This window comes from Panthera onca, chromosome F1 (genome assembly GCF_046562875.1).
Source record: "Panthera onca isolate mPanOnc1 chromosome F1, mPanOnc1 haplotype 2, whole genome shotgun sequence".
Lineage (NCBI taxonomy): Eukaryota > Metazoa > Chordata > Mammalia > Carnivora > Felidae > Panthera > Panthera onca.
Genome location: NC_138355.1, coordinates 50,663,568 through 50,807,746, shown reverse-complemented (window position 1 = coordinate 50,807,746; position 144,179 = coordinate 50,663,568). Strand labels below are relative to the sequence as shown.

General features: G+C 38.0%; 3 protein-coding genes across 16 annotated transcripts; 1 reads left to right on the top strand and 2 right to left on the bottom strand.

Moving 5' to 3' along the window:
* Nucleotides 1–62,595: 62,595 nt before the first annotated feature.
* On the bottom strand, nucleotides 62,596–104,348 carry UCHL5 (ubiquitin C-terminal hydrolase L5). Of its 4 annotated transcripts, none has more exons than XM_060644339.3 (11): nucleotides 103,720–104,348; nucleotides 95,196–95,259; nucleotides 94,144–94,249; nucleotides 80,644–80,769; nucleotides 80,491–80,552; nucleotides 80,285–80,415; nucleotides 79,413–79,476; nucleotides 74,468–74,570; nucleotides 73,241–73,354; nucleotides 70,396–70,494; nucleotides 62,596–64,940 (listed from the first exon to the last, which is right to left on the bottom strand). In XM_060644339.3, the coding sequence occupies exons 1-11, from the start codon at nucleotides 104,270–104,272 to the stop codon at nucleotides 64,896–64,898; spliced, it is 1,467 nt and encodes a 488-aa protein (XP_060500322.2). In that variant the 5' UTR covers nucleotides 104,273–104,348; the 3' UTR covers nucleotides 62,596–64,895. The 4 variants fall into 4 exon arrangements, with proteins under 4 accessions (XP_060500322.2, XP_060500323.2, XP_060500324.2 ...); XM_060644340.3 differs by having other exon boundaries at nucleotides 73,241–73,351; XM_060644341.3 differs by lacking the exon at nucleotides 103,720–104,348 and adding an exon at nucleotides 103,493–103,699 and having other exon boundaries at nucleotides 64,688–64,940.
* On the top strand, nucleotides 103,968–129,783 carry RO60 (Ro60, Y RNA binding protein). 4 transcript variants are annotated; one of them, XM_060644336.3, is made up of 10 exons: nucleotides 103,968–104,075; nucleotides 108,816–108,889; nucleotides 113,973–114,572; nucleotides 118,756–118,976; nucleotides 119,475–119,621; nucleotides 119,876–120,013; nucleotides 120,796–120,912; nucleotides 121,228–121,341; nucleotides 121,621–121,767; nucleotides 123,321–129,783. In XM_060644336.3, the coding sequence occupies exons 2-10, from the start codon at nucleotides 108,883–108,885 to the stop codon at nucleotides 123,471–123,473; spliced, it is 1,644 nt and encodes a 547-aa protein (XP_060500319.1). In that variant the 5' UTR covers nucleotides 103,968–104,075; nucleotides 108,816–108,882; the 3' UTR covers nucleotides 123,474–129,783. The 4 variants fall into 4 exon arrangements, with proteins under 4 accessions (XP_060500319.1, XP_060500321.1, XP_078296796.1 ...); XM_078440670.2 differs by lacking the exon at nucleotides 103,968–104,075 and adding an exon at nucleotides 104,336–104,530; XM_060644337.3 differs by lacking the exon at nucleotides 103,968–104,075 and adding an exon at nucleotides 104,548–104,570.
* On the bottom strand, nucleotides 121,636–141,790 carry GLRX2 (glutaredoxin 2). 8 transcript variants are annotated; one of them, XR_009613717.3, is made up of 6 exons: nucleotides 141,438–141,790; nucleotides 137,677–137,740; nucleotides 134,896–135,072; nucleotides 133,877–133,988; nucleotides 122,550–122,702; nucleotides 121,636–121,749 (listed from the first exon to the last, which is right to left on the bottom strand). XR_009613717.3 is itself a non-coding variant. In XM_060644343.3 (5 exons), exons 1-5 carry the CDS (start codon nucleotides 141,092–141,094, stop codon nucleotides 121,703–121,705), a joined length of 501 nt encoding a protein of 166 aa, XP_060500326.2. In that variant the 5' UTR covers nucleotides 141,095–141,227; the 3' UTR covers nucleotides 121,640–121,702. The 8 variants fall into 8 exon arrangements, 3 of the variants coding, with proteins under 3 accessions (XP_060500326.2, XP_060500327.1, XP_060500328.1); XR_013553076.1 differs by having other exon boundaries at nucleotides 141,398–141,510; XR_009613715.3 differs by lacking the exon at nucleotides 141,438–141,790 and adding an exon at nucleotides 140,994–141,230.
* Nucleotides 141,791–144,179: the final 2,389 nt, after the last annotated feature.

Below are 144,179 nucleotides of genomic sequence, written 5' to 3'. Positions count from 1 at the left end.
GATCAGGGAAATACAAATCAAAAACTATAAGGAGATACCACCTCACACCTGTCAGAATGGCTAAAATTAAAAACACTAGAAACAACAAGCATTGGCAAGGATGTGCATACAAAGGAATGCTTGTGGGGGTAATGCAAACTGGTGTGGCCACTGTGAAAAACAGTATGGAGGTTCCTCAAAAAATTAAAAATAGAACTACCCTGGGGCGCCTGGGTGGTTCAGTCGGCTGGGAGTCCAACTTCGCCTCAGGTCATGATCTTGCAGTCTGGGCTCAGTGCTGGCAGCTCAGAGCCTGGAGCCTGCTTCCGATTCTGTGTCTCCCTGTGTCTCTGCTCCTCCCCCACTCACACTCTATCTCTCTTTCTCTCTCTCAAAAATAAATAAAACATTAAAAAAAATTCTTTTTTAAATAGAACTACCCTATGAATGAACTCTTTCTATTTTCAGGGACATGGATGGATCTAGAGGGTATAATGCTAAATGAAATAAGTCAGTCAGAGAAAAACAAATATCATATGATTTCACTAATATGTGGAATTTAAGAAGCAAAACAAGTGAACAAAAGAGAGAGAGAGAGGAAAAAAACAAAAAAACAAAAAAACAGACTTAACTATAGAGAACAAACTAGTGGTTACCAGAAGGAAGGTGGGTAGGAGGATGGGTGGAATAGGTGAAGGAGATTAAAAGTATACTTACCATGAGAAGCACTGAATTATGCATAGAATTGCTCAATTACTGTGTTGTACACTGAAACTAACGTGACACTGTACATTAACTATACTGGAATTGGGGGCGCCTAGGTGGCTCAGTCAGTTAAGTGGCCAACTTTTGCTCAGGTCATGATCTCACAGTTCATGAGTTTGAGCCCCACTTCAAGGCTCTGTGCTGACAGCTCAGAGCCTGGAGCCTGCTTTGGATTCTGTCTCCCTCTCTCTTTGCCCTTCTCCTGCTTGCGCTCTGTCTCTTTCTGTCTCTCAAAAATAAATAAACTTTAAAAAAACTATACTGGAATTAAAAAAATTAAAACTAAAAGATAAAAGTTTATTCCATCAACTAAAGTAAAAAAAAAAAAAAAAAAAGTCACTGTCCTGTCCTGAAATATTCAGTAGAGAATTAATTGAACACACTGTGACACATTCATAAAATGGAAGACTGTCTATTTAAAAATATATTTTAGAAAATAATATATATTTTTATAAATGACAATGTTCATTATTAATTCAAAAAACAGGTAACAAGCTTTTTGCACCCTATGATCCCCATTTTCTAAATCTGTGTATAAAATTCTAAAAATAGATTACATGAGAAAATTCAAGTCAATTTTGAGCAAAATGTTTTGCCAAAAATTTTTTTAATATGACATTGTTTTTTCCTTCATCTGGAAAAATTCATTCCTGTCATTCTCTTTCCCCATTTTATTTCCACCCACTCTACAAAAGTCACCACTTCCTTTATCCTCATCACAATTGATAAGAATTTAAAACTGTATCTTTCCATTTTTTTTACACTTAAATTTAAAAGCTTCAGGGTTCAATTACAGTAAGAGAATCTGAGAGTCTAAAGTAGATTTGTTGCTGGTTTGTTTTTCCACTTAATAAGGAAGTATGAGGTTCTGATAATATAAAAATGATTCAATATGAATCAATTTTCAAAATACCATAAATCATAGATATTGCAGCTTCAAAGCCAATGTTACTTTCTTGTATAACTGGAAGAGAGGAAACCTTACACACAGTCTGTCCCAATTCCTGACCCCTGGGGCTGTTGTGTACTGAAGAAATCATAATCACTTTGCTGGGCTTACAGAAAATGGTGTTGGGACATCCTGACTAGCCTAGAAAAGCCAGCAGGAAGGAAAGGAAAAGAAATGTCAAAGTTCTGGCCTTGTCTTTGTGCCTCTAACAATAGAAGGTTTTGTGATGGGCCCTGGTTTCTTGTGTTAGATGGACCTTGGGACCCGATCTGGGCCCAGGTAGGTTGGGCAGGATGAAGAGTGACTTCGAAATGCATAAGAATCAAAGTCCCTGTATAAATATTGTGTTAGATGCTGTGGGGTGCCTACCCAGCTCTGCTCACAGTTCTACCCAGAACTGCTACCCAGTTCTACTGGGCTTATTCATCCTTTACCCACAGCTAGGAGTGCTGGCTCCCCATGGTTCACAAGTGCTCCCCTCCTTCAAGTCCTCTGCTGACCAGAGCCAAGCCTAGGAGCTCACTCTGTTTTCTCCTCCCACCAGAGCCTGTAGCCCAGATCTGACAAAAACCACAAAACTATGCCCTCCTCCCCATTTCAAGGAAGGACACTGTGCAGTGCCGTCTCATGCTCCACAACCCAGTCCCATCATTCCACTGCATCCCCAGACGGGACCAGGGCCACACATCACCATGGATCCCATTTTTTTTCCCCGCTTCATCCCTCCTCTGCCTTGTGTATTCAATCACTGTGAGGTTTCTCCTGAAGAGCAGAGAACAGATCACAGGAACCCCAATCCCTGGCTCAAGCTCTGCCTCTAGAGAGCCCAGCCTAAGACAGAGATTTTGGTTTGAGGAAATGATTTTATTTCCTGACCAAGTATCTGTATTCTTGCTGTAGATGATCAGCAGAGACACAAGGATTGGAGTTATTCATTTTAGACTACTACCTACCTGTTGGGGACTTGTTTCTGCCCGACCCTCCAGGCTGGCCTGCACTGTTTATGGATTACACTATATCCAAGAACGAAGGTTGACCTTTGGATCTGTGTATCTGAGCATACCCGTGTCTGCAAATGGCTGTGGGTGACTCACTAGTGGGGTGACCCACTAGTTGTCATGGTAGGTGACAAATTGTCTTTCTGTCTTGCATATGTGAAGGTATGCCAAAGGCCAGGCTGGAGAGTCCAGCAAAACCCCCCATCGTGGTAGCAGTCTAAAGTGAATAATAATAATCACTCTCCCTGCTGATCATCTACAGAAGGAATGACACCCAGGGCTAGACTAAACTCATGGCAAGGAGCTGGGAGTTCTTTAAAATAAAACTGGACAAAGATTCTGTGTGTTGTGGAATATTCCTCAAATACCATGGGCAATCTGAACTCCCCTCATTTATTTATTTCCCTCTCTGAAAAGCATTTCCTCCTACATCTTCTCTAAATCACACACACTTCAAGGCACTGCTGTGTTCTATGTCCCCATGCTCTACGTCATCCCAACACTCTGCCACAGCGATCTCTCCTCTCTCCTGCTTTATACAGCCCTTGTTGTTTATACCATCCTTTTAGTGTATATTTTCGTGCACTGTTCCTATTATCTTTATGTTTATGTTGCTTCTCTCCAACTTACTTAAAAGTCCTTGAGGATAAAGACTAGACCCTATGCAGAATCTCCCTAAATATTATGCACATTACAGGATACTAAGTAACTATTTATTAATGATGTTGACATGTATCTTCATTGCTGGGCCTGGAAAATGATATGTCTTAACGTGGATAACAGGATTTTGTGAGGTCTGCTAATTAAGATCTTTTCCTGCCCTAAGAGATTACCAAACGATTGCGGGGTTGAAGAGGAGTTAGTGTTTTGTCGAAGGTAGAGATAGTAAATTTAAGTTCAAAGAGGGCTCAGTTCTTACAAGTAGCCCCCTGTTCTGCCCCAGATGCAAGAGAAAATGAACTGGTTTGACAGCCTTTACCCACAAGAGATGTAAGTGGGAATTCTGTGTCCCCAAAACAGGGTGTTTTGAGGGGGTGGAGTAGGAATACTGTGCTCGTAAGGAGAGGACATCCTCTTCCATTAACATCCTTTTTTGACTGGTTTCTGTCTCAAAAACTATAGTTCTAAATTCAAGAGACTTGCTTTTGAAGTTTTTGCATAACCAAGAGGTGGTGACAATGGTACTTGGTTCCCATCCCAGTTGGATGTCCTCTGAGCCACCAGAATGGCCAGTCTGCCCCAGTGCTATTAAAGCATAGGGGAGAACTAATATGGCAGAGAGGCACCAAGTAATCTTGTAGAGGTACTTGCTTCTGCCTTTAGGGTCCAGAGTTTGGACCACAGAGGACAGACTGGGGGCCTTGGTTGATAAACACAGTGCTGCCTGCTTCAGATGAATGCTTTGCATAACTACCAACCAGACATCAGTAAATGTGATAGCCAGGTCCTGGAAGAGACTACTACTACTTAGAAAAGCTCCTTGAGGCTGAGTCCCTTCTCAGCAGTATTGCAAGAGCCTCTGCTTGCCCACCCCAAGTGGAAAAGTTGCTAAAGCAATTACAGTAGTTCCCCTTATCCATGGGGGATATGTTCCAAGACCCCCAGTGGATGCTTAAAACTGCAGATAGTACCAAACCCGCTATACACTGTATACATCCATAGTTATGATAAATTTTAACTTAAAAGTTAGGCACAGTAAGAAGTTAACAACAGCAACAAATAATAAAACAGAACAATTACAATAATGCACTGTAATAAAAATTAAGTGAATGTGGTCTCTCTCAAAATGTCTTCTGTACTCTACTCACCCTTCCTCTTGTAATGATGTGAGATAACAAAATGCCTATGTGATGAAGTGAGGTGAACGACATAGGTATTGTGATGTGGCATTGGGCTGCTATTGACCTTCTGACCATACGTCAGAAGGAGGGTCACCTGCTTCAGGACTGCAGTTGACCCTGGGTAACAGAAACCATGGATCAGTGTAACAGTGGCTAAGGGGAAACTACCACACAATGGAAAACAGAGAGCAAACAGAAACCTCACCATCACTGACATGGGACTGTCCCACCACACCCACCAGATACACCTTGCCCTTCTCCATCCCAACACTAGAAGAGCAAGCATGGGAGAGACTGGGGGGGGGGGGGGGGGGTAGTGGAAGCACTCTGAGTTGAACATGACGTTGGAGTTAGTACAAGATTAAGATGATTAAAGCACAATAACCAGTACTGGTTACATAATTTTCAGGACCCAGTGCAAAATGCAAATGAGAAGCTCCATGTCCTAAAGCAAGAAAATTCACCCTTGGAGATACTCACATTTAAAACTTTTTTCCTTTCACTCATGCTGTCTCAACTGGTCATTCAGGTTTTTTATTCTTGTCTAATGTCACTCTCCCTCAGGCACAGGCATACGTGTGGCCAAGTGTGGACCCCTGCAGCCTTTGGCGGACCCCACAGGAGTGCATGCTGCACCTGGGCCTGATAGGTCCCAGATTCCCCTTCCCACGAGCTGCTAGATCTATAAGGATATTGTAACCTCAGCTCTGGAATGCACTTGGCACCTGAATTGGGGGTAGTGAGAGGCCCACTCCAGCCATGGTGCCACCCAAAAACAGCACGGTGCTTCTAATGCAGGCAGCTATGCTCTGCAGAGACTGTGGGGGTGCGAATCCTCAAGGCCCCCACTGGGGACAGGGTCAGCAGTGGTCACAGGGCAGAGACAGGGAAGGGAGTATCTGTGTGGAGCTAGGACTCTAAGGAGTGGGGTCCCTGTCCCAGGGAACTAACAGGGGATCCAGCACGAGATCCTCAGTGGGACTGAGCCTCCAAACCCCTACTGCCTGCTCCATTGTCTCTTCAGACTTCACTTACAAAGCAGGAACCCAAAGAGAACATTGTTAAGAATTTCAAGATGGCAACTGCAGAGTATTCAACTCTAAGCCCTGGGCCCTTCTGAGAGTGAGGCCCTGGATAGCCATGTTGGGCCCTGCACACAGCCTGCAAAGCCAGCCCAGACAATAAGTGAAATGAGATTTTGCTGACTCTAAAACTGACAGAAAACTTACTGACTAGGCCAGATGTTGAAGGAACCTGTTAGCCAGCAGGAAATGCTGGTTTAATGTTGGTAGCTTTGGGAAAAAAATAAAAGTTTCTATTTATACAGCAAAGAGGTAAGACTCCTCAGGCAAATCAGTAACATTTACATTTCTTCACAGCAAATTTTAATGTGTAGTAATTTGATTCTTCCCTTCCTTCATCCCCTTTCCCACTTTGTTGCCAAGCTCTGGTATTTTTGCTTTTATTTTTTTTTTTTTTGTAAGTTTATTTATTTATTTTTGAGAGGGGTGTGGCAAGGAGCAGAGAGAGGGAGAGAAAGAATCCCAAGCAGGCTCTGCGCTGTCAGCACAGAGCCCCATGAGGAGCTCAGACCCTCCAACTGTGAGATCATGACCTGAGCCGAAATCAAGAGTCAGACGCTTAAGCAACTGAGCCACCCAGGCTCCCCTAATATTTTCTCTTTTAAACTGTCTCTGTAGTTCTTTCTGCCTTCCACCTCCATCACATTGCCCCATGGCACCATGCTAGAGTAGACTAGCCCTGGAACAGGGCACCAGATAGCAGACCTTCCCCAACCTGCCCACATTCCACTACTGGGCAGATCTGTGCTCTAGCAGCTAACTTCAGCTCCTGCCTCTGCCCCTTACTGGATTTTTCATTTCAGGGAAGTTACATAGCCCTTTTGTGCCTTATGTTACTCACCATATAAGCTTATTTGAGGATTAAATGCGGTAATATGTATAAACTGGACTTTACCCTCCTCTTTGCAAATCTAGGCAGGCCAGGCTCCTCTCTGCCAGGATATAAGGAATAGGGCATTTTATAATTGAGTATAATTTAGTAATTTTCCTAAAGTGCAGATTGCCTGGACCTAATAGATGGTTTCTCCAGCAGTGCTGCCTGCTAAGATTTAGTCTCATCCCTCTTATATGGGAATATAATGTTTATCCACCACGAAGGCTTTGGGCTGGGGCCCAGAAGTGCTGTAACGGGCCAGAGAAGGACCTTAAAAGGACAAGAATGGAGAAGCCCAGGAGATAGATAAAATCAGAATTGTACCCAGTGAGAGAATTTCATAATGTCCAAGGACACATAAGGCAAGCCACTATTATTTTAGATACATATATATATTAGATAATATATGATGTATTTTATAATATAAAAAAATATGAGTACAGTACAGAGTTGCTCTTATAAGACAGGTTTCTCTTTTTACTTAATAAAGTACCCAACAGAAAATCTTATTTAAAGGACATTCTTAATATATTCGAGCATTTACACCAAGGACACTCAATACATGTTAGAATGCAGAATATTTGAACACATATTTGGAGTCACAGATAGTTATAACAACAACAAAACAGAAGTCCTTAAATCAGTCCTTTTTTAAGAATTTGAAGGAAATTTGTAAAGTAGTTCAAGCCTATTATTCTATTAAAGTGGTTATTAAGGGTTAGTGAGATAAGTAACTTGCCTAAACTAGGTTATGATAGAAGCAACTATCACTGAGTCTGCTGCCTCTGGAGAGAGTCCACATTCACTACCCCCAAAGTGTGTCAATTGATGTAGACAACTATTTGACATGATTGCTAAATTTATACATAAATTCTATATATAGCTGACAACTATTGAACAACATGCATTGACCCCACATGCAGTCTAAAATCCATGTGTAACTTTTGACTCCCCAAAAAACTTACCTACTAATAGCCTACTATTGACCAGAGCCTTAATGATAACATAAACAGTCAATTCACACGTACATATTTGTATGTTATATATGTTATATACTGACTTACAATAAAGTAAGCTAGAGAAAAGAAAATGTTAAGAAAATTATAAGGAAGAAAAATATATTTACAGCACTGTGTGGGAATTATTGAAAAAGTCTGCATAAAAAAAAAAAGAAAGGAAAAGTCTGCATATAAGTGGACCCATGCAGTTCAAAATGATGTTGTTTAGTGATCAACTGTATATATCTCTTAGGGATGTGAATGTTTAATATATTGTATGTACATAGTCTTCACATGTATCCTTTTATATTTGTTTTATGTTGTATATAACAATTGCAAAGAAATAAAAATTTTCTGCCTCTGTATTGTAAGAAAATATATACTACATATACAATATATAGAATAATATAGACATACCTGTTCATGAAAGACATATGATGTAATTTACTTACAGCACTTAGCAGGACACCTTACACAAATGACATACTTGATAAATTTAAGAAGTCAGTAAATTAAAGTTAACCCTCTTTCACAGATTTACTGCTTAGAGGAACACCAAAGAAGTAGCAGAGGGCTCTCCAGTCTCCACACAGGCCCTACTCCACTTCTGTATGCTCTGATAAAAAAATGGAAATCCAGGGACCCCGAATGGCATGGCCATTGTTACATGGCATGTTAGTGCTAGGACTACAGCTAGGGCACAGATTCCCTCACTTTAAACACAATTTAGCATTTGGAACTTTTTACTTCAAAGACATTCTTGATTATCTTTTCTTAGGAAAGCATTACCTTTTCTAACTAGATTGTAATCTCCCTGAGGGCAGAGATAGTCTTTTCTCTTTTTGTACACCTGCTTCCCCCACCAACACGCATACAAAACTTTGCTCATGTTATTAATTAATAAAGAGGTTATGAGGCTTGGAGAGCATGACGGTTTTAAAACCTTCCATAAAAAAGTTGGAGGCTAATTCCTTCCTTGAATACAGGCGACCATAGTGACTTGCCTCTAATGAACATAACACAGCAGAAACTATGCTGTATGCCTTCTGAGTCTGGGCTGGGAGAGGGGATATGGCTTCTGCCTGGCTCTCACTCTCAAGACACATGCCTTAGGCACCTCACTGAAATGCAAGAAGACCATAAATCTCACTTAAATCTTGACAACACCTCTAGAAGTTTAATGGTACTATTATCCCCACTTTGGAAAGAAAGAAACTGAGTTAAAGAAACAGTCAGTTCTCTAGGGTCACACATCAGACCAGGAACGGAATCCAGTTATATCTGACCCTTCATCACATACATATTTCCTCTAATGTTAACCTCAATTATCCAATTAAGTACTCTAAATCTCAGTTTGGTCATTTGTAAAGTAAAGTGATTATAAATAATCTGCTTGCATCACAGGATTCTCACAAGCACCAAAGAGGAAGATAGGCAAAGTTATACATTATAAACTAATCTACAGTTAGCACTTAAATTCAGCTAAATTTATAATCATGGTTGTCAAAAAGGCTTTCAAATTAATAAGTATGTAGTCTGTTATTATTTCTGACCTATTTCTTATAAAACTCATAAAAGCAAATTAATTTCAAAGATCTATGTGCTATGTTTAAATGAACTTGTCAGAAAATACTATTTCTTGAAGCGTGATGAAAAAGCATCTTTAGTTTCTGATGAAGACTTTAATTATTCAAACCCTCTGCAAGCAAGAAATAACTCAGAGCAGTAGTTTCCAAAATTCGATCTATGGAGACCTAGAAGTTCTGCCCCTGGAGCTGTTCTCTTTATATCTATATTGTACATTGATTGCAGAAGTGAATGGTATCAATGTATGTTTGTTTCCGGAATAGAGCTGATAACTTTTATTAGAGTCTCAAAAGAATTCAAGACCCACAGAAGGTCAAAAGCCACTATCCTATAACATAGAGAAATAGAAGATATGTGAAATGTCATCTTCTCCAATTATCCAACTGGGAATTAAACCTGTCCAGCCTATGCTGGCACACCTTCAGAAACTGTGTGTGCCCTTTCCTCAGAACTCCAATTCTGTCCCTGGGGGATTCAGACATTTGGAAAGAAATCATTCTTCTGCAACTTCATGCAACCTTAGGTCTGAATTTCTGCACTTTCCAGCAATGACACTTGGTCCAAATTTTACCACTTGACATTTATCACAAAGCCAAACTCTTGTCCTTCATCCTCACCCTTAAAATATTTGAAAGCAGGTATCATGTTCTCTCCTCTTCCTGATTTCTCTGACTTTCCCAAGAGAGGTCTCACAGGAGGAAAACTATACTCACAGGATGAAAAAATATACTCTGCATATTACCAAGTCTACATGGAGAGGATGATTATAGTCCTCCCCATAGGCCCCATTCATGTATTAATACAACTTAAAATTTAATTTGGATGGAAGTTCTCTGCTTCTCTCATCCCTGAAATGCAGCTAGATCAGCATCAAACCATTTTGCACACCTAGAAAACTTATCTGAGGATTAACACAACAATCTGCATAACTTGAGCCACAGAACTCAGCAGGTATGCAACGAAGAGAGATGAACTGGGGGAGAGAGAAGTCACAGAGGGTAGGGAGCAGTATTTGAGGCGAAAGGACAGAGAAAGGGGAGAGAATACAGGAAAAGCACTCCCCCCAAAATTAGTTAGAGAGAAAGAGTGGGAACACCCACAAGTGACTGAACAAGAAAGAGAAAGGGAGAAAGGAGAGGGTTTCAAAACCATTAGGACTCTATAAAAAGGGGAGAGCAGCATCAGAAATTCCACAGCTCTATACCTGGCAGTGCTCTGGTGGTAAGGGTGAATCCCCAGCAGCAGGGAGCAAGGTTTGAGGGGTCCCTGGGACACAGAAGCAGTTCCCTTGATAGGAGGGCATTCAGTAGAGGCCTGACGACCTCCCCACAGGCAAAGGTCCCAGCAGATGCCAGAGAACATGATTGCTGGTATTAGAACAAAGACACCAGGGTGCATTGGAACCTGGAGCTGGTTGTGTTGTGATTTACCATAGTCCATGAACCACTGCCGCTATTCAATCACATGAACTTATTCTGGGGCAAGCCAGCATCTGGCCATTGCTCAGAGAGACCCTCCCCTAGAAGGCCCCCTGAGGGACAGAGTGGGTCCAAGCCTCAGGACCCTCAGAAGTGAGGGGTTTGGAAACACAGCTCCATCTGAAATAAAATTCAGGAGGGAGGTGCTGCCTGGGAGGCTGATAGCTTGGACATGGACAGTGTAGAAGTGGGGAGTAGACAGAAGCCAGAGACAAAGAAGGGGAGCTTGATTGTGGTTGGTGAGAGCACAGAGTTCTGATGCTAGAGACTGGGAAGCTGGGTGATGCCACTTTCACCTCTCTTGCACCTGTGCATACACGCACCATAGGGATCCACCCCAGTAAGCTAAGCAGCGCCACCTAGTGGAGAACAGAGCTGTTATACCAAGCCCATCCAACTGTGCCAACAAAGCCCTAGAGGATGACCACAAGCCTCTCCACCCGCTTAGGGTACCAACTATAAAGTGCTTCAGTTTGACTTTTAGGGGAAACTGTATATAATTTCATTAGGATTTCATTCTGTTTGCTGGTCCACCTGGTCCACCTATTCATTTTATATTTTTTCTTTTTCTTTTCTTTTCTTATTCTTGATACAAAAAGAGAAAGAGTTTATTTTTATTTTCCATTTTTATACAATTTTTTTGAATTTTTTAGTATATTTTTAATATTTTTGTATATTTATTTTTATTATATTTTACCTATTTCATTTCATTTTACTCTATTTTATTGTATACCTTTTTTAAATTTCTAAATGTTTTCTTACTTTTTTTTCTTTCTTTTATTTCCCTTTTTTTCTCTTTTCTAACAAGCTTCTTTCAACAACCAGACCAAAACATACCTAGGATCTAGCTTCCTTTATTTTGTGTGTGTGTGTGTGTGTTTCTTTAAATCTTTTTAATTTTCTTCTTTTATGTTATTAATTTTTTCTTCCTCCAAAATGACAAAATGAAGGAATTTACCCCAAAGAAAAAAACAGGAAGAAATGACAGCCAGGGACTTAACACAGATATAAGCAATATGTCTGAACTAGAATTTAGAATCACGATAATGAGAATACTATCTGGGGTTGAAAAAAGCATAGAATCCCTTTCTGTGGAGATAAAAGTAGTAAAATCTAGTCAGGACAAAATTTAAAACACTATAAATAAGATGCAATCTCAAATTGATGCCACAGTGGCAAGTATGGATGAAGCAGAACAGTGAATCACAGATACAGAAAACAAAACTATGCAGAATAATGAAGCAGAAAAAAAGAGGGAAACTAAGGCAAAAAAGCATGATATAAGAATTAGAGAACTCAGTGACTCACTAAAAAGGAATAACATCCAAATCATAAGAGTCTCAGAAGATGAAGAGAGATAAAAAAGGGGTAAGAGGTTTATGTGAGCAAATCATAGCAGAAAACTTTCCTAACCTGGAGAAAGAAACAGACATTAAAATCCAAGAAGCACAGAGAACTCCCATTAGATTCAACAAAAACTGACCATCAACAAGGCATATCATAGTCAAATTCACAAAATACACAGACAAGGAAAGAATCATGAAAGCAGCAAGGGAAAAAAAGTCCTTAACCTATAAGGGAAGACAGATCAGGTTCACAGCAGGCCTATCCACAGAAACTTGGCAGGCCAGAAATGAATGGTAGAATATATATTCAATGTGCTGAATTGGAAAAATATGCAGCCAAGAATTCTTTATCCAACAAGGCTGTCATTAAAAATAGGAGAGATAAAGAATTTCCCAAACAAAAACTAAAGGAGTTCATGACCACTGAACCAGCCCTGCAAGAAATTTTAAGTGGGACTCTCTAAGGGGAGAAAAGATGAAACAAAACAAAAAAAAGACCAAAAGCAACAAAGGACCAGAGAACACCACCAGAAACTCCAACTCTACAGGCAACACAATGGCAATAAATTCATATCTTTTAGGATTCACTTTAATGTCAATGGACTAAATGCTCCAATCAAAAGACATAGGGTAAGAGAATGGATAAGAAAACAACATCCATCTATATGCTGTTTACAAGAGACCCATTTTATTTTTTTTTTTTTTAATTTTTTTTTTTCAATGTTTTTTATTTATTTTTGGGACAGAGAGAGACAGAGCATGAAAGGGGGAGGGGCAGAGAGAGAGGGAGACACAGAATCGGAAACAGGCTCCAGGCTCTGAGCCATCAGCCCAGAGCCCGACGCGGGGCTCGAACTCACGGACCGCGAGATCGTGACCTGGCTGAAGTCGGAGGCTTAACCGACTGCGCCACCCAGGCGCCCCGAGACCCATTTTAGACCTAAAGATACCTTCAGACTGGAAGTAAGGGAATGGGAAACCATCCATCATGGTAATGGTCACCAAAAGAAAGCTAGAGTAGCCATACTTCTATCAGACAGTTTAGATTTTAAAATAAAGACTGTAACAAGAGACCAAAAAAAAAAAAAAAAGCACATTATATCATAATTAAAGGGTCTATCCACGAAGAATATCTAATAATTATGCCTCCAACACGAGAGCACCCAAATATATAAATCAATTAATCACAAACATACAGAAACTCATTGATAATAACACCATAATAGTAGGGAACTTCCACACCCCACTTACAGCAATGGACAGATTATCTAAACCGAAAATCAACAAGGAAACAATGGCTTCAAATGACACACTGGCCTGGATGGGTTTAACAGATATATTTAGACCATTTCATGGTAAAGCAGCAGAATACACACTCTTTTCGAGTGCACATGGAATATTCTCCAGAGTAGACCACATACTGGGACACAAATCAGCCCTCAATGAGTACAAAAAGATCAAGATTGTACCATGCTTGTTTTCAGACCACAATGCTATGAAACTTGAAATCAACCACAAGAAAAAATTTGGAAAGACAAAAAATACTTGGATTTAAAGAACATTCTACCAAAAAATGAATGGGTTAACAAAGAAATTAAAAAAGAAATTAAAAAGTGCATAGAAGCCAATGAAAATGATAACACCACCGCTCAAAACCTCTTGGACGTAGCAAAGGCAGTCATAAAAGGGAAGTATATAGCAATCCAGGCCTTCCTAAAGTAGGAAGAAAGGTCTCAGATTCACAACCTAACCTTATACCTTAAAGAGCTAGAAAAAAAACAGCAAATAAAACCCAAAACGAGCAGATGGGAAATAATAAATATTAGAGCAGAAATTAATGCTATGGAAAAAAAAAAAGAACAGATCAAATGAAACAAGAAGCTGGTTCTTTGAAAGAATTAACAAAACTGATAAACCCCTAGCCAGTCTGATCAAAAAGAAAAAGGAAAGGACACAAATAAATAAAATTTAATTTGCTTTCACAAATCTATAGATATGAACCAGGTACTCTCACATTCTTGGTATTAAAATATGACATTTCCTCAAACTCCTCACCACCTAGATACTAAATAAATAAATGAAAGAGTGAACAAAAATTAAAAGATCCTGAGGATTTACAGTTAGCAAAAAGGGCTCTAGATAAATGAGGAAATGGCCATTTTATTCTCTTATCCCTGAAGTCAAAAAATGGAATCAATAGAAGGATAATTTGGAGGGCTGGAAGAGGGGAAGTAAATATTTGTGTAGAACCAAATAAGAAAAGAACTTCCCATGACTCATATAGACATTTAGTAATTTTTTTAAAAAGAATTTCCACCTGTACCACACACACACACACACACACACACACACACACACACTGCATACCACACACACACACACACACACACACTGCATACCACACACACACACACACACACACACACACACACACACACTGCATACCACACACACACACACACACACTGCATACCACACACACACACACACACACTGCATACCACACACACACACACTGCATACCACACACACACACACTCCACACATATACATTCACCTTAATACCACCACCGTCATCATTTCCATAATAGAAAACACTACTGAAGCATTTAAATGTATCTGTTTTTGTGAGTTAAAATAGAACGTTTTAGGGGCACCTGGATGGCTCAGTCAGTTGAGTGTCAGACTTCGGCTCAGATCGTGATCTCACAGTCTGTGAGTTTGAGTCCAGCATCGGGCTCTGTGCTGACAACTCAGAGCCTGGAGCCTGCTTTGGATTCTGTGTCTCCCTCTCTCTCTTCCCCTCCCCCCCTTCCCTCCCCCAACCCCTCAAAACTACACAAACATTAAAAAAAATTTTTAGGGGTGCCTGGGTAGCTCAGTTAAATGTCCAGCTTCAGCTGGGGTCATGATCTCACAGTTTGTGAGCTCGAGCCCAGCATTAGGTTCTGTGCTGACAGCTCAGAGCCTGGTGCCTGCTTCAGATTCTGTGTCTCCCTCTCTCTCTGCCCCTCCCCCCACCTCTCTCTCTCTCTCAAAAATAAATAAACATTAAAAACATTTTTTTAATTTTTAATAATTTTTTTAAAAACTATGTTTTAGCTGGGAAATAAGGGACAAAAATTGACAGTTTATGGGCAACAAATAATAGAAATATTGTGTCTTTATAAAACTCTTAAATACAACTCTTGGCAATAATAACACTGACTCCTAGGGGAAATTTTTTTAATTAAAAATTAGTATGCCCCCCAAGGTTTCTTGCAATTGCATCTTAATCAAACTGTTCTATCTTCTTTTTCCTTCTTAGGTGGATTTTTCTCCTTCTTTTTTTCATTTCTCTGGTATTACAACACTTTGAGGACTATGTCAAGTTCGTGACCTCCTCTTGCTCCATTAATTCTGTCTTATGTGTTTTTTCCCATAAGCAGTAAGGGAGTTGTGAGCATTGTTTCCCTTTGACATTGTTTTACTAATAAGTTAAATTGTTTCATTGGCCCTGTTCCCAAAAATATATTCCAGAAATCTCCGTGCCATTGTCCAGGGACAGGAGAGCACTGAGGATGTCAGAGGGCTCTGTGGCTCCAGCCACCTAGTGACTCCAGCCAAGAGGTTAGTGGCACCAGATACTTGGAGCAGCTACAAATTTGTCACTAGTTCTGGCAACCAATTCACATGATATGTTTTGTGCTTTTAATTTAATTTATTTTGAACATAGTCACGTGGCAAAAAATTCAAAATATTTGTTTACAGAAACAGTAGCACTATGGACACAGTCACTTGTACATCCCTTTTATGCATTTAATTTTTGGATATCTGTATCATGAAGTAGGAAAGTGGTAGAGAATGGTATCCTGAAAACCATTTAAAAGCAGTATTTGAAAGAGGAGGGTGTTCTCAGCTGTGTGAAATGCTTAACTAAGATGAGGATTGAGAATTGACCACTGGGTTTGGCAAAAAAGGAGGCCATTTACGACTTTGGCAAGAACTGTTACTAGGGAATGGTGGGGACAATACCTAATGAAGTGGATTCAAGGGAGAATGGAGGAAAGGAAGTGTAGACAACTCTGTGAGACAAATTCACCATTGAAAATTCCTAAGGAATTTTGCTAAAATGGAATAGAAAATCGTGGAGGTGTAGCTGGGGACACAAAAGGAATGTTTTTAAGATGGGAGAAATTATAGCTTGTTTGCACGAAATGAGGAATGATCCTCTAGAGCAGGAAGATTGAATGATGGAGGATACAAAAGAGACGGTAATAGGAGCACTGTCCTTCAGCATGTGAAGGAAAGGGATTCAGGGTGACCTAAGGGAGCACTGGCCTGTGATGGGCGTGCAGAAGACTCATCCACAGGGACAGGCAGGCAAGCAGAATGTGTGGGCAGGGAAAATGGCAGATGTGGTCATGGGAGCATGTGAAGGCCATCCAGCACTTACTTCTGCAGTCTCACTTAAAAAGTGGAGAGAAAGGGATACAGGAGTGCTGATGCATAGGGGCACTTGTACCCCAATGTTTATAGCAGCACTTTCAATAGCCAAGCTATGGAAAGAGCCTAAATGTCCATCAACTGATGAATGGGTAAAGAAATTGTGGTTTATATACACAATGGAATACTACATGGCAATGAGAAAGAATGAAATATGGCCTTTTGTAGCAACGTGGATGGAACTGGAGAGTGTTATGCTAAGTGAAATAAGTCATACAGAGAAAGACAGATACCATATGGTTTCACTCTTCTGTGGATCCTGAGAAACTTAACAGAAGACCATGGGGGAGAGGAAGGGGGAAAAAAAAGTTAGAGAGGGAGGGAGCCAAACCATAAGAGACTCTTAAAAACTGAGAATAAACTGAGGTTTGATGGGGGGTCGGAGGGAGGGGAAAGTGAGTGATGGGCATTGAGGAGGGCACCTGTTGGGATGAGCACTGGGTGTTGTATGGAAACCAATTTGACAATAAATTTCCTATTAAAAAAATAATGATAATAAAAAAGCAGGGAGAAGGTAATAGAAAGTTAGTGGGGTGGGGGGAGGGTTCATCTAGAGGAGGAAGAGAACAACTAGACCAGATAACTGGAAACCCTGAAGGCCCAATTGAAGTTAGTGGTTGTTTGTGGTTAAGAATTTAAAGTGAGATCGGTCAGTGTGTTTGTGTTTTCCTCAACCATGTAAATATATATATTCAGGTGAAATGTTAAATATAACTAGGGGCTGGTGTTCCAGTGGAAGTGGACAACAGTGTGATGGACAGAATAACATGGCTCCCAAGATTCCCTGCCTCCAGGTGTACATGCCTTTCCCTGGAGGGTGGCAGTGCTTGTGGGTATGATGGGTTACCACTCTCATGATTACATATGTTATGTTCAGAAGGAAGAGATTTTTCAGGTCCCTCATCAGTAGACTTAGAGTTCTTCAAAAGGGATTATCCAGGGTGGGCCTGACTAATTAAGCCTTTGGAGAAGGGTTAGGTCTTCCCTGAGCTCAGAGGCTTTTAAGAAGCAAATCCTCTTAGGAGTGCCCAGGTGGCTTAGTCAGTTAAACATCTAAGTTTGGCTCAAGTCATGATCTCATGGGTCATGATTTCAAGTCCTGTGTTGAGCTCTGCGCTGACACCTTGGAGTCTACTTTGGATTCTGTGTCTCCCTCTCTCTCTGCCCCTCCCCTGCTCGCACTCTGTCTCTCTCTCAAAAATAAATAAATTTTTAAAAAAGAATCAAATCATTTTAGGGGTGCTCAGTCAGTTAAGCATCCGACTCTTCACGGTTTGTGAGATCAAGCCCTATGTCGGGCTCAATGCTGACAGTGCAAAGATTGCTTGGGATTCTCTCTCTCTCTCTCTCCCTCTCTCTCTGCCCCTCCCCTTTTTGCGTTCTAAATAAATAAATATATAAATAAATAAGGAAATGTTAACACTTTTTTTAATAAAAGCAAATCATTTTAAGAAGTAAACCATTGTGAGTGCTACAGATGCAAGAAATGAATTCTGTGATTTTGGAAGAGGACTCCATGCCTCAGATGAGAAAGCAGCCCGTTGATATCTTGGCTGATTGCAGTGTTGTAGGACCTGAGGAAAGGATTTGGCTAAAATGTGATTGGACTCCTGACCTTCAGAGATAGTGTGATACCAAATAGGTGTTGCCTTGAGCCACTAAGTCTGTGACCATTTGTTACTGCCACTTACAAATCTGAAACAGAAGACAACTGATTATAATGAAGGATCACAGAAACTAAGCTGAGTGGGGAGGGAAATGGGAACATCAGGAGGGTAAGGTACAGTCAAAGAGTGTGAGCATCAGTACATTTACTGTTTGAATATCAGTTGAGGGTCTAAAACATGCTATGTGGCACGATAAGGGAAAGCCTGCTATACACGATGTTGCGGCAATTCTTACTGGCCTGAACAGCAGGCTCCATGTGGCTGTAGAGACATCCTGCAGTCTTGTGTGGTTTCGAGCCACCAAACATGGAGGTGAGGGGGTGGTTCCCCAGAGACGCAGGTCCCGTGCCATGACACTGGCCAGAATGTTAGCAGGTTTGCTGGGCCTCCCTGCAGGGACCTCAACTCAGGTCCTAGAGCCACAGGAAAGCCTAACTATTTGACTTGATGCTCCTTACTCTGACCAATTTATTTCAGCTGTCAGTGAGGAAGCATCCTTTGCAAAGGCCCTGAGGAAGGAGATTGGATGGCACTTCAAAAAGACTGCTGGAATGCAGAGACCCAGGAGAAGAGAGGTGTCAGACAGAGCTAGAATGAGAATCTATGTATTTGGGGCAAGACAGACTTTCCTATATCATAGTCTAGGACGGGGCAAGAATACTGTTCTGAAACCCTTAATTAAGAGATGAGGCTTCAAAGTGATTCAAATGGCACCAAATCCTAAGAAGTGCTCTCAAGTTGGAATGGATCACAGGCCCCACTGTGCACTTCTTTTTCCTCTGAGCCCAGCTATTCCCTTTTGCAGTTTCACAACACCGCGACTATCTTCAATAATCTTAAGTGGCGTCAGAATGTTCAAAACAAAATTATATTTAATTCAAACAGTAAAACTATCCCATTACAGCTTTTATGAGAAAGAGTAGAGAGTGACAGATGAAAAAAAAAAAAATCAAAGGCTGTCACAACACCAAAAGGTTAGAAATCATTTGCTCAAACCTTTAGTTAATAAATGCATAATGAAGTTTCCGATCTCACCACTGTGCAATTGTTTGTGCCCTATAATGTGGGATTTTATTGTCATTTCATGATGTCATTTTATAATGGAAATGATGCAGACCAGGCAGGGTACTTTAGTAAACAGTATTTTCCTTAGCTGTACCGAGGTATCTTTTGTTAAACCCTTGCTGTTGTCTTTCAAGAGCTATCCCTTACACAAGGATAAAAAAGAGTCCATTTAGTGTTGACTGGTCTTCACTGTCTATACAACCTGTGATTACAAGGGAACCAGCAAGAACAAAGAGGAAAGACATTCCAAGTAAGAAAAAAAGAAACTGCGCAGCTGCAATATTGCAGCTAAGGTATTGTTTCTAAGTAATCAAGGGAACTAAATTAATACAACTATCATTTTGGAGAGTTTTCTATAAGAGCTAACCCTTGTGGCTGAATGTTACCTCTAAACTTTGTTCACACAAGACTTAGAGGAAGGCTTTCTGACAAGTGCCATCCCGGCCTCCTCGAAGCATGCTCTTCTCTTGGCATGCGGGACATGCACCTCTAATGTTCTCTCCCGCCTCTGGCTGCTCTTTCTCAGTATCCTTTGTCAGTTTGTCCTTCTCTCCCAGAACGGATGGGCCCAGACTTTCTGCCTGCACACTGTGCCAGGATGAGCTTATCCGATCCTGCAGCTACAGTACTAACTGTATCCTGACTAACGCCTCGAGCTTTGACCTCTCCTCTGAGCTCCAAACTAAAACTAAACAGCCACAATGAGTTTTTCTATTTAAGTTAATTTAAGTTATGCCTCTGTTTACATGTTTCCAAGACTTCCTCCTGCATTTAGGATGAAATGCAAACATCTTGAGTGACCTCGAAAACACTTGAATCATTCCGGTGCATTGTCATCTCCACCCTCCCCCGCCCCCCCACCTCATCTCCACCCAGCTGCACTGGCCTTCCTGGAAGTTCCTGTCCCAGCCAAAGGAAGCACCACAGGATGTGTCATTTCCTCCCTGGGAAGTGCTTCCAGCCGATCTCCACTGGGCTGGCACCTCCTCCAGGTCTCTGCTCAAGTGTCCTTCTGCAAAGAGTCCCTGAACACCCCTGTAGCATAGACCTGCCTGCCCACACCCACTCACACTCTCTCATCTCTTGATCTGTTTTATTTCTCCACAGAACTTTGTACTACTTCAAAATCTTTTCTTACTTGTTTTCTGTCTATCCGCTATAATGTAAGCTCCCTCGTGGCACAGACTTTGTATTATTCAGTGCTATATCTTCCAAGCCTAAAGTAATACCAGACATAACAAGTATTTGTTATATAGCATTATTACTGTAGAGATAAGAAACTAGAGCTTGAGGTATGTATTGGTTTCCTACTACTGCTGTAACTAATTACCACAAACTTAGTAGCTTCAGACAACATTTGTTGGCAGGGCTGTGCTCCTGGAGGGAGGCTTCAAGGGAGAACCCATTGCCTCTGCCTTTTCCAGCTTCTAGAGCTGCTTGTATTCTTTGGCACGTGGCTCATTTCTCCATCTTCAAAGCTCATCATTCCAAAGTCCAGTTCTCTTGACACATGTCCTTTTTCTGACCCTGACTCCTCCTATGTCCTGTGTATTCAGATGCACGTGATAACATTGAGCCCTCCTGGATAATCCAGAATATTCTCTCCACCTCAACGTCTTTAATCACATCTGTAACCAAAAATCCCTTTTGCTGTGTAAGGTAACATATCCATACATTCCAGGGATTAGAATATGGATATCCTTGGGGGAGAGGGGCATTTTTCTGTCTACCACATGACATTTAAGTAACTTTCTCAAGGTCGATTAGCTAGCAAGTGGCAAAGATGAGCTTTTAACTGGAGGTTTCTTGACTCCACCGTGAAAATTCTATGGCGTGTGCTGTGAAGCCAAGACATAGCATCACCTGTCCAGCAAAACCTGGTAGGAGAACTCAGCCTGGAGTGGTTCCAAGACTCTGAGGGAGAAATCCTGACATTACAGTAAAAGGGACAACACTGGTGTTCTCTCGGATGCTCTTCCCCACCAAAGTATCTTTACAAAATGTGACAAACGATTCCTGTCACTCTGGAAGAGTTTAACATAACAAGTCAGCTCTAAATGTACAAGTTATACACACTGATAAATACGTCCCAAGGTTTGCTGAAGAGAATTACTTTTATGATTCTGAACTGTATGGAAAAATAATAATACTGATCATAACTACTATTTTCTGAGCACTGTTATTTCCCAGATACCTTCACATGTTCATTATCTCATTTAATTCTTACTACAACCACTAATGATAGGTATTATCATTTTTGTTGATAAAGAAATTGATGTTTATAGGTATGGAGGAAATTACCATACGGTTTCAAGTGTTAAGAAGAAATTCAAAGACTGATCTTCCTGCCTCCGAAGTTCATACTCTTCCAAAAACCCAAATATCTTCCAAGAAGAATGAGAGGTTTCCTGCTGAATTCTTCATTCACTATCAATAACCAGAGGGGGGAAACTTGAAATGCAGGGCACTAGTGGATTTCTTTCTGGAAATTTTTTCTTGGGAACTTCAAAGGCAAGATAGTGGCTGTGTGAATTTTGCAAGTTACAGCATCCTTTACCCCTCATGTGGGTTAGCATAGTGCCCAGAACATTATAAATACCTCGTAAATATGGGTGAACGTTACTGAATAAACTTAGACGCAAATTTGCAACTGTTTTCAAAGGATGAGCTATTGCTCGTTTCTTCCATGAGATCACACGGGATTTGGGTGGGAGAAGAGAAGATAACCCCAGGTAGTGTACTAATAGCAGGATCCCTAAACACAGAAGGGAAGGGATGCTGTCAGTGCAGCACTCCACACCCTGATGGGAATGATAGTTTTCAAAGAGTTGGTTGCAGGGTGGTAACTACCAATGCACGCGCTACCAGGTTAAGCTTTAAAATCCTTTAACTCTTGCCAATTTATTCTCGGAACCTCTCCCCCGCACTCCTCTTGATTCATTTATTTACTCATTGAGCCAGCATACATTGAATCCCTACAATGAGACAGCCTCTCTGCTGAATTACAGGGATATAAAGATAATTAGGAATCAGCCCCTGGCCTAAAGAGGGCAAAAACAGTAACAGGATAAAGATATATAAAATAAGTGCACGAAAGGGGCCCCTGGGTGGCTCAGTCTATTAAGCGCCCAATTTCAGCTCAGGTCATGATCTTGCCTTTCATGAGGTCGAGCGCACCCATCAGGCTTTCTGCTGCCATCGGGGAATCCAGTTCAGATCCTCTTGTCTCCCTCTCTCTGCTCTCCCCCCTCTCAAAAATAAATAAACATTTTTTTTAAAGTGCACTAAAGTGTTACAGGGGCTATACATATTTACCATGCACAGTGAGAAGCTCAAAAAGCATATTGGTAAATTCTCCCTAGTGACAGGTTGATGTGGGATCACGAAAGACTTCAGACAAAGGAAGCCTTTAAGGACTGCTTAGGCGCTCCTAAATTTAGAGGAAAAAGTAGCATTCTCGTGGGGAAAAAGAACGTTTCCGAGTAAAAGGAATAACATGAGCAAAGGTGCAGCGATATTGAGCCACTGTGTTTTAAAGAAACTCAAAACTAAAGGCTGGTTTAGTGGCTACTTTTCATTGTGAAACAATGGCCATCAGTCAAAACCAGAAGTCGGCGTAAGCCAACAAGCATTCATGGGTGCTTTCCACTTCTGCAGCGTGTACTTGTTTGTCCCGAGCTGCAGGCGGCCTGCCGAATTCCCCTGCCACGCCTGCTTCTACCCAAGCACACGGGCATTCTGCTTCAGCAGTGTCAGCGCTGAGGCCTCCGCTTCCTGTGCCTGGTCAAGGACTAGACAAGCTTCTCGCTCCTACTTTTTTACCTCTTGCAGCAACTTTCATGTTCTTCCTCCTGTTGCTTCCTCCACATCTCGCCTCCATTTCTTCCCTTCAGTGGAACCTTCCAAGTGGCTAATGTGCACCTAGCTACCACGTCTCATGTGAGCCAGTAGACCTAATTGAAGCAGTGGTGGAAAAACAAGCAGAGGTTTTACCCATCATTAAGCTAAAACAAAACACGGAATCTGGAACAAACTCTGGAAGTTTTGCGTGTGTGTCTTTCCTATGTTCATAAACCTTACAGATGAGATGAAGTAGGTAATTAAGGGATAAGTTTTAGTCCTTGAACCTTCCATACTTTTCCCCATCTTGTATTAATTTGTACCCATTACTTAATCTACTCAGAGAGAAGTCCACAGTAGGCAAATCTCCTATGAAAGATAATGTTAGCGGATGATTAATACTTTGACTTGATGTACTTTTACATCTGCACTGCAAGCTTATCCAAGGATAAGTATCTTGGAAAAACAAAATTTCCAAATCTAAATGTCAAAGTAAGTTCAAAAATAGCCCATTGGAGTGCTTCCCTTCAGCAAAGCAAATCCCCCTCCAAGCCCAACATGTCAGGCGTGTGCAAAGTTTAAAACAAGGGTGCATAACTCTACCACAAAGCCCAAAATATTGGCAGGCTGTAACAGATCTATGATTGGCCACGTATTATGAGAGACTATTTTTATCACTTTCTTCCCAAACAACGGGACTTTCTGCATTTGCAATTCCGGATAGTCATCCAAAAGTAAATATCATAAGTAAAGATCTCCAAAAATAAAAGGACAGTTTCAAAAACACTAATCTAAAAAGAAAGTGTTTCATCACCACCCACCCTACAGTTTTCTTTCTTTTTCGACTCTCAAATTTCTATATATCTCTAAGAATCATGGTTTCGCTTCCCTTTAGACATCATCAGCACTGTCCCTTAGAGTCAGAAAGGATCCTAAGTATCATTTAATCCAATCCTTTCATTTCACACATGACCAGCTTGACATGGCTACCTAAGCACCTGCTACCTACGAAGCCATGTAGCAGGAGAGATACTAACATGAAAAATGCGTGACTCCTTGAATCATGTAACAAAAATAATTTCATTTATGACTTAAAGAAGTCTTATATTTATTTGAAGAAACTGATACTGTATATACGCAGAAAAGGCTAGTTGCAAAAAGACGGATTCAAACAAAGTGCAATATATCAACAGAAGGAAGTTATTTTGGCTGGTAGAATGTGGGAAGTAAATAGGATTTGGACTAAATTTGAAGAATGGGTATAGTTTCACTAGATATAAGTGCAGTAAAAAGCTGTTTCCCATAGATGGAATTGTGTTGGTAAAGATTAATAGTAAAAACAAACAAACAAACAAAAACCATGTGTGGCCCAGGAGCTCTCCAATCTGAGTTGATAGAAGCAATGGAAAAAGTATCCTGGGGCACCTGGGTAGCTCTGTCAGTTAGGTATCTGACCTCAGCTCAGGTGATAGTCTCACAATTCATGGATTCAAGCCCTGCATCATGCTCTGTGCTGACAGCTCAGAGCCTGGAGCCTGCTTCACATTGTGTGTCTCCCTCTCTCTCACCCCTCCCCTACTCGTGCTCTCTCTCTCTCTCTCTCTCAAAATAAATAAATAGATAAACAAACTTAAAACAAGAAAAAGAGGGGCGCCTGGGTGGCTCAGTCGGTTGAGCGGCCGACTTCAGCTCAGGTCATGATCTCGCGGTCCGTGAGTTCGAGCCCCGCGTCGGGCTCTGTGCTGACAGCTCAGAGCCTGGAGCCTGTTTCAGATTCTGTGTCTCCCTCTCTCTGACCCTCCCCCATTCATACTCTGTCTCTCTCTGTCTCAAAAATAAATAAACATTAAAAAAAAAAAAAAAAGAAAGAAAGAAAAAGAAAAAAACATCCAAAGTTGGGAAGGTACACAATTAGGCCAGGTGGGGAAGTCTAACTACTTTTTCACTATTTTTTGTAGTATTTTGTATTAAGTGGAATTTTTGATTGGAAAAAGGAGAGGGAATAGGGATTATATATGTAATAGCATTGGAGTCAAAAATTAACTGAGTTGCCAAGGGTCCTAAATCAGGATTAGGGCCTCCTAGTGTTGAAAGCTTAGCAGTAAGGACGTTTCTGTCTGCAAGAAGCAGACAACCTCAATTTCAACAAATCAGTCAACTTATTATCTCATGTGCAAAAGAAGTCCAGAGGTAGGTACTTCCAGGATATGTTTATTCAGTGGTTTGTCAAGTTTGTCAAGAAATCTTGTTTTTTCCATTTTTCTGTGTTCTGCCATCTTGCCATGTTTGGTTGGACCTGTCTTCATGTCACAAGGTGGCCTCTGCAGTTCTTGCCATCACTGCATACACCACAGCATCAATATAAGAAGAGAGACTGCTTCATCCTAGGCCTCCTTTTAAGAACAAGGAGATCTTTCCCATGAGCTGTCCAGCTGTCTTCTCATTTGGCTTGAACTACATCATATAATCATTCCTAAACCAATCTCTGAAGGGGATTAGGATTACCAAAAGCAAACAGGATTTGATCATTGAGTCAAGTGGGGAGAAGTAAACAGCTAAACAAGGCCAGGGCTTTGCCAGCAAGGAAACAAAGAGACTGGCTTTCAGCAGACAACTCATACTTTTAAGCGACCACAGCTATTTTCTAAAACCTCTTTCGGGGAAACATTAAAGTAAAGGCCCTCCCTCCCTCTTCCCAAAAACGGCTCATCCACAAAGCCTGGAGAAGATGAAGGCTGGGGGTTCCTTGAGGCAGCAGCAGGCTTGGTATGATAAATAATGGTTTGGAACTGGGGCCACAGCGGCTTCACATCCTATTCAAATCACTAGGCAGTCAGGTGCTGAGGAGAGGACCAGAGGGAGGAGGTAGTTCAACGTGTCAAGCAAAGGTTCAAAGAATTTAAGGAAGACATTTGGAGATAAAGTAGGATCTTCTCTGCCTGCCTGATGTTGGGCAAGATTGCCCCATCGCCTCATTAACCAGTCTTAACACTTGGAGGCAGGTCCTTCCCAACTGCACGCCTCTAGCCAGTAATATAATGTTCAGTACATATATTTAAAGATGTCTCAAATTAATTTATTATTCTCTCCATTACTTTATTTCATAACATGATGTCAGAATTCTTAACACCTCAGTAAAGGTAATGTTTTGGTTAAGGTAACTGTTGCATCCTGCGTCAAAGGCATACAATCTGAGGACCCAAATCAATTTTCATAATCATACGTTGCTACATTGTCATTTCAGTAAGGAAATGATGATGATGTTTTGTGAAACCACGTCTTTTTTTTTTTTCCACTGTTTTTTACTTATGATAAGAGAGAACACAAAAACAGAATGAGTCACTCCATGGCTGCCACTTCCCTTTCATTTTCCTTCCGGTTTTCCCATTGGAGGCTGTTTGTAAGGTCACTGATGGGCTCATTAGATTCTCAAATCAGTGTTAAATAAAAGTATTGAACAGACATTTCGTCCTTCATTCAACAAATATTTTTTCCAGACACTGTGCCAGAGAATAAAAAAATCCAAATAAGATACAGACATCTACTTTATGCAGCTACTAAAAACAATAAAATAAAAGCCCATTTATTGGCATGGAAAGATGTTTACAATAAATGAAAATACATATCTATAAGTATAGTTTACTTTGGTGTGTAAGTGTATAATATCAAGATATTTTTAGTTCATTATTTATATATATGTGCATATATATATACATATATATGCATATATATATATATACATATATATGCATATATATATATATACATATATATGTATAGATACATGTGGAGGTGGAGAATGTTATTTTAAGAAAACAAAAACACTTGACTGTAGTCATTCTGACTTCTAAGGGTTGGTGGGGGTGGTAAGGAGTGGCAGAATTTGAGGGGGGGGGAGGGGGGAATAAATCTCTGTTCTAATTCCTTTTGCTTACACAAACCAGTGCAAACCAGTTTTGCCTGAGAAAGATAACAATCAAAAGAAAGATTATAATTTCAAAACACACAGGTAGATTAATTTTGCCTGATACATTTTAACTTTCCAGCAATGTGCACTATTTGTATTACAAGAATCTAAAATAATATAATTTCTATCTTCAAGGAACTCTTCTAGAAAAGAACTTATAAATAAAACATTGCCATACAATATGATAGGGGGCACTGGAGGGGAGATACATATACAGTGTATATTCATGAAAGCCCAGAGGGAGAAGCCACCAGCTCTGCCTGGAGGCTCATAGAAAAGCTTCCCCTAGGATTTGGCTTCTGAATTGGGTTTTAAACCAAAATCTCTCAGAGAGAATACCACATGTTAAAGCACAAAGAAGCCTGACAGCCCAGTAGGACTGGATCACAGATGGGTGTGTATGGAGACTCACATAGGGAGGGAGGAGAAATGAGAAAAAGGAGAGGCTATAATTGTAGATGGTGACCAGATAATGAAAATACAACCTTTACTTCATGAAGAAGCCATTGAAAATTATATTTTTAACCTTTTTTAAGTTATTTCTTTTTGAGAAGAAGAGTGAGTGAGCACACAGGAGAGGGAGAGAGAGAATCCCAAACAAGTTCCACACTGTCAACACAGAGCCCGTCACAGGGCTCGAACTCACGAACCATGAGATCATAACCTGAGCTGAAACCAAGAGTCAGAAGCTTAACTGACTGAGCCATCCAGGTGCCCCGAAAATTATATACAAAAAAAGTAAGCACAGGTTTTAAAGTTTTTTAATGTATATTTTTTTGTAATCATAGAATAAAAAGAGAATTAACTCTTTTCATAACATAAAGCTTTTGATCCTTTAGACTAATTCTTTCAGATTAGAGTAGTATATCCAAAGTGGGTCCCCCGATTAGGATCAGCCAGTGATAAATTTTCATCTGTCTAAGAAGCAATAAGAGAAATAAGTACAATGTAGTGAATTTTGTATACAACTTAATCTCTTCAATTTTTATATCATTCATTAACAACAAAAAAATTTGACAATCCTATGTTAGTGCCCCGAGTTTGTTTTTAGTTTCTCATCCATGAAAGAAAGCTTAAGTTCAGTAAACCACTAGAGTATAGTTGTCTAGTTTCACTAGACACTGAAAATAACCAGAAAAAGGAACATAAGCTGAGCAAAAACACAGGAAAAACAAGAGAGGAATCAAAGAGTTAGAGGAAATTCCAATGGTCTAGGAGAAAGTGTGGAGGGGGAAAAAGAACTAAATTTAATAGCAAATAAAGCAGTTGTTCCCGGCATGGTTGGAATAAATCTTTAATTTTATTTTAAGAGAGACACAGTACATCTTTCTTTTAGATTTTTCATGCCAAAAATCTAGTTTACACATTTGTATTTCTAGGAGAATCATTCGGGGCCTGAAATACAAGGCAGCGGTATAAATTTCCTCTTTAGGAGATATGTGTCTTCTGCACAACTGGCTATCAGGAAAATTTTTTACCACATGAATCTTTATTTGCCCATTTTTTTAATGCTGAAAAACCTGCCTCAGTAGATTGTGTTGACAGGTCTCACAGGAAGGAATTGTTCTGGCTTGTGGAGTGCAGCAGAATGGCAGGGTATTTGCTGGGAGTTTCACCCTATAATTCACTTTTCCTCTGCATGGTCTTTTTTCAACGTTGTTCGTGTTCTTCATTCTGTAGTCCATCTACTTGTAAGGGCTGGTTTGTTCTTGACTGGTTGTATTCTGCCTGCTACTGGCAGGTAAACCCCTTGAGGCCACTTACCTCCTCTTCTGTTTGTATCCCTGCAGGGCACCCAGGTCCACAGACTCGTGTAAGTCTGTTTGCCTTTTTCTTCCCACAGAGAGCAATAAAGACAATGACCTTAGCTCCATAATCCTCATCCCTGATTTACAGACTGAGGTTAAACCATGAGTGGTTTTAATTTCAATCCTATCAATCAATGTGTTTTGGCAGGATATCTCAAAGTCAAACATCATAAAGATAGATTTAATGTTAATTTATTGTTATATAAATGGAAATATCCTTTTCATATTTCACTTTCCATTTATGTTAGATCATAATAAAAATTAAATCCATCTGTCCCTAGCATATGCATGGTATGTTTAGTTAGAGACAAGAAGAATAGAAATTAGAAGGGTAGATTTGAAGACAGGTTTGAAAAAGACAAACAGATTTTCAAATTAGATTTAGCCTTTTTTAATATCTTTTCTTTTTAATGTTTACTTATTTTTGAGAGAAATAGAGACAGAGCGTGAGTGGGGGAGGGGCAGAGAGAGGGGGAGACACAGAATCTGAAGCAGGCTCCAGGCTCTGAGCTATCAGCACAGAGCCCGACGCAGGGCTCGAACTCACAAACTGTGAGATCATGACCTGAGCCAAAGTTGGGTGCTTAACCAACTAAGCCACTCAGCCACCCCACCAATATCACTACTTCTTAAGATTAGTAATAACTACCATTTAATGAGTACTTACCATACAGAGGGCACTATGCTAAAAACTTCACAGACACATATTCATACATACATAACAGACATATGTAATTGTGTTTATTCTTTATAATGACACTATAAGACAGGTGCTTTTAATGCCCCCATATTACAGATAAGGAAACTGAGGCTTATTGAATGGAGGCACTGGTTAGTAAGAGACAAAGCCAGAAATGAAATCCAGGTCTGTGTGTGTAACTCTGAAATCCGTAGGAATAGCCTGGATAATTATAAAACATGTAGGCCTACCTATTGGTAGCCCTAGAACTCGTGGTCACTCAACTCGTATAATACCAACACTGTCTGACAACCTTATTATAAATTCTTTAGTAAGAAAACACCCTTACCCCTTGCAAAGACCATTTCATACTTCCTCAATGTTTGGCACACTGGAGCCTCTCTCAATAAATAGTTGTTTAATAATAATAGTAGTAGTAGGGACGCCTGGGTGGCTCAGTCGGTTGAGCGTCCGACTTCGGCTCAGGTCCATGATCTCATGGTTCGTGAGTTCAAGGCCCACGTTGGGCTCTGTGCTGACAGCCCAGAGCCTGGAGCCTGCTTCGGATTCTGTGTCTCCCTCTCTCTCTGCCCTTCCCCCACTCGCACTCTGTCTCTCTCGCTCAAAAATAAACATTAAAAAAATTAAATAATAATAATAGAAGTAGTAGTGATAATAATAGCAAGCACTTCGATAGCACCATACTCCAAGGACTTTTCTAATTTCATGTATTTTAACTATTTAATCCTCACAACAAACTTACAAGGTAGGAACTGTTGCTATCCCCATTTTACAGATGAGGAAACTGAGGCACAAACAAGTTAGAAAACATGTTTTGGGTCATATAAGTAGAACGTGGCAGAATTAGACTTCAAGCCCGGCAGTCTAGCAGTCTCTGTTCCATAGATCCATAATCTATAGCCTAACTAAATAGATGAATGAACCAGAATGATTTCTGTCAACATAAATGAAATTATATCATTGCTTGCTTTAAACCCTTCAGAGACTCCCCATTGTATGTGTAATACAAATGTTAACTTCTTAGCCCAGCCTGTAAGGTGTTGCATGATCTCCTAACTTCATCTTTTGCCTCACTTGTTAGGCCCCTCATTCTCTTCAGTCAGAGACAATAGATTTCATTCAGTACTTTCTTCCCAATTCAGGCACTTCACACATGCTGTTTTTCTTCTCTCTTGGAAGCTCATCCCCATACTCTTAACTGGTTCATTTCTGCTCATTATTCAAGGCTCCATCTAACTTCTTATGAGAGGCTTCTCTAATACACCAATATAACACAGATGTGCACTTTTGTTATATAATCTGAGAGCATTTAAAACAATTTCAAGTTGTATGTGTGTGAGGGTGTGTGTGTATAGATCTGATTGTCTTTCTCTTTTGACAGCCTATAAATTTGATGAGGGCAAATACCATGATTCTTTTTTTCTATATATGGCCTATACTAGGTATTTGATAAAGGGTGATGGAAGTAAGAGTGAATTCATGAGTGAGTGAATGAATGAATGAACATCTCAATGAAGAGCATTATTCACAATGAATTCTCATAATATCGTATGTGTATGTGTGTGACAGCCAACCAAATGTATCTTGCCAAGCACTAACTTAAAAACCAATACATGCTGAAAGAATGTCTACCGTGTGTTTGAGGAGCTAGGATTGAACATGGTGATCAAGTCAAGGATAGAATGAAAACAAAGGCAGATTTACCCCCTCTTCTCTTTCTCACGATGCAAAATATGGTAACTGTCATTTTATCTGCTAAACCTGCAGTAACAGCACACTCCCTCTTCTTGGAGAAAGATCTCTTCCATATCACAGGACTCTGCCCCAGGTGGGAGCAAGGGATCAAGTCGAACCAGTCAGGGTCTCCTATACGTCTAGCAGCAGTGATTCATTCAGAGATGAGCATAAAGTCCCCCCCATGGGCCAATCAGAGCCTTCCATGTGCCTGTTAGGTTAGTTCAAATAAGGCACATTCCTCTTTGTCTTTGGAGTCACAGATATGGGAAGATTTAAATTTCAGCCTGCTTAACTGTCATCTTCCCAAGTCACAGGGTGGAAATCTTTCTATATTACAAGAAAAAGAGGCCAACGTGCTAACATAAATAGAAATGAACAGAGATAAGAAACAGAGAGAAGCTGCCAGTGTCATTTAAACCCTTGTACCCAGCTATACCCGAAGTCAGCTGTATCCCAGACTTCCAGGTATGTGAGCAAACAAATATCTCTTTTTTAAGAAATTGATTTGGGAAGTCCTTTCTATTACTTGAAAAGCATAAGACCTTGAAAAGAACTGTTTTCAAGATTTGCAAATAACTTAAAGGTTATTGTTTGGATTCAGGTTTACAGTGAGCTTACACACAGTGTATAAAAACAGAAAATACTGTCCCAATCATAATATCATACCAGGCCATACAAAGGCAGAGAAAGTAGAATATCCTCCCTGGGGAAGGAAGCAAGAAGGAAGAAAGTACCCCTTCCAGAGAAGAGCTTCTGTCTCCCTCTCCACTGAGGGCAGTTGCTATTGCAAGGAAGGATCCTGGAAATCTGCTAACCATGGAAAGAGTTCAAATGTCCATTGACAGATGAATGGATAAAGAAGATGTGTTATGTATATACAATGAAGTATTACTCAGCAGTCAAAAAGAATGAAATCTTGCCATCTGCAACAACACAGATAGAACTAGAGGGTATTATGCTAAGTGAAATTAGTCAGCCAGAGAAAGACAAATATCATATGATTTCACTCGTATGTGGAATTTAACATACAAAACAGATGAACATAGGGAAGGGAAGCAAAAAGAATATAAAAACAGAGGGGGACAAAACGTAAGAGACTCTTAAATACAGAGAACAAACTGAGGGTTGTTGGGGGTATAGTGGGTGGAGGGATGGTCTAAATGGGCAAAGAGCATTAAGGAGGACACTTGTTGGGATGAGTACTGTGTGTTATATGTAGGGGATAAATCACTGGATTCTACTCCTGAAATCATTATCGCACTATATGCTAACAAACTTGGATATAAATTTAAAAAATAAAAGATGAAAAAAAAAAAAAAAAAAGAGTTATCGTAGGGGTGGCTGGGTGGCTCAGTCAGTTAAATGTCCAACCCCTGGTTTCAGCTCAGGTCATGATCTCCTGGTTCATGAGTTTGAGCCTCACATTGGGCTCTGCACTGACAGCTTGGAGCCTGATTGGGATTCTCTCTCTCCCTCTCTGCTGCTCCCTCACTCTCTCTTTCTCAAAATAAATAAATAAAAACACTTTAAAAAGTAAACAAATAAATAAAATGAGTATTATATAAAATTCGTACCACATATCTGTGAAGGTAGATCTCCATGTCCCTTCTTCCCCACTTTTGACCTCCAATTAACGCAAGACAGACCCTTAAAGAATAATTTAATCAAACCCTTGCAAAAAGGTAGTTTCCCAACTTCTATTTTGTCATTATGTAGCTAGAGGTATGCTGAAAAAGAAATACTCAGTAAATGGTCATCTACCTATATTTCTAACAGACTCAAATCTGCACAATTCAAAACTTGGGACCAGAGTGGGATTAAATGAAATACTCTATGTATAATATGAATTATACATTTGGAGAATAATTTGAATTCACAAATTTGATAATAAGAAAATATTTTTCTTCTTTCTTAAAGGCTTAGTCTGTCTTGGAGGGGTTCATGTGGGTCACTTTGTTTTTTGGGAGGAAGGAGCGGATTCAACAGTTATTTGTGAGACAAGGGAAAGAATAAAGAGAAGACTACAACTCACACTAGTGGAAACCTTAAAGAGGACCAGTCTTGAGTGTCTGATCAGTTCTTCAGGGTTCTGGGGTACTAAGGTATCTGATGCAGCCATTCTCACTCCCAAAGTGCCCTAGGGACTTAGAGAGCACCAACATCCACCAAAGACTGTCCTGCATGAGTCCTACCAGATTTTATTCTGAACGGATCCATTCAGATTTGGCCAATGATACTGCTGAGAAGGAAAGTGTAAATCTTGAGGGGAATGTCACTCTCATGATTAAAGACAGAATTACCTAAAACTATATGCAGAGTGATTATGGGTTCATGAATGTATACTATCCCCAAACTCATAGAGTTGCATACACTAAATATGCACTTTAAATATATATATATATATATATATATATATATATATATATATATATAATGGAAATAATTCCAAATACATCACAAATCACACACCCAAAAAAGTACATGGAACACCATGGGCAGACTTAGAAGGTAATGCTCCTGCAAAGAGGGGAAAAGGATTGATGACAAACTCTAAGGTAACTAGTCCATGACAGATTCAATTTCGTACATGCTTTTCCTTTGGACATGAAGAAAAGTCACATTCAGAAAGGTTTTTTTCTCATCCTACCCTATAATTTCCATTCATCACCCAAACTCATCAGTAAAATCTAACATGCCTCCAAAGTCTTCTGTGTGGTATACAGAGAACAAAGGGGCAGGGCAGTAAAGGAAAGTATGATTTGCCACACATCTCATGAGTACCTTTTGGTACTCATAGGAACAGAGCTGCTACTGCTCTAGAAAATTGGGTTAAGAGGCAAAATTTGGCTTGTAATAGAAGTGGAGATGGCAAGAAGGAGAACATGATTTGGAGAATATTTGCTGGACAGAAACCTGAGAATACATATAAAACACTCTCCTTTTTGACCCTCGTATACCAGCATAAGAGGACATTTAAGGAGAAGCAAAAACTGGCACCTGAATTACAGCAGTTATATTGAATGATCTAGAATATGGCATTCTCCCAGTTCTTACTCACCAAGTTACTGGTGATCACAATTAAGTGGTTTGGGTTAAAGGAACTGACTCTGGGCTCAGAGGATCTTTGGTTTCCCTCAAGCTGTTCTGTTAAGATTTTTCTGAGATATTTTAATCCTTCTTTGAGACCCTTTGCAGATTGGTCTTTGCTTATTAGCCCTGGAAGTGACTGTGTAATATTCTGTTTTCCTCCCACTGGAGTGACCTGATTCTTTATCACACGTGCTCTCTTGAGTAATTACCTTCTCTAAGCAGAATTAGCACTCTGATCTGACCCCTTTGTTCTCTTGTTTGTTGTGACAAAGGGAGACATTTCAAAGGTTCTCTGGCTAAAAGAGACTATTCCTGCCTGCAAATGAGTCCAAATGAAATAAAATGAGTCCAAAATGAAAACACATCTAACACTTGCATAGTGCCATTAAATGTCCTTCAGTAGTGGGAACTGTGGTGACCACTTAGGCACTCACTCCAAGACTCAGGCACTCACTCCCTTAACTCCTGGCAGTGCTGTCTGCTCACAGCTGAGAACCTCCCAGGGAACTGGCCTCAGCTGAGGAGGCTGCCTTGACTATGTTTGTCTCCCCACCCCAGATCAACCTGCTTCAAAATAGATACAAAGGCTTGGCCCCCTTGCCTTAATTGGGACAATTTTGAAGGCCACCCCAGTTCCAGAACTCCTGTAGGATGGGCTAAAATCATGGCAGATCAATTTCTTGCTCTCCCTGCCTTTTTTATAAAACTTCTACATGCAACCATTCATCTCTGAGTTGTTCCAGGGAACCCAACCTAAAGACTAATACTACTAAGGTTTAATGATCACTCCATTTTCAGTATCTTATGGGTTAGATAGATCTCTTGAAATTCATTAGACCTATTGAAATGTGGAAACAGAAATTAATAACTGAGGGCAGATTCTGCCATTAGGAAAGAAATACATAATTCATAATTAAATATTCATTCAAATTATTGGTCATTTTGCATTTAGCAATTTGTATTTACCGACATTTAGCTCTTTTAATAATGAGTTTATAGGAAATATGAATTAGATGAGAAGATCTCACTGACTCGTTTTTTTCAGTTCTGAATATTTCATTTGTCCTAATTTTAGTGCAAAGCATTTCTATATAATTCAAAAAAGCTTGCGCATAACTTACCTTTGTTTTTAGTTTCAAAGCTTTAGCTTCACTGTTAAATATGAAGATTTTTTTTTTAAATCTCAAGAGACACTTCAAGTGTACTTCTGATTTTGTCTGTCCAGCATCCCTTCCTATGGAGAAATTCCCCATCCCTACAACTTATGGTCCCGATGGGGTGTCAGTCATGATGCTGCTCTAGCCCAAGGCATAAGCAGTGATCTGGGCTGTGCAATAAGAGTACTCTATCTCCTTAGCAGAGTGAGTTTATGAACTAAATAAGGCAAAAGAGAATCTTCCCTGGGATTGATATACACATGATAGAAAAGAAAAAGGATGTAGCCATGGACCTTCCTGAGCCACTTTTTCCTCCACATGCCAAGATCTTGCCAACAAAATGAAGCCAAAGCCCAGGGAGAAGCAAAGCTGAAACATGATATCATTCAAGCCCCTGGTTACAGAGGGGAGGGTGGAGGGATCCAGCCTGTCTTTTGCACTTCCCAATTATATAAGCCAATAAATTCTATTTTACTTGACAAGTGAGTTGGGTTTTTGTCACTTCAAAAGCCACCTAACACAAAGGTTTTTTTTAATGTTTATTTATTTACTTTTGAGAAAGAGAGAGAGAGAGAGAGAGAGAGAGAGAGAGAGAGAGAGAACAAGCAGGGAAGGCACAGAGAGAGAGAAAGAGAGACAGACCGACTGACAGACAGAATCCAAAGCAGGCTCACAGTGCTCAAAGCCACAAACCATGAGATCATGACCTGAGCTGAAGTCACTCAATGGATTGAGCCACCCAGGCACCCCATACATCACCAACTTTACACTCACAATCATCCCTCTGAGGACTCAATTTCCAGAACCTTTTTTCTAAGAACAAAGGCAAGGGCCACTGCATTCCATACTCAACTAGACTTTCCCAGTCTTTTTTCCACCCTCCTCCAGCTATTTTCCTTATGCAGCCATAACACTTGATATTTTTAGTCAGCCGGTGCTTACATTTATTCATAAAGCATTACTTTACCATTTTGCAGCAAAAATCATTTCCCATATTTGAGCACAGACCAGTTTCTGTTCAAGAGACTTAAGTCCTGGTGTGCTACATTTTCTTTGACTTAGTAATTTGTCTGTGTGCAAATGAGCTTTTGGAGTGTGAAACTGCAACCAAAGTGCCGTGGTTTCCCTGATGGCAATTTTTCCCAACTGCTGACATATTGCTTAGCAAAAAAATAGCCTCTGTAGTGCTAAATTTGCAAACCTCAATCTGTTGAGGCAGCAAATATAACATGCTTCATTAGAATAGTGAAGGGAAGTCAGTCATAGGACAATTAATTATGGAAACCTGCCACTCAAGTGCCTAATACATAAGCATCCCAAAGACTGTAGTGCTGGCTTTTTAAACCATTTTAAATCTGTTCAAGAATCATAGTGACAAGATTAGCTCATCAAACAAGTGATTTTTGCAGCTCTAGAGTAAAATTATTCTACAAATGAAAAGCCCATGACTTGGGTTATAAAGTGAGTTTAAGTTGATGTTCAACACATCTGTTAACTGCTGACATTTTCATAGGTGCTCAAGAAGCGTGAATATGGAGGCTCAAATAGAAGCGCAAGCAGAACACACAGAGTAGACGTCTCTTTGGTAGTCACAGGGGAGGCTATGGAGCTTATATAAAGCGTGATTTGTACCCTATTTGCATAAGCAATTCTCCATGACAGAATCACAGGATGTTAGAATCAGGAAGCACATAACAGATCATCTAGTATAATTCCTTGAAACTGAGACTCAGGGGGGCGCCTGGGTGGCTCAGTTGGTTAAGCGTCCGACTTCGGCTCAGGTCATGATCTCACGGTCCGTGGGTTCGAGCCCCGCGTCAGGCTCTGTGCTGACAGCTCGGAGCCTGGAGCCTGCTTCGGATACTGTGTCTCCCTCTCTCTCTGCTCCTCCCCTGTTCATGCTCTGTCTCTCTCTGTCTCAAAAATAAATAAACGTTAAAAAAAAAATTTAAAAAAAAAAAAAAAAAAAAAAAGAAACTGAGACTCAGTGAGGTATAATGCTTCACCTAAGATTTCACAGCTAGTGAATGACACAGCCAGGAGCGAGCAGATCCATTTCCTTACAATTTGTCTGGAGCCACCTTGCTACCTCCCTTCCGTAAGCTGTTTCTGCAGCATAAATCACTGGTTTGCTCCAGCCTCTAGCTGTGATTTGGTGGCAAAAGCGTTGGACATCGGGTGAGAGAGCCTGGATGTAAGTCCTGGCCTTGACACTCTAGATTTACGCCCTTGCTCAAATCACGTAACCTTCCTGAGCTTCATTCTCTGCATCTTCGTCTTTTCCTCTATCTTACAGGGCTGTTATTAGAATTAAATAAAATAACACATAAAGGTATACATAGTTCTGGTGAACTATAAGTCACTTAGCAAATATGAGGTATAATCTATAACCAAATTGCAACTGTGGTTAAAAGAAAAAAGTCGTCATAGTAATCATCAATAGCTCTTCAGTCACTGCTCCTGGCATAGCATTGAGCTAATTTTTCCACAAGGAAATTTCCAAGACAGTGAATCCCTATGTACAAGCAGCTGATTCCAAAGAACAACAAAGGAGCAAATGAGTTTATGTTCTTCGGGTTATGCAAGTCAGAGTATTTTTCCCATTAAACAAAGATATAATGAGTCTGGGAGACTGTCACTTAGGAGGCCTTTGGCTGTGAGGACCAGGAAGCCCTGACTCAGAGTATCCAAAAAAATAAAGGTAGGACAACTTCAGCTATAGTTTCTCAGGGCCCCAGTTCAGCTTCTTAGCAATTCTCTTGCTCTGCCCTTCTTCATATGTTGCTTCTTCCTCAGCTGGTAGCAAGATGACTATAACTTTTCTGAGTATCACATCCCAACAGGATGAAGTTGTTGAAAGGGTCTACGTCTTTAGTGTCTCCTACTTAAAAGCAGAGAAGCTTTTCCAGAAGCCTCCAGTACCTATATCTCTTTAGCTTGAAATGGATAACACGGAACTACTATGAATGGCTTCGGATAATTAGGATGCGTTTGCCTGAGTGGCAGATGGAGCCACCTTTTCTTTGGGCTTAAGTTGTACGGTGAAGAGTTGGATACTTTAGCAAAATCAGGAAGAAGAGCTGGGAGATTCTGGTGCCATACCTTCCTCATTGTTCTGTGTCTCTGTCATTAGTCATGCCTCCTAGGCAGCAATTATCAATAAAGGTGGTGGCCCTGGCAGAAGCACAGCTTGTCAATTATTAAACAGTGGGGAGTCCCTAGAAACTAAATCAGCTGGAGTTTGGTCAGTATTTTGTTTCTCTGTTTTATGTTACCTTGCTGGGTGGCATTAGGAGAACCATGCTGAAAACATAAAAGCAAGGTATAAATACATATAAGTTTAATGGAGAAAACAGATTTTCAGAAATCTAGAAAGAAGAGCAGCATCAGTGTGGAAATTGTGGAAACTTATTATCTGAGGTAGAGAAAATGGCATCAGATGGATCCAAGAATGACATAGGAAATGTGTTTGAACACAGGAGGAAGGTCAAGCAAAAAGTGAAAAATCAAAGAGCAAGGTTGTCATGACAGTCCAAATGGAGAAAGACATTCACATTCAAAACAAGCTTGAGAAAACTGCAAAAGCAGGGGCACCTGGGTGGCTCAGTCAGTTAAGCATTGGACTCTTGATTTCGGCTCAGGTAATGATCTTGGGGTTTGTGAGTTAGAGCCCGGAGTCAGGCTCTGTGCTGGCAGCATGGAGCCTGCTTGGGATTCCCTCTCTTCCTCGCTCTCTGCCCCTCTCCCTCTTGTGCTCTCTCTCAAAATAAATACACTGAAAGAAAGAAAGAAAGCTAGCTGTAAAAGCAAAAAGAAAACCACTGGAGAGCCAGATCTGGCTCTTGGGCTGCCAATCTTTGACTATTGGTTGAGAGGACTCATTTGAAGATATCTAATTTCTAATATTCAAATGTAGAAACATTTGCAGAAGCCTAAACTTTGGTAATTTTTTTTTCTAAAACATTTCCATCCTTTATTGTTTTTATTTAAATTTTTCATATATCCAATTCTTTTCTAAAAAAAAATTCTATTTGGTTCTATTTCATTTGTATGGATTTCACATATCATATCAACTGTATGATATGTAACTGTACATACATACATGTATGATATGTAAACTGTAAAGAGTTTATCTAAATTATTATCCCAAACAACTTTATGTTTTGAAGACTGATTCTCAATATAAGTAAAATAGCCCATATTCCTCAGCAGTAAGATTCTTAAATAACCAGGCAATTCAATCATCCTGTCCATTTCTACTCAAGTGGCACTGAATTGAGCAGGAATTTAATGTACTTTTGTTCTATCCAGTGAATCAAAGATGGCTACTTTCCACCTCTCTTTTAAGCATTCTTAGCTCTATGTGCCAAAAGTATTCAAAGAGAGTGGATGTTTCCTACACGATTTTGTACAGAGTTTTGTTTTACAACCATAGTGCTAATAGTCACCCTGCAGCTCAGCTTTGCAATCTTATTTCTTCTCATACTATTCTTCACCCCAAATTGAATTACCATAAAAGACAACTGCAGTCACTTTCTCAACCATGTCAGGAGACCAGGGAGATGACTGCATAAATGTCAAAATAAGTCAGCGTTCATAAATGCATTGAGACAGGGCAAACGTACCTGAATCTATTTTTGGCTGGCGAAAACTCTTACCATTTTTGGCGGTGTGAACAGTCACGCGCCTGCAATCTCAGCTCAATGCAAACGCCGGCAGTAGCTTTGATTTGTTTCTATGGTTTCAAATCACTGCAGATGACACTCGTGATGCAGCTTACAGTAATGTCTCCTGCTAAAACTCAGGTTGTGACACCCTCCTTCTCCAGCTCCCTTTAAGAAATACTGCCACAAAACCAGCAATTCTGATTTCTGAGTTGTTTTTGTGTTTTTTTTTAAATCACTACTTTAAGTGCTTGATATTTTGTTAATTATGGTCTACAGAGAAAAAGAGTTTGGGTTGGGTTAATGAAATATCTAAGTGCTAAACAGGAAAAATGTGAGTTTTGAATTTCAAGAATAAAGCACTAAGACTCCTTTTATGTTACCTGGCTGATTCTCCTGACTCAATAATCATCATTGATATTTAATGAGACCTCAATGCACCTGCTCCAATCTTTCATTTGGTTAGTATTTTGTTATGTAACTATTCACTTCGGTCAGTTGAAAACATTTAAATGGAACATTATCAGATAAGTCAAATACATAAGGGTATCTCTAAGAAATTTAACAAGCCAGGGGCACCTGGGTAGCTCAGCTGGCGAAGCAACCAACTTCAGCTCAGGTCACGATCTCACAGTTCATGAGTTCAAGCCCTGCCTGGGGCTCTGTGCTGACAGCTCAGAGCCTGGAGCCTGCTTTGGATTCTGTGTCTTCTTCTCTCTGCCCTCCCCCTGCTCGCTCTCTCTCTCTCTCTCTCTCTCTCAAAAATAAATTAACATTAAAAATTTTTTTAACAATTTAAGGAGTTGCAATCAAAGTTAGATGTATTCATTATGATGAGGGTAGCAAGAAGAAAAAAGAATTTATTATGATGAGGATAAGAAGAAAAAATTTGGGGGGGATTCTAGACCCACAACCTCCTGCCATAATCAATTTGTGAGAGACATTTGCAGAATGGATACTCTACAAATATATATACTTTATTCTATAGGGCTTAGACTAAAAATTTCTATGAGACTCTCACTCTTAATGCAATGGGTTGAATAGTGTCCCAAAAAACTTCATGTCTGCTCAGAACCTTGGAAGTTCATTCTATTTGGAAATAAAGTCTTTGCAGAGATAATTAGTTAGGATGAGGTCATACTGAAGCATGGTGTTGGGGACCTATATCCAATCACTGTGGTCTTATAAGAAAAGAACAGACACATGAGCAGAAGAAAAGAACAGAGCAACACATGAGGAAGAAGTCTATGGGACAACAGAGGCAGATATTGGAGTTATGTAGCTATATGCCAAAGAACACTGAGGATTACCAGCAACCACCAGTAGCTGGGACAGAGGCATGGAACAGATTCTCCCTCAGAGCCTCCCGAAGACATCAACCTTGATAACCCCGTGATTTCAGACCTCTGGCATCCAAAGCTATGAGAAAAGAAATTCCTATTGTTTTAGTCACCCAGTTTGTTGTACTTTGGTTACAATAGCCCTAGGAAATTAATACACCTTGTAGGGGGCTGAGCTGTATATGCCATAAGAAGTCCCTTTGCCCATTTTCCTAAGTCCTAGACTAAAAGTTGTCCCCGTAGCTCCTTTCTTTAAGCCTACATCCCACTGTTAGCCATCAAAGTCTTCTACCTTCCACAGAAGAATGACCAACTCAAAGAAAAGAGAGTTTTTTCTTAAAGTCTTGAGCATACACAACCTAATAGTCCATCCCATACCTCCATTCCCACTAGATTCCACCTTGACCCTGATAGACAGCTAGAGGATCCCTTCCAAGTCAGAGGCTCCACCCATACCAAGGCCTTCTTATGATATCAGCTAAAGGGGAATTTATTTTTTTTTTATTTTTTTTTTAACGTTTATTCATCTTTGAGAGACAGAGAGAGACAGAGCATGAGCGGGGAAGGGGCAGAGAGAGAGGGAGACACAGAATCTGAAGCAGGCTCCAGGCTCCGAGCTGTCAGCACAGAGCCCAACACGGGGCTTGAACTCATGAACTGCAAGATCATGACCTGAGCCAAAGTCAGACACTCAACCGAGCCACCCAGGCACCCCAGCTAAAGGGGAATTTAAAGAGCAGTCCAAGTTAAAGAAAGGATTCTTATCTCTTTGGGTTTTTTTAATTTTATTTTTTAAAGGTATAATTGACATATAACATTATATTGACTTCAGGTGTACAAAAATTGATTTGATATTTGTATATGTTGCAAAGTGATCACCACAATAAATCTAGTTCCTATCTGTCCCCATACAGAGCTAACCTTTAAGATTTACTCTCTTGGGGTGCCCGGGTGGTTCAGTTGGTGAAGTGTCCAACTCTTGATTTTGGCTCAGGTCACGATTGCATGGTTCGTGAGATCCAGCCCTGTGCTGGACTCTGAATGACAGTGCAGAACCTGCTTGGGATTCTCTCCCTCTCTCTGTCTCTGCCTCTCCTCAGCTCTCTCTTTCTCAAAAATAAATAAACTTAAAAAATATTTACTCTCCTGACAACTCTCAAGTATGTACTACAATATTACAGACTATAGTCACCATACTGTATATTATATCCCATGACTTATTTACTCTATAACCAGAAGCTTATACCTTTTGATCCCCTTTACCATTTCACCCATGCCCCAGCCTCCCTCCCCTCTAGCATTTGCCATGCTCTTCTCTACGAGTTTTGTTTTGCTTTGCTTTTTTTCATTTTTGTTTCTAGATTCCACACATAAGTGAAGTCATACAGTATTTGTCTTTCTCTATCTGACTTATTTTGCTTACCATAATACCTTCAAAGTCCATCCATGTTGTCACAGATAGCAAGATTTCATTATTTTCTACGGCTGAATAGTATTACCACATCTTCTTTATCCATTTATCCATCAATGGATATTTAGGCTGTTTCCATGCCTTGGCTATTATAAGTAATGCTGCAATTAACATAAGGGTACATATACCTTGCCAAATTAGTGTTTTCATTTTCTTTGTATAAATACCCAGAAGTGGAATTTCTGGATCATATGGTAGCTCTATTTTTAATGTTTTGAGGAACCTTCATACACTGTTCCCCAGTGGCTGTACCACTTTACATTCCCACCAACAATAGGCCATTGTACTCTTTTCTCCACATCCTCACCAATACGTATTTCTCGTCTTTTTGATAATAGCCATTCTAACACGTGTGAGGGAACATCACATTGTGGTTTTAATCTGCATTTCCCTAATGATAAGTGATGCTGAGCATCTTGCCATGTGACTATTGGCCATCTGTATTCTTTGGGAAAATGTCTATTCAGCTCCTCTGCCTATTTGTTAATTGAATTATTTGGTTTGTTTGTTGCTTGCTTTGTCTGCTGCTATTGAGTTATGTGAGTTCTTTATACATTTTGGATATTAACCACTGAGGTTAGGTCATCAGTTAACTTGAAGAGAACAGTTTCCATGCAGTAATGGCAAGTATCTGTTGCCATGGTTTTAAGAGAAAAGGAAAAGAGAGAAATTGATGACAGCCAGTACAGGCAGTGCTTTTAAGGAAGTTTGCTGCAGAAGGGAGAAAAGAAGCTGAGTGTTAGTTATTGAGGAAACAGAGTCAAGATACTTTTTTTTATAAGCTAATTGGAATGATCTGGTAAAAAAAAAAAAATGGAAAAAAAAATGATGATGTAGGAGAAAGAGGAGAGAATTTCTGGAATGTTGTCCTTGAGTAGAAAAGAGGGGATAGTATCTAAAGACAAGTAAAGAAGCCAGCTTTAGATTGGAATATGGGGAGTTCATCTGCAGGAACAGGTAAGAAGGCAGACAGAAGTGTCAATGCTTTTAAGTAAGTAGATGTGGTGGTGGAAGTCTATGAAAATTTTCTTCTGATTGGTTCCATTTCTCAGTAAAGGATGAAGTATGACCATCAGCTGAGCACAGGAGGGATGATGAGGTTTAAGTAAAATGAAGAAAGCTCCCACATAATCACCTAGAAAAGAGAGATGAAGTAGCCTAGGAATGTATAGAATGTTTACCTGATAGAATTAAGGGCCCACTTGAGGTTCATGATCAGAATTTCAAGAGAGCCGAGGTAACTTGGTTTAGTGTTTTTTTCTTCAGTGGATCAGATGCAGGTTCAGAAAAATAGTGATTTAGACTTAACCAGAATGTAGTTTTGCCAAAAAAAAAAAAAAAAAGCACAAAGAGAAGGGAAAAAGAATGAAGGATGTATGCAAGAGAGGGCATGTAATAACTGACCATTAAACTTAGGCTGGGAAAGGAGAGAATAAAGATATCAAAAAAAAAAAAAAAGGAAAATTGGAAATGTTATGGAATTGATGGAAATGAAGACTCCAGTGGAGTCAAAAGATTGCTGGAATTAAAATGCTGGAAGGAGTGAGATAAGGAAGATAAGAGGTGGTGTTGAGAAAGAGGGACATGAAATTCAGGTTAAAGACATGCAATTATTGGTGATAAAAAAAAAAAAAATCAAGGGTATGATTACAGCATTGAGTGGCTTGAAGGCAAGAATAGAGAACACCACTGAAGGGAAAGACTTCAAAGCACTGAGAGACCAGACTGCTGTACACTGAAACCATCAAGAATTGAGACAAGAGTTGTGTAGGAGTAAATAACATGATTCAGTAGTTAAAATTACAAAAAAGTGAGGGGTGTTGACAGCAACAATGAGTCATATAATTTGATGACATGAAATTCAAAAAGATCAAGTTTCAAGGAGGAAAGAGGGAGAATGAAAAGAGTCAATGGTGAACAAGGAAGATAAGACCTACTCAATCTCCAGACCAAGTGGAAGGAAGAAATAACCACCACTGTTCAGCACTGGAGAAAGTCACATTTTCATTAGAGAAAGAACGTGCAAGAAATGTTGAAAATCCAGATTGAGGACACAAATGACATAAATCACACTGTGGGCACTATGGGTTTCTGAAGTTGGGGAGGGTGGCAAAAGGACACATAGAATCTAAAGATGATTACAGCGAGGAGGATAGGGAAGCAGGAGTATGTGGAGTTTTATGGTACATAAATAGGTATAAAGAACATCGTGAGCACATGCTTTATTTGCCCATTCTTTTCCAGATCCACATTTGCACGGTCTTTATCAGTTCTCTATATCACAGCAAGTGTGATCTTATACAAATGTTAATTTGACCATATCATTCCCTTTCTTAAATCTCTTTAATGGTATCTACTAATTTTAGTATAAAGACTAAACTCCTTATTGTAATTCACAAAAATATGCACAAGCACTGTTAGCTCTCCAAACTCAACACATGCATTTGCTTTGTGCACCCCAGTCACGACATTGCCTTTTTAATATTCTAAAACACTCTAAACTCTTTCCTATCTCACAGACTTTGTACTTCCTTCTGCCTAGAATACTTCCCTTCCCACATAACCCCCAGGTTTGGTCTACTTAATTCCCACTTGTCCTTCAGATTTCAGGTCGAACTCTCACCCAGGTAGGTCAAGCTCCCCTGTTTGATGATCTCACAGAACTCTTTGCTTTCATAGCACTTATAATGGTTTACAATTATGTATTTGTGATTATCTGGTTCATGTCTGTCAACCTCACTAGATAAATCCCATAAGGACAAAGATAATATCTGTTGTTTTTACCATTACATGCCCAGAACCTCATTAACCTGATGCTTAGTGCATGTTCAATCAATATTTATTAAATGACTTGATCCAGAAGACATTGTCTCTAGGGACACCTGGGTGGCTCAGTTGGTTAAGCGCCAACTTCGGCTCAGGTCATGATCTCACAGTTCATGGGTTTGAGCCCTGCATCGGGCTCTGTGCTGACAGCATGGAGCCGGGAGCCTGCTTCAGATTCTGTGCCTCCCTCTCTCCCTGCCCCTCCCCCACTCACGTTCTGTTTGTGTGTCTCTCTCTCTCTTCCAAAAATAAATAAACATTAAATTTTTTTTTTGAAAAAGATATTGTCTCCAGCAGTACAATGACACGAATATCATTAGCCTTAAGCCATCCATGTCAATGTTCCTCCTTCCTATTGATCGAGAAATCAATAGATTTCTATTTCTATTAGCTCCACTAATAATTAAGGAACATGGAATCACAAAGTATGCCATTACTACAGATATAAAACTACATGTTATTTTTATATTTTTATTTGAAACTAATAAAGCTTGATAGTTTTTTATTTGAAATTAATAAAGCTTGATAGTTTTTACATACAGAAATGAAAAGAGAGGGAACTTCTTTGTCTACTAATGCTGTCCTGGGAGTGGCCTAGATCTCCTGCTCACAGTAACTTTAAAGCTAAAAAATGGATGAAATGAACAAAGTACCAACAAAATAGTAAGGAATTACCAGACCAAAAGAAAAAAGAAAAGAACAGTTTAAAAGAGAAAAAAAACAGAGGAGCCAAGATGGTGGAACAGCATGAAAGTTCTTTGGTGTGTCTCGCATCCATGAAATACAGCCAGATCAACTCTAAACCATCCTGCACACCTAGAAAGCTGATCTGAGGATTAACACAACAATCTGCACACATCTGAACCACAGAACTCAGCAGGTACGCGGCACTGAGGGGTGAACTGGGGGAGAGAGAAGCCACGAAGGGCAGAGAGCTGTTTTTGCATCCAGAGAGAGGATGGAGATGGGGGTGGGGGGAGAATACGGGAAAAGCACCCTTCCCTTGGCCAAAAGCAGCTGGAGAGAAAGTGGAAAAGTGGAAACAGCTGCAGGGACTGAACTAAAAAGGGAAAAAGGAGAACGGAGATGGCTTAAATTCCATTAAGACTCTATAAACAGAGGGGAAAGCAGAGTCTGAAACTCTACAGCTCCATACCTGGTGGTGCTCTGGTGGGAAGGGCAAATCCCCAGGAGCAGAGTGAAGTCCGGGGCTTCGAGCCACAGGAAGAAAAGCGGTTCCCCTACTGGGAGGACGTCTCATAGAGGCTGTGTGGCTCCCCCAAACGCAAAGGCGCCAGTGGACCCAGGAGAACAACCACATTCGCTGGTGCTGGAACAAGGTCATTGAGGGTGAAGCCTGGTGCCAGATGCGTGTTGTGATTTGCCATAATCCCTGAAACGCTGCTGCCACATGATTGTGTGAACTTTTTCTGGGGTGGACTGGCACCTGGCCGCAGTCTCTGGGCCTCAGCAGCAGCACTGTCCCGTGAATGTTCCTGCGTGCGTCCGGCAGCTGGCCATTGCTCAGTGAGACCTTCCCACAGAGAGGCAGAAAGGGTCAAAGCCGCAGTCCCACAGAAGTAAGGGGTCGGGGGGAAAAACAGCCGCATCTGAAACGAAACTCAGGAGAGAGGTGCTGCCTGGGGCTTGGTCACGACAGTGTAAAAGCAGGGAGTGGACGGAAGCCGAAGGCAAAGGACAGGTGCGCGATTGCTGGTCGGGAAGAACAGAGGTTCAATACTAGAGACTGGTAGGTGGGCGACGCCATTTTCACCGTTCCCGCGCATGCGCATACACACCCACAAGCACCACAACAATCCACCCTAGTAAGCTAAGCAGCTCCATCTAGTGTAGAACGGAGCCATTACACCAAGCCCCGCCAAACTGGGCCCAACTCACTCTTCAGGAACCCAAGTCTCTCTGCCTGCTTAGTTTACAGACTATAAAGCGCTTCATAGTTTGGCTTCTAGGGGAAAACAAAGCAATTTCAATCATATTTCAGTCTGTTCGCTGGCCCATCTAATCAATTTTTTTCCTTTCATTTTTCTCTTTTTCATTTCTTTTTCTTGAATACAGAAAGAGAAAAAAATTTTTATTTTCAATTTTTATTAAAAATATTTTTCTTTCATTTTTTTCTATATTTTTTACTTCTGTGTAAACTTTTTCAAATTCTATTTTACTTTCATCTTTTCATTTTACTCTATTTCAGTGTATTCATTTCTTCAAATATTCAAATGATTTCTTTTTTTTTCTTTCCCCTTTTTTCTCTAATCTATCAAACCCCTTTCAACACCCAGACCCAAACACACCTAGGATCTAGCATCATTGATTTGATTTTGTGTGTGTGTGTGTGTGTGTGTGTGTGTTGTTTTAACTTCTGAATTTTAATTTTTTAAATTTTAATTGTCTTTAATTTTTTTTACCTCAATAATTCCTTTCTCCCTTTAAGATGACGAAACGAAAGAATTCATCCCAAAAGAAAGAGCAGGAAGAAACGACAGCCAGGGACTTAACTAACACAGATACAAGCAAGATATCTGAACCAGAATTTAGAATCACTTAAATAAGAATACTAGCTGGAGTAGAAAATAGATTAGAATCCTTTTCTGCGGCGATAAAAGAAGTAAAACCTAGCCAGAATGAAATAAAAAATGCTATAACAGCTGCAATCTCTAATGGATGCCACGGTGGCAAGGATGGATGAGGCAAAGCAGAGAATCAGCAATATAGAGGACAAACTTCTGGAGAATAATGAAGCACAAAAAAAGGGGCAGACTAAGGCAAAAGAGCACAATTTAAAAATTAGAGAAATAAGTGATTCATTAAAAAGGAATAACATCAGAATCATAGGGGTCCCAGAAAATGAAAAGAAGAAAAAGGGGTAGAAGGGTTATGTGAGCAAATCATAGCAGAAAACCTTCCTAACCTGGGGGAAGACAAAGACATCAAAATCCAGGAAGCACAGAGGACTCCCATTAGATTCAACAAAAACCGACCATCAACAAGCCATATCATAGTCAAATTCACAAAATACTCAGGCAAGGAAAGTATCATGAAAGCAGCAAGGGAAAAAAAGTCCTTAACCTACAAGGGAAGACAAATCAGGTTCACAGCAGACCTATCCACAGAAACTTGGCAGGCCAGAAAGGAGTGGCAGGATACATTCAATGTGCTGAATCAGAAAAATAGGCAACCAAGAATTCTTATCCAGCAAGGCTTTCATTCAAAATAGAAGGAGAGATTAAAAGTTTCCCAAACAAAAATTAAAGGAGTTCATGACCACTAAACCAGCTCTGCAAGAAATTTAAGGGGGACACTCTGAGGGCAGAAAAGATGAAAGGAAAGAAAGAAAGAAAGAAAGAAAGAAAGAAAGAAAGAAAGAAAGAAAGAAAAGAAAGACTGAAAGCAACAAAGACTAGAAAGGACCAGAGAACACCACCAGAAACTCCAACTCTACAAGCATCATAATGGCAATAAATTCATATCTTTCAGTACTCACTCTAAATATCAATGGACTCAATGCTCCAATCAAAAGACATAGGGTAACAGAATGGATAAGAAAACAAGATCCATCTATATGCTGTTTAAAAGTGACCCACTTTAGACCTAAAGACATCTTCAAATTGAAAGTGAGGGGATGGAGAACCATCTATCATGATAATGGTCAACAAAAGAAAGCTGGAGTAGCCATACTTATATCACACATTCTAGACTTTAAAATAAAGGCTGTAACAAGAGATGAAGAAGGGCATTATATCATAATTAAGGGGTCTATCCACCAAGAAGACCTAACAGTTGTAAATATTTATGCTCCAAATGTGAGAGCACTCAAATATATAAATCAATTAATCACAAACATAAAGAAACTCGTTAATAATAGTACAATAATAGTAGGGGACTTCAACACCCCACTTACAACAATGGACTTATCATCTAATCAGAAAATCAACAAGGAAACAATGGCTTTGAATGACACACTGGACCAGATGGACTTAACAGATATATTCAGAACATTTCATCCTAAAGCAGCGGAATATACATTCTTCTCCAGTGCACATGGAACGTTCTCCAGAATAGACCACATACTGGGACACAAATCAGACCTCAACAAGTACAAAAAGATCGAGATCATACCATGCATATTTTCAGACCACAACACTATGACACTCAAAAGCAACCACAAGAAAAAATTTGGAAAGGTAACAAATACTTGGAGACTAAATAACATCCTACTAAAGAATGAATGGGGGGCGCCTGGGTGGCTTGGTCGGTTGGGCGGCCGACTTCGGCTCAGGTCATGATCTCGCGGTCTGTGAGTTCGAGCCCCGTGTCAGGCTCTGGGCTGACAGCTCAGAGCCTGGAGCCTGTTTCTGATTCTGTGCCTGCCTCTCACTCTGCCCCTCCCCTGTTCATCCTCTGTCTCTCTCTGTCTCAAAAATAAATAAACGTTAAAAAAAAAAATTAAAAAAAAAAAAAAAAAGAATGAATGGGCTAACCAAGAAGTTAAAGAGGAAATTAAAAAGTACATAGAAGCCAATGAAAATGGTACAACACAACCCAAAACTTCTGGGACGCAGCAAAGGCGGTCATAAGAGGGAAGTGTATACCAATCCAGGCCTTTCTAAAGGAAGAAAGATCTCAGATACACAACCTAACCTTACGCCTTAAAGAGTTGGAGAAAGAACAGCAAATAAAACCCAAAACCAGAAGAAGACAGGAAATCATAAAGATTAGAGCAGAAATCAATGCTATCAAAAACAAAACGAAACAAAAAGTCCAGTAGAACAGATCAATGAAACCAGAAGCTGGTTCTTTGAAAGAATTAAAAAAATTGATAAACCACTAGCCAGTTTGATCAAAAAGAAAAAGGAAAGGACCCAAATAAATAGAATTAAGAATGAAAGAGGAGAGATCACAACCAACACAACAGAAATAAAAACAATAATAAGAGAATATTATGAGCAATTATGTGCCAATAAAATGGGCAATCTGGAAGAAATGGACAAATTCCTAGAAACATATACACTACCAAAACTGAAACAGGAAGAAATAGAAAATTTGAACAGATCCATAACCAGTAAAGAAATCAAATTTATAATCAAAAATCTCCCAAAAAACAAGAGTCCAGGGCCAGATGGCTTTCGTGGGGAATTCTACCAAACATTTAAGGAAGAGTTAACACCTATTCTCTTGAAGCTGTTCCAAAAAATAGACATGGAAGGAAAACTTCCAAACTCTTTTTATGAAGCCAGCATTACCTTGATTCCAAAACCAGACAGAGACCCCCCCACTAAAAAGGAGAACTATAGACCAATTTCCCTGATGAACAAGGACACAAAAATCCTCAACAAGATATTAGCCAACCGGATCCAACAATACATTAAAAAAATTATTCACCATGACCAAGTGGGATTAATACCTGGGATGCAGGGCTGCTTCAATATCCACAAAACAATTAATGTGATTCATCACTTCAACAAAAGAAAGGACAAGAACCATATGATCCTCTCAATAGATGCAGAGAAAGCATTTGACAAAATACAACATCCTTTCTGGATAAAAACCCTCAAGAAGGATCATACTTCGAGATCATAAAAGCTATATACAGGGGCGCCTGGGTGGCTCAGTCGGTTAAGCGTCTGACTTCAGCTCAGGTCACGATCTCGCGGTCTGTGAGTTCGAGCCCCATGTCGGGCTCTGGGCTGATGGCTCAGAGCCTGGAGCCTGCTTCTGATTCTGTGTCTCCCTCTCTCTCTGCCCCTCCCCCGTTCATGCTCTGTCTCTCTCTGTCTCAAAAATAAATAAACATTAAAAAAAATTTTTTTTAATTAATAAAAAAAGCCATATACAAAAAGACCCAATGCTAATATCATCCTCAATGGGGAAAAACTGAGAGCTTTCCCCCTAAGGTCAGGAACAAGACAGGGATGTCCACTCTCACCACTGTTATTCAACATAGTATTGAAGTCTTAGCTTCAGCAATCAGACAATACAAATAAATAAAAGGCATCCAGATCAGCCAGGAAGAAGTCAAACTTTCACTCTTTGCAGATGACATGATACTCTATATGGAAAACCCAAAGGATTCCACCAAAAAACTGCTAGAACTGATTCATGAATTCAGCAAAGTTGCAAGATATAAAATCAATGCACAGAAGTCAGTTGCATTCCTATACACCAATAATGAAGCAACAGAAAGGGAAATCAAGGAATCTATCCCATTTACAATTGCACCAAAAACCATAACATACCTAGCAATAAATCTAACCAAAGAGCTGAAAAATCTATACACTGAAAACTATAGAAAGCTTATGAAAGAAATGGAAGACACAAAAAAATGGAAAAATATTCCATGATCCTGAATAGGAAGAACAAATATTGTTAAATTTGTCAATACTACCCAAAGCAATCTATATATTCAATGCTGTCCCTATCAAAATAACACCAGCATTCTTCACAGAGCTAGAATAATCCTAAAATTTGGATGGAACCAGAAAAGACCCCAAATAGACAAAGCGATCTTGAAAAAGAAAACCAAAGCAGGAGGCATCACAATCCCAGACTTCAAGATATCCTACAAAGCTGTAATCATCAAAAGAGTATGGTACTGGCACAAGAACAGACACTCAGATCAATGGAAGAGAATAGAGAACCCAGAAATGGGCCCAGAAACGTATGGCCAACTAATCTTTGACAAAGCAAGAAAGAATATTCAGTGGAACAAAGACAGTCTCTTCAGCAAGTGGTGCTGGCAAAACTGGACAGCAACATGCAGAAGAATGAACCTGGACCACTTTCTTACACCATACACAAAAATAAACTCAAAATGGATGAAAGACCTAAATGTAATATAGGAAGCCATCAAAATCCTTGAGGAGAAAGCAGGCAAAAACCTCTTGATCTTGGCCGCAGCAACTTCTTACTCAGCACGTCTCTGGAGGCAAGAGAAACAAAACCAAAAATGAACTATTGGGACCTCATCAAAATAAAAAGCTTCTGCACAGTGAAGGAAACAATCAGCAAAACTAAAAGGCAACCGACGGAATGGGAGAAGATATTTGCAAACAACATATCAGATAAAGGGTTAGTATCCAAAATCTATAAAGAATTTATCAAACTCAACACCCAGAAGATAAATAATCCAGTGAAGAAATGGGCAAAAGACATGAATAGACACTTCTCCCAAGAAGACATCCAGATGGTGAAAAGAAATTCCAATAAATCTAGATTTTTGGCTCTCTCAAAAAAAAAAAAACAGAAATATTTGGCAATACTAGCCCTATTTTTACCTGGAAATAATCAGCTACAGCTGAGGAATAGCTGTTCCATTTAGATAGAGTGGAACACTCTAGAGTGGAGTACTCTCCTGTTTCCTAGAGTCTCTGCCACCCTGGCCAAGTGTTCCTTGCTATTAATCTGTATATGTTCTTTCTTTCTCCCTCTTAGAGTAAACTTGAAGAAAAATAAAATACTTGTTCTATCTCTCAGATGGAGGAAAACAGTAAATTGGACAAAGAGTGGTCTATATGTTACGAAAAATGGAGGAAAGCACATAACTGGTGGTAATGGCGAGTATCACTTTGTGGTTAGTATGCCAATATCTGGTCAGTTTCACTCCTTTATATTACTCACCTAGCTAGGTAGGTGTTGTTAATGACCTCTCAGTTACAGTCACATCCAAGTGGTTTGGGAGCAGTCTGTCACCTTCTAGGAACTTTCCCAATTCATACTCTGTTACGTGATGACTTTACAATTTAACTTTCAGAATACAATCTTCTCTACTTCCCAAGTTTCTGGGAAGGACCTCAGTAACCCCCGAATGCTAACAGAACTTAAAAGTTGTAATTGCTACTTATTCTATACCTTAAACTTTAACTGAAATTCAGCTAAGACCCCTATTCTATTTTCTCATTTCCTCCTCCCAAAATAAGCTGTTACTGAATCTTAAAAAAGAAAAAAGTTGACAGGAATATTCATACTGTGACCACAAAATATACTCGTAAGTTGATATCTCAAGTGTAAGTCAATCCTCATAAGTATTTGTCCAAACATTATTACTGTATATGGGGCAAAATAGACTTAAGATTCTTTTGTCTAATGCCCTGGCAACAGTTACTTACCATAATGTTGTCCCGGCTCTTTGAGGAAGTTATCACCAGTGAGATTTATAATCCTACAAGGCTAAATCCCAGCCTAAACCCACAAGAGCAAGACTATGTCATTTCACCCATGTATCCCCAACCCAGCATTAAAGCTGACTCATTAATGAATGAACAAGCAGACACTGAAGCCTATCTTCAATCTTGCCTCTTCTACTATAACACTCTCATGTGGTATTTATAGTCGGGCTTCTGTCTGTCCTGACATTTACTGATGCTAAAATATATCATTCCAAAGTTCTTACATGGTAATTCTAGCATAAGACCCCAGAATTGTCTACATTTGTTTAAATATGTTTCCAGAAAGGAGTTGATTTTCCTTTTGTGAATAAAGATTGTGTATACAAATGATTAGATTTAAAATTGGAGATGCTGTGTCAGAGTACATAGTTTATACAGATGTTCCCCAACTAATTAATTCAACTTACAGGTTTTCGACTCTTCCATGGTGCAAAACCAATAAACATTCAGTAAATTTTGAATTTTCAGCTTTTCTTGGGCCGGTTAATACACAATATGATGATCTCTTATGATGCTGGGCTGCTCCCAGTCAGCCACGTGATCACGAGGGCTAGCCCAACCGTAGGCTAATAGAAGTGTTGTGAGCACATTCAGGGTAGGCTAAGCTATAATATTTAGTAGGTTAGGTGTATTAAATGCATTGTAGACTTACAATAATAGGTTTATCAGGACTTAACCCCATCATAAGCTGAGAAGATGTATACTAGCTTACAATCTTCACACCATCTTAGAGATTAAAATTAGCAAAAGAATTGCTTCAAGATAATAATACAAATTAGGTGTGTGAGTTTATAAGGTTGTCAGTGTGGAGAGGCAGAGAGGTCCCCAAAACATAGGGATAAAAGCTTAGGAAACTTTTTCTGAACACCATCTGTGTTTTAAAAGAAAGGCACATAAGCATGATTTCTTTTGTTTAGACTCAACCATGAGAGAGAGCAAGAAGGGCCAGAAGTGTTTGTGTCTAATCCAACAAAGCTTTAATAGAGCAGTATTTGTTTTAGGGGTAGTCGTATAAACATATGTGAATTATGTTTGCTCTTTAAGTGCTACTTAAATATATAAGAAAGGATAAAGTACATTTCTGCAGATAATAGAACATAGGCCAAGATCATACACTGGTTAATAGCATAGCAGGACTAGACCCAGGTCTCCAAAGTCCAAGTCTGGTAGTCTGCCCTCCAACATACTGCACCATTAGGTTACAACTGGAGAACAAATTGGTATGCAGAAAATTCAGTGTTTCACCTGTGACACTGTTGCCAACTTCAAGAAAGTTCTTACACGGGTAGTAGAGGCTAGAGTGACCAAGTCACTCATGGGACATATAATGAGGCTACTTAAGTTGACACACCATTGTTTTGTGTTTTTATTTATTTATTTTGAGTGTGAGAGAGACCGTGTGTGTGTGTGAGGGGAAGGGCAGAGAGAGGGAGAGAGAGAGAGAGAGAGAGAGAGAGAGAGAGAGAGAATCACACGCAGGCTCAGCACTGTCAGTGCAGAGCCCGATGTGGGGCTGGATGCCACAAACTGTGCGATCAGGACCGGAGTCAAAATCAAGAGTTGGACACTCAAATGACTGAGTCACCCAGGTGCCCCAACACACCTTTGTTTTTTATCGCAAGCGTTAATTCAAGTAGATTTTGGCCTAATATCTGAAAGAGTAACTGCATCACCCAAGGCATTCAGTATATTAGCAACACAACTACCCCAATAACGATCCTGTGTGCTCTAAGAAACACTTCCTATCATTGTAAGGGTGCAGGTCATTCCAAATATGTAAGTGAATTATAAACTAGTTCAGGTGTGCAATATTAAGAAAGGTCGTATTGGCGATATTACAATAGAAACTGATTCCTCACACACAGGTGTTAAACAAGTTTTGGAAAATCATCCCTTTATTTAGAGGCAGTTTAAAAAATTAAATTATGGAGGCTATCCAAATATCACGAAATAAAACTGAAATGAGTATAAACTGAAATAACAGCATTTTAAAAAACCATTTGTTGATATGAGAAGGGGAATAGGAAAATATCAACCAGAAAAGTGATCGTTAAAATTCTGTCATTATGCCTGTAGCAACATATAGAAGGATATGCAGTAACATTGTGACCAAGGGTGCGTGTAGTGTACGAGGCACATTTGGCTGGTGTGTTGTCTGGCAAAACATCTCATAGGTGGTCACAGCCAGTGTCTCTAAAAAATAAATAATTTCCTTTGGACCAATTCTACAGTTAACCAACCTTCTGGTCTTAATTTGGTTTCCTTGGTAAATTTATCTACCAGGGAGAGAATGTATTGATAGGAGTGTCTGGTCCGCTTGGCAGTTATAATTGTAAAGTAAATTGGTGAAGTCTCTTTCAGGTGTACATTAGTCTACAAGTTTTATTAAGTTGTCTCAACTACCCAGTGTCCTTATCACCTTCAGTGAGTGTACACTCAATGCCTCCAATCATAAGCTGAAAGGGCAGATCCTGGACTTTGGTAACTTCACTAGGAGACACACCCTGGGAGGCCCAACCTGGAGCCTGTTAGTCTCTAATCAAAATCGTAATTACCAGCCCACACAGAACCCCTGGATCCCAGAGCTCATGATTACCACTTACCCTATGTATTCCTTAATAATTCAGCGAAGGTAATTACTGTCTCTTATAAAGCTTTTAATAAATTTTCACTGTATGATTCTGTCCATAATGCAACTTTCACCCCTAAGAATGCGGGGCGGGGGGGGAGGGGGAGGTGGAGGAAGAAGAGAGCGAAGGAGGGAGGAGGAGGGGAAGGGAGAGAGAGGGAGGGAGGGAGGGAAGGAGGCAGGGAGGCAGGGTAGGGGAAAGGGGGATGATAGGGAGAGAGAGGAAGGGAGAGAAGAAGGAAAGGAGGAGGGAAGGTAGGAAGGAAGAAAGGGAGGGAGGGAGAAAGGGCTCAGGAGCCAGTTAGTTGAGTTTGAATCCTACGTTTACTGCTTACAAGTTGTGTGAACTTGAATAAAATTACATCCTGTTTTAGTGCTTTAGTGTCCTCATATGAAAAATGAGGCTAACAGGATCTACTTCACAGCTTATGAGAATTACACAATATGTAAAAATACTTAGAACAGTACCTGGCACATTGTGAATGGTTTTGCATTTGCTTTCTTTTTTTAATTTAATTTTTTTTTTTTTTTACTTAAGTAGGCTCCACACCCAATGTGGGGCTTGAATTCATGACCCTGAGATTAAGAGTCATAAACTCAGGGCAAGTGGGTGGCTTTGTCAGTTGAGCATCTGACTTTGGCTCAGGTCAAGATCTCACAGTTTGTGGGTTTGAGCCCCATGGCAGGCTCTGTGCTCACAGCTCAGAACCTGGAGCCTGCTTTGGATTCTGTGTCTCCCCCTGACCCCGCTTGTGCTCTCTCTGGTTCTCAAAAATAAACATTAAGGGAAATTTAAAGAATCATGTTGTCTACCAAATGAGCCAGGCAGGTCCCCCCCACCCCGCCGTTTTTTAAAGATTTGTGTCTTAAGTAATCTCTGCACTCAATGTGGGGCTCAAACTTACAACCCTGAGATCAAGAGTCACATGCTCCACTGACTGAGACAGCCAGGCACCTCTTGCATTTTATTTCTAATCAATTTTCTAATCCATTGCGCTTTTGAATTTTGCTACTGAAACTGCAAATATCCTAAAATCAATAAAATCAAGTTCTTAACTGCAGAAAATATAGCACACTGCCCACTGATTATGAAAACATTTCCACAAATATAAAAATAACCAATGAGGCTGTGCTTAAGTTTGAGCACAGAAATTAACTGGGCATCTTGTTAAAATGCAGATTCTAATTCCATTCGCTTGGAATTCTGCATTTCCAACAAGTTCCCAGGTGATGCTGACATTGCTGGTCTAAGAACTACACTTTAAGTAGCCCAGTTATAGACGGTTTGACTCTAAATAAATAAATAATAAATAAAATGAACAAAGTAAAATATTTAAAATGCTAGGCACTGGGTGTTATATATAAGTGATCAATCACTAAATTCTACTCCTAAAACCATTACTACATTATTTGTTTACTAACTTGGATTTAAATTAAAAAATAAATAAAACAAAATGCTAGGGATGGAGCTAGAGAGTATTATACTAAGTGAAATGAATCAGCTAGGGAAAGACAAACACTATATGATTTCATTCATATGTGGAATTTAAGGGAAAGAAACAAATAAAAATAGAGGAAGGGAAAAAAAGAGGGAGGCAAACCATAAGACGCTTGACTATAGAACTGAGGGTTGATAGCGGGGAGGTGGGCAGGGGATGGGTTAAACGGAGGATGGGGATTAAGGAGGGTACTTGTGATGAGCACTGGGTGTTACATGTAAGTGATGAACCACTAAATTCTGCTCCTGAACTAATATTACACTATATGTTAATAACTGGAATTTAAATAAAAACTTGAAACTAAAAAAAATAATAATTAATTAAAAAAATAAAATGCTAGGAGAATGGCTACCAGTGAGGAGTACCCTGTAATCATCAGTATTATTATCGTTAGGAAGACATTATAGGTATGCCTCAGATTGTACAATAAATGTATTACTCAAATGTGTATGTACATATACATATATATATACTGCACTTATTTATGTTTTGTTCATATTTAACTGCATTTTAGGGACATCTTATTAAAAGAAATTGTAACAATACTTTTGTCACAAGAATAATTGGCTAGCTTACTGATATGGTTTATTTACTTATTGTTTAGAATACAAAAGTAATATATTCTGGTAGGAAACATTTCAATCATCTCAGGACCCTATAAATTTAAAATGAAAAATTCCCCACTTCAACCTTCCACTTCCCTGGGCCAGTAACTGTTAAGAATCTGGTGTGATACTCTCAGAAAATTTTCTGTTCTTACATATACACATTTAAGTTTTTTCTTCAGAAAATGAAAATGGATTTATACTATACCACTATAGTGCAACTTCCATTTTCCTCAAAAATATATCAGACGTCCTTCCATGTTAACACATAGAAATTTATCTCATTATCTTCAGTGATTTGCATAGTATTCCAACAACATACTATAACTTATCCTCCCATTCCTTTTTGCTATGCTTTTAGGTTGTCTCTAATTATTTGTATCAAGAATAATCCTATGATGAATTTTCTTACACGTCTGTATATAGTTTATAAATATGTCTTTATATATAGTTTATATAGTTCTGCGAATACAAAGGTAATATGGTTCTTGGAAGTGAAATTACTGTAAGGATATGTACCATCTAACGTTTGAGAATTGCTGAACTGTTTTTTTTAATTTTTTTAAAGTTTTATTTATTTATTTTGAGAGGGACAGAGACAGCACTACACTTGGGGAAGTGGCAGAAAGAGAGGGAGACAGAGAATCCCAAGCAGGCTCCATGCTGCCTACACAGAGCCCGATGCGGGGCTTAAACTCATGAAACTATGAGATATGACCTGAGCCAAAATCAAGAGTTGGATGCTTAACTGACTGAACCAGCCAGGTAACCAGTTAAACTGCTTTTCAAAAAGACTTCCACCAACTGGTTCATGAGCCTGCCTCTTTATACCCACCCTGTAAAGTGGGAGTTTACAATCACTCTAACTTCTTGATAATCCGACAGGAAAAAGGCATCCCTTTAATATTTTGATTTGCATTTTCTTGATCACTTGATCACAAAAGATTTACCATCTTTTATATTGCCTCTAGCCATTTTAATGTTTTCTATGAATTGCCTGTTCATATCACTTGCCAATTTTTCTCCTGAATTACCTTTCCTTCCCTTTTTTTTGGGGGGGGGGGGTGGTGGTGAAAGCTCTCTGTATATTAGGTATTAATTATATTTCTAATATATATCTTACATCTTGTTATGATGAAATTTTATTGTCTGGCTTTTAAGTTTTTGTGTATAGAAACTTCTATACAGTCAAGTATTTCTCTTCTGGATTTTACGTTTTATTTCTTGCTTAGGAAGCTTTTCTCTATCCCCAAATAATAAAATATTATCCCATATTTTTTCTAAAAACTTCAGTGTTTTAGTTTTCATGTTTACTTCTTTAACCATGGTATATATCAAATTGTTTTTAAAATACACTTGCATGAGACTTTTCCCACTGGTTTTATGGCTTATGTAATATTATACTACAATGCTACAAGAAAGTGTCACATAAGTTTATTATGGGGAATATCTGGATAGCCTAAAAAAGCACACAGGCCAGTGGTCCTAGCCTTTTCTATATGCAATTTTTATTCAACCTATTTTCATATTGAAAATCAAATCAACCATCACAAATCAACTTTCATAAACCAGTTAACTATCACGCATTATTAAAAATTAATATTCAAAATTATTGCATGTTGGTTGTATGAAATCCTCTTTCATAGTGCTGAGTCAGTACTACAGAGAAAATGCTCTTCATTTAGATCTCTGTTTAAATGTCATCTCTTCAAAGGCATTTTCCATGGCCATCCCATTAAACCTCAGCTCCCTCCATTCTCTTGAGCTGCTTTATTTACAGTTTTGGGGGGTTTTTTTGTCTTTTTTTTATAGTTTTTTAGTTTTTACAGGGTTTTTTTTTTTTTTTTTTTTTATAGTTCTTACTACTACCTGTAGTAGTAGGCTTGCCTATTACCTGTCTCATCACAAGGGCAGGGGCTTGATCTTGTTCGCCAATACATCTTCAGCATCTAGAACAACTCAGATATATGTTGAATACATTATCAAAGAAAAGTTCTCAAGACATTAATATAATCAAGTCAAAAATAAAAAGAAGTACTACTATGCTAGAAGTGGTGAATCCGTCACCTATCAGCCACTGGATTTAGGCCAATTACCCACGAGCTAAGGAAAAGAACAAACTGAAGAACCTGCATGTTTGACTGATCTAGGAATTCATATCAGTTTAAAAAACAAATTCCTCCCCCCAAAGTCAAACTATCCAGTTTGCGCATTTTATTTCTATGCTTTATCCCACACTACTGCAAGCCTGTTAAATATAGCATACCTACATAATGGAATACTAAGCAGCTATTTTAAAAAGATGTAATACAAGCATTACTTTTCAACATGAAAGGTTTGTGGGGAGAAAAGTACGCAACGAAATATTTAATTGTAATTCCGCTTTCATAAAAATAAAGTACCTATTATTACACATGTGAGTGTAATAGTGCTGATTATCTCTGGGTAACAGGATTAGACTTGATTTTCACCATTTTTTTCTTCTTAACATTTTCTCATTTCTCTAAAATAAACATCTCACTTCAGTAAAAAGAAAAACCGTTACTGTGTAAGAATGTAATAATGTGTGTTTTAGTGGATTTACCAGCCTCCTCCTCGAATGCCTTCCTACTCTGCAGAGCCTGGAGAGCTAAAAACTAATTTCCTAGACTCCCTTGCAGAAAGTTAAAAGTAAGGCAGAGGCCATCCGACCTGGTGCTTTACCTATTCTGAGTGGCATCCTTAGCCGTGGAGAGGTTGACTTTTTCTCCAGTTCCAGTGTCTAGTCACTCGGTGACAACACACAGCTGCACCACATTCCTCATTGCCGGACCACAGCTCCCACAGCACGTCCTATCATCAGCAACTCCAATCGTGAACCCCCTGGACTGCTGCGGATGCAGCAGTTCCCCCGATATGGGCGAGGAATAGATGTTTTGCTAGGAGTCCTTTCTGGAGACCCAAACTCGAGCCTGTTCCTCCATACCTTCCAATGACTTTATAAGAAACTAAGTAGTTTCAAAATTCCCAGTATACTCCCCATTCCTCTTCAAATAGCTGGAATGGCCTGTTTCCTGCAAGTAAGTTGTGATACAAAAATGATAAACTGCATATCATGTGCTCTAAAAATAATTTATACTGAACTCTACTCCTGAAACACATATTGTACTGGCATGTTGGCTAAAATTTAAGTTAAAAAAATAAAAATAATTTATATGACATCAATCTATTTTGGAATACGGGGAGGACATGCAAGACTAACACACAAAAACATGCACACATATGGGGAAAAAGGATCACACTAAAATGTCAATGTAGGCATCCCTGATGGTAGAACTATGGGTGATTTAAATTGTATTTTTGCTTATCTTTCTTTAATTTTTTTTAAAGGAAAAACCTTAAAAGCCATTGTTTTTCCTCAAAAGGCACAAAATCTTCTAGAGAAGGAAAAAAATGGAGTAATTTCTGAACACATCTTGAAATGTTTTAGGCAACTAGGTTAACTAAAGTTATTAATCTGCACGTAACACCATATACACACTGAAGTATGGATCATGGTCTAAAGAGGGGAGCAAGTCCCAATGGTTCATGATCTCAGAACAAATATTTGTCTATTCTAGTGGCACAGTCAAGCTGACTGCTCTCTGCTAGAAAAAGGGCAGCTATCTTGGGAACTAAACATATGAGGTGAGACTACCCAGTACTGCAGCTGTTGGCAAGCTTTCTTTGTTTATAATAGCAAAAGTATATTGCTTACAGTTGGCTAGCCATTTTAAAAGGCACACAACAGAATGGAAGTGCTTTCACCTACTGAAGCATTAAATGAGATTTTAGAAAAGAAAGGGCAAAAGTGAAATGAACAAAGAAGACTTTAAATACTTTTTAAAAAAAATTTTTCCACATTAAGTAACATTTATATATTTCTGGATTGCTCTTTATTTGTCTATTTTCTCTACTCACCAGCTTCATGACTTAAGACCCAGACAAAGGCAAGTCATATTTCTTTATTCACTGGCAGACATTACCATGAAGGATCAGATCACAAAGCATTTACAGTCATCAAAGAAGCAGATAAAATAAATCGTTCTTAAGCTATGGAAATTCCTATCAAAGAATTTTATTAGAATTAGATTAATAAGAAAATATCCTTATACCTATTAACACAGTTTTATAAAGCTATTTTTAAATATCATTTGATACTAGTCACTCTTAAAAGCATCTTTCAATGACAAGTTTTTAATTCCTATAAACACTGATTTTGGATCTTTTATGGTTATTGTTTTCTGTGACCTAAGAAACCTATGGCTATCCTCAAGTCACAAAGATATATTCACCCATGTTTCCCCCTAAAAACCTTTGTATTTTAACTAGTACATGAAGGCCTATGATCCATCTCAAATTCATTTTTGTGAAGAATGGGGGAGGGGCGTCTTGGTTCATTTTTTTCCACATATGGATGTTTAGCTGTTTTGGCCTCATCTATTGAAAAGACTTTCCTTGTCTGTCAGATTGCTTTGCTACCTTTGTCAAAAATCAAGTAACCATATAAATGTGGATTTGTTTATAGGCTCTCTCTTGTATTCCACTGATTTAACTGTTAATCCTTATGCTAGAATCACACTGTCTTGATTAATGGATACTACTGACTACAATATTCCTTGTATTGCTTTACAAAATTTGGGCCTCTATAAAACAGGATATATACGGGCACCTGGCTGGCTCAGTCAGGAGAGCATGCGACTTTTGATCTTGGGGTTATGAGTTCAAGCCCCACATTGGGTGTAGAGATTACTTAAAATATCTTAAATACAAAAAAACCAGGATATATAAATTAAGTTGAAATAATTGAATGATCTCAAGATGAGCCTAAAATAATCCTTATGAAATCATTTTCTAAAATTGTATCATGGTTTTGAAAACACTCCATAATTACTGTTGTATCCAGAGCAAAATACATTTATCCACAAACAAATGAGAAACTACAAATTCTTCTTTATTACCTTCAACTGAAATTATGTATGAAAAATATTCATTAACTTTTCTACTCAATTTCCCACCAGATTTTCTCACATTAGTTTTTTAATAATACCACAATGTAGTTAAGTTTTAAAACAATCCTTAAAAAACTCATGTGTTTGAAGCTAGAAGATGAATACACAGTCCCCCTACATATGCTTAAACTTTTCCATAATAAAATGTTAAAAAGTCATGTATCAATTTCAGAAACGTATCTAGAAAAAAAAAAAGTAGATAATTGCCTTTATAAAAAGAAGTTTTATAAAATCTCCTTTAAAGTTTAACTTGGAAAAGATTAGGAGCAAGAATACAATTATTTCATAGAATCAAAAACAAAGCAAATTCCAAAAGCAATTTTAAAAAATCCATTGTCAGCTAACTATACATGGTTCTTGGAAACTATTGGCTACACCAATTTCATTCAAATTGCCATAGAAGGATCCTCCACCATGACATCATATTTTTTTAAAAAGCAGATAGCTTGAATTGTCAAACCTCTGATTTTCTTATAGATACATACAGCTTAGCAGTTTGAAAAATGTTGCCAAACTGAGAGCAACACCGAAAGTCTTGAAAATTTATCATTTGTTCTTAATCTGAAATTCTGTTTTGAAGAATACTCACACCTTCCTAAAATAATTCTATAATACATAAATAAATAACCCCAAACACTTAAAGAAAGTCTGCTAAAATAATTTGGACGTTTATTACTTTTTCTACTGGCAGCAATGAAAATCACTAAAAACTATACTTTTGTCTTTTTCAAATGGTCTGCATTAAAACCATACTTTCTCAAGATAAAATTCAGCTTTAAAATCCTCAAAATGTTTAGATATCAAAGACATATACCAATTTTCTTTTCATGATGAAGAGAAAACAAGAGATCCAGTTTAATCAAGATCTGACATTCATAAATTTTAAGCTTGTAACTGAACTAAGATTAATTTTAACAATTACAGGTAGAGAACATCATTTGTGCAATTTCTAGGTTCATTGTGATAGTATACATCCAGAGAACCAACAGAAGTTCTCAGATCCAATGTCAAATAATGGGATTTGGGCAAGCACTCTCAACATCACTTTTATTTAATATGCACCACATGCACATGATGCAGGTAGGGAAGGAATCCATGCATTAAAGACAAGACAGACTGGTACTACGCCAAACGTGCACTGAGTCAATTGGGATGTTGCTCAAAGTTCTTTATACTTAATGGTTTCCATGAAAATAAGTGCAGAAGCAGAAATGTGGACACATCCCAAAGCATCTTCTTCATTTGGTTTCCTGCACTTTCTTTGCATTCTGTTTTTCTTTTGCCTAGAAGTTAAAGATTGTATTCTATAAAATCTTAAAAGTCCATTTTAGGTCACATTAAAATTTGTGTAAGAGGGTATCCTTAAGTTAAAAAGATTGAAACGCATCGTTTTTAAGATTTCTAGAGCATTATCTTTCATAACTCGAGACTTACAACAAACTACTGCGGACAAATTATAGTTATGCTTTACCCTCAGTAAAAAAGGATCATGTTTGGTTTGTAGTTCTTTCCTATCTGAAGTTAAAATGTATTATTATAATGATCTAAAAATACATAATTACTAATTCCATAAAATCATACTCATTCATAAATATTTCAAAACAATATATTTACATATGTGTCCATTTCTCATTCAAATTGAGTAAAAGAAAAATCTTACATTAGTTTCTGCATATTCGAACAAATGAGTTTAACATCTCACTAAAGGATTATGTATCTGTAGTATTGATAAACTTTATTTATACAACCCAAAAAATGCTCTCACACTTTATTTCATTTATCCTCATAACAATTAGATAGCTTGAACCCAGTAATTCTATTTTATTTTCAGCAGATGAAGAAGACAGAGCTTACAGATAACAAACTTGACCTAAGTCACACAGCTAGAAGAAAATAAAACCTCGAGAGGTCAAAGACACCTGTTCTACAGCAGTGCTTTTCAATGTACATACCAATAACCTGGGGTCCCTATTATAATACAAACTGATTCAAAAAAATAACTGAGGTTCTAAGTTTCTAACAAATTCTCATATGATACCAATTCTGCTGGTCCTCAAATGATACTTTGAGAATAATTCAGAGTACTAGAATATAATATTCTTTCCACTATGCCACTTGAATCAGAAAGGAACAAATAGAGTTTTGCTATTATACAACTAAGAAAAAAACGTCCTTAGATTAAAAAATAGGGTAATTAGGACAATTACAATCTTTTTTATAATTCATTAGGTAGGGGTGCCCTTGTGGCTCAATAGGTTAAGTGTCCGACTTGGGTTCAGGTCATGATCTCACACAGTTTGAGTTTGAGCCCCACAACGGGACTCTGTGCTGACAGCTCAGAGTCTGGAACTTGCTTCAAATTCTGTGTCTCCCTCTCTCTCTACCCCTCCCCCACTCACACTGTTTCTCTCTCTCTCTCTCTCTCTCTCTCTCTCAAAAATAAGCATTTAAAAAAATTATAATGCATTAGGTAGTATAATTATTATACAAATAGTGTATTTTATTATGATAAAATAGAGTGCTATGACTTAGAATATTAAGAGGAAATATGTTATGTGTATCATATAAAATAAAACTGCTGGGGTGCCTGGGTGGCTCTGTCAGTTAAGTGTCCGACTTCAGGTCAGGTCATGATCTCACGGTTTCTGAGTTCAAGCTCCACATCAGGCTCTGTGCTGACAGCTCAGAGCCTGGACCCTGCTTCAGATTCTATGTCTCCCTCTCTCTCTGCCTCTCCCCCACTTGTGCTCTCTCAAAAATAAATAAAATGTAAAATAAAACTGCTTGCATGAACATTTTTAGTTAACAAGCATAACTTGTAATTTGATATGTATACAATTTTTACAATAGAAATTGTTTCCAAATAATGAAAATACAATTCAACTTCAGATATAATTTGAAATTAAAATACATATTTTTTCCTTATTGACCCCTGAATATATAGAATGTTTAGTTGGATTAACAAAAATAAATTTATAGTTTATGACATAAACTTTATAACATAATTAAATGAGCAAAGACATAATGCAGAGCGTGTCCATATAATTATTAAAATATATAATTCAGATAAAATTAAGAAGAAGTTAAGTAAGTTTTATAACTATGTATTTTTAGGTTACATCCTGAGCAGTGTTTATGTAATGTATATTCAACGCCTCAGATAAGAGTAGAAGCCTTATGTAACAAAAGTGCTTATAAGCCAAGATCTTAACCTAATTCATTATAGCCATATGCCCTTGGAACAAAGTCTTGATCTTTTCTTTATTATTCTGTAAAACAAAAAGATTTCCAAACCCAAACACTTTCATGCCATCACAGGCTATAAGCAACTATCTCAGTTACTCTGAGATCTGATCCTGGACAGGTTTGGCATTCAGCATCACTGCTGAGAGTAGTCTCATCTTTCCTGTTTGGTTCCTTCTACCCCTTTTATGCTTTGTTCCTTTATTCTACTTTCCCTTGGCATGGGGGTTTGGGGGGGGGGGGAGGGGAGGAGCATTTCAACTTACTAATTTCTTAGTTAACTTCAACTTATCCATTTCTGAATTCTACATGTAATTTTTCTTAGAAGTATTACCATTAAGCATTTATCACTATTAAAGCCCTTGTATATAATTATAAAATCTCATCTTTATTCTTTCATTTGTAACATTAGCAGAAAGTGATATTCAATATGATACAATAACTCCTTTTTTCAAAATAAGATGAACAAAATATATTTGTGCTTAAGGAAGCGGACTTATTGGTAGACAATAAGCATTTGATTCTAACTACAGATTTAAAATTTTGTGGATGTGAAACTTCAAGGGGCATAGCTATTTAGGAGCCCCGCTGTGCTCCCCCCTGATCTTCAGCATGAATTTATTCTGGCACCTATCAGAACAATTCTATTCAACACGATACTATAGTTGTTTATTCCTTGCCCCAACTATATCATGAGGGAAGAGGGAAGACATCTCTAGACCTTAAGAGAGGTCCAGGAATAAAGCTGCAACTAGATAAATGATGAATGATTTTAAAATTTCAAAAATTTTTGTCAAGTAATGCATCTGAATTCCTTTAGGGGATACTCCTTAAAGGATATATTCCTTTAGGGGAATCCCTTAGGGGATAACAGATATTGCATATACACGAAGAATAAATGTAACCTCAATATTGCTTATGCAATATTATTAATCAAAAAACAGTTGGAAGAAAGAGGCAAGAGGTAGAGGATCAATAACTACCCCCTCAAAAAAACAGATGCAAACACAAGAACACACTGAGCTGGTGTTACACCAACACCAGACGCTCATGCTGCCACCCTGTGTCCAAACTAACGTCAACTCAGAAATTACAGTTCCAATGGAAAAGCTGAAAAGCTGTTCCAACTACGCTTTCAAAAAACTCTGGGAATATATGGTCATTAAAATCAAACAAGAATGGTCGTTTTCCTAATTTGCACCAAAAAGTTTATTCACAGATCAGTTTTGAAGCAAAATACATACATATTAAATTTCCCTAATAAACATTTGTCTGGCCTTTAATAACATTTATGTATATTTAGAATCTGATGTAACATGTTTAACATAACAGCCTACATATTAATATTTTAATATTTTTAATAGTGAAATATTTCATAGTGTTGCATGCAAAGAACACACTATTTGTTCGAAGTACTATGGAGGTACTTCGGAGACTCACAGAATCCTAATTGTTAATCTGAAAATCTAAAAATCAGTTTCCCATCTTACACTTTTATAGCTTTAATACCCTGGGATACATGAATAGAAAACCTATATGGAAAAGAGAAGATTGAGGGTGCCCTGGGTGGTGGCTCAGTCGATTAAGTATCCGACTCTTGGTTTTGGCTCAGATCATGAACTCACGGTTCCTGAGATTGAGCCCCGAAATGGGCTCTGTGCTGACAGTGCAGAGCCTGCTTGGGATTCCCTCTCCCTCTCTCTCTCTCAAAATAAATAAATAAACATTTTTTTTTAATTTTTATTTTTTAACGTTTATTTATTTTTGAGACAGAGAGAGACATAGCATGAACAGAGGAGGGGCAGAGAGAGAGGGAGACACAGAATCCGAAACAGGCTCCAGGCTCTGAGCGGTCAGCACAGAGCCCGACGCGGGGCTCGAACCCACGGACCGTGAGATCATGATCTGAGCCGAAGTCGGACGCTTCACCGACCGAGCCACCCAGGCACCCCAATAAACATTTTTTTAAAAAGGGGAAGACTTAGCAGTTTTCTGCAATAATTTGTGTACTTAGTGCTAAAAGCAGAAGCACACGTTTCAGGATCTGGGTAATAAGGTATACACAAAAACCATAACTTTCACTTCGTATCATTTAAAATTTAAAATTTATGATGATATAAAAAAGCTGGGTTGAAATGTATCTTTGCTTCATACTTCAATTTTTTTTTTTTTAACGTTTATTCATTTTTGAGAGACAGAGAGAGATACAGCATGAGCGGGGAAGGGGCAGAGAGAAGGAGACACAGAATCTGAAACAGGCTCCAGGCTCTGAGCTGTCAGCACAGAGCCTGATGCGCGGCTCGAACTCACAAACCGTGAGATCATGACCTGAGCCAAAGTTGGACGTTCAACCCACTTGAGCCACTCAGGCGCCCCTCTTTGCTTCATACTTTAAAATTAATAAGAAACACATACCTACCATGTGCTCTGCCCTTAAGTTAATGATCCAAAATGTTATTTGCCTAGTACTGTCTTCTCAAAGTGTTTCTCAAAACGTGGTACACAAACAAGCTGCATTAGAGTCACTTGGGGTAACTCTAATTAAAGATTTCTTCCCCTATATCAGAATATCTGGGGAGGGGCCAGGTAACATGTATTTTAAAGAGTATCCAGTGATGGTCACTTTTAGAAACACTGATTTACAGTATAAACTTAAAAACAATTTAATTGCATTGCATTTATTCAATAAATATTTAAGTGCCTTGTTCTGAAGATAAAAATCTTAGAAATCAGAATTTTTCACAAACCTTTGTTAGTTTTTCTTCAGCGGAAAGAATACTAGCTTAGGAATGAATACAAAAAACCCATTTCTTAGTCTAGGCTATGGTTATTTTTTCCCCCTTCAATGTCCATTCCAGTTTTAAATTCATCGATAATTCAAATTTTTCTTAAACTAAAGAACAAAGAATCTATTATCTCAATTATTAACATTAAAAATTTGCTTTCAGAGGCACCTGGGTGGCTCAGTCAGTTAAGCGTCCAACTTCAGCTCAGGTCATGACCTTGCAGTTCATGAGTTCAAGCCCTGAGTCAGGCTCTGCTGACAAGCTCAGAGCCTGGAGCCTGCTTCAGATTCTGTGTCTCCCTCTCTCTCTGTCCCTCGCCTGCTCACATGCTGTCTTTCTCTCTCAAAAATAAATAAACATTAAAAAATATATATATTTTTTAAAATGTTGCTTTCAGCTTAAAGAAAGGAAATGTTTTAAATTTTATTCTAATAGGTACATTCTGAGTTCGTAACACTAAGGATTCTGGAAGGCTAAAGCAGTAGGGCAATTCCTTATTTTTATTTTACAATATCAGGTTGAATTAATGCTTAGCTAGAATATAAAACAATAGGAGAAAGCCAAAAAAATAAAATAAAAATGCTTCAACAAATTTCACCTCTACTCAAGCCAAAAAAAAAAAAAAAACAAAACAAACAAACAAACAAACAAACAACACAACACTGTTTTGGGGGAATCTAAATCTAATAAGTATTCACCAGTAACTTACCTTTTCTACTAGTGGTATTAACTGCTGGTGTTCTGCTAAAGTCTTTAATAATTCCATAATGAAAGGCAGATAATTATGCTTCCTTCTGATATTTTCGATCTGAAAGTAAAACAAATATCAAAACACACTAACTTTACATTTCTACTAAGTTCCTAATATTGTAATTTTTGCATCCTACTCAATAGAAATGGGAAAAAAATCTTCCATTCTCATGACAAAAAATATTAGAAATAATGAGATTATATCCCCACTGAGAATAAAGACTAATACAATAAAAAATACGAGGAGTTTCTTGGGTTATGGTTTCCCACCCTTGGCTTCGCAAATAGCTGAGGCTTTTAAAAGTCTAAAATTATTTATGAAAACTTAACTTATGAAAGCAAACTTAAGGCCCACGTGGTAAATTAACTTGCGATTTGCTACTATAACTATGCAAATAATCAGGAAAGCCTAATGAAAGCAGCTTTATTCTGTGATCAAGAATAATTTTTCTCTGAATTACTTTTAATCAAAATAGGGTGGACTATAGGGAAAGACCTGTACTTCAAAGGAAAACTATGCATTGTCTAGGACACCTCTCCCAAGTTACCCAATTTGAGTTTTTCACTGCCATTAAGCTATTAAATATTCTGTCTAGCAATTTATTTCCCTTCTCCCGTAGAGAAAAGTTTCCATCTTTAGTAAATTCATTTCAATATTCCTTCAGATAAACTTGAGCTTCTTGACTTCTCACTTGAACTACCTGTGACATCTTACAGGTTCCTCAAATTAAATAATGAATTTAATAAAATCTTAACATATGCTCATTTTATATCAGTAGGAGAATCATTTTACCTTTTGGAACAAAGCATTCTCCAACAGTGTAGCAGGTAGAGATTCTGAAAACCAAGTGTGTGTTTTACTTTAGGCTAATATTAAAACTTGGTTAATTATGGAATAACCCTGCATAAGAATGCATAAGTGGTGGGTAGTTATTTTGTGTACCACATAAAATGGAAGATAAACATTCAAGCTTTTATTCCTTACCTCCCTGTCTCTATGAACTTGGCCCACCTTTTTCCTGCCTGGAATACTCGAGCCAGGCCCTACTTCCAACTAAAGAAATCTTACTAGTTCCAGGTTCATTTATTTTATTTAACAGTTATTTGTAGACTGTTAAATATGATGCAAAGCACTATGCTAACACTGTGATGATCAATTAAAAATTTTAAAAAAGACAATCCTTGCCTTCAAAGTGAGATTCAAATGAAAACCAATGCTTTTCCTACTATGATACACATGAGAAATAATATAACTATCATTTCCAAACTCATGCAAAATTCAGAGCTCCCTTCACACTTTTTACTGTCTCTGAAAAAAGCTTATCAGATTGCAAATGAAGGAGAATGACATTATTAAAGATCACATTGCTTTATATTTGCCTTTCAATTACATAAATGTTTGCCATAATTAAAATTAAATCAAAAAAATTTTAACAGCCTGAAAAACTAAAAAGGAAAATAAAACAAATGAACCCAACTGTGTACCAAATTGGTGATAGAATCACACCAAGAGAAAATTTTCTGAAATAACTTTAAAAACACAGTAATTTAATTATATATCCAAAATGGGATATATCCTAAGAAAAAACTTTTCAGTTGTTATTAATGCTACTTACTACTATTGCTGTTTCTGTACCTTTATATATATACACTTATATATACTTATAAATATATGCACATGTTATATATATATAGCATAAGGCAAATAATTATTTGCTTATACATGAATATACTATATATATATACAGCATAAAGCAAATAAGTAATTACGTTAATATTGTTAGGAATCAAGATTTTCAGCTTAAGAGAAGAAATGTGAGGTGCCTGGGTGGCTCAGTCAGTTGAGCACCCGAGTCTTGATTTTGGCTCAGGTCATGATCTCAGGATTCACGGGATGGAGCCCCACATAGGGCTCTGCGCTGATAGCACGGAGCCTGCTTGGGATTCTCTCTCTGCCCCTCCCTTACTCATGTATGTAGTCACATGCTTTCTCTCTCTCTCTCTCTCTCTCTCTTTCTCTCTCTCAAAATAAGCATTTAAAAAAGAGAGAGAGAGAAGATGCAAATAGTTAATTTCAAGTATAAAGCCATTTAATTCTTTCTTTTTTTTTAAGTAGGCTCCACATGCAACATGGGTCTTGAACTCATGACCCTGAGATCAAGAGTCCCATGCTCTACCAGCTGGGCAAACCAGGCACCCCAAGTCCTTTAATTCTAAATTTGAATACTGAATTCACATTATATTTTCTCTTCAAACTAAAACAAGCAGCAAACAAAAATGTATTTCTTAGCTCTGAAAAGGCCTAGACATAATGACCAATTGGTATCACTGTGTACCCAAAGAGTGGTTTCTAAATACCATTTCCCAACAATAGGACACAGAGCTTCTTGAAAAAATGGCTAATCCAAGTCTGAAGCAGGAGATCTACAAGGTGATTCTGAAACATCTAGTCATGCTAGAAAGCAAGGAAACTATCAGAGATGACGAGAATCCCATCAAAAGAATTTAGGAGACGGCCTGAAGTTGATCCTAATGGCCAAAGATGAAATAATCTGATCATCCATAACTGCAGTGAACTGAAGCATCAAATCAGTTAAAAAATCTGTTCATAACAACACTTCAAAAAAAAAATTAAAAAGAAAGAAATCTCACTAGTTACCTTTGTGGGGTGCCACGGAATCAACTAATTATTCTGAAAACTAGTAATTGATGGGGGAAAACAATCAAGTATTCAATATACTTTCATGTTAAAATATACTACTCTATATTAAAACAATAAAGGAACAAATAAAAGGAAAACATACCTTATATCTTTTTAGTTTCTGTACTTCTTCTTCAATAAGCATCTGATTTTTGGCAACCTCTGACTGAATAGCACTTAACATATTATTACCCTGATCTGTATCCATGGGTTCCTCCTTAGGGTAAAGAAAAAGAAACACCATACCCTAATGATTGAGGCTTGAGTCCAAAATATTTTAAAATTATACACATAGTACAATTATTTCCAAATTTTACTCTTAATATTGGTGACAGAATTCCAGCCTACTAACTGCAATATTAAAGGACAAAAGCCCTAAGTAGTACCATCCATATTTCTATGTTCTACAATAACACATATGCATTTTTAACTAAAAACAATCTATACTGCAATATGCTGTGTTGCTATAATCTTTTGTTCAGCTATAAAATAAATATGCTTAAATATGTTCTTAAGAATATGGGATCAAAGAATGTAAAAAAGGTACTATTACTAATTATCTTCTCCAATCATATTTACTATAGAAAGATAATCAATCATATAGGCTAGTAAAGATTACATGTATCTAAATGTACCCAAGTAATTCTTTGAGAAATATATTCTAACTTGCTTAATTATATAATGAAATTAGTTAATTGCTAATACTTATATCCATTTAATATTTGTTTTAAGTGGCTTACATATATCATCTCATTTAATCCTCACAACAGCCTTATAAGGTAAATACTATTTTCATTTGACCTTAAGAAACTGAAGCACAAAGAAATATTCCAATTCATGCATCCATTAAGTGACAAAGCCAGGAGCTGAATCTAGGCAACCTGACTCCATAGTGTATTCTCTTAATCACCACTCGGGACACTTGATTAAATCAGGAAGGAAGGAATGAGGAAAGAGAAGGAGGTAGGGAGGGAGGGAAAGAGAGAGAGAGAGAGAGAGAGAGAGAACAAAGGAAGTAGAGCAAGAAAGAAAGATAAAGAATACTTTCCCTAAAATAACTAAACTAGAACTTTGCACTTAAAAACATGGCCAAAAGGGGTGCCTGGGTGGCTCAGTTGGTTAAGCCTCCAACTTCGGCTTAGGTCATGATCTCATGGTTCGTGGGTTCAAGCCCCGCATCAGCCTCTGTGCTGACAGCTCAGAGCCTGGAGTCTGCTTCAGATTCTGTCTCCCCCTCTCTCTGCCCCTCCCCCACTCATGCTCTGTCTCTCCCTCAAAAATAAATAAATGCTTAACAAAAAAAAAAAAAATTTTAAACATGGCCACAAACCTCAGCAAGTTGTCTTTGTAACTCTGCTATCTTCTGTTCATATATCATTTTTCTGTCAGACACAATGGCCATTAAGTTAAATCGAATTTCACCTTCACTGTACCTACAAAAAAGTTAAAGTTTATAATGTAATAAAGAATTGTAACACTATTACAATTAAAATAATCTATTGTGATTACCCTATGGCTCTCTAGGATAAACACAAATCTATCAACGGCTAACAATGAAAATAGACATTTAAAAAAGGCTTTCATATATGAAAGGGTACAACTGCAGTAAAAAAAAAAAAAAAAACAAAAAACCAACAAAAAACACCTAGCTAAATTTAATCACAAACTTTTAAATGTTCTGACCTCAGAAAAAAATAACTAAACTAAGACCTCACATTTGTTAGATTAATTATACTGGCATTTTTATGGTAATTAACCACATTCCTAACTTACACTTTTTTCTAAATCATTATATAGTTGCTATTTTTAATTAATATATTTTTAAATTTCACTTTATACTTTATATTTCATTATAAATAAGTTGTGAAATATTTATGTATTTTATTAATGTGATTATATCCTGTTGTAAAACTTCCGAATGCTATTTTCGCTACTCTGATACCAGAGTATCACAATGATATAAGCTTGTTGATGATAGGGATTGACAGTAGAAAAATTACTGCCAATATTACATGAATGGTGCTTATTCAAGATGTATATAGAAAATGTAAGCCTGTCTTTACATTATTCACCTCTAACATTTTCTCATACAAAATTCTATCCACTGGAAAGCACATAGCCCAATATAACCTATAGTGCTTTGAACTACGTACAAATGTTGTTTATAAAACTGCTATGGAACTTCCATTTCCCTATTCCTCCCACTAAGAAAATAACAAACTAAAACACTAGACATAATATATACATGTATATATGTATACATATATATACATATATATACGTATATATACATATATATACATATATATACGTATATATACATATATATATATATATATATGTATATATATATATTTTTTTTTTTTAAAGGCAAGGAAAAATGAAAATTCTGAAAGGTGGAGAGAAGGCAGGCAAGCTAGGGAACCAGGACCCAAAAATGACACAGTGGTACACTCCTTGAGTTATCTCATTTGCCTTCGTATATCCTAGACTTGGAGAAGAAGCCAGCAACCAAGAAATGCCAACAGGCACAGACCAAAAAGAAGTACCAAAAAAAGTCTGCTCTTTCTTATCCAAATCGGAAAGGGGCAATTCATGAGACAGAAAACCTTTAGACAATAACCACTCTACCAGAGCTAAACACAGTGGAAAAACTGTGGCCCCAACCCTATCTACAGCAAAGGCTGAGCAGGGAGATGGGACTTTCATCCCTGTGGGTGTAATGACACCTATGTGCAGTGTCCAGAGGAGACCAAATGGGAAGCCAAGTGGGAAGTCACTACCATACCATGGTGAAGAAGCCTCCCCCACTTTAGCGACAGTGAAGCCACATAGCAAGCAGTAACAAGGCAAACCCAGCCAGGGTGGTATCAGCAGATACTCTTTTAGGGGCCAGAACTCCCATCCCTGCCTAGCATAACAAGGAAACCCTCCCACCTTAGGTATCAATGGAGGGACAGTGAGGAACCTGAATTTCTACTCCCACCTGCAGTAATGAGGTAGCATCCCTGATATACCCTGCCAGAGCAGTGCCCATATAAACCAGCTTAACAACAAGTTTTATTATACAGAGTCCAGACACTTATATAAAACCCCAAATGTCCAGGTTTCAATCTATAATCATTTGTCATATTAAAAATGATGAAAATCTCAACGTGACTGAAAACACTAATCAAAAATAAAAAAGCAAGACTGGCTATATTACTATGAGATAAAGTAAATTTCAAAACAAAGAAAATTACTAAAAAGGGACATTATGTAATGATAAAAAGATCAATCCACCAAGAAGAAATGGCAACAAATGTTTGTAACTCCAAACAACAGACCTGCAAAATATGTAAAGGAAAGCTGATAAAACTGATAAAGCTGATAAAATCCTTGGGGCACCTGGATGGCTCAGTCAGTTAAGATCTGACTCTTGATTTTGGCTCAGGTCATGATCTCACAGCTATGAGATCGAGCCCCATGTCAGTCTCTGCACTGAGCTTCGAATTTCCTCTCTCTCTCTCTGTCCCTCCCCAGCTTGTGTATATGCGCACGCTCTCTCTCTCTCTTTCTCTCAAATAAACATTTTTAAAATTTTTTTTAAAAGTAGACAAATCCATAACTGCCCTTATTTGCATATGGCATGATTATCTGTGTAGAAAATGCCAAGGAACTCATAAAAAAACCTTCTAAAGCTGGTGGGTAAGATCAGCAAGGTCAAAGGATACAAGAAAAAGAAAGAAAATAATCAACTGTGTTTCTACATATTAACAATGATCAAAGAAATCCTATTATTTGTAATCACTCAAAAGACTAAGAAATGCTTGGCTGTAAATCTGACAAAACATGTACAGGATTTGTATGCTGAAAACTACAAAATGCTGATGAAATGAATTAGAGAAGATCAAAGTTAATAGAGAGACATACCATGTTCATAAACTGGAAGACTCATCATAGAAAAGACGCCATTTCTCCCCAAATGGATATAAATGTTTGACACAATTCCTAACCAAATCCCAGCAAGAATTTTTATAGATATGAACAAGATTATACTAAAATTTATATGAGAAGACAGAGGAACTATAAAAGCTGAAACAATTTTGAAGAAAAAGAATAAAGTTGTAGGTGTCAGTTTATCTGATTTTGAGACTTATAATATAGCTAGAGTAATCAACACTGTGTAGTACAGGGGCATGTAGGTGGCTCAGTCAGTTAAGCATCCAACTCTTAATTCTGGCTCGGGTCATGATCTCACAGTTCGTGGGATCAAGCCCCATGCTGGGCTCTGTGCTGTCAGACAGGCTCTGCACAGAGCCTGCCTGGATTCTCTCTCTACCCCCCTACTCTGCCCCTCCCCCACTCATGCTTGCACTCCCTCCGCCTCTCTCAAAATAAACATTCAAAAAATTAAAAATAAAGGTGAAAAAAGACTGTGTAGTACTGGCAAAGAGCAAATAGGTCAACAGAACAGAGTAGTGAACCCAGAAATACCCAACACAAATATACTCAAACTGGTTTTTTACAATTCTACCCAAATTTCTACAGGAAGGACAGCCTTTTCAACAAATGGTGCTAGAGCAACTGGACATGCATAGGCAACAAAATGAACTTAGACTTACTTTACAACATATACAAAAATTAACTCAAAGTAGATCACAGGCTTAAATGTAAACTGTTAAAATATAAACTTTTTAGAAAAAAAGACCAAGAGAAAATCTTTAGGATCTATGGCTAGACAAAGAATTCTTAGACTTGACAACAAAAATACAACTCATAGTAGAAAAGATTCATAAATTAGACTTCACTGAGATTAAGAGCTTTTGCTCTGTGACAGACTGTGTGGGAGAATTAGGGGACAGGTTACACACTAGGACAGAATATTTTCAGGCAATGTGTCTGATGAAGGACTAGTACTATCCAGAGTATGTAAAGAACCTCAAGGCTCAACAGTCAAAAAAAAAAAACACACACACACACAATCCTATTACAAAATAGGCAAAAATCATGGAAAGATTTTCAACATCATTAGTCATTAGAGAAATGCAGATCAAAGCCACAATGAGACATCACTATCCACCTACTAGAAGGGCTAAAATAAAAAGTTTTGACAAAACCAAATGCTAGTAAGGATGCGGAGAAACTGGATCACTCATACATTGCTGGTGGGAATGTAAAATGGTACAGCCACTCTGGGAAAGAGTTTGGCAGTTTCTTAAAAAATTAAACATGCGGGGCGCCTGGGTGGCTTGGTCGGTTGGGCGTCCGACTTCGGCTCAGGTCATGATCTCACGGTCGGTGAGTTCGAGCCCCGCGTCGGGCTCTGTGCTGACAGGTCAGAGCCTGGAGCCTGTTTCAGATTCTGTGTCTCCCTCTCTCTCTGCCCCTCCCCTGTTCATGCTCTGTCTCTCTGTCTCAAAAATAAATAAACGTTAAAAAAAAAAAAAAAAAATTAAACATGCATTTACAACTCAGCAATGGCACTCTTGGGCATTTATCCCACAGAAATGAACTTCTGTTCACACAAAAATCTGTACAAAGGTTTACTGCAGCTTTATTCATAATAGCCAAAAACCGAAAGCAAGCCACATGTCCTTCAATGGGTAACTGGACAAAAAAAAAAAAAAAAAGGTATATCCATACCATAGCTATTACCCATCAAGAGAAAAGACTGAACTACTTTTAACAACCTGGATAAATCTCCAGAAAATTGTGCTGAGTGAAAGAAGCCAGTCCAAAAAGTTTATATATCGTATGATTCCACTTATACAACATTCTTTAACGGACAAAAAATTATAAAACTAGGGATTAAGGAGGCAGGAGGAGTGGCAGCAGAGGGAAGCATCGGTGGCTCTAAAAGAGGAAATCCTTGTGGTAATTAAATCATTCTATACCTCGACTATATCAATGTCAATATTCTGGCTGTTGACACTGGACTAGTTTTGCCAGATGTTACCACTGCGGGTTAAGGGTGCATGGGATCTCTCTGTATTATAGTTATAACTGAATATGAATATATAATTATCTCAAAATAAAAGTTTTAATTTGATAAAAAAAATAGATGCCTAAAAACAAAACTCTACAAAACTATACAAAATATCTAAATGGAGATCTGCATGTCTAACTTTTATAAAGATGACATATTACTATGTAGAATTTAGAGATTTCTTCTTGAACACATTAATCCAATCCAAAGTAGATGTTCAACAAGCATTGTTAAAATAATAATAAAAGTTGAAAAAATAAGTTTAAATTCCAGAATACTATGCTAGTAAGATTAACTGAGCATTTACTTTTGTATCCTTTTTTCTATGACTGGCCTCACTGCGCTGATCCAGTCATCTTGATTGCATGCACCTAGAAAGAAATTTGAAAGCAATTAAATCAAATAAAATCAATATTAAAATTATTTCAAAAGTTAGTCTAAAAGATCTTTTTATAAAAATTTTGGCAAATTCAGGATGGTAAAAATCCTTTTAGGATTAACTATCCTTATAAGCTTAACTATGTTAAGCTTCAATTCTTATTTTCTTAGTAATGGTAAGGGTAAAAAGCATTAATATAATTTGCATTACCACATTATTGTGTCACTTAGTAAGTGCTGAACAACTGTTCAAAAAGGTCACGAATCAGGAAGTTATCCTATTAAAATTCACAACTTCGTGAAATAAGAATAACTACCTCCATTTTAGTGATAAAACTGACAGCAAAGAAAAATCATCATCATACTAGTAGCAAAATAATCCTGACTCCCAACCATAATAACTATAAATTAAAAACTGAAATTCACACATAATGCAAAACCAATTTTATCCAGTTGTTTTAATCCTCTTTTTCATCTTAAGTTTTAGCATAGCTACCAGTTTTATAGCAAAACTGACTGTTCTGTTTGATCTTTTGCTTCCTTTATATTTGATAGGGTCTAAGGAACACAGAATGAGTGACCAGATAGAAGCCAACAGAGAAAATGTAGAGATGAGCAACATGTCCTTCCTGTGTTATTTAACTTCATAAAGTAATGAAAAACTTAAGACTGATGACATTATACTACCTCACAGTTACCTTCCCCTTCAAAATCTAAGCAGTACTGTGGCTAAAATGAAGGAGAATACCCAATCTTTTTTCCTTGTCAAAAGTGAAATACCAGGAACAGGAACCAGAGTACCTAAATCAATCGGTCCTTCTCTTAATCCATCTAATTCATACAATCTTCCGTTTACAGGAACATAACTGACAAAATGAAAAGCATCTTCTTCTTTTGCAGACGTCTTTGCATCAAATTCAAACATTTGCTGTCTACAGTGAAGAAAAAAATAGTGAGACACAGACAAGCATGAAAGAAAGTGTTTATTTAACAAAAAGTCTCTTTACCTGGCAAAACTGTTGTGTACTTGTCGAATCACATCTGAATTGCTCAGTGCCAAACCTTTCATCTAAAATAATTTTTAAAGTAGCCTATTAAAAAAAGAATTATCACAAACTATCAAAAATGGAGCATTTTAGGAATAATATGATTATACTCACAGCTGCATCAAAACTTTGTGAAAATTCTTTAAACTCTGACAATGTCTCTCCTAAATGGACATCTTGATGGGTACAGTTCAGTAACACACTGACTATAGCTTGGGTAGCACAAGCATTGTTAATAACCTATAAAATATAAAAGCAAAATATTATAAATTTATGGTTTAAAAAGCAGCTTTTAAATGATGACAATGCCCTCCAAAATATGAATAAAGCTAATAGTTTTCAAAATTTATTTCATATAGTCTTAACATAAGCATAATAAATATGTCTAATTCGGGCACCTGGGTGGCTCAGTCAGTTGAGCATCCAACTTTGGCTCAGATCATGATCTCACAGTTTTTGAGTTAGAGCCCCACGTCAGGCTCTGTGCTGACAGCTCAAGAGCCTGGAGCCTGCTTCGGATTCTGTGTCTCCCTCTCTCTCTGCTCCTCCCCTGCCTGTGCTTGCTTTCTCTCTCTCTTTCTCTCTTTCAAAAATAAATAAACATTTTTAAAAAAAAAATTTAAATAAACATGTTTAATTCCATTCTAATATATTTTTTAGGAATTTACTGCAATTCTGCAGTTGAGAATTCTAGGAAACCAAATAAACTCAGAACATCAAGAAACCAATCCAGTTAGGGTAGCAAGGCCAATCTTTCCTGATCTAAACTCAGCTGATGAAACCAACAGAACTTGTCTTCCCTCCTATTTACGTCTTCCTACATTCATTTCTACCTATCCAAATTTAACCCATATTTCAGTACCCAGCACAAGCTCCAACTTACCTATGTGGCTTTTAGAGAAATTATCCAACAACTGCTATTTCTACCCTTCTTTGATTTCCTAAAAAGGATATACATTGTCCACGCATTTTTTCATCTCAGTCATATATAGTCTTTACAGTGCTGTCATTTAGCTGTTAACTATTTAAAAAAATGAGTGGACCTTACATTCTAATCAGAGTGAAAAAACATTCAGGTAGCTCCTTACTATGTGCCAGGTACTTTTTAGGCACTTCATATGTATTAATTCTTTTAATTCTCTCAACAACCTATGAAGAAGGAGTAATATTCTCATTTTACATTTGTGGAAGCTAAGGTACAAAGAAATTAAGTAACTTGCCCAAAGGGTACAGAGCTAAGCAAGAGGCAGAGTCTGGTTCTAGAATTTGTACACTTAGCCACCATGTTAGGCTGGCTCTGTACATATATGTGGTCTCTCTAACCAGATTATAACCCACTATGGACAAGGGCTTCTTCCATATTCCCTTTAGCTCCTACAGTGTTGAGATTATAGAGCTGGAAAGAACCTTAGACGATTACTGTGAATACCACAGCAACATTAACTATAAAGTTGAACTAAATTTGGTAAATTATTTTTAAAAATACAACTTAGTCCTATTTCTATACCTTATTACTATGTTATCATTAAATACTATTTCTTTTTTTTAATGTTTATTTTGAGACAGAGTGCGTGCATGCTCAAGCAAGCACAAATGGGATGGGGAGGCAGAGAGGGAGAGAGAGAGAGAATCCAAGTAAGCCCCACACTCTTTGCGGAGCCTGATTTGGGGCTCAATCTCATGACAGTGAGATCATGACCTAAGCCAAAATCAATAGTTGGACGCTAAACTGACTGAGCCACCCAGGTGCCCCTATGATTAAATGCTATTTTGGAATTAGTGTCTTTCCAAAAGGCTAATTCACTTATGATTTTACAATTTAATAAACTATTTACATCCTGCTTGATTTCAGAAGAAAAACTTTCAATTATCTTCTCTTTTAAATTCTTATACTCTTCTACTTTTCATGTTGCCAGAGGCTTTTGAGGTCTTGTGAAATCCACCAATTCTTCAATTTTTTCCTCCTGTATGTTTGAAAAACTCCTTAGTAAGACTGCTTTCTCCACTAGGGAACATTCTCTTACATCCAATTCTCAAACAAATATAATGATACAACCATGCTTCTGTTATTCCTCTCTAATAATATCTTGTACTCAAAACTATCCCATAATTGACAAATAAGAAAAAAAGTAACAGGAAATCTAAAATCCAATTAATATTGCTGATTTATTTCAATATGTATTTTGTTCTGAATCACAGTTCTTTCATAAATTTGGACAAAAAATTTTAATGATTAAAAGAAATTTCATAAAGGTGGTTAACTAAAAACTTTGTTAAGACTCAGTGCCCCCTTATCTTGGACCAAAATTATGTGGGGTGAAATTATCTGGGAGTGGGTTGGTAGAAGTGAAGTCAGAAGAAGTTAAAATTTATACTCATTCACACATTCTTTCAAATTCACACATTAAAGGTATACTACGTACCCAGTGCTAGATGCTGAGGCTCTAACAGACAGGCTCAACTACTACTATGACCGAAGGACTTGAAATCTGTAATCCATCACTTTAGAAACATTTTCTAAAGAATCAGAAACAAAACTCCTTCCAAACTCACCAAATTATATACATTAAATGTGTGGTTTTTTGTATAATCAATCAAATCTCAAGGTTTTTTTTTTAAAGGTAAAAAAACCCAGTGGTTAATGATATTTCTGCTTCGATGTTAATAATGATTCACACTGTCCACGATTTATTACAACTCATTCCGTGCGTATATGAAGAATAGTAATCGTGGTGTGGAGAAGTATAAAAATACCTTTCAGGGTTTAAAAATGAGGTTAGCGCCACCAAGTGGTTATATTACATATAGTACAGAATTGCCAAAATTTTGGAAAGAAAAAAAAAAAAACTTAAAAAAGATGCCAGTCACTCAAATATTTACTAAATATCTATAGTATCCCAGACATTGTGGTAAGTGTGGCATGCACAGTGAACAAGACAGTTTAGAGAGGTTTTTTGCCTCACGAAACTCCCATAAAAATTACCTTATATACATCTATTTGGGAGAACTTTAACTTTAGTTCATGTCACAAAAAATTCATTGCAGCATAAATTATTTAGTCCCCAACTTCTTAAATCTTTAATTTTTAAATCTTTGTCCTGGGTATTCTAATATATGCTCTGGCTTGTAACACGTTTTCAAACAGAGTAGTAGAATTTGACAGTAAAAGGAGGCTAGAGTTAGAGGTCACAAGCAGGGCTCCCCTGGAACCTGAAGAATTTGGTTTGAATTCATCTGAGAGAACATATATTCTTTAGTTTGTCCAGGCTCTTCCACGCCCTTTTGTTACACATGACCCGAGTCACACATGCACGCTGCCACCCTGACATTGCAGCCATGTGACCTGCAGCCCCTGGACCAGAGAATAACTTCTTTTCAGAGTTGCTACAAAAACATATAGTGGATGCTCAGAGAAATGCTCTTGAAATAGCGCATTATAAATTACCATCAAGCTTCACTGACGTATAGCTATAAAATAAATTAATACATTTTCAATATTTATTTATAGTCAAGGAAAAATAAGGTTGAGAATAAAACCGTGACTTCCTAAAGAGAAGACGACTCTAGAAAAAAGACAAAACAAAGAAAGGATACAATAAATGTCCTGCCTGTGGAGAATTTAGGGAAAAAAAAAAAACAAAACCCATACATGAAAAAGAGATGAGTAGAAAACCAAAATGATGAAGGAAGAAATAATCTTTAACTGAAGTATCAGAGGTTTCTCTATGAATGTAAAATTTTAATAGAGCTTTGAAAGCTTGACAGGACCTAGGGAACAGAGAAGGAAATTCATTCAGGGAAACAAGAAGGGTGTGAGCAAAGAAACAAAGTGACATGGTGCCTTCAAGAGAGGAGCACGCTGGTTCGTATTAGTATGGCTGTAGTCGCCACAGGAGGATATTTGCTACCTAGAAAATCACTGACCTTGTGCAATTAGTAGTTTGCCCTAGGAATAAGAGATTTTTCATGCTGAAATAACATAAATCAAAATAGATTTTTTATTATGAAAGATTCAGCTTGACGATTTACAGCAAGGACTCAAGATGGCTGAAAACAGAAACAAGATCAGCTGGACTTCCACCCTACTACAGATAGGAAATAAAAGGTGATAGATTAATAGAGTACATAAAACCTCTATTACACAAATATGCTAGTCAGAATTCTGGGAGTCAGGAAAATAACTAAAAATAAGATTAAAAAGAACAGGGGAATACTAAGAACAACCATATGAAACACTTTCATAAAATTAAGTTAAAATGGAGAAATTTCAAAAGAAAAAAAAATCTTACCAGAACTAAATCAAGAAGAAATAAGTAGCCTGAATAGCCTTTTAACTATTAAATTGAACCAGTAGTTAAAACATATACTCACAAAGAAAATATCAGGCCCAGATGGCTGTACAGGCCAATTCTATCAAAATATAAAGAAACAGCCCATCTAAATTTTATACAAATTCTTTGAAAAATAAAAAAAGAGGTAATTCCAATTCGTGTCATGAAGCCAGCAAATCCCTAATACTAAAATTAATCAAAGCCTTTATGAAAAAAGAAAATAACAAATGCAAAAATGCTAAACAAATACTACTGAATTAAATCTGACAGTGCATAACAAGAGAATACATCATGACCAACTGGGTTTACCCCAGATATGGAAGGATGATTTAATATTTTTAAAAAGTCATTAACATAACTGACTGCATTTAACCTACAGAAAGAAAATAAACATGATTATTTCAATAAGTACAGAAAAAGCATTTGAAAAAATTTAATAAAGACAACTTACTAAATTAATAACAGAACATCCTTACCTGAAAAAGAACATTTAAAAAATAAAAATAAAAACTAGAGTAGGGGCGCCTGGGTGGCGCAGTCGGTTAAGCGTCCGACTTCAGCCAGGTCACGATCTCACGGTCCGTGAGTTCGAGCCCCGCGTCAGGCTCTGGGCTGATGGCTCAGAGCCTGGAGCCTGTTTCCGATTCTGTGTCTCCCTCTCTCTCTGTCCCTCCCCCGTTCATGCTCTGTCTCTCTCTGTCCCAAAAATAAATAAACGTTGAAAAAAAAAAAAAAAAAAATTAAAAAAAAAAAAACTAGAGTAAACATCATCCAGCACAAGAAAATGGTGAATGTATTCCCTTTAAAATCATGATGATTTTACTGAAGGTCTTAGCCATGCAGTAAGAAAAGAAAAATAAATTAGAGGCATAAGGATTTGAAAGGGAAAAACAAAACTGTTATTATTTGATATAATAATTTAAGATAGAACCCACTCAAAAAAAAAAAAAAAAAACCAACAAATTATTAGAGATAATAGGAGAGTTTAGCAAGATAGCTAAATATAGTATTAAAACATAAAAGTGAATTGCCTTTTCATTTCACCAACACTGAACACCTAGAAAATGTAACTGAAGAGAAGACAATTTATAATTGTAACAGAAATATCAATGAATTAGGATAAATCTAACAAATGAATTAGATGTAAAAGGCCTCTACAGAGAAAATAATGTAACATGTTAAAGATAATAAAGATCTAAATAGATAACATACTATGTTCATGACTTAATATGAAGATATACATTCTCCCCAAATTGTTATATTCAATGCTATTCCAGTCAAAATTTCAACAGAATGTTTCATACAACTTGATCAGATGCCTCTGAAATTTATATGAAGAGCATAGAGCCAAAAATAGAAGGATATTTCTGAAAAAGAGCAAGGAGAGGAGACATGACCTATTAGATACCAGACCTTATGAAGAAGTGAAAAAAATTTAGACCGTGATATTGGCAGAGACAGACAAAGTGATCAATGGAACAGAGTACAGTCCAGAAAACACACACATACATATGGAACTGATACACAACAGATGTGGCATGTCAGACAAATAGGGGAGACAACAGATGTTTCATAAACTGAGGATAGAAAAAAAATGATGATCCATATGGAAAAATATAAAATTGAATTCCTACTTCACATGATACACCAAAACCCAACTCCTGATGAATTATGGACATAGATGTCAAAAATTAAAATTTAAATACACAGGTCAATATCTTCTACAACCTCAGATAGATAACAATTTCTTAAACAAGGTACAAAAAGCACTGGCTCTAAAATATAAAATTCTATTCACCAAAAGACGCCCAGAAAAAATAAAACAATAAGACGCTAACTTAAAGAAGTAATATCAAGAATACATAAACAACTCACACAAATCAAAAAGAAAAGCACAACTAACCCCATAAAAAATAAAAATAACTTCAACATAAATTTCACAAAAGAAACAGTTAAGGCCACTAAGGATATGAAAACGCTTTCAACATGATTAAGTGACCAGGGAGATGTAAACCAAGACCACAATGAAGTACCATTTTAGAACAACATGGCTGGCAAAAATTAAAAAGGCCTGACAACACCACACATTGGAGTATGTGGCTACATAGTAATTCAGAGATTTCTAGTGGAAGTATAATTGCAGCTTTGATGTATTTATGTAGTCAACTCTACTTGTATATACAAGAGAAATTTGCACATTTACAACAGGAGACATGTACAAAAATGTTTATAGCCACGCAATTGACAATAACTCAAATGTAAAACTCAAATGCCCATCTAGGAAGAGAAAGCAAATAAACCCAGCATTTTCATGTAATTGATATCAAACATTATGCAAAATTAAGGAACTATTACTATGATTAACAACTTAAAGGAGAAACTTAATGATAGAATATTAAGTCAAAAGAGTAAGTCCCCCAAAATTACACAGAAGATGTGAGAAATGAAATGAAATCAATCACTTATGTCAAAGGGTTATAAAATGGAGCCAGGAGGCCATTAAGGAAATGGGCCTTAGGTATCCTCACGGGATAAAACCAGGAATTTTGAACTGGGCCAAAAGGCATAAATTCCAAGGACTCTGCCCAAACACCTGCAACTTGCTACGGTTAAAATTTGCTTAGTGATAGTCTTAGCAACCAATTATATTCAGCCAAGATTAGTTTTCTGTGAGCCAACACCAATCAAAATTCTTTGCAAACAACACAACAAGCATTAGTTTTGTTTTTTAAAACCCTTGGCTTTCATTCCTTAGGGGAACACGATTTGGGTTGCTACCCAAATCTACACTCCCTGAATTGCAATTGAGACCCCAAATAAATGTTTTTATTTCAGCACTGCTTTTCTCAGTTGAGAAGTATGATACTTTTTATCTATTAAAAATTTTATATACACAGACCCTTTTTAGTATTACAATACATAAAAGGGAAAGCAAAGAAATAATATACCAAACTCAACATGAGGATTACGATGGATGAAGGGAGGGAGGATGAGAGTTTTGCTGAACAATCAGTGAGAGAGAAGGAAATAACTAGATGAAGTTTGTTTGGGTAGTGAGTTCTTCAGTGCTTACTATATTACTTACAATAACCAAACAAAAGACAGGAGTCATGAGTGTGTGTCATCAACCAAGGAATGTCATAATCCCCTTCCACGTACCTACTATGTCTGCTGCCTTCATCTCCACATCCAACCCATTACCCATTAAGGGTGCTACTTTATCCACTAAGTATTATTCAGATCTGTTCACATCCATCTCTACCACCAGTCTTTTATCTACTCTTGCATATACTTCTGCAAAAGCCTCCTAATTACTAGTCTTATATTCTATACTACCACCTTCTCCTCAAATGCATTCTCCACACTATGGCTACAGGGATCTCTTCTAAATAATAATCCGACTGTGTCACCCTTCTTTAAACACTTTAATAACCTTCTTTTACTCTTAGGATACAGACAGAAGTCTCAATCATGGCTTAAAATACCCTACATGATCTGAATTTTGTCAACATATGTGGTAGAAGGCTGATAGTTATTCTCTAATAACCACCTTCTCCTTCTTCCATATTCACAAAGTAACCCAATTTTTATCGGGGTTCATGGCCACCTAGAATGAAGACAACTTTCCCACTCTCTTTTGCTGCTAAGAACAGCAATGTGGCTAAGTTCTGGCCAGAGAAGTAAGCATGTGACATAGACAAATTCTAGAAAATGTTCATTAAAGGAGAAATGTGCTGTCCCCTTCTTGCTGTCTGGAATGTAGAATTGAGGTAGAATGGCGAAGGCTCCAATAATCATCTTGAGCCACAAAGTAATCTTTGGAATAGAATCCACACACAAAGGAACAACAACAAAAGAGCCTGTAATCTTGACAGTTATTGGAAGTGAAAAACGTCTATTTCTTATAAGTCATTGTATCTCTACACCTAACTATACCCAATTCTGATTAACATATGCCCTGCTCAGCTCCATATCATATGCCATCCCCCTTCTTGCTATCTATACTCCAGTTATACTGACCTTCTTCTAGTACATTTTACTAGTATTACTTCCTTTTGCTATAAAGCTGTTATTAATCTGGGATGATCCTCAACCTCTTTCCCCCAGTTAATACCTACTTGAACTTTAGACTTCAGCTGAATTGTCACTTACACAGAGCTTTCTCAGATCTCCTTGAAAAGGTCAAGTCCCATTGTTATATATAATAAAAAATTTAATCTTGCCCAAAGAGAGGCCTTGCCTTTGCCCGTGGCTCCTGGGAGGTATACTTAGCTCTTGAGAAGCCAGGCCCCATAAGAACATCTTTGTTTACCTGAGGGATTTGGTCCACAAAGGCAGTCTAACACTGTGACTTAGGGTGGAATCTGGGGTCAACAATATCAGCTCAGCCTCCAGGGTGCCGGGAGACTGAGGTCAGTCACGTGGGTGGTCAACCGGGTCTGCGTGACTAAGGCCAAATAAAAACTCTGGATACCAAGAATTGGTTGAGATTCCCTGGATGACAATACTCTGCACATATTGTCACATATCGTTGCCAGGAAAGTTAGTGCCATCTGTAACTACTGGGAGAAGACAACTGGAAGCTCTTAGCAAGGGACTTTCCCAGACTCTGTGCCATGTATCTCTTCCCGTGGCTAAATTTAATCTGTATTTTTCACTGTCATAAACCATAACAGTTTTCAATAAGGTCTATGAGTTTTTCTAGCAAATTACAGAAACTGAGGGTGGTCTTGGGGACCCCCTAACTAAACATGCAATTGCCAGAAGTGAGGATGGTTTGGGGACCCTGAACTCCATAGCCAGTGTTGGGAGTGAGCATAGTCTCACAGATTGTTCTCAAATTTTGCAATATAATATGGCCCTCATTTCACTCCAGGAAGCACTTATCACAACCATAATTGTGCTTTCATTGATTAAGACCGATCTCTTCCACAAAACTCTAAGCACGTTGCAGGCAGGGATTATGACTGCATATCATTCTCCAAGCACCTAGCACAGTAAGCAATCATCCTTTCCTGAAAGACTGAACAGACTGGAGTCAGACAAACCCAGTACCACTAAGGGACAATCTTAGCAAGTAAATCAGTGAATTGGTAACAAGACAATGATGCTTTGCAGAGAAGTATTACCAAAATGTCATTCCTAGCATTCCTTAAACACAATTATAATTACTAGTAATTACAATTACTACTTTATTTCTTCAGTGAACCACGTACGTGCACACCTGTAATTACAGCATATGAATGATCAGTTTAAGACGGCCAGGATTAGTATTACCTTTCTAAATTGATGCAATTCCATTCATAAATACCAAAAATATGTATATAGTTAATATGTATGACCGTATCATAAATAAATATAATTTTAATTATACTTTTAAAATTTCTGAAAATAGGAGACTCCTGGATAAAATCATTATTAGCTCTTGAAGCCTAGAATTAAGGATTATATTATTTATGTGATATAAAGTTTCTGGCATAGACTCATAGGAGGCATACACTAAAAAGACCAGAAGATATTATTGGGGAATTACAATTAAAAGATATTACTGGGGAATTACTGATAGGTCAGTTCAATAAGAACTGTTGACATAATATAGAACAAAAACCACCCAGGATTATTAGAAAATCACTAATCCTACACATTAATAAACATGGCAAGTATAATACAAATAAACCATTAAATTATAGTTAAAACAGAAATACAGAACTAGAAAAATATCAAGGAACTTCAGAAATTATAAATTGAAACTTTAGTAACATTTATTTTCTTTATAGAGCACTTTCTTTCACCTTAAAAATACCTAGACCTCTATAAATCAGACATCATTAATGTCTTACTGTTAGTGAATACCACTGTTAATTGTAATATTCTTAGAGATGAAGAACTCAGTCTACATTTATTGGATATCTACTATGTACCAGGAACGGTACATAAAAATAAAATCCCAGACTCTTAGGTTCACAATTTAGTGTGGAAGAAATATAGCATGGAAGAAATTAAACACACACACACACACACACACACACACACACACACACAAATTTGGAAGAATATAAATGATTTTCAGTGGCTATCTCTGAAGCAGGGATTATAAAAGGGACTTTTATTTTCTACATTATATATTTATAATGCTTCAATTTTATAAAATGAGTGCATATTTTTATATACCTTAAAAAATAAAAACTGTCTTTAAAAGGAGAAAAAAACACCTGAAGGACTTTTAAAATTGTCTGTCCCCTACTTTTTCTCTACTATCTAGATCTTGAAAATCAAACTGTGGTTTTAAAATTATAATAATTGCCACACACAAATATTAGTACATTAGTAGTACAGAAGTACACAAATATTACGATATACAAATTATTTGTGTTAGGGGAAGAGTTAAAAACTCAAAATATTGATCACTAAGAGATTAAATAAATTATAGGACATTTATACCAAGAATACTTTTAAAGAGTCAGTGTTGTGATGTGGTTGAGAGCAGACACTTCAGATATATAGTGCCCAGGTTTGCACATCAGCTCTGCCAATGACTAGCTGCTTAACTTGGGCAAGTTTCATAATCTCTCTGGGACTCGGTTTCCACATTTGTGAAATAATAAGGAATCTGTAAAAACCACAGTGTTATTGAGGATCAACTACTACAAACAAATTAATAATAAAAAAAAAAATAATACATATTGGGGCACCTGGATGGCTCAGTTGGTTAAAGCATCAACCCTTGATTTCAGCTCAGATCATGATCCCATGATTCCTGGGCTCAAGCCCATGTCAGCGCAGAGCCCTTTTGAGATTCTCTTATTCCTGTCTCTGCCCCTCCCTCAGCTTGCACACATGCTCTTTCTCTCTCTTTCTCTCTCTCTTTCTCTCTACCTCTGTGTCAAAACAAACAAATAAACACTTAAGGGAAAAAAAAAAAAAAAACCTCATGTGACCTCAGGAAAATAAGTTAATTTCTCCAGGCTTCAATTTCTTCATCTGAATTTCTTCATCTGTGACATGAGGATAACAACCTCACAGAGTTGTTGCAAGGATTAAATAAACAATATATCTAAAGCACAATATCTGCTACCCAGTAAGAATGATAAATGTTGGCTACTGTTGGCATAGTTATCATTATAGTTTTTATTAAGAAGAGACACGCCTTGTCTTGTTGACCATTATATATACCTAGTACCTAATACCTAGCACAAAGTGCTCAATAACGACTTGTTGATTAAATGAATGAGTCAAACCATTAAAAGTAGTTGGTAGAAATGGGTGTAGGATTACAAAGATATTCACTTTTATCACTATGTATTTCTGTAGTTTAAGTTCTATCATTAAAAAAAACAACACAATAATGTTTTCTTAACCTGTAAAGTAAAAGCATGACAGTGTTAATTTCTCTAAAAACACTCAATTTTAAAAAGTTGGGGGGAAATGGAAAGAAGTAGTAAAATAAAAAGGGAAAACAAGTTACTAAGTGGAACAGCAAAGCCTTGAGCTAAAGTGCAGTAATGAGAATTAGCACTTTTATTTTTCGACCTTTCTAAAGGTTAAACAGATTATCCTAAGCAATTTTTTGAGTCTCAGAAATAAGTGCAATTTTCAAACAAGTGCAATTATATTTAGCTTAGTTTTAAATATCAAACCTCTCTTACTTACTCTCTCAGTTTTCCAAACAATGGACCAGATAGATATACGGCGGCACCTAATACTAAACACTTCACTGTATGTCCTGGAACAGCCCTTGTCAAGTGTGGTCCACGGAACCCTGGGAATTCCTAAGACCCTTCTCAAGATGTTCATGAGCTCAAAATCATTTCTATAATAATTCAAAGACAGTCCTTGCCTATTTCCCTGCTTTCATATTTGCACTGATAGTCAAATAGCAACCAATGGTAGATAACACTGCTGGTATTTTAGCACCAATCTAGGCAGTGGCATTAAACTGTTTCACTGACACAGATACACAGTTTAAAAAAAAAAAAAAAAAAAAGCCAATTTTACTGAAGACTGTCTTTAATGAAGCAGTAAAAGTTATTTTTATTAAATTCTGACCTTGGAGTACAAGTCTTTAACAGTCTATCAAATTAAATACGTAGCACAAATTAAAGCACCTTCTGCTGCAAACCAAAACATGCTAATCATTTCAAGGAAGGGCAGTGGTATGATTGTTTTGAGTTGTGAGTTAAGTTGGCTGCTTTTTTCTTGGAACATCATTTTCACTTGAGAGCACAAATGGCAGACAAATACGGTTTTTCAGACAGGGCATGTGGCAGATATTTTTCTCAGAATTGTGTAAAATGAGTCTGTTACTTCAAGAAAAAAACCTGACAGTATTTATTGTCTTGATAAAATTTAAACTTTCAAGTGAAAACTAGAATTTGGTATGACTTAGATCCTCCATTGTGAGTTTCAAAGTTTCCTGATACTTAACAACTTTTCTAATTCTACAGATGGTAATATTAATACATGTGACTTGTTGATAAGGTATGTAAACAAATGTGGCAACATTCAGAAGATCTGTAGAAGTCGGTGAATATTTGAAATGACCAATGCACAACGTTGCTGAATGCTGAATGAGTATAAGATCCATTTGCAGAGAAAGATAAACCAAAAAAAATTTAATATAACAAAGAACAAAGTTCACTGATACTGTTTCAGATTTCACATTTAAAAAAGAAACATTTTTAGAGTTTTGATATAATATCAAAGAATAGAATTCCCTGAAAAAGATTATTAAAATACTCCTCCCTTTCCAACTACATATGTGTGAGACTGAATTTTCTTCATATACTTCAACCAAAAACAGAACAAAACAAAAACACTGCAAGTAGGAGTATAAAGAAGTAGATAGGAGAATCTAGCTATGTACTATTAAGACAGACATTAGATTTGCAAAAACCATATTTACAATTTGCAAAATATTTACAATTTGCAAAAACAACATAAAATGCAAATGTAAAACTTCTTGCTAATTTTGTTTTGGTAAATGTGATTATATTTCATTAAAAAATGTGTTATTTATGTTATCATGTAATGCATTTGTCATTTTTAAATCAATTAATAAGTAACTCTCAAATGCCTTAGTCTTAATGTCTAATATAATAAATATTGATAAATATAATCCATATAAACAGAGAAGCTCTTGGAGACCTCAATAATTTTTAAGAATGTAAAGGGATCCTAAGGCAAAAAAGTTTGAGGACTACTATACCAAAGACACAAAAGTGAAATACAGTTCTTTTTATCAAAAGGATTGCTCTCAAGACTTCAGAGTATCCGAGGACCATACCTGCTTGGCAAAAAATATTGTGTCAAGTCTGGAGTCCTGAACTACAGAGCCTGCTGGTTCTTCTCCTGGCTGCCACTTAAAAAGAAAAATTAACCCATGAACTGGCCTACAAAAGAAAGTACAAATTAGTGACACCAAACCTTTCTTGTTTTTTAACACACAGTCAATACATCACATTTCAGTCAGTTACTTACCAAATATATTGCAAATGAAGTAAGTTTGAGAAATTTTTTAAAGGTTTCTATTGTTATTCATTGTCATTAAAATGTTGCCTAAGACAAGGCTAATAAACCTTAAAATTACATCAGGTAAAACAGAATTATAATGAAAGGTTTATTCTCAAATCTGGATTTTCACTTCTACCTTGTATCACCTCTCTTAAAAACTGAAAATAAGAACATAGCAAAACTAAAAGAAGCAGTTAACCCTATACTAAATTCCAATATAGATGAATAAAGCTTACTCCTCGTCATATTCCAAGAATCCAACAACTCTCCCTCCAAAGAAAATTTCCCTAGTCCTCCATTTGCAATACAGAGTCCATTCTTACGGGCACAAGGTTGGGGATAAGAAGAGGCTCACAAGTCAGAAGCATGGGAGAAAGGAAGAAACTTCCTAGCATCTACATTTGGAATCTGAACTTTAACCTCACCAAGAAGCAAGGCGATAACACACAGACAAATTCTGAATTACTATTAATATATGTTATGTACTAAATATGCTTTGTAGACTAATCTAATATTCAGGTATTGACATTTTTAATGTGAAAATGTGTTCTGTCTTCTAGTCCTATTGATCTATAAGTGAATATTATAATAAATTAATCAACCATCTTGATACGGAATTACAGAGACTTAGTTTTTAATCCCTTGCAAGTTACTTATATGAGTCTCAGGTCTTGACTATGATATGAGAGTAATAATACCTCTCTCACAAGATGGAAAAAAGACTTAAGGAGATGACATATTCAGCCTACTGTAATCCAAGTAAAATAGACAACAATCTGCTTAAAGTACAGACATTATTTTTAACACAACTAAGATAATACTTACTTTAATTTTTCAAAATTCTCAGGCTCTAAACTCCATATTTCTTCTACTTGGGCTCCTCGGCAACCTGAAATAAGAAATTATTTCTTCAGAAAACAAAATAACTCATTTTTTCCTTCACCATTAAATATTAACTGAAAGGAATGTACATTTAGGGGCCATGAGACATGACAAATTAAAATGGTAAAACTGATAAAGCTCACAGACAAATCCTTTTAATTCCTTTACTATTTCCTAATTATTTATAATGGGAGTATATTACTTTTACAATTGAAAGAGGTTTCAAGTTTATTTTCACTGAAACACCACCCCGACTTCTCAGTCCCTCTCAATCTGTCTCTTTAACAATCCACTCTTTCTACTCAATTGCTGTTTCCCTTTTACTTACACTTTTTTTTTTAAGTGGTAATAAATAACTACCACTTACCAGTGACTTTCATATCACATATTTAGCTCTGACCCTTTCCCTAAATTCCAATTCTATACTTTTTAATTTATTTATTTAATTTTATTTTATTTTCAACTACCTCAGAGTCCGCCAAACATACCCTTCCTTAGGACAGTGGTTACCAATCAGGGAAACTTTTCTTGTACCTTGCCTCCCTAAGAAAGGTTTTACAATGTCTGGAGACATTCGTCACAACTGTCACCAGTGGGAAGGCCTTGCATCAGTGGACAGAGGCCAGAGATGCTAAACATCCTACACTGCACAAGACAGCCAAACAGCAAAGAATTATCTGGCCCAAAATGTCAACACTGCCAAGACTAAGACACCCTGCTCTAGTAGTACATATCAGAGGAACTGTGTACTGGTTAAGAGGTTGGCCTCAAAAATGCCAGGGTTTGCATCCCAGCTCCTCCATTTGCTAGCTATATAACCAACCTCTCTGTTCCCATATTCATGGAGTTGTTGTGAGGAATAAATGAGATAATTTTGTATGCATGAGATACATTTAGTACAGTGCCTGGCACACTCTAAGGGTTTACTGAATGTTAGCTAGTATCATCAAAATACAAAAAAACAGCCATATTTACCAGTGCCTTCTATATGTAAAGTGCTTTAAATGCATTTTCTCTAATCACTGCAAGGCAAGTATTATACAGAAGAGGGTTAGGGATGTTAAGTGGCTTGCCTAAATTCACTACAGCTAGTATACACAAAAAACAAAACAAAACAAAACAAAACAAAAACTAATTAAAATACACATCTGGTTCCAAAGTCTGGACAGTTTTTAATATTCCAGATTATTGTCAAGTAAAAGCTAGAAAAGCCTTTGGCCTATCTGGAAAAAAAAAAAAGAAGAAGTTACAAAAAAAATTCAGTCAACCAACTACATGACTTTGGGCATTCATACCATTCCAGGACTCAATTTGTTATATTCAGCAACTATCTATTAAGAATTCACTCTTGTATTAAAGATATATATACAAGGAGAGTTACTAGGCTATTTGTAGTAGAAAACATGTTGATAGACATTTACATATAGGAAGCTGGGGGGAAAGAACTTACAAATGTAAACCTGTATTTATGAGCATTGAAAAGGGCACAAAAGGACACTAATGCAATTGTTAATACTGGTTACTGCTATTGGAAATCAATTGTAAAAAGGCCAAACATTAAAACACAGTATACTAAAAGAACAAAAGTCCACTGCATAAAAGTGTCCCCAAATCTTTTGCACGGGTAGAATTTCAAGTGATGACGCCTGTTTAAACAACTTTAAGCTAAACAAACACACAACTTTTGGGGTACAAAAAACATACTACTCAACTCTTAATATCTATCTCCTTATATACATTCAGTATCTAATAATTCCCTTATGTACATTCAATTTCAAATAATACATGGTATAGGAAAGAGAAGCAATGATTCAAGAGGCATGGTTCCAATCCGAGCACTGCCTTAAAGTTCTTAAACTTGAGCAAGAACATAATGTTCTGGAGCCTCACTTTCCTCATGTATAAAACAAGAATACTTCCTGCTTCATCCAATCCACACAATTCTTGTGAGGTATACATTATCAAACACTAAATACAAAGAATCACTTAATGCAGACTCCCTAACATATATAAGTAAAAAGGTGGGTGTGGGGAGAAGGCTTTAAAAAGTTAACAAAATGCTGGTATTTTACAAATACCTTTTATGTGCCAAGCATGGTACTAGGTCCTGGCATGGACAGAAAATAATAAACAATAGTCGCAATACTTAAGAACTTCACAACTAAGGGGAGTCTGGCTGGCTCGGTCAGTAGAGAATGTGACTCTTGATCTCAGGGTCCTGAATTCTAGCCCCTCGTAGTGGGTAGACTTTATTTAAAAATAAAACATTGGGGCGCCTGGGTGGCTCAGTCGATTGAGCATCCGACTTCGGCTCAGGGCATGATCTCGCGGTCCGTGAGTTCGAGCCCTGCGTTGGGCCCTGTGCTGACAGCTCAGAGCCTGGAGCCTGTTTCAGATTCTGTGTCTCCCTCTGTCTCTGACCCTCCCCCGTTCATGCTCTGTCTCTCTCTGTCTCAAAAATAAATAAATGTTAAAAAAATTTTTTTTTTTTTAAATAAAGAATAAACAAAACAAAACTTCACAACCAGTAGGAAACAGGTATATACAACTCAAAGTGCAGCATGCATAACATGCCTATGAGAGGTACACCAGAGAGCTTTCTGGAAGTTAAGAAGCAGGAGAGATGATTACTACCCTTGCTGATCAGAGCAACTTTCATGGATAGTTGAACTAGGTCTTAAACAGGATTAACATAGGATTTGTCATCCAAACCAGGACTCTGCTCCAAAATGAAAGGAAGTACTGAAATGAAAACATTTGAGATATTTGTGTATTGACTAACACATTTGTATTATGATACTGGTGGCTCTGTAAAATAGTTCTATTCAAAAACTAAGTTCAAAAATAATTTTCTTTAAAATATACCTGGAGCTTTTCTCCTGAAGAAAGATAACTCTGGGAGGGCCCTCTGTTGCCAATGCTTTAAATTTAAATGTAATGCTATCTTCCAAAAGTTTTGACAATTTGTTATTCCCCTAACCTCACCAAATCTACGAGAAGTAAAGACATGGCCCTGGCTTCTACACCTCCTACAAAAAATAGTCCCAGATATCATCCCTAACCATGTCATTCAATGGTACGGACAAATGTCATTTAGTTAGCGATGTCACCAAGTAGGAAAATCTGCATTGTGGACAATCACCCCAAAAACAAGGACTAGACTCAAATATTTGTGAACCCCAAACTGGAGAGCTGTTAATTTGTATCCCTAATGAGAAGGCTCCATTTTGGGGTCCTCAACAATTATAAGCAATACTTGCTTCTAAGCATACTAGATGCACTCTCATAAGTATACTTTGACTTTCTGTATGAAAGCCAAGCATTAACTTGCCTCTCTCCTCCAAACAAGGGAACATGTACCTCAGGAGAACTCCTAACAGAGCTTCATGTCAAGGAAACACTATATTGGCACCAAAAGTCATTCAGATTTGTCTCAACTCCTGGGCCAGAGTTGCTGTGAATGATGGAATTCTGCAAGACTCCCTCCTGGCAAGCCCAGGAGGAGTCTGTGCAATTACTACCTATACCTGAGTTATGGCCTTCAGCCAAGATGAAAGGTCAAAACAAAAACTTAAGGAGAAAGCCACCGCTTTCTAATGTAAACACAATAAGAGATAAACAGATTCGGTACCAGCTCTGTGGGTCAGGTCAGATTAATCAGAGAAGCTGAAGGGATGGCATGTTTGGGGTAGAAAGGAGAAATGGATTTTATTGGGAGACAACTCTCAATGAGTTTCTCCTGTTTCTGCTTATCTTCTGGGAGGAGTTCTGGACTATCTTTTCAAGGATGTTATTTCAATAAACAGACTTGAAAGATAGATAATGTCTCCCCCTGGTGCAAAGACAAGACTTACTTGCTGTCCATAGTATCTTCCTAAAGCCAAAGGCCGAGCAGGTTTGCTAGTAGCCTCTTTAATAAAATTGGAAGTTCCCTAAACTCAGGGTTCCTTAGCTATGACACAGACCCATGTGTGCAACATCCACCTCTATCTACTGCCACTCCCATGGATTTATAGGACAAGGGATCCAATGCAAATGTGAATCTCCTGTTGCCTACTGTGCCAAGGCTAATACATAATACAGTCTTTTATCCCTTTATCAATATATCAATAATACAATCCTTTATAATATAAACAGGCTAACTTGTTAGCTGGCAAACAGGTTAAAATATAATAGTACATATTTCTTAACAGATGTTGGATTTTATCAAATGCTTTTTGTGTCTATTAAGATAATCATATAGGGGCGCCTGGGTGGCTCAGTCGGTTGAGCGTCCAACTTTGGCTCAGGTCATGATCTTGTGGTCCGTGAGTTCGAGCCCCGCGTCGGGCTCTGTGCTGACAGTTCAGAGCCTGGAGCCTGCTTCCAATTCTGTGTCTCCCTCTCTCTCTGCCCCTAATCCACTGGCATTCTGTCTCTGTCTCTCTCAAAAATAAATAAACATTAAAAAATTTTTAAAAAAAGATAATCATATAGTTTTTTGGGTTTTTTTGTGTGTGTTACTTTGGTGAATCACATTGAATCCCAAATATTAAACCAACACTGAATTCCTAGGATAAACCCCACTCAGTCATGACATATTGTCCACTTAATAGATTATTAGATTTGATTTACTAAAATTCTGTTTAGAATTTTTGCATTTATGGAGTGCCTGAGTTGTTCAGTCAGTTAAGCATCCAACTTTGGCTCAGGTCATGATCTCATGCCTCAAGGGTTTGAGCCCACATCCGGCTCTGTGCTGACAGCTCAAAGCCTGGAGCCTGCTCTGATTCGGTCTACCTTTCCCCACTCATGCTCTATCTGTCTGTCTCTCTCTCTCTCTCTCAAAAATAAATAAACATCAAAAAAATATATTTTTTTAAGAATTTTTGCATTTATGTTGATGATGGAGTTAGGTCTGTAGTTTCCTTTTCTTGTAATGTCTTTTCTGTATTGGGTGTTAGGATAATGATGGCCCTCAGAGAATATTGGGAAATATTCCTTCCTCTCCATTTTTTCTGGGAAAAGTTTGTATAAAATTGGTATTACTTAATCCTTAAATATTTGAAATAATATACCAGTGAAGCAATTTTGGCTACAGTTCTCTTTGTGGGAAGATTTTAAGTTACAATTTCAATTTATTTAATAAAGTAAGGCTATACTGGTTATCCATTTCTTCTTATATAAGCTTTGGTAATTTATGTCTTTAAAGATATTCATACATTTCACCCAAGTTGTCAAATTGATTGGCATAATAATGTTTAGAATATTCCCTTATGATCTTTTTTAATCTACAGAATCCATAGTGGTATCATCTTACTCCTAATATTGGTCATTGAGTCTCCTCTACTTTTTCTTTTCCTTTTTTTTTTTTTTATTTTTTATTTTTAAGATTTTATTTTTAAGAAATCTCCATACCCAACATGGGGCTTGAACTTACAACCCTGAGACCATGAGTTGCATGCTCTACTGGGGCACCTGGGTCACTCAGTGGGTTGAGTGTCTGACTTCAGCTAAAGGTCATGATCTCATGGTTGGTGAGTTCAAGCCCCACACTGGGCTAGCTGCTGTCAGCCTGTCAGCACAGAGCCAGCTTCAGATCCTCTGTCCTCCTCTCTCTGCCCCTTCCTGGCTTGCATTCTGCCAAAAATAAATAAATATTTAAAAGAGTTTCATGCTCTACCAACTGAGCCAGCCAGGTGCCCTTTTCCTCTCTTTTTTCTGACCAGGCTGACTTGGGGTTTGTCCATTTTATTGATCTTTGACAAACCAGCTTTTAGTTTCATTGATTTTCTCCACTACTTTTCTTTTCTGTTTCACTAATTTCAACTCTGATCTTTATTATTTCCTTTCATCTGCTTACTTCAGATTTCATTTGCTCTTTTTTCTAGTTTCTTGAAATGAAAGCTGGGGTCATTGATTTGTTATGGAAAAGTAAATGCAGTCCCTGCTATTCCATCCTGGCTAGAAACAGAAGTTTATAGCTTCTGTTTTTAATTGGTAGACCATCACAGTTTGTTTTGGTGCATTCATGAATTATGTATGTGCCACACCAATTAAAAGTATGTGTCTGCTCCATCAGTTTCTTAATAAGGATTTTGTTTTATCATGATGCTATAGTCCACTAAAATTTGTATTTATATATTCACTGACTCCACAAATAATTTCCCTTCCAATGAACTACCTTTTAAAATAAATTTACATTTGCATTCAGAACACAGTAAGATTGTCCACTTTTGAAAGAATGAACTTCAAAAAACTTTTTTAAAGCCAAGAACTGGCTAAGAAAAAAATGGAAATGATTGAAATACACTTGTTTTCTCTTTGAAACTATCTGATGATGATATACAACTACCATCATTTAACTTTTTGCAACATTTTTCTGCTAATGTGGCCAATCCATTAATAGCAATTACTTTTAATTTGTGGTAGTGTAAGAAGACGCAGTTACATATTCTTTTATGCATGACTTTTATAATCATTTTCAATTCTAAGTTTTCTATACGTATGGGACTGAAGCAATAACTGTTAATGGAGTGGATTAATTTAAAAACAAACTTGCCTAGTATAGTATTTCTTAAAGTTAACTTTACTATGTCATAATAGCTAAGGTTTTAAAGGTAAGTTTTATGGCTAAACCTACAGACATCTCAAACTCAATGTCCAAAACTGAATTTTCTCATCCATCAAGCTTGTTCTCTTATACTTCACCTGCCAGTCAAGCTAGAAACTATGGAGTCATTTTCCCCTTTTCCCCTACATCCAGTCAGTCAGCATTCCTATCGATTTAAATATAGCAAAATTATTGCAATTACCTCCTCCTCTTTAACCTATTAGTTTATGTCAAGCTAATCACCTGACTCCAACCATTTTAAGAGACTTCTAGCTTCTCTGGCTTCATTCCACTCCACCCTGCACACTACACTTGGTAAACCTTTTTTAATTATAAAAATGTCATTTCAGCATTCCAATATCTTTGACAGTTAAGTCCCCAGTAACCACAGGGCAATCCAAACTATACAACTCAGCAAACAATCTAGCCTCAGTTTACTTTTCAACTTCAGATTGAAATATTCCTCTGGTCTGTCACATACATTTTTAGTCACTTTGCTAGGTGTTCCCTATGCCATATACTTTAACATTACTACTGTTTATGTTTTTCCTTCTGCCTGTGCTCTTCCATGACCTGTGTTCCCGTTACATTTTGTACACACTCTAACACAGCAATTAATACACCATATTAGTTGGAGTGTCAGATCTTTAGAGGAGCACTCGTGGTTCATTCACAATGAAAATTCCCAAACCCTCCCAGTGTGCCTAAGAACATACGCTTGATAGGTAAACATACGTAGGTAAACAAACGTAGGTAAACATATGCTTGATAAATTATATTCCAAACATTCAGCTATGTACGATAGTATCTATATCAACGTTTAATTTTCATCTCCAGTACAAGTTTTAACATAATAGCTAGAATTAATAATACTTGAAAAAAAAAAACAAAACGTAGCCATAAAAATAAACTTACTGCCCAAAGAAAAGGATGGGAACAAGAAGGGCAGGAAAGGATAAAAAGTCAAATATGCTATTTAGGATGTAAGACAAGGAACACAGCCAGAAAAAAAAGCTGAGGAAAGCATGTGGCCTCTGGTCTAGAGCACTAGCTCAAGAAACCACTTTACCGGAAGCCAAAAAACGATCAGGGAGAATAACCAGCGAAGTGGCTCGTCAGTCCCACGCAGTGAGCCTGTGGGAACATCCGCAGAACTAATCACACACTCAAGGTGTTCGGCTTTGAGTAACTAGAATCTCGGGTTCCTGCGCGGCTTGGGCCATATACCCTACCGTGGAGGAGGCACACCCTAGGTTTTCTTGCAGAACTGATGGCCCGAGACGTGCACCTGGGCACACCTGCCGGGTATAGGGAGCGCTCCGCAGAAGAGCGATGGTAGAAAGGGAAAGATACACACGGAAGGGCGGGGGCGGGGGGAAGCGCTCCAGTCAATTAAGCAAGTAACTGACTGCCGAGTCCTGATACGACAGTGCACAAGGCAGATACGATCCCTGCCCTCGTGATGTGGAATCACTGCGGGAACGCGACTGCCCAGGACTGAGACGGGGACGAGAGCCCTCCGCGATCCAGGTTTCCAAAGTCGCTTCCCTTCAGACGCGAGGCGGCGGTGACCGCAGAGAACCACTCTATGCCCAGCCTGGGCCTCCTCCCGTGACCCCCGGCCCAGGACGGTCCCCTTGGCTCTCACCGAATCCTTTAATGAGCTCGGTGAAGACCCCGGGGTCGCTTTCCATGAGGCACCACTCCCCGGCATTGCCCGTCATGGCCCCGGCCACACACCGCCCCGCTCCACCTAAGGCTCTGGCCGCCCCCCGCACCAGCTGCCGCCGGGCACTGATCTCGGCAAACCCGCCGCTGAGCTCGTCAACCCCACGTCACCCCGCCTACTTCCCGACAGCCTCCGGGCGCCGTCACCTGCAGCGCGACTAAGCGCGGGAGGACGCTCTAGCCACCCAAGAGACAGTGAAACTCTTCCTAGGCCGTGCAGGACCCGTAGCGGATTCGGAAGGGGCCGGGGCCTAAGAAGAAAGGGCGGGGACTCAGTACGCCGGAGGAGGTAACATCCGGGATCCTCGCCAGTCTGAAGCGAGGGCGGGGCAAAAGTAGAGGGGCGGGGCTCGTTCCCGGGAGCCGAACCTGCAGGCCCCGGCGGTGGTGGAGTTGGAGCAGTTACCGCCAAAGGGGTGCAGCTGCTTCTGGTCGTTTTCCCGCGCCTCGCAGGGCTTCTCCCAGTGGCGCTGCGGGTTCGGAGGGTCGGCCGGCAAGCACAGGTGAGGAAACTGCGGGAGGCCGACTGGGGCCCTTTGTGCGGTCTGAGCGGCCCCGGGGACGCGCGAGGTTTAGCTGATCCTCCATGTCCCTCATCCCGCATCCCTGCGACCGAGGCCGGAGCAAACACTTCGCCAAACCATCGTTCTCCACCGCCCTGCCTCCGCGTCCCGCCCTTGCTGGGTAACGAAACCAGCATCGCTGTGGGCACAACCTCGCTTGCCCAGGCTGAGACGCTCCCGAGGGTGGGCCCTTCCCGAATCCCGGACCGCTCCGGCTTGTGCTTCCATAGCTTCCCACAGGCCAGCGCCCGGAGGTCCCGCTTTACTCCTCCTCTTCCTCCTCCTCCTCCCGCGGCTTCTGCGCCGGGAGGCGTTGCCCCGGCTCTGGGGTTTGGAAGAGGGATTTTGGTGCAAAGACAGAAGGCGAATTTATCCTCGAGGGAATGACGAGAAGAGTGAGATCTGTTCTGTAATCCGTGGGGACGATAGACAAGTGTAAGGGGATGCGATGCCTAAAAGAAAATTAGGTTAAAAAAAACGTAATGTATTAATCGAACATTTGTAATGTTTCTAAGATTAAAGGAGTTAAACCAAAAATGCCTATTTTCGCTAAACCGTGAAAATGCCCTCGTTCAGCAGACCTCTGTTAAGATTATAAATCTTTAAGAGTATGTGTATTTATGCATCACTCCTTAAAGCTCTGAGTTCCAAGAAGGGCCTTTGGCTTCCAGAAAAAAATATTTTAGTAGACAAAACTGAGTCCTTGCTTCACAAACAGGTGTCCTATACATCGGAGTTAACGAGCACTGTGTTATGGACTAGGTGAAGCCACAAAATTAACATGACAAATATTACTGAGGGAAACAAAAGAACAGTTTTTATTGAAGCAAGCATGGTTATGGGGCGCCTGGGTGCCTCAGTCGGTAGAGCATCAGACTCTTGATCTCCTGGTTGCAAATTAGAGCCCCAAGTTGGGCATAGAGATTACTTTAAAAAAAAAAAAAAAAAAAAAGGCCTGGCTATATTGTGGAGTAGAAATCAAAATTTGTATAAAATGTTTGTTTGTTTTCATTTGAAACTTTTGAAGTTTGTCCCTAGGAGACAGGAAAAAGTTTGTGAGGCACAGGAGTCTAGCTGCAGTTCCTTAATGAACCATACCTAGAATGAGTGTCACTGGAGTCCATAGCTGTTTGTGATAATGTGTGTTATTTTTTAATCTATGATATTGCCATGAACTTGAAAGTGTTTTCTGTGCTGAATAAATACATCATAACTAACATTTTTATGAACTTGGTGGCTGTGGTAGAAAGATCCCCCTAACTGAAAAATTAGCCCTTTACACAGCCTGGAAGTAACCAGAAAGGGAGTTTAAATTTTTTTTCACTTATTTTCACATTTAATCCTAAATTTGCATAAAAAATCCAGAATTCTGGGTCTTTGAGGAAAATGAGAAGATTTGGTAATACAAAGTGCATACTACATGGCGACCACTTGGCTGAAGATGCACGCCTTCAGGATGGCATGCTGTCATGTTTGCAACAGGTCGTCACCACTTTTTATTGCATCCCACATGACATGATCAACTCAGGTACACCAGCAGTCTGAATGATAGTTGTTGGACTTTGTGGCCCCAGTTTTTGCAGTATTGTTTCTTTTAAGTTGTCTTGCACTCTCTCATAGGTGTACATCAGCTTTGACTTCATTTAAAAACGGTTAATGGGGCGCCTGGGTGGCGCAGTCGGTTAAGCGTCCGACTTCAGCCAGGTCACGATCTCGCGGTCCGTGAGTTCGAGCCCCGCGTCAGGCTCTGGGCTGATGGCTCGGAGCCTGGAGCCTGTTTCCGATTCTGTGTCTCCCTCTCTCTCTGCCCCTCCCCCGTTCGTGCTCTGTCTCTCTCTGTCCCAAAAATAAATAAAAAACGTTGAAAAAAAAATTTAAAAAAAACGGTTAAGCTGCAAAACTTGTTCGACCTCATGGGATGAAACATTTTCAAGTAATAAACGATCAAGAGAGTTTGCAAAGATATTCAGATGTGTACATTCAAGAAAAACAGGAATCCTCAAAAACACTGTATTATTAGTACTGTTAAAAGAGAACAGTAAACGTTGTTCTAATGAATACAAAGCAGAAAGAACTGCTGTTACAGACATACGACAGTGCCCAAGGCAATATGTATATTGTAATATACAATATACATTTTGTATATTAATTACTGGCATTCGCTGATTTTGCAGTCAATATTAAGAAAGAAAGAAGTGGGCAATGTATAAAATGTCCACAACCAACTTCAAATTGTGGCTATGCCTCTAAAAATACTGTGACCTGTTTAATTCTTCCCCAGATTTTAATTTGCGGAAGTTTAAAATAACTTCAGCTATATTAGAGTCTTTAGAATGGTGTGCTTTAAGAGCTCTGGATAGGACAGGCCAACCCAAAGAATTAACTGTCTTTTTTTTTTTTTTTTTAATTGTTAATCTGGATTTACAACACTTCATTATTCAGGAGTGGATTAATTGATGACCAGGCTCTGACCTCACTCACTGCCCAACTGCCTTCTTTTTTTTTTTTTTTTTTTTTTTTCAACGTTTATTTATTTTTGGGACAGAGAGAGACAGAGCATGAACGGGGGAGGGACAGAGAGAGAGGGAGACACAGAATCGGAAACAGGCTCCAGGCTCCGAGCCATCAGCCCAGAGCCTGACACGGGGCTCGAACTCACAGACCGTGAGATCGTGACCTGGCTGAAGTCGGACGCTTAACCGACTGCGCCACCCAGGCGCCCCCCAACTGCCTTCTAAATCACTGACAGTGGAGCTTAAGCTCCGAGGGGGGAGATGATTGGAGTTGGGGAGAGGAAAAATTAAGATACTGTATATATCTGTGTGTATCTCAAATTGCTTTCTAAAGACAAATATAGGAAATACCTATAAATAAATAGTTAAATAAATAGTTAAATAGTTAAGTAGATAGTTAAATATCATTTGAATTTCTATTTAAATAACTTCCCAAATATAGCCACTTTTTAGTTTTCGTTTAATGACAGATTTTTGAGAGAATTGACGTGTCATGAAATTCACTATTTTAAGTATGCAATACAGTGAATTTTAGTATATTCACAGACTTGTGTTGACATAGGCAGACTGGGTCCATGGACCCAGAAGGAGTCCTGCAGGACCAGCCAAGAGGATCCTTGGCCTTAGGAAGGATAGACATCAAGTGAGAGCAGAGTTTATTGAAGATACAGAGAGGGGACAGATACAGAGTATCTGAGAGACTCAGAAAGGAGAGTAGAGTAGTCTCAGTTTTGTTTGGGCTCTGGTGCTTCTATTAAGGATTGTGGTCTGGTCCATATGTCTTCTCAGGCATCCAGAAACTGGTCAGAACGAGGAGTGCTCAGGTGTCCTCCATAAGTGACTTGTGCCCTGGAGCCAGGGATCTGGCGGCAGTGTGCCTGGAGTCAGTGTCTGCAACCTTGCTCTTTCACTCCTATCTGTGCTGGAAGACTCCAAAGAAATCATTAGCTCCTTGACCCTTACAGAAAGGGAATACATTTTTTGTACTAGAAGTGTAAAGCGTGTGTAAGGTGGGGTGCAGGTCCTAGCAAGTGTAGAAGCAGGAAAAGGAGCAAAAACACAGCTCATGGAGTCGCTTTAGTTTCTGTATCTCAGTGTGAGCGTTCACCATTGTCTAATTTCAGAACATCTTCATCACCCCGTAAAGAAACCCCTCACCACTTTGGCAATTCTTCAAAAGGTTGAATATAGAGGTACCATATGATCCTTCGTTTTACAATGTATGTGGGTCTTAATTTCTCCAGCTCCTCACCAACACTTATTATTATTGTCATTTTGATTGTAGCCATCCTGGTGAACGTGAAGTGGGATCTCATTTCAGTTTTGTTGTGCATTTTCCTGATGAGTAATGATATTCAGCATCTTTTTATGTATTTATTGGCCATTTGTACATCTTTGAAGAAGTGCCTGCTCAGATGCTTTGCCTGTTTTTTAATTGGGTTATTATCTTATTATTGAGTTACGAGTTTTTTATATATTCTAGATACAAGTTCCTTATGGTATGATTTGCGTGTATTTTCTCCCATTCTCTGGGATCTCTTTTCACTTTCTTGAGGAAACACAGATTTTAAATATTGTTGAAGTGCAGTTTATCTTTTTTTTTCTACTGTCCCTGTGCCTTTGGTGTCTGTTTTGACCCAGTTCTCTGACACAAACTCAGTGTTCTGCAGTTCAGTTCAGTTCAGTTCCAGAGTTAGCTTAAGATCCCACTGATGCGGTTTGAAGTGTTGGGGTTCGGAGCCAACAACCAAGAAAGAATTATTGAGATGTTTTCAGTGCAAAAAGGTGGTTTTATTAAAACGCGGGGACTGGACCCATGGGCAGAAAGAGCTGCACTGGGGTTGCGATGGGTGACTGATTATATATCTTCATGGGAGGAGGGGTCTAGTCTCGAAGGTATTTTGGAAACAAGGTTTCCAGGACCTTGAGAGGCTAGCTGCTGTTAGGAAAAGGTCATTTATTACTGTTTAGTAAAAACTCAGTAATGAGACCCTTCAGATATCTATCAGGGGACCATAAGCTTGGAGTATGATTGCCAAGATACATCTTGGGGGGGGGGGGGGGGGCGGGTAGTAGAGGTAAAGGAAGTTTCCAAAGGAGTTTTTATATGTTAAGTAGACATACGATTCCGGGGGGTCAGGCTAATAAGATTGCCTTTTGCCCTTAGCAAAGTCAACATCGAGGCAGCTGAGCTCCCAGAGGAATGTCAATCTGCCTGTCTTGAGGACTTGTCAATGGCCTGTAAGTTATAAGGAAATTTAATCTTTTATTCTTCTCCCTTTGTTTCCTACATCACCACAAGTTAAAGGGCAAGATCCCCAACAAGACTACCCTTTCTTGAGACACCTGTTATAAGTAGGGTCTCTAGTCTACGCAACCAACTACAAATTCAGGGCTTCGCACAACCCCCTCAGGGTCAATAATTCACTAGAATGACTCACATAACTCTCTAAAAACGCTATCCTAATGATTACAGTTAAATGATATGCCTGAGGACCAGCCAAATGGAAGACACCTATAAGCCAAAGTCTGGAGGCAGGAGAGGGATACCCTCTGTGTGGAATCCTGGCTTGTCACACTCCCAGCACATCAGTTTGTTCACCAGTTAGGAAGCACCAGTGAACTTTGATATTTAGAGTTTGTATATGGGATTTTATTACTAGGCATGATTGGTTATGATTGGTTGACTGTGTGGTTGAACCCAATTTTGGGCCCTACAGCCCTCCTGGGAGTTTGATCTGGCCCAAAATTCCAACCCTCTAATCAAATGATTAGTCTTTTTGGTGACCAGCCCCCATCCTGAAGCCCAGAATGAATCACCACATTAGCATAACAAAAAGACTTATCAATCTGGAAATTCCTAGGATTTTTGAAGCTCTGCCAAGAAAAAAACTAGATATTCTTTATTATACCGCTGTCTTACCACCTAGACAATTTTAAAGTTAATTTATATATCAGCACTCAGGTACCAGGAGAGTAGCTTAGAAGTACTGCCATTCTGCTTTTCATATTTAACTTTAAATTTTTGAGTCTGATAAATTTACACAAGCAAGTAGAGAGGGACCATTCATGCAATCTGTCCCACTGTTTTATGTTGCATCCTGGAAAGAATAGTCATAGAACCGTGTGAAAAGCTGGGCATTTTTTCCTGTAAAAATGTTAAAAGGGTATGTCTTCATGGTTGTCATTAGTATGTGCAAAGGATAAGATTCCATTGACACAGCTGTGAATAAGTAACTACATTTCTTATGGTAGAGATTACAAGGGTTACATTTAGGGATTTTTCTTAGGCATCTTCCCTAGATTTAAAAGTTCATTTTGCTGCTTGCTCAACAAGATACTTATACCTGATACTAAATGCATTAGAAAAACTTCCAAAGAAATACTATTCTCAAAAGACAGTTTTACTTAGTATTCATTACTTCCTCTTCATAACTTCTCATGTATTACTTTTTATTGTATATCCATTTACTGCATATAGTACTTTTTTTCTAATTACCAAATTTATCTTAAAGGCTTGAATTATATTTTTAATTGCACATGTTGAGACTTATTTTTAAAAATGTTAGAGGAAAGAAAAGGCAATCATACATAATTCTTAGATGGTTCAGAAAATTACTTTAATATTGCTCTGTTATTCTTAAATATATATTACTAATTACTTAAAAGTGATATCCTAGGTTCAGAGAAGGGATACACAACTAAGACCCAGTCCCTGCTCTTAGTGGAACTAAAGATACCAGCCAGACATGCTGACAAAAAAATAATAAGGGAAAGAACTTTGAGATTTGAATTGGGACCTTTAAATCACACTTATTGGGCTTTGGTTCAGGAAAGCTGTTGTATTAGCATAATTTGATATTGAATATCATTTCTATATTATTCAACTAATAAGCAGGAATAGCCAGGTGAAAGTACTACCCAAGGGTATTTTTGTAAAAGCTAAAGATGGGGCTAGCAATATCAAATGCAGTGCAAAGGTCAAAATAATAGAAAATTTTCTACTGGAATTAGCAGTTAAGGTGTCAGTCTTTGAGAAGCCTCTTATCCTTCTCAAAAGTTTTTTGGATTAAAAGGCAGCTAAACAGGCATGTTAAAGAGGGGGTAAGAATAAATAGCAGAAGCATCATTACTGCAGCAGCAGTTTCAGCCTATGCTGCACTCAGTAAATCAGTCCCTAATGACTAATATAATATGATCATTACACAGTGACACCATCTGAGGCCTAGGCCTCATAATGACACTGATTATTTCCAACACAATTCAAATTACTGTCCCCTGCCCCCGGTCACCTTCAAAATGTGAGGCTCTCCATTCTCCCATGCATTTATCCCCATATCATGATGTGTTCCCCTCTCTGAGACCCAACCTCATGGCTCCCTTACCTGCCAGACTTCCCTCAATCTCCTTATTCCTCTCGTTTCTCAAATCTGTCTACACTCTTAATGAAAGAGATGTCTCTCTTGCTGTCAGTAGGCCAGTCTCAACCTGGATGCTCTAAAGCTTATTATGTTTGACTTCTTTTAGTGATCTCATCCCCTTGGTTACATCCTTTACTGTCTTCCACTCCAAATTGAATCATTCCACTTCAACCTCAATGTCTTCTCATCTCTCTTACCTTCCCTTTATGCTTCTGTAAAGAGTAGTCCACTTGTGAAGCCTTCCTCATTGCATACTCCTAATCTCTCTTACTTATTTATTTTCAGAGAGGGCGTGTGAGTGGGGGGAGGGATAGAGAGAGAGAATCTTGAGCAGGCTCCCTCCCCAGCGCAGAGCCCAACATTGGGCTCATTGCTGGGCTTGATCTCACAGCTGTGAGATCATGACCTGAGCCAAAAGCAAGACTCCGATGCTTAACCTACTGAGCGACCCTTGTGCCCCTCCTAATCTCACTTTGTTCAGGCTCCTTCTTGCAGGATTCTACAACAGTTGCCCTTCTTCATTCACTCCTGTTTGCTAAATCCAGTAGTCATTTTCCAGACTTTACTTCATCTCTGAGCATTTGGCATTACAGCTATGGACTCCTTGAAATTCTCTTCCCTGTGGTCCGTGATACCACTGGCCCTGGTTCACTTTAAGTCTGTGTACCTGTGTAAGAGAAACCTTCTCTTTCTCTTTTAAAGGGCCCTTTTCTCACTAGCTCTTAATTGTTAATATTCATGAGGATTCCATCTTAAGCCTTCCCTACAATATATAAACGTGCCTAAGCTTGTATCATCTTTGTGATGATGTACAAGAAATACAAAATTTCTTTTACCTTGTGTTGCCCTTTAAGCTACTACTACCTCATCAGTTAACATTTCGTTACAGCTGTGCCAATATACTTAGTTCTTTTTCTAAAATCTAAAGACAGCAAGATTTCAGAAATCCCTTTCTGGAATACATTCCCCCAAACTTTATATACCAGTTTTTCAGTTTGCCTATTCTGCACAAGTCTTCCTGTATTATTGAGACAACATTATTTTATTCTCTGCTGACTCTCAGTACACTTCTATTAGAGCACTTAATTACAGTTTGCTTTGTATTATATGTATATTTCTACCTCACTGACTAGAATGTGGGTTTTTTTTGAGGGCAGGGAAAAACATTTAAAAAAAATCTTTTTAGGGACACCTGGATGGCTTAGTCAGTTAGGTGTTTGACTCTTTTTTTTTTTCTTATGTTTATTATTTTGAGAGAGATAGTGGGGGGGGGGGGGGTGGGTGCGAGGGGGCAGGCAGAAAGAAAGGGATACAGAGAATCCCAAGCAGGCTCTGTGGTATCCAACTCTTGATATTGGCTCAGGTCCTGATCTCAGGGTCGTGAGATTGAGCCCTTCTTCAGGCTCTGCACTGAGCATGGAACCTGCTTGGGATTCTTTCTCTCCCCCCTCCACCCCCTTTCTCTGTCCCTCCCCCACATGCACATGTGCACACACACACACACACACTCTTTTTCTTAAACACTTAAAAAAATCCTTTTAGTGGAACAGGGCTCTCTTTCATGTCTTACATCTAATATGCAATAAATGCTGGTTGAGCTTTATTTTCTGGTCGTGTTGTTTTGTTTGTCATGGGGAGAAACCTAGTGCACTATAGTGGTATAAACAGGAGACTTGGGGCATCTAGACAGGCAGCTGTACTATAGTTAGAGTAGCAGTGGACTGATAAAGTAGTGGACAGTTGTGGTTCCATTAGGAGGATAAAAAATGGTATTGTTGCCATGCAGCTAGTAGCTTTAGAGATAATGGAAGGAAGAAAGTACAGGTAGTTGATCACATAAATTACAAATGAGCACAGTTGATAGGATGTTAATCAGTATGTTCTCAACTACAGGTAACAGAAAACTTACAAACGGCTTAACTATACAAAATGTCTAAGTAAAGATACAAGGATACAGAATTTCTAAGTAAGGCATTTCCAGGTTGCTCGATGATACCATGGACCCAGATTCCTTCTAATTTTTTTTCTGTTCTACCATCCTTATAAATGAGTGTGTCTTCCTAAACTGGCTCCCCTGTAGCTCAAGATAGTTGCCACACTCCAGCCATCACTTTAAATGAATGTCTCAGGGTAGAAAGGGAGCGTTCTTAGTAAGAGCCCAAGCCCGCTTTTAAGAGTGAAGAAAACCTCAGAAGTATTCTCTGCAGACTTACTGCACACGGGCCAGTTAGATGCCCATCCCCTATACTTGTCACATGGCAAAAGAAATGCGAGCATTACCTGAGAATTTGTGATCAGTACAAATGTGTAGGCCTCACCCCGGACATAAACTAAATTAAGAAAGAAACTTTGGGGGTGGTGGGTGGAACACACAATTCTGCATGTTAACCAGCAATTCAATTACTTTGGATGCACACAGAGTTTGAGAACCACTGGCTTAGAGTAAATCAAGATTCATCCTATAGGTCTGGAAAAAGGTCTAGCCTCCCCTAAAGGACATTACTGCCAGGAAGAAAGGGGAGGGAAGGAACGGATGTTGGATATGCAACCAAAACTGTGTACGCAGTTATTCAGGGAGTAAGACCTTTCTTAGCCTCAGCGACCACAGCTGCTCTCCCTACCCCTTTTTATTCTCTCTCTGGGCCTTCAGACTGCCTGCTAAACTGCCTGCTTAGTCTCTGACGCAACAAACTTATACCTCCAAAATACAACCTCTTTGTTGTTATTTCTGGTTATCATACTACCACTTAATGAGCCTAAAAAATGCTTTTAAGTTAAAAGACTTTGTAACAGATTTCAAAAAATATACATTAATGAATGTTTTCAAAAATAAATAAAAATAAATGTATTCCTTCTTACAATTTTATTGTTTCTAACTATAATAACATTTTGCTTTTTGCTAGGTTTCTTAAAAGACAGAAGAATGGAGGAATCAGTGAACCAAATGCAACCACTGAATGAGAAGCAGATAACCAATTCCGAAGATGGATATGTATGGCAAGTCACTGATATGAATCGACTACACCGGTTCTTATGTTTTGGTTCTGAAGGTGGGACTTATTATATCAAAGAACAAAAGTTGGGCCTTGAAAATGCTGAAGCTTTAATTAGATTGATTGAAGACGGCAGAGGATGTGAAGTGATACAGGAAATAAAGTCATTTAGTCAAGAAGGCAGAACGGCAAAGCAGGAGCCTATGCTCTTCGCACTTGCCATTTGTTCCCAGTGTTCCGACATAAGCACAAAACAAGCGGCATTCAAAGCTGTTTCTGAAGTTTGTCGCATTCCTACACATCTGTTTACTTTTATCCAGTTTAAGAAAGATCTAAAGGAAAGCATGAAATGTGGCATGTGGGGCCGTGCCCTCCGGAAGGCTATAGCAGACTGGTACAATGAAAAGGGGGGCATGGCCCTTGCTCTGGCAGTTACAAAGTATAAACAAAGAAATGGCTGGTCTCACAAAGATCTATTAAGATTGTCACATCTTAAACCTTCCAATGAAGGTAAGCATAACAACCTTTGGGTTGGGGGAAGTTGCAAATACCGATAAATAGAAATATTTTATTTGAAACAGGCTTTCATTCTCAAAACACATTGGTTGACTAATTCAAATGTTTAATACTACCTTGGAATTAAACACCTACCACAGGCAATCCGGACATTACTAATCAAGAATCAAATGACAGATTTACAGATTAATTTAATATTCTAGATCTCACAGTGTCACTGTGCTGGCTAGAATGCTTACCCAAGTGATTACGGACTATGACAGCAGCATGGACGTGATGAAAGCTGTAGGAAGCAAAGCGCTCCTAGCCAGTAGACGGCAGATAGCCAGGCTGTACTGTTCCAGCCCTTAAGACTTTTTCTTTCCCTCCCTGTCTTCCTAGGACATATGTTCCATGGAACCTAAAGGCTTCCTGAAATAGTGCTGAACTTAACAATTCAGGATGTTAATTGTCTCCAAGCAGTCAGCCAGGGGACATGGTAACTTGCGGCAGTTTTCTGTGTCTATGGGAAGAGACTTTTGAGAAGTTAGTTGGATGTACACTAATTACTTAGTCCTTCTTAGAAGGGAAATAAAAACTTTTGGGCAAGAAGAATGTAAAGTATAAGCATCCACAAAAATCAACATGTCCAAAATTTGCTTTTTTTAATACCAGAAATGAAACTTGAAAAGACAGCTCCTCATGAATTCCTAATTTATCATTTTTTTATTATGAATGGACTTTTTAAAATGAAATTTAAGCAGTAAATTGTTGCGAATATTTACATATACAAACACCTGGATGTTTTGTTTTTTTATTAGAAATTACGTGCTTGTTTTAAATAGCTGGATAATACATAAAAATATAATACAGAAAGTAGAATCCTGCCTCTCAAAAGAAATTACTATATACATTGTATATTACTCCAGATTTTTCCTAAAATACATTGTTTTATTTAAAATTTTTTTATAGACCTCCTTTGGGTTTTTTTGTTTTGTTTTTAATGTTTATTTATTTTGAGGTGGAGGGGAGGGCCATAGAGAGAGGGAGACAGAATCCCAAGCAGGCTCTGCACTGTTTGCACAGAGCCCAATGTGGGCCTCGAACCCGCAAACTGTGAGATCATGACCTAAGCCGAAATCAAGAGTCAGACGCTTAACCGACTGAGCCACCCAGGTGCCCCTAGACCTTGTTTCAGTTTAAAGCAAATTGGTATTTCTTCAAGTCAGTAGAAATAGTTGCAAATATACCATTGAATGAATATACTATAATTTATTTAGTCTCATTGAAGACAGTTAAGTAGCTTCTGGGTTTTCATACTATTACAAAAATACAGAGAAAAAATGTGTATAACGTAAATATTTTTATAAAGACTAAACCCACAAAGAGTATATAGAAGTGGCCAGTTTCCCGACATTTGAACAGTGACTATTACCAGTGGTTTTTAATCTTTGCCAATAGGATAGGTGAAAAATTATACCTTACTTGAATTTGTGTTTGTGGGCAAAAGTTTATCTTTCCATGTGCTGCTGCTGATTTGTAATTTGTTGCAGAGCATATTGTATCTTTGCCCTTTTATCCATTGAGTTGCTGTTCTTAATATTGATAGTCACTATTCATTCAACAAATGTTTATTGAGCACCTACTATGTATGGGCACTGTTCTAAGAACTTGGGACACTTAGGAATTAATAACATGTTATCAGGCACTTTTCCCCCTTTTTTTTCTTTGTCAATTTTTTTGATTGGGGTTTCTGGCACACTAAAGTTTGGAACTTTAATGTAATGAAACTTACGTGTTTTTATTCATAGATTTTTGTTTTGTGTTAGATTTAGAGCAGCCTTTTCCAACATAAAGTCATAAAAATATTTACCTGTGTTTTTTTCCTTAAAATATTCATGCTTTAATTTTTTACTTTTAAATTTTTGATTCAGTATGAGAAGAATGTAGGGATCCAGCTTTATTTGTCTGTTGAGACACCAGATGGTGGTGTGGACCTAAGTGCTAGTTCTAATTGGAAAAACTGGTTTCTGAATTTGTGCAAATGGTTATACTGGGTTTCGAATTCTTGGTCGATAAAAAGAAGAATTAGTAAATGTTTCCTAAACTTGTTCCCACAGACAGTATTCTTTAATTCTAAATTTTTTTGAGGGCAGAACTCATACTTAAAATCTGGCGGTCATAACAGTATGTTCAGGCATAAGACATCCCTAGGCTTCTCAGAGTGAAAAGAATTTAGAATCAAACTCTAAGCCACCAAGTAAGTAATATTTTATTAAAAAAAAAAAAAGTTTTAGTTTATTCATTTTGAGAGAGAGTGAGCAGGGGAGGGGCAGAGAGAGAGGGTAAGAGAGAATCCCAAGCCAGCTCCACACTATCAGCACAGAGCCTGACGTGGGCTTGAACTCTGGAAATACAAGATCGTGACCCAACGCAAAACCAAGAGTCGGACACTTAACTGACTGAGCCACCCAGGCGCCCCCCAAATAAGTAATGTTTTAATATTTTGACCAAAATGTGTATTTAAAGTAGATAAAACAAGTCAAAATATGATTTAATTAATCAGGTATTTATTGTGTACTTAACTGTGTGGCCACCATAGAATTTGGGTATGATAAAAATAAGAAGACTGCCTTTAAGAAAGTTTTATTTTAGTTGGAAAGACAAAATAGAAGACATGCTTACATATGAAACATTTAGTAATTTAAGGCAATATAAGATTTTGGACTAAAATCTGGAAGGTAACAAGTCACAGTACTTTACAAGTTTCTACATACTAATGTTGACTTTTGATCAAATTATTTAAACTAGAGACAAGGGACAACACATAAGCTCAATCTGCCTTACAGATGGATTTTACTTGGCCTGCACAATATTTTAGAAAAAAAATGAATTCTTTGCTAATATCACTTTTAAAAAATCAGAAGATACATAAAAATACCTATCCTGGATACTTTTGAAAATACCCTTTTTGGCAGCACTAAGCCAAAACTTCACTAAAACATTTGTAGGGCATACTCACTAGTCCCACAGTCTTTTTTTTTTTTAAGTTTATGTATTAATTTTGAGAAAGAGAGCGAGAGCATGCGTGAGCAGGGGAGGGGTAGAGAGAGAGGGAGAGAGAGACTCCCAAGCAGGCTCCATGCTATCAGTCCATGTGGGACTCGAACTCACAAACCATGAGATCATGACCTGAGTGGAAACCAGCAGTTGGACGCTTAACTGACCGAGCCACCCAGACACCCCTCTAGTCCCATAGTCTTCACCACTCTTTATTATATAACCTGTTCCATTTGTTTATTTTACCAACATTTACCCCATAGACCTTTTTGAGTGTGATAACTCAAATCTCCCCTTCCACATTTTACAGAAGTAAAACCTAAGGCCTGGAATGATCACACAGCCATCTTTTGGCAGAATGTAGGCTAGAACCCAAATTTCCTCAGCCCCGCAATCAAGAACTCTTTCAACTATTAAAAGAAATTATAGAAGATGGGGTGCCTGGGTGGCTCAGTCAGTTAAGCATCGGCTCAGGTCACGATCTCACAGCTCGTGGGTTCGAGCCCTGCGTCGGGCTCTGTGCTGACAGCTCAGAGCCTGGAGCCTGCTTCCAATTCTGTGTCTCCCTCCGTCTCTGCCTTTCCACAACTCACGCTGTCTCTCTCTCTCAAAAATAAACAAACATTAAAAAAAAAATTTTTTTTAAGAATTTATAGAAGAAATGAACACATTGTTTTCCTTTTTTTAATTTGGACTGTAATACTTTATCTTTAAAAAATTACAAATTACCTACCTAACTGTCCACTTCCACTTACCTCTGCTATTTATAAATGCTTATTTATTTAGCAGCAGAAAGGGACAAGTGAAAGGAGATTAACTGAGACAGATCTGTAGTTTTGTGAATTTTCTGAGATTGTGAACCTGAGATAGGTATTGTCTACCCAAGTTTGTAATGCTGGTGTCTCAAAAAGAAAAAAAAAGGTTTATCGTAAAATGACTAATGGCATAAGAGACTTTTCTCCAGAGCTTCTTTTAAAACAATTATGATGGAATAAGCAAAATCATTTGACTCCATTGGCTTGAATGTGTTTGTTATATCACAGAAAGCAGCCTCACAGCTTAAAAGGTTAAGCTCCTCTGTGTCTACTTGTGTATATCCCATATTCTCATGCTGTTTGACTTCTTTATTTTCTTAAAGGACTTGCTATTGTAACCAAATATATTACAAAGGGCTGGAAAGAAGTCCATGAATTGTATAAAGAAAAGGCACTTTCTGTGGAGACTGAAAAATTATTAAAGTATCTGGAGGCTGTAGAGAAAGTGAAACGCACAAAAGATGAACTGGAAGTCATTCATCTAATAGAAGAGCATAGATTAGTTAGGGAACATCTTCTAACAAATCATTTAAAGTCTAAAGAGGTAAGTGGCTTATAGTATGCATGTGATTAAGCATGAGTAATTTGATACGTATCAGGTATTAAAATTTATGCTATGTATAAAAGTAAATTATGACATGTGATTTATATGGATAACTATACATTCAGTTCTTTTTAACAAAAATCTAAAATATATCTTGAGGTTAATATTTATTTAAAACACTTAATACAATGTCCAGATGGAGTTTGCATTCAGTTAAGTGTTATTTCTGCTTCAGAAAGGCTGGTTAATTTGCCTTGTTAATTAAAAATAAATAAAATTCTTCTATGTGATTCCTTCGTAAAATAGACTTCACTTTCTTACTCTAGTGAAGAGCAAGTTAATTTGATAAGTCTTTGACCAATGCACACAAATTTTTATTTAGAAATACTTTGAACCCCATAAGAAAACCTTAAAGAATATATTCTTAATATTATACAGTTAACATATTGATTCATTTCCTCTCAATTCCTTACATTTCAATCTATGTTACTGCAATAGGTATGGAAGGCTTTGTTACAAGAAATGCCTCTTACTGCATTACTAAGGAATCTAGGAAAGATGACTGCTAATTCAGTGCTTGAACCAGGAAATTCAGAAGTATCTTTAGTATGTGAAAAACTGTGTAATGAAAAGCTGTTAAAAAAGGTAAGTATTGCCTTTGTTAGCTACTACTAATTGAAAAAGTCAGCACCTAAGTTTTGGAACTGTAGTCAGTAGAGTTTTAGGTGTTCTGAGACTTATCATACCAAATTTCATTTTGACTTTGAAATCTAAGATTAATATGTCCTCATTTTTTCTTTATGAAACTTATTTATTAGCTACAATAACAAAACCTAAAGACATAATGAGTATTTTTCATTTGATTTTTGATTTTCTTTTTGTCTCTGTCTTGTTTCTAGGCTCGCATACATCCATTTCATGTTTTAATTGCATCAGAAACTTATAAAACAGGTCATGGGCTCAGAGGAAAACTGAAGTGGCTCCCTGATGAAGAAATTTTGAAAGCTCTGGATACTGCTTTTTATAAAACATTTAAGGTAATGGTTTGACTTTTCATTTCATAACAAATGACCCAATTCGGACTTCATATATTTTATAAAAACACATTTTAAAGATGATACTTATAGTTTAACCATTTTTGATTAGATATTCATGTGTTTTTCCATAGTTCATGTAAATGTGGATATATAGCTAACATTGTAAGCTTAAGTAAAGAATTTCTCCTCACCTTTGGATGATACCCAATTATCTTATCATTTTGATAAGTTTTGAAATACCAAATTTAAATTTTTTTATTCCTGTAGAGTCCTTTGACTTGGTCCTCTGTCATTCTGTTAATCAGTAGGGCATCTCTTCTGTCTTTATGGGAAGTGATTTTTTTTTTTTAGGACTGAAAATCCTACATTAAAGCCATAAGTTAAAATTTTTGGTTTTAAAATATTCTGGCCATTCAGCAAAATAGTAGCAACTAGGGGCATCTGGGTGGCTCAGTCGGTTAAGCATCTGACTCTTGATCTCAGCTCTGGTCATGATCTCACAGTTTGTGAGTTCGAGCCCCACAATAGGCTCTGGGCTGACAGCTCAGAACCTGCAGCCTGTTCCGGATTCTGTCTCCCTCTTGCTCTCTCTCAAAAATAAATAAAGTTAAAAAAAAAAAAAAAAAAAGGCCAGACATTTTCAAATACTTGTCAATTGGTAAATCAAAAACAAGACCTGTTATCTTAGAAGTCTAGTGAAAGATAAGTAAATGCAAGTTTTAGAAATTTAATTTTAATTTCTATGGTTGTTTTTCATGATTATTTGTTTTGGTTTTCTTTAGACAGTGGAGCCTACTGGAAAGCGTTTCTTGCTGGCTGTCGACGTCAGTGCATCGATGAACCAAAGAGTTTTGGGCAGTGTGCTCAACGCTAGCACAGTTGCAGCAGCAATGTGTATGGTGAGAACCCCTAAGGCCATTTCAGGATTTTGCCACCCTAAAAAATGCTTAATGTGGGACAAAACTATGAAGGTAGATAATGATCAAGGATTATATTTTCATTTGTTTCTATCATTTCATTTTATTTGGCACATTTTCATTTCAGTTAAATATTTCATATCTAAATATAATTAAAAATAAAGTTTTGAGTATACTGTATGCATATGGTAATGTAGGTATATTTATAAAGCTTTCAAAGATGAATTTTAAGAAATTCAAGATACTGTATTTGTTTTACCCTAATCTGCTGAAACTCACCACCTTTGAATTTTTCAGGTTGTCACACGAACAGAAAAAGATTCTTATGTAGTTGCTTTTTCAGATGAAATGGTACCTTGTCCAGTGACTACAGATATGACATTACAACAGGTTTTAATGGCTATGAATCAGGTAAAGAACAGTTTGATTAAGTTTACTTAACATGTGTTATATAATAATCTTATATTGATGTCGTGACTGATAGTAGTAAATTCATGAGAACAAATTGTTTCATCTCAATTTCTCATGAGCACAAAATAAAAATACACACACTTTGAGAAGGTCTGTGTATTGGCTCTAAGTAAAGTGATAATGTAAAAAATAGTATTTTTAAATATTTAATTATTTCAGACATCTCAGTATGGAAACTAGGGCACTTTTATTCTAATCCATGTTTTTGTTTTGCATTAGATCCCAGCAGGTGGAACTGATTGCTCTCTTCCAATGATCTGGGCTCAAATGACAAACACAGCTGCTGACGTCTTCATTGTCTTCACTGATAATGAGACCTTTGCTGGAAGTGTCCATCCTGCTGTTGCTCTGAGGGAGTATCGAAAGGTAACATTTTAAGTATTCTTTCATCCCAAAATAAGACACAGTTCTCAAATATTCACTGTTTTTCCAAAAACTGATACCGAAGATAAGTCTATAGCTTTGTATAGGAATACACGCCAGTTCTGGATGCAGCAGCACTTGAAATAAAAGGTATTGGCTATACATACATGATTTATTTCAACTAGTTCCAATTCTATACATTACTAAAAACATCCTCTTTAAACTGCTTTTGGTGACAATCAAAATAAAGTATCATTTGTGAGTTTTGTTAAAGGACGACATAAAATTAAAGCAAAGCTATAATCTGTGTTTTAAGTTTTATGGCTACTTCTTTGTTCTATCTCCGACTGAGCTCTCTGAAATCATGGAAATGTTATCTCCAGTATCCATTGTGGTAGCTACTAGTCACATGTGGCTGTTGAGCACTTGAATTATGGCTAGTGTGACTGGAAAAAGAAATAGCTGAGGAGCTCCGGTTCTCAAAATGTGTTTTTCCTACCAGCAGCTTGGCCCGGGATCTTGTTAGAAATGCAAATTCCTGGACCCTATAGGAGACCTGCTGAATCAGAAACTGGAGAGTCAGACTGTGTTTTAACAAAACTCTCCTAGGGATTCTGATGTATAAGTATGAGAACAAGTGAGAGAAGAGAATTTGGAGTCAAGGCAGCCTGGGTTTTGAGTCTCTTTTACCCATTGTGGATCTAAGCAAATTATTTAACCGATGTACGTCATAGTAGTATATTACTACTATAGTATAGGTCTTAGTAGTTAATAGTACTACTCACCAGAGTGCCTGGGTGGCTCAGTCGGTTAAGCATCTGACTCTTGACTACGGCTCAGGTCATGATCTCATAGTTGTGGGTTCGAGCTCTGCGTCAGGCTCAGTGCTGACAGCGTGAAGCCTTCTTGGGATTCTCTCTCTCCATCTGTCTCTACCCCTCCCCCCACAAAATAAATAAACTTTTAAAAAAAGTAGTACTACTTACCTTTTAGAGTTGTTATAACAATTAGATAAATTACTTAAAGAGCTAATTACAGTTTCTGACATAGTGCATACTCAGTGATTGTTGGTTTTTCTCCAAAAATCAATTATTTTAACCTTAAGTTATAGCTATAGAGAACAGGGTCTTACATGTGACATGTGTATGTTATATATATGATAAAATCATAGATCTAACATTGTTAATCATCAGGAAATACCTCTTTACATATACCCACACACACTGGCCCCACTGTTTGACATGTTGGTAAAAATATCTGATGCCCCCAAATAATCCTGACAGGTTTCATAAGTAGAAAGTCTCTAGGCTGCCCAGGAATGTACTCGGGCCCACAGAACAGAAGCAGGAATTTCAGGCAGATTGTTCACACAATTTTATTTTTTGTTTTTCTGAAATCACAGAATCTGACTGAAAGATGAACAGATTTTATGGAGAGAAAAAAAAACATCGACTTTGTAATGAAAAGCTAGATAGAATTTGAAGTGTTTTAACTTTGGAGGTTATTTGCTTTTGCTTGCATACAGTTTTTTAATATGTATTTTGATCTTCCTACAGAAAATGGACATTCCAGCTAAATTGATTGTTTGTGGAATGACATCAAATGGTTTTACCATTGCAGACCCAGATGATAGAGGCATGTTGGATATGTGTGGCTTTGATACCGGAGCTCTGGATGTAATTCGAAATTTCACATTAGATGTGATTTAACCATAAGCACCAGCATGATCTAAGAGGTCCATTGCCATCAGTGATCTCGCTAAAAATATGTAGCTACTTCCCAGCTGATCTTACTTAATCCAGTGATGATAAGATGATAGTATAGGATGTGGGTATGTTACCAAAAAACAAAAACAAAAAGGAAGGAAAAATAAAATGAGCCCAAAGTTCTGTCTACTAAACTAGTTCTTGGGAAATAGCTTCAGCATACACTGTAGCTCCTTCTGTCTAACAGAGAACTTCTTATTGATAGATACCATAAAATAGTCAAACAGTTTTGCTGTGGTTAATAATTACATTTATACTTAAAAGAAGTAAGAGCCAAAAGTGTAAGTAGTTCCACATCATGTCACTTGTTTGAGAAGTGCTGAAAATTTTCTTAAATGTTTGCATTGGAAAAGGACAGCTTTGGTAATGTCCAAATACTCTGAAATGCACTGGACCATGTAACTGTGATGGAATATGAAATTCATCTGTAAATTTTTATACCAAGGGGTTTTAAAAAAAAAAAGACATTTGATTAAATTATGAATGAGTTTTACAGATTCCTTGGAGTTTTCTAAGATCACATAAATAGCAGCTTTCATACTCAATGAAAAAGATACTTTGAATCTGATATTTTTACACTTGTAGGATTGTTAACATTAACAAGAAACATGGTGGAGACCCCTGAGAAGAGACTATAAAGTTTGTGTCAGGTGAGGGTCTATCTGGTTTACGTTTTGTTTGTTTTGGTGCATTTTATTGCTGTGAGTGGGGCATGACTTCACAATTTTTGCTAAAATATAACATATCCACATGTAATTACACTTTTTTCTCACACTCTTAAATGAAAAGGACATACAATGTTTTAATCATTTAACTCCCCCACTCATAAATCTGAAAGTATGACCATTAGACTCTCAACTGTAACCAGATTAGCTTTTTCCTTTAAAATAAATATGATTGTAATTACCTTTATTTTTTTAGCCAATTGTAAATGGGTTTTAGATATTTCCTAATTGTAAACATGTCAGTGACACATCTTTTTGTCCATTCATTTGTGACAAAACATTCTTTTTTGATAGTGTAAAAAAAATAATACAAGCTAGGTCTTTCAGGTTTGAAAGTCAGCTTTTGAGTAACATATCACTAGTCTGTAAGAAAATTTTTTTCTATTTTATTTGTGTATAAACCTTTTCACTACACTAAAGTGCATTATTTTCTGAAGCAAATGTCCCTTCTTTCTGGGGTGGTTTAACCTGTTGAAATGCCAATATCTCTGCTCATAATTACATCATGGTTGTTTAAGAGAACATAAAACTTCAATATTTATGTACTTTTCATAATAATGATTCATTGAGGATTTATAATGCTCTTCTCACTGTCATGGGAAAGTCAGACTAGTAAATGTAAATTATGGCCTTTTGTGTACTTAGGAATTACAGGTTTTGTTTGGAGCACAAAGGGGAAACTTTAGTAGTGTTAGAATTTGTGAAGAGATCTTCTGTTTTATAGGAAATTTGGGCTCTGGAAGTGACAAGAAAATGGTCCCTTTCAAACTTACTTGACATACTAATGCTGGCTCTATTACATAGCCATTCCGTTGGTAGCAGTTTGCAAGTATGATTTATCTGAGATTTTTTTTGGTCAGCAAAGTAGTGCACACACCCCACCACCACCTCTATACTTTGCTTCTGGTGTCATTCTGTTTTTAACCCTCTGCCAAGCATTAGATGTAAGGTGTTAGCTACATTTGATACATTAAAATATTATGTTCAGATTGAATTTAAAGTTTAAAGAGCCTAGTATATAATAGTATTTGGAGTTTCAAAGTAAATCCAAGATCTTAAATTAAAAATGACAACATGATCTAACTTTATTCCTAATAGAAATGTTAACTGGAATAAAGCATAAAAGTTTATTTCCTTCAGTTATGTACTGGTCATATAGTGCTTTTAGGTGTTCACAAGCTAATAGTAATATTCAGTCCATCAGAGAAGATTAGATGTCACCTTTTTGAAATATTTAGATACATACGATTAACTGGATTAGGGTAAGATTTAGGGAAGAAAAAAAATATAAAGGAGGCCATTATAGAAGGTAACTTTATTTTCAAATCATGAAATTTTAGAGCTGGAAGAAACCTTAGAAATTTTTAAAAGTTAATTTTTATCTGTAGCCTAGGGATCCAAGGTCTAAGAGAGTATGGCTTTGGAGCACTAAATCTAGCAATCTGGGCCCTTCATTCCCATTCCAGAATTCATCTCCCTACAAAATGGGTGACATAAAATTATTCAAGACTTTTATCTTTTTAGGTATTAGGAAATAATGTATATACATGATTGATTTAGTAGTAGAAACACAAATTGTGAACATGTATACTTTTATAGTTCATAGTAACTCTCAAGCACAATTAATGTCTTAATAACTTGTGTTGCTATATATAACATAGTCCTATAGAAAAAAATTTAAAACTTTACCTCATTATGAGTAAAATGTACTCAAGTGATAAAGAAGTTTTATTTTCTGAATTACTTTTAGGATTATTGCTACATTAACATTTACGGAAATGTTGCTTTTAAAATAAATCAATCCTAAGAAAAACAACTAAACTTTATTTCCTAGAAAATATGTAAATATTTTCAGGATATAGTTGTAATTAGTGAAACTAAAACTAATCTTAAAATCCTACCGTTCCTTATTAGTTGAAACCTCCTGAAAATTCCATTAACACTATTATATATTATTTAGTTTAGTTTTATGGGAACATTAGTGAGGAAGATGCCAGTGAATGGAATTTAGGGTTACCTCTTTAGAACCTCTTGCTTTATCTAATTTACTATGTGAATGTAGACAACGAATTTAACTTACCAATTTTGTTATCTTTAAAATGTAACCTAGATGATGATTGGATCTTAGAAGAATCAACTATTTAATATCTATATAGAAGTTTAAATTAGGAGGAGGGCTTGCAATACAAATTAGAAATTTTTTTAATTAAAAGCATTCTTCACAGGAGTTAACATATTTTGAACAAATGTTTAGAAAAATCATTCAGTAGGCTCAATAATTTGTCATTTTAACAAATTTCCTGTTCTGAATGGGAAAATGTGAAAGAAAAATGTTTATAGTGAAGGTGAGTGTTGACTAAGAAGTCTGTATTCTCTGGTCAAGAGAAAGGAACACATTCCGAGTCTCAGATCCGCCTGGATAGACCTAGAAGAACAAACTTATAGTCTAAGTGAAGAAACTATTAATAAGCATTTGATTAATCTTTTAACAGGTAAATCCACAAATGATAGAATATAATTTCGTCAGGCTTTTCTCCTCATTTTATGAGATTTTGCAGAAATAATATAAGATCGTTCTGGAAATTTAAGGCACAATTCCTGGATGAGTCAGAGGATCTGACATTTGAGTGCAGAACATTTTTAAAAGTACATCTAAACCGTAATTGAAGGGAAATCATTGTGATCACTTACTGGAAGTGCCGTAATTTGACCTAAAGATCTCATACCCACAAATAAAAATGTCTTAAAAAGTGATGCCCTTAGAGTAAGTTACCAAAAATGAATTTCTGTTCTTGTATACCACAGGTTTGGGGTGACTGGTTAAGGCAGTATCCTCTCTAGAGAAATGTCATACGAGCTCATGGTAAACATACACAAGGAAGAATTAGAAAGAAAAAAAAGATAACACTATGAATTTAGTTGTATTTACTGTACAGATTTTATTTAGTATTTTCCTATTATCTGCTCCCTAATCTTATTTGTTGGAAGATTACTTTTATACCTCATTTTTTCTTTTAAAATTACTTTATTCTCACATTTGTGTCCTCTGTTTCTCATCCTGCTCTTACCTGGGTAATAAAATGAATGACACAAAAATCACACAAAGTTAGGTTTGGGATGAATCTTTTTGCAGATCTCCATTTGCTCAATATAGATTTAAGATCATATTTTTTCAAATTAATAATGGGCAGGTCTCTTGGAACAATAATTGGATTAGTATGTTTCCTCCCCAAATCAAGTTACATTGTATATCCTTCGTGTTAGATGTTTGCAGAAATTCTGTGGCCTTTGGGTAAGATTATTCAGCCATTGTTTGCAATTATAGATCTAATTTGCTCTTAGAAAAATAATTAACTGAATACTCTGAGCACATCTCCATGCTCATATTTCCATATAATGATCACTTTCAAATCTTTCATCTAAGTACTTCACTGAGCTTATATATACATCTTTTGTAGCATAAAAGATCTTGTAAATAACTTGTATTCACATTTAACATTTCTTTAATTGGTAAGTTTATTTGCTTTTGAAAAATTAGGAAGTTATTTAAAATTCTATGGTAATATTTTTTCATGTAGAAATTTAATGTAGTTAAGCATACTGTTTGAATAAAATTATAATGTGACACATTTTCCTAAACCCTGAAAGTGTCAAATTATATTGGAAATTGGTAGAAAAATAAACTGAAGGAGTTACATTGCAACATCCTATTACTACAATTAAGGCATTTATTTTCAATGATTATGAATTTTGTAAATACAATGGAAATACACAAAAGCTGTTTCTGAGCCTAAAGAGATTTTTCCCTTTGCTTCTATTTAATTTAGCACCACCATGTATCATATTAACTTTATGAACACAATTGATACTTAATTTTAAAATATATTTAGATTTCTGTACTTTTAGAAGTTCAGTTAGAAAACCGAACAAAACAAATGGTAAGTTAAAACTACATTTCTGCTGGTTTCACTTAATGAACACTTGGATTGTTGAGGTAGTAAATGAGGTAAAACCTTGCTATTTCATGTATTATTACCACATAAAATTGATAGAATATTGAAACTTGTTTAAAATACTTATTAGGCTTTATTTGCAATGTAAACTTTAGAATCTATATACAGCCAAATTAAATTTAAAATATTATACAATGAATAGTAATCAAAAATGTTTCTGTTGCTCTATTATTTTAAATATGGACTATACGTAATGTGTCTTGGTATGACTAAACAAAGCTTTTGTAATGCATTTGAGTTACATTTTCTAACTTTATTGCCAGCTTCTGATAATGAAGAAATTCTCCAAGGGGATTGAAATCCTCTTTTTAAAAAAAATTGGTTGGGGGAAGGGTGTTATAATCTAGTTTGAAACTGTCCATTTGCTTTATATAAAGACTTTGATTTCCATAAATGACCACTTACTATTTAAATTACACAGAATAATGCCTGCATAGAATAACATTTAAGTATGTAAGAGCCTTAAAGTGAAAAAAATGAATCTTCTGACTGCCTTAAAATATGACTAGCTCTCCAACAGGCATATTAGTTACTTTCCGTAGGGTCTGTTCATTAAGTAATGCCTTAATAGTGTTAGTGTTTCTGAAGTACAGGAACTCTGAGGGTCTTTAAAGCTTTCATTGCATAATGAATGGAAATTTAACTGTTGAGTTTCATAACCTGATTGTACATTAGTAGTTTAAGCACCTATTAATAGGATAATCTGGGTACACTGATAAGTTCTACATACATGACTGTTAACATCACTAATATTTTGTGGTAGCTTAAGGTTTTTTATTGTTTGGTATAACAAATTATCCAAGAAGCTGGACTTTATGTAACATAATCTCCAAGGACCAAGCTGCATAAACACCATGAATGAAAAATAAGGGTGTACAGTTTCAAAAATGATTAATTTTTTGAGGGAATTTTTGAAAACAAAAGGCAAATACTGTTTCAAGCCTATAAGCAAATTCATTCAAAGAAGTGAATACAGTTGTAAAACATTGCAATTGTTGCAATAAAGAGTATCCAGGCCAGTGATTTGTTTAATTACATTCACATTTTTACATTCACTTTGCCTTTCAAAGCAGGAATATTTTATAAAATTGAAAGAAAACTTTAAATTGTCAAGCTGGTGCTTAAGGATACAAAGTTTGATTTATACAAGTTTCATTTCAAAGGAAGGGACCCTGGAAAGCGGGGTGGGAGGGTTCTTAGCTCTGTTGATAAACTTACTGATGCTTTGTTGAGTCTTCCAAGTTTTCACTGTAAATAATATACCTAACAATGTAATTTTGCTGTTTTTCTGATAGAAAATGGATGAAATACTAAAGAATTAAATTTATTTCATGATAAAAGTTTTCACCAATACTGTGAAATTTTGACTTTCTCTCCTTTTCTAGCCTTGCAAAATACCATACTGAATACATCATTTTAGACATGGGGTACAGACACACTGCGGGAACGGTTTCTAGTCAACTGTATTGTAGAAATTGATAGACACACCAAATAAACTCTATGCACATCAAATAATTGTCTTTATTTCTTCAACGAACTAAGAATTTTAAGGTTATATAATATGTCTTATAAAAGCTAAGGCACTTAGTAATGTTATAATACTTGAATAAGATGAAATTAAAGTTTGATAATTAACACTGGCTTTATAATGCCTCTAATTGTATATAATTATATTTAAAATACATGTGGTTGAGGATTCTTTTGTAGATCTCTGGATTTAACCAAAGTGCACATTCTAAAGGAGTTTTAAAATAGTTTTCTTTCGTGAAAAAATTACTCAGAGTTACCTTTGGGAAAAGAGTAAGTTACATCAGAATGCACCTACGAAGAATTTGGACATTTTTGTTGACTTTATAGTTCTCTATTTCAAGATGACTGTCATTATATGAAGAAAGATCACAAGTTATACATGTCTTCACAGATGAGAAAACTAGACTTAAGAAGTAATTAACAATATTAAACCTTATCAAGAAGACGTGACTTAAAAAATATTGTTCAAATGCTAATTTTTATATTAGTAAACAATCCAGATACATTAAGACAAAATACCCCTTTTTTTTCTTAACAGCTTTCCAGCTTCCCTAGTAGCTATGTTGTTGATTCAAGTATAAATTGATCAGTGATAAAATAAGAAACAAAGGGCCCATGTTTTTAATATTGGTAGGCTACAGCAAACAGTGTATTTTTCATATCGTAACATGAAAAATTAAATAGACGGGGGTGCCTGGGTGGCTCAGTCGGTTAAACGTCTGATTTCAGCTCAGGTCACGATCTCATGGTTTACAGGTTCAAGCCCTGTGTCGGGTTCTGTGCTGACAGCCAAGAGCCTGGAGCCTGCTTCAGATTCTGTCTCCATCTCTCTCTGCCCCTCCCCCACTTGTGCTCTGTCTCTCTGTCTCTCAAACACTTAAAGAAATTCTTAAATAATAATGTTCTCTGAAAAGAGAAGGTATAATCACTGTTAACTGCTAGTTAACAGTTAATTAGCCCATTTCAGTTAAAACTAAAAGTCTTGGAGGGGGGTGGAGGGAGGGGGGGAGCGGAGCCTGGGTGGCTCAGTTGGTTAAACGTCCTGCTCTTGGTTTTGGCTCAGGTTGTGATCTTGCAGTTTCAAGGGTTTGAGCCCCTCGTCAGGCTCCACACTGACACTTAAGAGCCTGCTTGGGATTCTCTGTCCCCACGCTCTCTGCCCCTCACCCACTCATGCTGTCTCTGTCTCCCTTGAAAAAAATAAACTAGAAAAAAAACTAAAAGTCTTGGTCAAACAGGATTGGCATGTCAGGGCAGCTGCTCAGTCCCCAAGGCTGCCCCTCAAACCCCCACTTCAGATACCAATCTGCCTGACATTGGTTGTCATCTGTTATTCTGACTGACCAGCTATAGATGGGAGTTCCAAGAACCCAGTCCCTGGGACAACTGATTTGCTAGAAAGTTCACAACTCAGAGAAACATTTTACTTACTAGATTACTGGTGTGGCTTTTTTGTTTATTTGAGAGAGAGCGTGCTAGCAGGGAAGTGGTAGAGAGAGGGGGAGAGAGAATCCCAAGCAGGCTCTGCACTGGCAGCACAGAGCCCAACTCGGGGTTCAATCTCATGAACAGTGAGATCATGACCTGAGCTGAAACCAAGAGTTGGACATTTAACTAACTGAGCCAGCCAGGTGCCCCATTTACTGGTCTATTTTAAAAGGACATAGCAAGGGGGGCGCCTGGGTGGCTCAGTCAGTTGAGCGTCTGATTTTGGCTCAGGTCATGATCTCACAGTTCATGAGTCGAAGCCTCACAGGCTCTCTGCTGTCAACATGGAGCCCACTTCAGATCCTCTGTCCCCTTTTGTGCACCTCTCCCGCTCACTCTTCTCAAAAATAAACATGTAAAAAATAATAATAAAATAAGTAAAAGCACACAGCAAGAACAGCCAGGTGAAAGAGATACAGGGCAAGGTACGGGGAAAGGGTGGGAGCTTCTGTCCTCTTTCTGGGCACGTTACTCTCCCTGAATGTCCGCGTGCTCACCAACCCGGAAGTTCTGCAAACCCTGTCCTTTGGGTTTTTTATAGAGGCTTCATCGCATAGTCATGATTGGTTAAATCACTGGCCAATGAGGGCAATCAACGTCCAGTCCCTCTCCCTCTCCCACAGTGTAGGAAAGTTCCTACACTGTAATCACAGGGTTGGTTCTCCTGGCAACCAGACCCCATCCTTACGGGTGTTCCCAAAAGTCTTCTCATTAACATAACACCTTTATGGCTCTTTATGGCAGCAAATTCCAAGGGTTTTAGGGGCTGTATGCCAGGAATGGGATTAAGACCAAATACATATTTCCTATTATAAATTACAATAACACACAGGTAACAAGTATATTTACTCTCTAACAAAAATTTTACAACATAGCAAATGTAAAATTTCTCATGACGTAATGCAGAATAAAGGACTAAAGGACATTCCATTCTCTGTTCCATTCCAGCGTTGTAATTTACCATATGAGAATGAAATAGTCCAAATCCTTGTTTTATCAAGGTCTCCTAATGGCAATTTAATAAGTCCATGGAGGAAGCATCATTGATGGCTTATAGCCAAAAAAGCTATCAGCTGTCTTCTGCAGAACTATCCCAGATTCCTTGGTCCAGCTAGACCAGAAAGCAAAAGCACTCTTCTCTTACAGTGCATTGTCCTCCCACCTTTGAGAAGTTTTCTCTTCCCAGCATCTGGCAATCTGCCCTGGTGACTCTGTGGGATCAGCTAGGAAAATGCTTCCTAGGAAGTGCACTTAAAAAATTCTTGTTGAGGGGCGCCTGAGTGCCTCAGTCAGTTAAGCGTCTGACTTCAGCTCAGGTCATGATCTCATGGTTCGTGAGTTTGAGACCTGTGTCAGGCACTGTGCTGACAGCTCAGAGCCTGAAACCTGCTTCGGATTCTGTGTCTCCCACTCTCTTTGCGTCTCTCCTGCTCGTGCTCTCTTTCAAAAATAAATAAACATTTTAAAAAAAAATTTTTTAACTCTTGTTGATAAGCTTGAAACAGGGATGTGATTAATAAAGTATCCAAAATATTTTTAATTATTATAAAATAAGACTTCCAAAAGATATATCTTATTACTAAGATATAGTTTGAATTGGTCACAGAATCGAAGACTATCTACATCAGAAATTACTAGAGGGACAGTGTAACCTCCTACCCCATACTTTGATCTCTTATGGAACATTTCCAACACCCTTTCAACACAGTTTGGAAAGCAGAACTTTCCACCTTACAATAAATCTCAAGTACATTTCTGAACTATTTCAAAAGTTCATTTTCATAAAATGCTGAAATCTTCCTCCTTATAATTTCTTCCCCTTAGGTACAGTTCTGTTCCCTGGAACTACTGAGTCATTAAAGGAGTAATTTGGTTTCTCTGAAATAAACTTCATTCCATCTGACAAATTTAATATATTTCTCTTACCCTAGAAGTACAAAGTATGAAGGTTTGTCTCAATATAGTACAAGGATATCCCTACTGAGCTGACAACCATAACTGGGAGAACCTTACATTTTAAAGAGAAAAATTACAAAGCAGTCCTCACCACTGAAAGCCATAAAAGGTAAGGAATTAACTCCTTCTGAATACTACACAGAATAAAGAATCCCAAATGCTTAGCTTCTAGCTCTTGGTTGTAAAATTCATACATAAATTCCTAAAGGCTTTTTTTTTTTTTTTTTAAGTAGGCTCCACATCTGGAGTGGAGCCTAACACGGGGGTTGAACCCATGACCCTGACATAAAGACCTGAGCCAACATCAAGAGTCAGACACTTAACCAACTGAGCCACCCAGGTGCCCCATATTTAAATTCCTAATAAAATACATTCTCTCCTCATCTTTTGATACAACTCCACCCCTTTAGTTTTAAATATCATCCCCTTTGCTCAAGAATTGGCAAGTAGAAAGAAGAGATTTCCACAGCAATTTATTGCTCATTAGTTTTAGAACTTTCCCATAAAGATGATTTACATTTTTAAAACATCCTCAAACATTTAAAAGGCATTATCAGGCATGATCATTTTAAATCACTAACATTTTACTAGCAACATTATAAGCACCTACATCACTGAAATTCTTTCCTCTTACTTTTTTTTAAATAACACTGATGAACTAGTGGAAGCAGTTTCCCTTCTTTGTGAAGCCTATGAGTGTCAGTTGCACCTCCAATAAAAGTTCCATTGACAAATATTCTTGGTACCTGTTGGATAAACAAAAGATTAGGTCATCACTCTCTTGTTAGAAGTATAAGACCATTTCACATAATAATAGACCCTCACACTCTGGGTACTTTTATACCCCAGATGTCAGACTACCCTCTTTCACAAAGTATGTACTTAAATCTTCACAACCCTTGAGGTAGGTACTATTTTTAGCCTTATTTTGGAGGGAAATGAGGCACAGGAACTTGTCCAAAGTCACAATGATAGTAAATGACAGAGCTAAGATTTAAATCTAGGGCAATCTGACACTTAAGTCCCTCCTTCTAATTGCTATGGCATATAAAAGGTAAAATAATAGTCTATAGTTATTGTTTATACTTTTAGGTGGTTCTTTCGTAGGTGGTTCTTTGTTTACTAAAAGGGAAGATATGCTATTAAACATCTTCCATGCAAACAGAAACAAAAAGGGAAATGGCAACATTGTATATTTTCCTAACAATGCATTTCACTGAAAAAAATGCATATTACTGGACAAATTTCAGGAATCTAAAAACATGAAGAACTAAAGCACTCCTATTAGCACAGTACCTGAAGACTGACCCCTGGTCTGTACTGTTCAAGTAAAGGGAGGAAGGATTTCATCTTAGGAGCTCCAGAAGGACCTTAAGGGTTCACAAACACTCATGACACTACTATCACCCCACTCTTCCAGTCAAAACACACACACTCACACACACACCACGCCAAGAATAAAAATAAAATGAATGAACTCTGCTGTATCCAGTCTCTGAATCTTGTTCCCAGATCTGCCATTTCTTTATCAACACAAAATTCTTAGAGGATGAGTGAACACCTGGCCCACTTTTCCTCACACAACAGTCCAGGCTCTAGGTGACCCAAGTCACCACCTATCTGGGGGAAAAGCACCACCAAAGATATACTCACGGTTCTTTCACCGGTCATTTTGTAGAGAGCATCTTGAAATTGACTTCCATGTTCAAGCATGTCCAATTCCACTACTTTATAGTTAACATTCATGTCATGGAAAAGTTTTTTCGCCATCGTACAGTAAGAACAAGATGTTTTTGAGAAAATCACCACACAATTATCAGAAATTGTTTCCTGAAGTCAAACAAACAAACATTTTAATTCTAGGCATTAACTCCTGGAAAGAAATCATGATTATAGTGGAAAGGGTATGGATTCTGGAGTCTCATTACACAGTGCTCAAACTAAGCCCCATCATCTATTTTCTTATCTGTACATTGAGAATATTATTCATTTCCAAGGGATGTTTTTAGGTCAAAAGGATGTAACAGATGGAAAGCTGGCATGGAGTGATAACAATAATCACAGCCCATTCATATCCAGCAAACATGTCTGTGTGCCAGACACAATTCTTAACACCTAACCTTTACTAGCTCATTTAAGCCTCATTATAATCCTGAGATAAGGTCCAGTTATTATCTCTACTTTACGGATGGGGAAAGTGAGACACAGAGGAAACTAAGTGACTTACTCATAGTCCTCATCTAATAAGAGTTGGAAAGCTGGGATTTGAATCTAGGCAAATATAATTCTACAGTCCAGGCACTTAAACTCTGTTACCTTGCCTCTTAAATACTCAGTAGGTATTCAGAAGTTAACTCCTTACTGTCTTTAACTTTTAATGGTCAGGACTGACACATGATTTCTCTTTAAAATGTAAGGCTTTGGGGCACCTGGGTGGCTCAGTCAGTTAAGCAGCCGACTCTTGACCTTGGCTCAGGTCATGATCTCACAGTTTATGAGTTCAAGCCCAGCATCAGGCTCTGCACTGTTGGTGCAGAGCCTGCTTGGGATTCTGTCTCTCCTTCCTTCTCTGTCCCTCCTCTGCTTGTGTTCTTTCTCAAAATAAGTAAATAAGCTTAAAAAACAAACAAACAAAAAAAACAGCCTACCCCTCAACTTCCACTCCTTCCCGTATATCTTTATAGTAAAAAACAAAAACAAAAAGACAAAACAAAAAAAAAATCTTATTACAGTATTGATAAGGCCTTCTTACACTGTTGTTCCTGGAAAACCCACTACCAGAAATGCTGATTCAACGGGTTTCATGCAGAAGTCAGAAACTACTTTTAAAAGGGGCGCCTGGGTAGTTCTTGATTTCGGCTCAAGTCATGATCTCAAGGTTCGTGAGTTCACGCCCCACATCAGTCTCTGCACTGACCATGCGGAGTCTGCTTGGGATTCTCTCCCCTGCTTGTGCATGTGTGCTCTCTCTTGCTCACTCTCTCTCAAAATAAATAAACTTTAGAAAATAAATTTAAAAAAAAAGAAGTATTAAAAAAAAAAAAGTCCCAGATGATTCTAAGATCAGCCTGGTCTGGAAACGACTCTCCAGGCCTTTATCACAAAGACCATGAGAATTTCCTATGCATTTGTGTCACCTGTGAAATTTGTTTTCTTTTTTGTCTCTAAATATTTGAATGTCCAGGTCCTTCAAGAGATTCTGAACAGACAGGTCTAGCACCGAAGCATCTGTCTAACTTGTTCTTATGTGGGTCATAAGCAACACCTTCAAGATGAAAGCCAAAAATCAAAGGGTAGAGTACCCAGGCAAAGTAATTCTAAAGGTACATCCATATTTTGGTGTCAGAAGGATTTTAAGGCACAGTCTAGCTACCTGCAAATGGGTTTACTTTTATGCTTTCTCTTCTGCTTATTCATAATATTTAGTATAGAAGTCTGTCTCGGGGAAAGCCAGTCACACTGGAAATGTATTAATGAATCTATGTTATAGGTGAGAAAATTGAGGCTGACAAGTTAACAATCTAGGATTTTACCCAACCTGTCCCAACACCAAACCCAGTGTGCTCTTTCCTCCACCATGCTGCCTGAGGTTATAGGCACACTGAAACCGTCATTTAGAGGGAGCTGAGCACGCAGTAAAAACAGTGAAGAGATTCCAAAGTGAGTTGAAACTCAAGATGACGGTGACAGTTCCTCGAGTGATCCTTCTCACCTTCTCTCAAGCTCAACCTTGCTAAGTTTTCATGATTTTGTATTCTTTTCAAAGAGGCAATTCCCGCACAACAGGTTTCCAACATTGCTGTTACATTCATCAGCTGTTTTTTAGCCAAATAAATTAAAGGCAGAAATGTTTATATGTGGTGGTGGTTGGTGGTGAAGAACAGAAAAAGATAAACATGAGTATGTGTTGTAGACTCCAAGGGAAGAAAAACATACAACAAGAGAAGTTTTCTGAGGCAAAATTAACTGGGGCTTGCAGTGAAAGAGAGGAAAATAGTACACAGCAGCACACAGTGTTCCTGAGGGGATCATTTCTGGAGTAACTACAGCGTACAAAGTTCTGTGTTAGGGAAGAAAGCTGTTAAACAGCTTCCCAGGCCAAAATCAAACACGATCCCTAGCTAAAAACAGCTTGACTGCTATCAAGAGTAGACCTGAGTTAGGTCTGATGGAAAGGAGGAGCTAACTTCACAGATCCAACTTAGAGGGAGTAAAGGCTCTATTAATAATAAATCTCATAAATTGTGACTACCAAAATGATCTAGAACTTTCCTGCCACATGGATTATTTTGAGAGCAGATTTTAAAATACATACTTAGTAATTCATTTGCTGAACTATGTCAGTTCGGATACTGAAAAAGCACATTAAATGTGTAAGACATAATTCTTTTTCCACATAGGCAAGTTTTTTCCTACATCTCCCACATCACTCACTTGAATCTGATTCACAGGAGCAGTTGCTGACTTCCCCAAAGATGATGATGTGCTGTTCCCCATCCTAAAAAGAATTTTAAAAGGCAATGTAGCTTTAAACATTAAAGATAACATATCATTAAAGACAATATATCAGACGAGATCCATTTGAATAAAACCTGATATGCAGATATAGATCCAAATCTATGAAACAGAAAAAATAATTTTACTTATTAGTACAAAATATCAGTTTACAAAGTATTTGTTTACTAAAACCAAAAAGGACTGTGTGCTTCTCTAACTAGCCTCCTAATGTCCTTAATTATTTGGTTAAGTCGCATTTACTGTGTTTAAAGCCTGGTGCACTCTTATTTCTGAACACCAAATTTCAAACAGACTGTCCTAAAGACTGACCTTATGACCTGACCATTAGTTTAAAAATACAGTTCCCATTTTCTTATTAAAACATGCTAAATCTCCATGCACACTCTGTGAAACAGAGAATCTACAAAGATTCAAAGATTTTAAGGAAACTACGGTCTCTCAACTACAACATCCATAACTGCAACTTTCCCAATCCATAAAATAGGAATAATAGTCACTCCTGCATCAAAGCATTTTATGAAGATTAAATGAATTGATAAAAAGTAGAACAGTGCCTTGATCACAGTAAATGTTCAATAACGTTTAACATTACTAATATTATTCCCTAGTTACAGGGATCCTCTAGATATTTATTATCCAAAACCTAGCTGCTGGGAGCTTGTAAAAGGGGCATTCATTGTAACAGGAATATAGTCACTAAAAATTGACTAGTTTTGTATCACCAAATCTCTATGCCTATGCCTAAAACCTTTACCCATCCACCTATCTTTCATCATCAGCCAGGCCTTACTGCATTGTCCAAACCATATCCAGCATCCGGATGCAAACTAATTAGAGTAAAATTACAAATCTTACAAAAGAATCATAAAATAATCCAGGTTTGAAAAGAGAATTACTCAAATTATATAAAGATTAAGAGAGTAAGATAAAGAATTGAAGCTTCAAATATTTCCAAAAATATTTTCCTTACCATTATGTTGCAAAACTCAAGTTTTGATAGAAAAAAAGTCTCCCTCTAAACATTTCATTCATTCACTGTGAGTGTTAAAATTTAAATGTTGGGGGCATCTAGCTGGCTCAGTCAGTAGAGCATGTGATTCTTGATCTTGGGGTTGTGAGTTTCAGCCCCACATCAAGGCATAGAACTTACTTCAAAAAAAAAAAAAATAGATTTTTATATGTTATCCTTGGAGGATGAGTAACTGATCTATATAGCCATGCCTATGCACTTAGAATAAGGATGCTATAGCAAACATCACCTTCAGTAATTACAAAAAGTTAGAGGCAGAGACCACTCCAAGGGAACATTATAACATTAGAACGCCCCAATGTTTACAATCTATTATTCCTTGCTTCCCAATGGTTGGCAAGGAAATATTTAAAACAAAAAGGGCCTGTGCACTTATCTCAGGAAAGGGTTAGGAGTAGCAAACTAGGGAGACTGCAGCCAACTTAGGAAGACAGCAGAGGGTGCAAATCAAGAAAAAAGCAGGCTGAGTTCCTGGAGCCTAAACCAGGGGGGAAAAGAGGGGCAGGGGCAGTAAGTACCACTGACCTGGACCTAAGAAGGTGCTTTAATGTAATAAATCAGCAACCTGTCTGGTTTATCAACTAAGAAAACAAGTTCCATTCATCTCCAGTCCCACATCTAATTGTCATCCCCAAAACATCTATTACAATATTTACTATTGAAGCAGTTCCAACAGAACCTTCACAGGAATGTTTCCTTGGGGAGTGAGAGGAGTTAGGAGGTGCATCTGAAATATCACCCTCTACCCACCCAAATAAAAGAATAAGTTTCTGGAAAGCAACTTTCTCCTCCAATTCTGGTTAAGCTTGGCAAAAGTTATTACCCAATAAAGAAAAGGACATCAACTGAGAAGTGCACAAGCAACTTTTCACTTCAGTACTCATGTACCCACTCACCAGAACACATTTATGGAGCACCTACTAGATACTAAGTAGGCAAAATGCTAAATGCTCCAGGAATACATATCATTGGAAACAAACACCCAAGGACCTGTCAGTCAAATAATTAATACCATGTGATTAGTGATTAGCACCTTCCCAAGTGGGTCACCAACTTAGCCAATAAAGTTAATCAAAAGTTCCTGGAGTCTTGGGGCGCCTGGGTGGCTCTGTCAGTTAAGCGTTAGGACTCTTGATTTTGGCTCAAGTCATGATCTCAGAGTTCATGGGATGGAGACCCACCTGGGACTCTGTATTGACCACATGGAGCCTGCTTGGGATTCTCTCTCTCTCTCTCTCTCTCTCTCTCTCTCTCAAAATAAATAAACATTAAAAATAAGAAGTCTGGGGTGCCTGGGTGGCTCAGTCAGTTGAGCGTCCAACTTCAGCTCGGGTCATGATCTCACAGTCTGAGTTCAAGCCCTGCGTCGGGCTCTGTGCTGACAGCTCAGAGCCCAGAGCCTGTTTCAGATTCTGTGTCTCCTTCTCTCTCTGACCCTCCCCCATTCATGCTCTGTCTCTCTCTGTCTCAAAAATAAATAAACGTTAAAAAAAAATTAAAAAAAAAATAAGAAGTTTGTGGAGTCTTGCAGAACTGGTCAGAGTTACCACACCAAGTAAGCAGAAAGAGACTCCAAGACAGAAGGATGGATGCACCGTGGCAGGCACAGATATGCCAGCTGGCAGAACCACCTTGGAGCAGCCTCAGGGGCCTGTGGGTGACACAGCATCAGCCCAGGCAGTGGATCCTCCACAGCACTAGGGAAGTACAAGGAAAGCAATCCTCGGTCTAGCCAGAGGCGACATCAGCCTAAGTCACAATCCCCATCCTCAAACACTTGGCCATTTAGCAAGGAAGCGGCTCCTTCACTTCCTGCAGCAGCCTTGCCAGGTTTAGTTAGCAAATAAAAATGCAGAACGCTCGATTATATTAGAACTTCATATAAAGAGCAAGTGACTGTTTAGTCCAAGTATGATTCGTGCAACGTTTGGGATACACTAAGACTAAACAAATATTCTCTGTTTACCTGAAATCCCAATTTATTATGCGGGGGGGGCAAGTGACCACGACTCGGGTATTTCCATCCTAAGAGTCACAGGAGCCGTCAGTCTACACAACCGCTTAGGGCACCATTCTCCCCCCACCCTTCCTGAGCTCCCGCCACTTTCGAGGGCCCCCCACCCCGGCGCCAGGGGAAGAGGCCCCCGCGCCCACCGCTTGGTCCAGACCCCCGCGAGGCCTCCGCGCCACGCCGACCCCGTACCCGGAGGCCGCAGCTCCGGCCGCCTGGCCGAGCTGGCGCGCGGAGCCGCTCCCGCGCCGGATCAGCTGCGTCCCCGGCAGCGCCGCGCGCCACCAGGACATGATCGGAGCGCCGGCCCGCGGCAAGCGGAGAGCGCTGCGACCGCGGCCGCGGAGAGCCCGCCTCCGCCGGCGGGTCCTACCTCCGCACGCCCGGCCCCTGCTCCGCCGGGCCCGCCTCGCCCCGCCCCGCCGGGCTGCCCGCGCCGCCGCCGGTCTCATCGGCGCGGCCGCGCGCGTGCTCCCAAGCCCCACGGCCCCAGAGCGCGGAGTCGGGGTCAGCGCGGCCCACGTGTAGTTAAACAGCCGTGCAGGCCCACGCGACGCCTCCCCTGCTGGCCTCGAGGGTTCGGCCCTGCCCCACACCTGTTTCTTTAGGGGGTTAGGGACGCTCATGGAGACTCACTGGCCGGTGGAAACAGCGCGTCGGGACTGTAGCCAACATCCTGGCGAAACGGAGAAGAAAAAAAGACTGTCTGAAAGAGAATCGAAGTGCTTGGGATGTTTACATAAAGACGGTAGCGTCATCACAACTTCCGGTCGGACAGGTGTGCCTCTCTCGGTGAAGTGAGGGCCTATGTCCTCTTAAAATTAGGTACTGATCAGGAACCCATATGAATCGTGTGACTGTGAGGTTTACATCCAGAATTGAAAGAAAAAAGGAACCGGACGCAGAACGTTCATTCCAAAGAAAACAAAAATTGTGTTTATAAAAAAAGTGAAAGAACATAAAACTTGAAATAGTTCGGAGGTGTTTTGCCGTGGCTTTGAAAATAGGGAAGTGCTGTTAATGACAACATTGTGCCGCTCGTGGTAATAATAGCCCTTTATGCGTCGCTATGTAAGTTGAAGGGGTCAGGCCTTTATATTTATTTACTGAGGACATAGAGATCTATTTGTTAAGGGCAAAGGGCAAATACGGTATTTTTAAAAATCGAAGCAATTATTGGAACAACGCAGACCTTTTTGGATCCTTCATATTCAACTAGCTAAGTGTCAAATTTGTGTTACCAAGTTACAAAATTAGAATGTCTGTTTCTGACGTTTTTTTCCTATTTTCAGATGAGTTGTTTCATTACCTCATAAAAGGATGAAAGTTAGTTGCAAAAACAAATACCCCAAAAGCTGTGAAGTCATTCTTCATAAATCCAAAATTAACTTTAAAATTTAAGATATGGTATCTATAGTGTTGTGGGTTTTGATTTATTTTGAATCAAAGAAAGCTATTTAGGAAATTTACTTTGTTATTTTCGTTTTGAAGTAGAATTTTACCTTATTGTTTCAAATTGTTTTACAAAATAAAGGCCATTATGAAGTGAAACAATCATGTCACCATTCAATTTTAATATAGTACAGCCTATGGTAAGCACAGAATTCACTGGACAGATTTTTTTAAAGGGAATCCTCAAATGAAAGTACTTCAAACAAAAGTATTATGTCTGAATTAAGCGTAATCATAATCTTCCAACTTCATTATGCTTCATTGCTTAGTTACAGAAGTGATGATTTTGGTCATAATTGTGATGTCTATGACAGTACCTTAACAAGTATGCCTGCTGGCTGTTCACTGAAATGTATGGCGTGAACATAATGGGGGATGGCCAGTATAGGTAGATCAAGAATACATGGGTAAAGGGGCACCTGAGTGGCTCAGTCAGTTAAGCATCCAAATTCGGCTCAGGTCATGATCTCCCCATTGGTGAGTTTTAGCCTGGAGTTGGGCTCTGTGCTGACAACTCAGAGCCTGGAGCCTGCTTGGGATTCTGTCTCCCTCTCTCTCCCTGCCCCTCCCCCACTGGTGCTCTGTCTCTCAAAAATAAATAAAAACATTTAAAAAAATTTTTTAAGAATATATGGGTAAATGCAGCCTTACAAGTTCTATACTTTTTTTCATGACTCAATGTGATATCAATTAAAATAATTGACATACCTCTAGATATTCTTTCAAACTTTTTTTTTGAGAGAGACAGAGAGTGGGGGAGAAGGATAGAGAGGGGGAGAGAGAGGGAGAGAGAGAGAAAGAGAAAGAGAGAGGGAGAAAGAATCTTAAGCAGGCTCCATACTCAGCACGGAGCCTGACATAGGGCTCCATCCCACAACCCTGGGATCATGACCTGAGCCAAAATCAAAGAGTTGGGACGCTCAACTGACTGAGTCACCCAGGCTCCCCAAACATGTTTTTTGTTGCTTAAATTGTCAAGTAAATCTCATACCTTTTCTTTTTGACTTCAAAACAAGTCTATCCCTTGCCTAGGGTTGAAAGCTACCGTTGAAAAACAAAATTCAGCTACATAGATTTGAAGATTTAACTGGCTTTATTCAACAATTCATAAATTGGGCAACATCTCATCCGGCAAATAGAAAGGAACTCTAAGATACCGTACAAATGGAAGGCTTTAAAAGGCACAAAGGAGGTGGGACAAGGAAGTCATAAACCTATCTCTGGGGAAGGGGGTCTTTCAGGCAGATTACCTCACTATTGCTAACCAGGAAATTCCTGATTGACCTACCACGATTATATTCCTGGGAAAGGCTGAAACTGCAATTAGGTTAGATAGTAAGTCTCCGTTTGGTGATGTGGACTTAGCATCAGTGACTCCATTGGGACATGTTATTTCTTTTTTAACACTAAGATCAGTAAATTATGAGATCTTGTACATGAGAGGGCCCCTATGGGAGGTCCTCTATACTGGGTCCAGCCTGTGAGCCTTAGCCATGTGGAAAACTTCAAAAATTCTTCCTGCAAAGAAACTTTTTAAAGAAAAAAAAAAAAAAACCATGATTATGAACCCACAAACATCAGCTAGTGAATTTGTATCCTAAGGCTGGTGTAACAAATTACCACAAATATGAAAGAACAAAAGTATATTTTCTTACAGTTCTGGAAACCAGAAATCCAAAGTCGGGCAGCACCATGTTCATTCTAGAGGCTACTGTAAAGGAGAGTTCATTTCCTTTATCTTCTGCCTTCTAGTACCTCCAGGTGTTCCTTGGCTTCTTTGACTTGCAGCCACATTACCTCAGTCTTTTTTTTTTAATATTTTTTTGGGGGAGGGGTGGACGGAGGGAGAAAGGGGGACAGAAGATCCATAGCAGGCTCTGTGCTGACAGCAGAGAGCCTGATGGCAGGGCTTGAACTCAAGATCTG

Coding starts and splice junctions, on each gene's coding strand:
- GLRX2 (XM_060644343.3), bottom strand. CDS start 141,094: ATGTCCTGGTGGCGCGCGGCGCTGCCGGGGACGCAGCTGATCCGGCGC. Junction 133,989..134,895: donor AAATGACCGGTGAAAGAACC/GTGAGTATATCT, acceptor TTTATCCAACAG/GTACCAAGAATATTTGTCAA. Junction 121,750..133,876: donor TCAGTGTTATTTAAAAAAAA/GTAAGAGGAAAG, acceptor ATACTCCCTCAG/AGCAACAGCAGGATGGACAC.
- RO60 (XM_060644336.3), top strand. Junction 118,977..119,474: donor ATCATTTAAAGTCTAAAGAG/GTAAGTGGCTTA, acceptor TTACTGCAATAG/GTATGGAAGGCTTTGTTACA. Junction 119,622..119,875: donor ATGAAAAGCTGTTAAAAAAG/GTAAGTATTGCC, acceptor TCTTGTTTCTAG/GCTCGCATACATCCATTTCA.
- UCHL5 (XM_060644339.3), bottom strand. CDS start 104,272: ATGCTGGTTTCGTTACCCAGCAAGGGCGGGACGCGGAGGCAGGGCGGT. Junction 94,250..95,195: donor GAGAATTTTGAAAAATTAAA/GTAAGTATTATC, acceptor TTTCTTTTGTAG/GCCAGTTCATGGGTTAATTT. Junction 73,355..74,467: donor TACAAAGACAACTTGCTGAG/GTTTGTGGCCAT, acceptor CTTTACCCTAAG/GAGGAACCCATGGATACAGA.